Source organism: Paroedura picta, chromosome 2, assembly GCF_049243985.1.
Source record: "Paroedura picta isolate Pp20150507F chromosome 2, Ppicta_v3.0, whole genome shotgun sequence".
NCBI lineage: Eukaryota > Metazoa > Chordata > Lepidosauria > Squamata > Gekkonidae > Paroedura > Paroedura picta.
Window position 1 is genome coordinate 57,460,462 of NC_135370.1, and position 106,849 is coordinate 57,567,310.

The 106,849-nt window shown below is 40.6% G+C and overlaps 1 protein-coding gene across 10 annotated transcripts; it reads right to left on the minus strand.

Moving 5' to 3' along the window:
• Nucleotides 1–2,958: 2,958 nt before the first annotated feature.
• Nucleotides 2,959–75,669, minus strand: R3HDM1 (R3H domain containing 1). 10 transcript variants are annotated; one of them, XM_077320206.1, is made up of 26 exons: nt 75,466–75,669; nt 73,578–73,770; nt 65,250–65,291; nt 64,721–64,810; nt 53,404–53,518; nt 51,154–51,232; nt 50,526–50,585; nt 50,303–50,443; nt 47,243–47,351; nt 47,059–47,154; nt 45,666–45,703; nt 45,529–45,579; nt 45,168–45,394; nt 39,294–39,548; nt 37,535–37,689; nt 36,949–37,050; nt 33,955–34,236; nt 32,354–32,477; nt 20,665–20,819; nt 19,324–19,472; nt 11,841–11,944; nt 9,505–9,671; nt 8,711–8,861; nt 7,052–7,134; nt 5,441–5,525; nt 2,959–4,393 (listed from the first exon to the last, which is right to left on the minus strand). In XM_077320206.1, exons 2-26 carry the CDS (start codon nt 73,746–73,748, stop codon nt 4,026–4,028), a joined length of 3,399 nt encoding a protein of 1,132 aa, XP_077176321.1. In that variant the 5' UTR covers nt 73,749–73,770; nt 75,466–75,669; the 3' UTR covers nt 2,959–4,025. The 10 variants fall into 10 exon arrangements, with proteins under 10 accessions (XP_077176321.1, XP_077176322.1, XP_077176320.1 ...); XM_077320207.1 differs by having other exon boundaries at nt 9,505–9,668; nt 73,578–73,788; XM_077320205.1 differs by having other exon boundaries at nt 73,578–73,788.
• Nucleotides 75,670–106,849: the final 31,180 nt, after the last annotated feature.

The window sequence follows — 106,849 nt, forward strand, 5'->3', positions numbered from 1 at the left end:
TCTGGAAAGCAATTGAACTGACTCCCCCGTGCCCCACCTGTTCTCTGCCCAGAATTTTAAAAAAGGAACTGTTGAAACACAACATGAAGGTTTTGCTCATTTCAACCCTCCAAAGAAAAAAATTATAATAGAAATGCATTTCTTCAGAGGAAAATATGGAAACACATTTTTGCAGCTGTTGAATTTATCTAACTCTATAATCCACCTCTCTCCTGCTAATAAGAGCCAAAGAACTTCACAAACATGCAGGTGAAACTAGATGTTTACATCCATCTTTCTGTGGTCTTGAATGTTAGTAAGCAGATATTAAAAACTAAATCTGTTAAATGCAGACACATTGATCAAGGCTAGTAAGTACTCTTTTAGCACCATTCTAAAAATTCTGAAGCCAAGGAGTTGCTTCTTATATGCCACTTTTCTCTTCCAGGAGGTGCCTCAAAGTGGCTTACAATTACCTTCACTTTTCTCTCCTCATAACACACATCCTGTGAGGTAGGTGAGGCTAAGAGAGCTCTGATATTAGTGCTCAGTCAGAACAGCTTTATCAGTGCTGTGGTGAGCCCAAGAATCTTGAAGGGGAAGTGAAACTAGCTATCATGCCATGTGATCATGTTGTACTGATTAAACCAGCCTTTTTCAACCTTTTGGGCATGGAGGAGCCCCTGAAATAAATTTTCAGGCTTCAAGGACCCCTGGAAGTGATGTCAACTGGTCATGCCTCCCTGCCCCACCCCAGAAGTGACTTAACCACCTGCTTCCTTTGCCCTCATTTTGCTCCCTCCCTCCGCCTTTGCCACTACTATGGTGGATCTGCCTCATGCAGGCCAGACAGGATAGGAGCTTAGAAGACAGCCTGGACCACCCACAGCACACCGTAACTGACTCCCCACCTTTGATTTTTTACACTCACGGCCTACCCACCAAGCCCTCTGGGCAGAGAATACCTGTTCCCTAGCTTGCGACCAAGTCTATCAAGGCAGGAGGGGAAAGGCCACAGACTCCCTCTGGAACTCCCACAGACCCCTGGTTAGGAATCTCTGGATTAAACTATTGCTTCCATTCCCCACAATAGCCCCCAAATAATTCTATTATAACAAGAGCCCAGACCATCTAAGTACAGGGGTCCCTTTTTTCCGAAGACCAACCCACAATACAGCATGTTTACAGAACTATAATACCAAGGATTACAAATGTGAATATTAAGATAAACAGTTGTCTTCTGGCACCCTTATTATAACAAAACCTTTTCTACTGAAATAGCATTTTATTTCAGGTGTCAGAGTCTATTTTTTTACTGCAACCCATCTGAAATCAAAACATTTAGTATTGTCACGTCCATAAGTATACATTATTGTTTAAAAGCATTAGATAATTCTGAATGATCTCCCCTTTTCAAAATTTTAACCCCAGCTCGTGTTAGTTTTAGGGTCAGGACATTTTAGGATTAGAGATTCACAAACGTTACACTGCAGACATTTTGCTTTTCTTTTTTAGTTCTGAACATTTTAAGCATTCACTGGTGTATTCAGTCAGTCAAAGAACTAGACTGAAAAATTCTTCATTTCAATGTCAACAGCAAAGGGATGCTCTGTTAGATTGGATGGTTTGTATGATCACTGTTTTCAATAGTAAATATTTCCCCTCATGCCAGTTACTTAAGCAGAAAAACTAGACCAACCACAAACAAGAAGAGACATATTCAGAAAAGAACCAGTTTGTAAATTAATTATATCACTACTGCCAAAACCTCCTGATGTAACATGAATATTGTGCAGGAGGCAGGGAATGATGAGAACAGTTTAGTCAGCTGAGGGTTATGTGGGAAAGGGGGAGGATTTACCTGCTTAAAGTTTATAGTAGCCTGCAGAAAATTTTGAGTGGTCATCTAAATTGTTCTTTGCTTTCATGATTAAGACATTTTGTAACTATTTGCTTTGATTCACCCCAATCTTCCTGTGAGATGCCCACAGGGGCATGTGTATGATTCCTAAGCAGTCTGACATCCAGCCAAGCTTACAGGGCTGATATATATAATACTATCATCCATCTCTCAAGTTTTAGTTTATTCAATAGCATTTAAAAGAAATATTCTGCCATATCCCAGAAAAAATTTCAACAGTATATTCCAGCAAGTAAGTTATCTCTGGTTCATTTAATTGCACTAGATGTAAGCACTTGGCATTTCAGTGTACAGAGAAACCAAGAATGAGTACACGGATCCTGTCTCCTGTATAGAACAGATGGCCTTCCCATATGCACTTGCCTGACTGTGTGTACAATGCCTCTGTGTAAGGTCTTTCACAGTAATAGTTTCTAATTAGGAGCTAATACCTATTATAATCCTACCACTCTGAGCAAAGTTTATTCCATTAAAATGTATATATACACAAACACACCTTTTTCATTCTGGCTCAAAAGTTAAGGTCTTCAACTTAAGTGACTCCTCTGTTGGAGGAAGGCCAATTAGAAGATGACTGAATTCACCCCAGTGCTTCTGATTATGGGGACAGGATGGAAGTGCATCAAGTTTGCATGCTGTGCCCATGTTCAGGCAAATATAATAGCATGGAGTACAGATGAAGGGAAGCAAGAGAGCTACAGCATGATATTGACACTGTTGATATTAGCATATCTTAACTTTTGAACTCTGGTTCAGTGACATGAATGAATCTTGCTGGCAATTTCTTGTTTTTAGATTTTTTGTTGGTATTAATTTCTGGTGCTACCCAGTTTGGATTCCACTATGTGGGAGAAAGCCAGGGTAATAAATCAAATAACCATGTCAAAAAATCAACTAAATTTAAATATTCCCTAAAGTTTTGCCTAGGAAAAACCAGAACAAAATATAGCCTTTATCTAAAGTCATCATGCCTGCCTAAGCATCTTGCTTGTCCAAGGATGAAATATGCCCATTTAGTTTTCATATCACTCTTTAAAAAAAAAAGTCACTAGTCAAACTTGTACTTGTAAACATTTATTTTTTTCTGAACTGAAGAAAGGCCTGCATCAGCACACATTGTACAGCCTTGCAAATTATACAGAAATTGAAAAAAAGGTGTCTCCTTTATATGTGCAATGAATCAATTGATGTCCAGTGATCCTCTACAAATGATGAAAAAACATTTAAACCACTTTAAGAAGTTTCCAGCACTTATTGAATGCAATTACTCTTATGATAAAAAAAAGAAAAGGGGAAAAAAGATCCATATTGATGGGAACAGAATTAAAGTGCAAACTTTTGCCATTTGGGGAGTCGCATTTAATTTCCTCACTGTTTACTGAAAATAAATGGGATCTAGTTAAAGTCTGGTGCAGTGTTCATTTTTCCTTGTTAACACATATCCTGTTGGGAGAGAAAAAGAGCTGCTTGAGATTAGAATTTATTGGCAGTTACCATTCACACTTCCTAAGTAAACTTTGAAAGGGAAGGACTGGAGAAGGTTTTCAGTAGTTATTGTTGGATTCCATTATATCAGAAGAGGACTAGAGCAGATGAGTATTACACTGCGTTTCTTGCCTTCTGTGTATTAGTCTCAAAATGCAGTGGAATTCCTTTAGAACTCTCCTCGCTTTCCCTTCCAGATCCCTGCCCTTAAACTGATAGAAGTGTGCTGGCTGTGTGCAAAGGGATTACAAAATACAAGTAAGAATGTGGATATTCCTTATGAACAAACGTTTGCTGTACAACAGAGCTTTGGATCTGATACAAGAATCTGGAAATATAAAATGAAACTACTACAAAAGGGGCATTTTAACAGCATTCCTCAGAGAAAGCTGCCTGTTCATTTTATGTCACAGCAGGGTTTTTGCTGCTTCTTTTTTGGGGAAGCTGCTGACGATTTAACTGCAAACCCCCTCCCCCCGCCCCCAATCTTCTACCTGGATCACTGAGTTTATTCTTCAAAGACTGTGACATCCAAGGAGTCTTTATGAAGACAACAAAAATCCCATAAACATCAAGCCAATCAAGTAGAGGAGATAAGGGCATGGAAGTAATAAAGGCTGAATGTTCAATGGTGTAGCTGCTACTGAGAACTAGCCCTTTCCAGAATGTGAAAGTCGTAGTGCTTCTTGCTTGTTCTCAGCCTAAACTTGTTCAGTGAGTTACTTTGTTTCTTCAATGCATTTTGGGCTGCTGACATGGTTGGAAACGTCGCTAGAACCGTGTATGTAGAGGCCAAGTCACTACTACGTTTGGAAGGTTCAGGGTTCACGTTACTGTCTCCACTGCCACAATAGCGATGGTGGTGTGGCTGTTGCACCTGAAGGGACTGTGGATCCCGTAACCACCGAATCTTGGCACCAACTTTAAGAAGTTCCACAAATAACTTTTCTGCTTCTGCACGAGTTATTCCTTCTGGCAGTTCAGTTATTTCCAAGACTTTTCCTACAACTGGAGACAAATGGGAGATTAAAGAGAGCTTATTTGATGAGGCCTCCTCTGACTCAATTATACTGTTGCTGATCACAATAACTATGGGACAGCTACTTTAAAAATGTATTACATTGGGTGATGCATCAAGACTCACTCAGCCACTAATACAAGTTGATCTAAAAACTGCTGGAGTTCCTTGGCCATTTGTTGTTGTTGTTGTCAAGTCACAGCTGACTTATGGCAATCCCTTAGGGCAGCCTTTCCCAACTTTTCTACTGTAGAGACACTCCTGAAACATTCTTCAGGCTTTGAGAAACTCCAGAAGTGGCATGATGCTGCAGCATATGGTTGGCAAGCATAGCTGTGTACATGCCCACCCTGGGACCCTCTCTTTCCCACCCCCTCCAGGCCCATCATTGGCCATTGGGGGAGGGGTGGCTGGATTGATATGACCAATACATGAACACATCACCTGATAAATGTTTAACAAGTTTTAAAAATGGAATAAAAGTTAATTCACTCCCACTCATTTGGGAAACCCTTCCAAGGCTGTCAACCCCCCCCCCCCCAGAGTTTCACGAAGCCCTGGTTGAGAAAGCCTGCCTTAGGGCTTTCAGGGCAAGAGATGTTCAGTTGGTTTGCCATTGCCTGTCACAACCCTAATATTCGTTGGTGGCCTCCCATCCAAATACTGACCACAGCCAACCTCTTTGACCATATGCACTAAGTTTAAATGGCTATCAGTGTGGCAATATTAAAATCAAAGCACTTAAAGTGGGCTATACAAAATGGGATAGACAAAATTATAACAATATAAATGAATAATACTGCTAAAGTGAGATTTCAAGTACAGGACAAGCAAATATTATGGACCAAGCAAATATTATGCAAGGGTCTTAGATCTAACCTCTTGTACTTAGATGACCGTCACAGGTTAGGATTTAGCCAACTCTAATGGGTATTTTTTCAACATTAAAAAAATTAGCTTATTCTAAATCTGCATAAAATACTCTTCTTGGTGCTTAAGATGCATCAAAGAGAAGTGCTACACAATTAATCACGCACCAGGTTCTCCTGCACCAAGATCTGCTGAAGCAGCCTTCTTAGCTGGTTTTCTTCCTCTATTCCCATGTCTGCTTCCAGGATGACACTACATTCAGAGAGGAAAAAAGAGTCAAAGCTGAAATTTGCCCCATTCTCCTACTCCTCTATATAAACTTGACCCACTGCTGCTTTCCTTTATCGGGGAAAATATATAGAATTATTTTGAATCTTATCAAGGGGTAAATTGTTGTGTTCCCTTGCAAATATATTTATTCAATAGCAAGAGGGATGGCCTATAACATACATTCCAAACAAAATAATTCACTGTAGTGAAGCATGGAAATGAACCTCTCTGACCCATTATGCATGGCGGCAGCTACGTCCCGCTGTTTCCCATGTATGCATGGAGGAGGGGCTCCCCCCGGCGCAATCTGGCTTTGCTGATGCAACAGCCCTGTACATGCAACACGGGGCCAGGAGCGCTCCGCTACCATGGCAGCAGTGGTGGTGGGGATCAGAGGCATGCCCCCCCCCGTATGATGGTGGGAAGCAGCATGCTGCCCTCCCACCATGGTGGGGGTGGGGGGATGCCCCTGTCATCTCCATGGAGCTGGCAGGGGAGAGAGGCATCCTTGCAGGGACACCATAGGTTGGGGGAGGAACTGGGCCTGAAACCCTGGCTCCTCCGATTATGCACAGGGCTAGCTCAACCTAGCCCTTGCCTGTGCCCATGGCAGTTCCAGGCCTGCGGAAGAATCTGCATTTCCTTCACGGGGGTCTTTAGAGGGCCTGGGTTGGGCCAGGCCTCGGATGGCGGCGACGTCATGCAAAATCAGGGATTTTCCCCGAAGCCCTGTCACCGCCATCATGGGCATTCCAGCCCGTGCATAATTGCTCCATGGGATTCAAATGACTCTCTGTTAATGCTTTCCTTAAGAAGAAAAATGCATATGGTAGACCTAGGCAAAGAAAAACCTTTTCATCCTAGTCCTCACTCCCCACCAGCTCTTAGACTGAATGGGTCAGAGGACACATATAATCAACCAGTGTAAGTAGTGATATGGTGTTTCAAGGCCCAATAACAGTGCTATACTTGCAATGTTAGCTACTGTGCACTGTCTTGTATATTCTGTGGTTAGTGTCTATCCAGCACTCAGTCACCACAAATTTGTGTTATCATCTTGTATCAGAAAAGAGAAGCACTGAGTTGGATCCAGCAGACTATCTCTGCAGATGCTGGGTGGGCGGGATGGATTTTTACTGGTTTCTCCCCTTCGTGCCGCAAACAAATCCTCCTATGATGTTTCTAGGGATAACAATGACCCTCAAGAGCAGGATTTCAGTGAGTATTTTGGGCTACAGGTGAGAAATTCATGCTTCCATGTTTCTCAGCAGAGATTATGGCTGGTTTCAAGCCATTAATTGAATTATTTGGAAACATGTCAACTTAATACTTTTTAGTTCATAGTCAATAGTATAATGCAGAAATGTTGCCTATCTCAATTGGTTATTTTCCTTAAAAATGCTTTCATCAGGATACCAAATAGTTCTTCCTTAGCAGGAAAGCAACTCATTTCTAAATAATGTCTCCACATTTGTGGTTATTTTTCCCATGATGAATTTTCCCCCCACCTGTGGACCAGCTATATGTCCATGTAGCAGAGATGGAGGATTGTACTGCAATGTCTGACCAAGCAGTGGGTATCTGGTGTCACCTGAAGACACAGAAAGAAATTTTATTTCATATATACAAGAACGTACAATCTGCTGTGTTTGTACAATAAGATCTAAGTTTGCATACAATACAATGATTCCAAACCACCAGCACAGTCAAAGTGATTACAAGTTATCATCTTGAAAGGTGCTTTTTAGCAAGCTGTAACACAAACCTAAATAAATGTCTATAGTATAATACTTTAATGTAGTTGCATTTTAGAGAATTGTGAAAAGCCAAATAATTTAAAATGTAACAAAGACAAACTGCTACAAGAAAATGCCATTTTCACACTTTGTTTTGCATTGATTTCAAGAACAATGACTAGAAGATATTTGCATCTAAGACACAACCTACAAAAAGTCTTTAAAAACCCTAGTTCAAGATTCATCAGTAAAAGGAAAGACCCACAATACTATGGATTCAACTTTAAAGGCTTTTTTCAATCAACAGAGAATTTACACTAATTGCCCACTTTTAGTTCTTAGCAGTCGACAGCAGAAGGCAGAATCAGGACAGTTCCTTCTGGTTGACATTTGCCAGAAAACATTCTATGAATCTTTCAGAAAAAACACTCAACTTCTGCCATATTCATTTTTCCCCAAAAGAGATTTACTAGCTTTGGTTATAAACAGCAGAGGCATTGTGTATTTTAAGGGACCCTTGTCTTTGTTTATTGTCATGACTGTTACTTAATAGGAAGTGGGAGGATGGGGAGGGGGAGATGGAAGAATGTTTAATGTAACACCAAGGCTTTAAATGGTGTTTGAGGACAAAGTATATCAAACTGATAAAATAACTCCTTTTACTTGCATTAAACCCAGGCAATAGGTAGGCAAAAGAAGAAAGGTTGTGCCACTGACCAGAAATTTCTTATTAGGTATAATGTAAAGAGACCAAAACCTTGGAAAATATGATCCTGTGTACCCATCCTTCCCCCTTAACCATAATAATGTAAAAAGGGAATTTAGCTGTTGGAGGAGTGGAAGAATATTACTTCCATGAACTCCTCAGGCTTCATGCCAGTACCATCTCCCCTTTATCTAAATTGATTTTCTGGAAATTCTGAATAGTTGATTTCTAGGTCCTCTGCCAAGCACTTCTGAATAGGGTTTGGTGTTCTAGCTTTAAAAGACTTTCTGACAATATTACTATGGGTTTCTGTGGAATATCAACATTTGGAATTCCCCAAACTTGCAATTAATCAGCAACTTCAAGAGAATTCAAGTGGGATATCAATGAGGTGAGACAATTTTACAATTCTTAAAATAAAAAAAATCAGCTTGTCCCTCCAACCCAATAGAAACAATCTCACTTAGATTCTAAGTACTATTTCAAATTCTAAGTACTATTACAGAGAGAAAATCCTCTTGCAGAAGTGGGAAAGGTGAGTTGTGCCAATTCTTTTCTCCCAACTACAGCCTTCTCACACCTGTGGTGGTCCTGGGGATCCATGGAGCAAAATTTGAGAGGGAAAATAGTATTTCAGGAGGTGGTGTGGAAGTCACAACGTGTAATGTACAGGATTCAGCACAATGTAGACAACTCTTAATTTCTCAGTTAATTCAATTGCTTACCCTGTCCAGGGACGAAAGTTCTAGAGAATGGAGTCACAAGAGGAAGAGGCGTTAATGTGGGACGGATGTTCTTCATGTTCGACAGTTGAGCTGGTGCTGGTGACTGGGCTGGAGAGGTAGCAGGACTACCTATTTGTGGACTGTGCTGTAACTTTATTTTGAAAAGAAAGAAAATATACATGAGTGGGGAAGCTAGTCCTTTTTGGTTTATTTTGGAAACTCAGTAAAATCAGTTTCCATATTTCTCCAGTGCTTACAAGTAGATGCTACTTTGAACCTACAATTTGATTATGATGAATGAAATGGAAATTTAGTTAAAGTTGGGATTTCTTCTGTGCGTAAGTTCAGTGGCCTTAGAAAATGTTCTTTTGGTGTTCTGCATTCTTTCCTATATAACAGAAATAGGATGGGGTGCTTCCTGGGTGCCCATTCTTGTTAGAATCAATCCCAACAGTGGTGCCTTTTCCTTGTTGCTGCTCTGTTCCTTCCTATTCCTCTACTAATAAGACTGAGCCTGCTTTCCCAACCAGTTCTACAACAGGTAAAGCATCCGGAGTCATGGAACATAGATGTGCCTAAAAACCAATGTGCCGAACAGACTTCCTCAAATAAACAAAGAGAACTAAAAAGATTCTGATTCACTGCTTGTCACTTGGAGTAACTCCCTCAGCTGTTTTCAGTAAATACAATATTCAGGCAGAAAAACAAAGAATCAAGTAGCTGCAAAGCATTAAGGTTTCTCAAATATTTATAAAGGGAGTTAAAAAAAATAGGTGGAAGTGTTCAAGAGATACCTGTGCAGAGCTGTCCAAAGCACCAAAATCTGTTGACTTTTGCCCTCTTTGATGGTCGCAATAATATTTATTTTGTTTCCACTGAGGAGGTGAATGGGGTCGAGGTTGAGGATTGCTGGGTATACTGAGCTGCATCATTACCATTCCTCCTCCTGGTGGTGGTGCTACTGCAATAAAATCAGAGAACAGGGGTTGAGATTGAAGAATACCCCCTTCCTAAATGCCAAGAACTAGGTAATAATGTAATTCAAAAAGGCAGTGCAATAAAGCTAACACCGAGGACTTCCACAAACTATTAGTTTGCTGATGAATGAGACATAAAGCGAATTCTGTGAAAATTTGGTAAACACTCTCAATATTATGACCCTGTTTAACACCTGCTGATGCATGGCTGGCCACTTCTTGCACAGCAAAGAAGCTGTGCATCTGCTGTGAGAGAGGCAGGAGGAACAGGCTGAACACTAGATCACCCAGGATGTGGCCACCCACTGGAACTCCACCTACACCATGACTATGTGCTCACTAGAGCAGGAAGTGTGGTGCAGGGTATCATCTCCTCCGTCACCATCCTGCATGGGGAAGAGGAACTCAGCATCAGCTTCAACAATTCGCTGATCCTTTTCCAAATGGTGCATGACCTAAAATCATTCTAGGACACCACTGATGTGCTCTATGCCCACATGGCCAGCCTGGGGCAAGTAATTTTTCATTCAAGGGCTAGAATGGGTGCTGAACTCCACAGTGCAGTTGAGCTCTAAAGGGGACATCTATTCTTCCATGGGTCAGTTCCTTGGCAGACAGATGGTGGGTGGGCACTAACAACACTGCATCTTCTGCAATGAGCAGGAGTACAAGTTGGCCTGCATATGTGACCCCCAGGATCAAGGGTCTCTGTAACACACAGCTTAGTCAAAGTGTGAGCTCTGCAGAGAGGTGTGAATATTTTAGAACAGTAGACATACAGAGGCAACTACAGATGGAAGAAGCTGGGAAGGGGAAGATTCTGGAGGAAGAAGGTGCACAACCCTCTAAGATATAGGCAAACCAGAAGCCCGATTTCTGGTTGTGAATAATGAACTGGGGGAGGGCAGACATGCAATGGTGGAGGATTCCATTGAGATGACAGTCAGGTGATGGTTCTCCCATCTGGGAGATATTGTCAGCCTCCACCACTCCAACCTGGACCCAGCCAGGGTAGATGAGTTGAAGGTCAACCTCCCTCTGCTTGGGGTTGCACCCTGGGTGCAGGGGTGGAAGCATGGCCTCCTCTGATGGGCATGGTGGGGCTTGCCCCACAATCAACCCAAACAGGTTGGCAGGTCTTATTCCTCATCTTCACCACCATTGTCCTGGGGCTCAAACCACCCCCTTTAACTCACTCTTTGATGTCAAGGTATATAGGCATGGCCAAGGCCCTTGTTTAGGAGTGTCTTCCTTCTTCCCCTACCCTTGTTCCAGACACCAAGAGTCTGGAGCCTTTGTGAGATGGTTTCAGAGCCATCCTCTTTTACTTGCTCCACTGTTAGATGATTGCTTGTTGGCCAATCTTTTCCCGTTTTGCCTCATTTTAGTGTTGGCACAATTCTTCCTCCTCATTGTTCCAGGATTCTATAACCATCCCCTTTCCCTTGTTCTCTACAGTCTGCAATAGGTATGCAGCAGGTATGATGCCTCTAGTTTGCATGGGATCCATTGCATACACTCCAGAACCCACACTTGATAGTGTCCCTAAAGGCAATTTGCTGGATGTACCTCCTTGGGGGAGGGGGGCATAACTGATCCCCTAAATCCAATATTCACAAAATTTGGTGGGCAAATAAAGGAGCATCAGCTGGAGATCTCCTGCAAGGTTGGAGTCTCTAGAACCCCAGGGATGGGCCATTCTTCTACATCCTGAATGTACTGAACTGGTTCAGTTCATGAGAGGCCGGGTTCAATTCAGTACTTGGCATGAACCACAACCTGAACCAAGCTGATTTTTTAAAAATTCATGCCCATTCCTAGTAGCCATGTCACAATGTCTGCATCAAGGAAATAATCTACCAAAGCAGTGGTATTGGTCTTCATCCATTGAATTTTAACAGGATGTAGTGAGAGCCCTAATAAAATGGCAGGGCTAAATCACCCCAAGACATTGCATCAGCTGCAGGAATACAATTAATCATGGCATAGTGCAACCAAAGGCAATCAACCAGAACAAGTGCTGCATCTATGTGGATAAAGGTTGCACTGAAACAAATGAAGCCTGATTACTGTAAAAAAAAAATGTAACGTGCATATGCAGTGCCCCCTAGGAAGAAAGGGACTCAGTTTCCCCCAAGATTTCCTTTTCACACCTGCACACTGTTGTCCTTGGAGCTGCTGGGAGTTACAGGGTGAAGTTGTTCTAGGAAACTGTATCGGCTCCGATCCTGGAGGCTGCAGATATGCTCCTGATGAGCTGCAGGAGGACAAGAACAAAGCAAAACTCCTGTTTGAATTCACACTGTACACGTCAGCCATACATTTCCTGAAAGGCTGCAACATTTCAATTTTTCAAAAAGAAATGGCTCTGCATATTAAATAGAACCGGGTTGGTTCTGGGACTAAAAAAAAGGTTGCACATACCTGTAACTGATGCTCATCAGTGTCTTCTGTGCAGACATACATTGGGACTGCACTTGCACAGGTCAACTGTGGAAACTTATTCTCTAGCTTAAAAATCCCCATATGGGTACCCCTTCCCAAATTGGAGCTATGCATGCCTGGGTTTTCCTGCAGAATGCATAATGTGCTCTGAATGCAGGTTGCCCCTCCCCTCAGTTCCCAAGCCACCATGAACTCTCACAATTCAAGGAGGAATCCAGAACTAAATAAATAAAAAAATGAATGAGCAGAGAGTTGTTCCAGACACCCACTAAAGAGATTCTAGTACTTAAACAGAAAGTCCTCTCTTCTTTTTCTTTAATGAGAGTTCACAGCAGTGCAAGAGGAAGGGAATGTATGTCTTCACAGAAGATGTCAATAAACAAGTAATAAGTAAATGCAACCTTGTTTTCATCTTCTGCCTTATTGTGCAGCCTCACATTGGGACAGCAGTGAGTCACCTTAGGAGGTAGGTTGAATCTCTCCCTGGAACAATGCTAACAACACCGCTTTCCCAAAGCCTCCTTCCTTGCTTGACGTTTCAAAGTATAATGTTTCATAAATGTTTCCTCGATTGACCAGGTCCCTGCCTTGCACATCTCCAACAATGGGATCCGGTGGAGAGATGTAACTGATGATCTGTGTACGCTCAAATGTGCATGAAGACCCAGCAGCCCTATAAGAAGCTTATAGATGGCAGAAACTACCCATTGTGCTACTGGTGCAAGGATGCTGCCCTACTCTTTCTAGTGCTCCAATTACAAACAAATAGTGCCTTAATAGATTTTTTAAATGTTAATCCTATTTAAATAATAAAAAATTGCTCTTTTAACATCTAAAGTGTGTAGTGCTTTCTCTGCCCTAAAACTAGGTGTGGGAAAAAGACCAGTAAAACAATTTCCTGGGCTGGACACCACCTTGGGGAGAAAATCTAACCTGGAGTGAAGAATCACACACTTAAAACCTTAAGAAACAGGGAGTCAATCTTTAACACAGCTACCTCTTCCATATACCTGCCTGAGGTAAACACTACAAACAGCACTACCTTCATAGCAACAGTATGAAGGGGTTTTTCATGAGGGAGGCTAACATGACCCAAAAAGACCACTGTGGGACAATATACAGCGATGTGGGAAAAACATTAAACAATCTTTTCAAGAATCACTGTGTTGGCTTATGGGCAAAAAGCAGTAGTCCCCTTGACCTCCTCATGGAATGCAGTATGGATACCAAATGTGTCTTGACCAACAAAACAGACAAACCAGCATGAATCAGAGATAATAAATAATCAAATACAGTTGGTAATGAATGAGTAAAGGGGCATACTGCCTTATGGGTGGCCACTGACTCACAATGGCTCCACTTCGTGCAGTTGGAATATCTAGTGGAGGGCTTCCTGGATTGCAGTTAAGAGAAAGAACCCCTTAAACGACCACAGCAGAAAGGAAGAATAATAAAAAACTCCAGATCCCTGGCAGTACCATACGAATTCTATAGGAATGAGGGATTGAGACATGGAAATAGGCATTCTTGAGGGCTAAAAATGCAAACCACACTCCAGGTGCTCTACCACAGAAGGGAGAGAAACTACTCAGAATTTAGAAAAATTCAAAAAATCATTTGATCATCTAAGATCCAGGATGGGCCTAGAACTCCCATTCTTTTCGTGCACAATGAAGAAACAAGAAAAGAATGCTCAAAACCTGGGCCACCTTCTACAGCTCCCTTAGTAACTGAACTTGTAACTCTGCGAAATGGTTGTTCATAGCAGTGGAACCCAACTGGCATGAAGGAAAAAAATTAAACTCTAACCTATAAACACAAAAAACTATGGATAATAGACAATTATCAGTGGTAATGGAGTGCCACGCCTCCTTGAATAGAGATACTCTATCCTTAAAATTAAGAAAGGCATCACCGACACCCACGGATAGTCAGAGCTTTGGGGGTTTGTGGCTGCTCTTTCTCACCACTGTGTTGAGAGGATTTCAGTCTCAAGATAACTCTCCTCTTAGAGAACAGTGACTGGAAGGGGTGTGAATACTGGACTGACTGCTGACAATCCTACTGCTGCCATCTATAAACTGTGTTGGCAAACTCATGTTGTTGCTGTATGAATAACTGCCTCTGGGACAGGTCTGGGAGGGTCTTTTGCTATGGCCCTGATTTCAATTGGAAATGCTGTATTGCAAAGCCAGAAATCCCTCCTCAACACTATAGAAGAGGCCATAGCTGTAGCAGAAGTGTTGGCTGGGTGTTGCTAGTGTTGATTTTCTCCTTTGAATGTTTTATGGCCTCAGATTGGATCAGTCATCTCAAGACCCTGGATTCTTCCAGCCCTGATTCAAATAGTTGGATAAACCCTCTCAAAGGAATAGGAATTTCCTGCCAAGGGTATCCAATCCAGCCTTCAGCTTTCCCAGTCAATTGGAGATGCATGTGGACCTTGATGATGCCTGGCCTGCATGTCCTCAATGATGATTGATGATGGAAGGGGTTGTACAGCTAGATACTTGGCTGCATCCTGCTTAATTCTATAAAGATTCTTCAGCTTTCTTGGAGTCGTCTGAATGGAGGCCAGCTTGTCCCATATGAGAATAGTTAGGTCAAATAGCTCTCGAGGACAGGAAAAGCCACAGGGCTCAAGGTTTTGGAATAGAGGTGGCTTTTGTCTTTCAGATGGGTGTTTGAGGTTAGTACATCTAATTTGAGCTCCTTGGCCATTTGCAAAAGTTGTTCATTGTAGAGGTGCAAGTCCTTGCTTGGTAAGACCAGAGCTGGATCCCCAATCATATTAGGAGAGGGGTCAGAAATGCTCTCTGGGCTGAAATGCAAGGTGACAGATGCCTGATTTTCCACATTCTTGTAACAGGATCAAAATGGACAGAGGGTGGTCAGATATTTGCTGAAGTCCATAGCCAGTTATGGCTCCTTTAACTGGTGAGACTGATGTTGATCCCATTACCCTAAGTAAGCAGGGGGATAACTGTCCTGCTGGTCTACATGTTAATGGAGCTCTTGACTCCAACTGCTGGAGTTGCTTGGGACCTCTGGGACCTCTCTTTATGCTTTGCCTATGGGCTTTTCGCAGAGACTCTGAATGAAACTGAGACTTCGTAGCTAGCTGGACCTTCCAGACCATCTGTTTTTGACACCACTGATTTGCTTAATAGAATTGAAAGAAGTACCTCAAATGCTGTAACAATATTCATAGAATCACAGAATAATAGAGTTGGAAGGGACCTCATGGGTCATCTAGTCCAACCTTGCACTATGCAGGACACGCACATCCCTATCGCTCATCTAACCTGCCACCCCTTTGCCTTCACAGAATCAGCCTCTCCATCAGATGGCTATTCAGCCTCTATTTAAAAATTTCCAAAGATGGAGAACCCACCACCTCCCGAGGAAGCCTGTTCCACTGAGAAACCACTCTGTCAGGAACTTCTTCCAGATGTTTAGATGGAATTTCTTTTGAATTAATTTCATCCCATTTGTTCTGGTCTGTCCCTCTGGGGCAAGAGAGAACAATTCTGCTCCATCCTACATATGGCACCCTTTTAAATACTTGAAGATGGTTATCAGATCCCCTCTCAGTCATCTCCTCTCTAGGCTAAACAGATCAAGCTCCCCCAGCCTTTCTTCATACATCTTGGTCTCCAAACCCCTCACCATCTTTGTTGCCCTCCTCTGAACACGCTCCAGTTTGTCAACATCCCTCTTCAACTGAGGTGCCCAAAACTGAACACAGTACTCCAAGTGAAGCTGAACCAGAGCAGAGTAAAGTGGTACCATCACCTCCCGTGATCTGGACATGATACTCCGTCTGATACAGCCCAAAATCCTGTTGAAACTATGGAACTCACTAGAGAGAAGTCTTTTCAGGGTGGCGAAAAAGAAATGGAGGGAAGGGGCATCCTGCCATTAGAGCACATGATGTGTTCACTAGGAAAACCCGCACACAGAAGGTTGCAATATGGTGCCCCATTTTGGAGTTTTAAAGCTAGAGAATAAGTTACTGCAGCCGGCCTGCACAAGCACAGTCTCAGTGTGGGGCTGCATAGTAAGATGGATATGATAAAAGAAATTGATTGGTTCTGGAACTAGAAGGCATGATCTCATTTCTCTAGGCCTGACCAAAGACCCAGAGATAAAGGCAACTAGTTTCTTCATTCCTATCTCCTTTCCAGGCTGAAGACGCTAACAGTACTTAAGACAGACTACTGCTTTGGCTAACATCCCCAAAGACACCTTGGTCTCTCACCTTAGCTGTGATTTGTCAAGTTATAATTTGACATGGACTTATGTGCTTTTTGTTCTAAGAGAAAATAATGCTACTTAGATATAAATTAACATTTAAATTTGAAAGAAACATTTGCCATTGGGGGCAGAATAATGACTAAATTCTATTTTCCTCTCATTTCCCTGCAAATTATTCATGCAGTGACTTTTGGAAAGGTGACTAAGCTTTGAAGATTGCAGTAATGTGTTGTGTTGATGGCAAATTGCTTACTTTTAAAGAAAATAAAAGCTTTCAAAGCAAGATGCACTAAGCTCAAAGGAATCCTATATAATCAATAAGAACACGTACAAAAACTACCTACAGGCACAAATATACACACAGTCATAACTCTGAACTAAGGTGACCTCAAGTTTCATTTTATTCTGCCTCTGTAAGAAAACCAAAGAGCAGAAAGCAATGAAGGGCACTGCAATTCTGTTCAGCTTCCCAGAATAATGCTTAGAATCCGCTCTCACTCACACAAATCAGCCATAAGCATTCATATCCATTTTCTCCCACATGTGGCCCTGCCTACGGATACAGATTATCCGTAGAACAATATTGTATTCTTCACCATTACGGATTTCTTACATGGTCCTTGGAATAAATCCAGGTATAGCAATGGCCTCTTGTTGTCAACTCACACCGGCCTGGATTCAGATGTGATGCCAAAACATAGTTTGGTGCTGGATGCAGACTACTTCCTTTGTGCCTATCTATGCTTCTTAGCTGTCGACGAACCTCAGTTTAAAATTCTGTTTGGCAAGCTATGATTTACATTTCTCCACTAAATCAGAATTATAAGCCATGATGATCAATCTATGGTTTGCAATTTGGGGGAATCTGCAAACCTTTGCTTTTGGGTTCAAATGAAATGGAAAGCGGTATAAATGTTCATGTTAACCACATACAGTCTGACGCCTGCAAAATGGGAGGAGCTTGTAAAATTGAATCTTTGCCCTTCCTCATAGCCTCCTTAAAATCCCCTGATTAGGGAACTCATATACAATCTACCATGCAGCAGATTGATCATGGAGAAATCAGGTGAACCCCCCCCCCCCAAAAAAAAAAAATCTTTGATAAGCTCTTTCAATTTCCTGGAATTATGTTCCTGCCCTACCCTATAAGCTGATAAATATGCCTCAGCTATCTTACTATGAGATATGTGGAAATGCTAATGGAATGTTACAAACAGATTTTATGCTAACACGCTTTCCGTAAATTGATCTTTCTAGCAATTAGGAGTTTAAAGGGCAGTCCTGAAATATTATTAGATCATAATATTTCATCCCAATAGTCTTATTCTTATTTTTTTTTAAGCTTCAATATCAACTGCAGTCAAATGTATCAATATTCAAACACAAACCTTTTACACATTCCTCTGTGAACAAGGAAGTGTGTATAATAACAGAACAAAACTGATGCTGGAATGTAAGAGAAATGAAAGAGCCAGTTTGGTGTAGTGGTTAGGATTGCGGACTTCTAATCTGGCATGCCAGGTTTGAATCTACGCTCCCCCACATGCAACCAGCTGGGTGACCTTGGGCTTGCCACGGCACTGATAAAATTGTTCTGACTGGGCAGTGATATCAGTGCTCTCTCAGCCTCACCCACCCCACAGGGTGTCTGTTGTGGGGAGAGGAATGGGAAGGCGACTGTAAGCCGCTTTGAGCCTCCTTCAGGTTGGGAAAAGCGGCATATAAGAACCAACTCTTCTTCTTCTTCAAAGGTGGTAAGCAGGTTTTGACTGCCGCCTCGCTCTTCTTGGCTAAAACCAAAAGTTATTTCAAGAAACAAAGTCTCTCTTGTTTTCCTTTTAGCTAGTTACAAATGGGAATACTTCATACATTACACAGGCCACACGCAAACTCAAAGTAAGACAATAACCACATCAGGCATCTTGCCTACGTGTTCTTGGACTATGGACAAATTGATAAGCCATAATGACAATGCTCTTGCCATGATACACAAACTGATGTGCAAGTCTCTTTTAGGACTAAAATCAGGGAGAACAGATTCTGACAGTTTTCCAAAAGGAGTCCTAACTTTTCCCCAACAGAAATCTCACAGTAAAGTAATGCTCTTTAAAAATGTGCTTAGTTCCTTTGCTCCCAGTTGTAGTCCGAGCGGCGGTAGAGGTGGAGGTTTAAGCTATACCCAAATCCAAGGACCACACCACTCACAACCAGGCTCGCAAATGGTGCAGAAATGGCATTAAGAGGCCTAGGTCACATAGATATCACATAGATATGAATCTTTGAAGTTCCTGAGCTTTGCAAAGAAACACAACAAGAAAGGGCTGAAAAAAATTCGAGCAAACAATGCCCAGTAACCGGCTTGTGTTTGGATGGGGAAAGGGACCGACTTGATCAGCAGTTTTTCCTCTTACTGTTCGTTTTTCACTCAAGGCATTTTTGTGTAAATAACATTGGGTGTAATGTACAGCTGCCAAAATAAATGGTTACATTAAGTAACATTATCACTCATATTACTGGTAAGTTCTTAGCCATTAAAAAAAGAAGGCCAGCACTGAGGACACATAACTATGCCAAGTAGTCCAATAAGTACAAAAAAAGGAAAAAGAAAATGACAAGACAGCTCAATGTCTAAAGTCTTAAAGCTAAATTGGCACAACTGGGAATTGTGGTGGGAATTTAAAATTACTTCAACCTTTAACCAGATCAAGAATGGCAAATCCTTAGAACCAAGAGTAACTGGACAGCAATTAAACATAGCATGATCAAAGTGTGAGACGACATCTTAGCCTATTGTTGGCATTGTTCTCTGCCATGAGAGCCTGTCATACATTTTAAAATGAAATTTTGTTTAAAAAAAAAAAACAGTATCTGTAAGCGAAATTGTATTAAGTCTTTGTAAATAAACTGAGTTATTGAGGACCAAGGCTGACTCACCTTAAATTATTTTGTTGTCCAGATGGAATAACACTGTAATAAACTGGCATTCCTGATGTGGGTAATCCTTGATTAGACTGACTGGGGATAACAACTGGCTGTTGATATGTCTGCTGTGACATTCCTTGGGAACCTTGAGCCATTGAAACCTAAGGATTGGAAGCACAGTGAGGCAGCTGATAAACTTGCTATTCAGTATGGTACATGATGCTATGACAACGAAAACAAAAGATTCAGAAGAATACAGTGCAACTAGAAACCAAAACAAGAACCTATGTTGGCTCTAAACTTGACTCTAAACAACTGGAGCACAGGTGCAAGCTGCGGCAAATAGAACTCCTAAGGTCGCAGAGATTGTAAAGATTCCTTTTGTGGAACAACTCATAAGAAGAGTTTGAAGAAGAATTTAAAACAGAGAGCCACTCCAGAAATGCTGTCCTTTCACAGGGTTTATCAGGATAAAAGAAAGAAGACATTTTACATAAGTTTCTCTGCATGAACTTTATTCATGTTGATGTTTAGAGCCAACACAGGTTCTTGCTTGGGTTATATGATGCTATGTTACCAAAGGTCTACTTTCCACTAAGGTGATAAATCTATGTCCGGCTTCCACTGCTTCAGATGGCAGGTAGGTGCTCATCTGACAAAAGGGACCTGTATACAAATAATTCCCTTCACACAGAAAACTACAACTTAGAGGAGGATTCAAGACTAGCATTTGATCTAGTTTTCTAAGTGCAGAGGCTTCAGGCACATGAGCCTCAAACTGCACTCTGAAGTGGTACAAACTAGCTTTACCACAACAATGAGAACCAAACCATAGTCTTGATTGGCACCATGACCAAGTACTAACAGAAATAAGAGAGAACAGATGAACTTAACCAGGGCCCAGTGGGGCCTGGATCAAACTATGTGCTCATTACCAAGATATGGCCCATTTATGCTATTTTAGAAACATGAGGGTTCCCCTCCTCCAATGATTCATGAGGCTAGGTTGACGGGATTGGACTTCAATAGAACAACCTGGATTGTAAATCTGTCTGTTTCAGTATGTTAGCTTTTCTGAAAACAAGGACACATAATCTTGTAATGTTTTAGATGCAAGCAGACTAAATTTCATCAATGTTTAAAATCTGTTGGTAATTAAATACACACACTCACACACACACAAGCCAAAATGATCTGTCTCCACATTCGATTAAAAAAGGTTGTGTAAGTTCATAATCATCCTGTTTCAGAAGTCCCCAGACTCTATAGTTCTGACTATATGCCACCTTGACATCTAAAAATCACAAATGCATTTTATGACTTGCAGTGATATTAAACAGCATCAGAGCTTACCTGATAAGATGGCACAGGAGGATATGGGACAATCACGCCTTGGATCTGGTTTCCAATGTTGTTGGGTTGGCCACCGACTGCATTTTGGTTTTGGGATTGCTGGACGCCAATTAAACCCTGGTAGTTTTGCTGCTGGTTAGGCATAACTTGGTAACCTGCAGTTATACAAATATTTTAATTTATTTTATAAGGTTTTTATAAAAGAAAATAGTTTTCTTTATTTTGTTTGTATTGAGGTTTCCTTTAGATGTTATGCAAGCAGCATGGAAGTTGTTTTTCCATGGGTTCATCCAACAATACTTCTTGTACATTTAAAGCTCTATAACCATGTTGGTGGGGCCCAACAGCATAATGTCTTTACAACACAGTGATTGCCAAGCCAAGTAATAACTATATGGTAGAGGCTTGCACAATTGGCCTCATCTATATGATGGTGGACCTTTAAATGTTATAGCAGCATTGTCTGATGAACTTATGGAAACGTCACTTCCATGGTGCTTCTCAAATATCTGAAGGGCATCACAGATATACAAGACTGTTTTGCTGCAGTAGATAATTCTGTCATCTAATTTATTAAAAAGTTTTCATCCTGTGTTTTTCTGAAGATTCAACCAGTAATATAGAGAAACATGATCCTGGTTAAGTCTGTGGTGATTATTACATATTACCTAGCTGAATGGAAGTAAACCTGTATTGCCTTCTCATAAAAATAGCAAATACTAAAGTAAATTTCCATTTTTGCACATGTTCTGTAACTACCTTACCTTGCAATTACAACTTACATCTATGCATTGATTCCAAACTCATGAACACATCAATTATTTAAAATGTTCTTCCCCTCATCATTTTTGTTGCCAATTACCGGTTGTTTGGTAGCCATCAGTATTTCAAAGTTGAAGACAAACATAAAATTGAATGCCTCCATCACTGTTAAGTATGGATCAAATGCAAGTAATAGAAATTTTATAAGTACACTAATCTGAATGCTGGACATTACTTGAAAGCTGAGTGACTGACAGTTAGTTAGGTATGTGTGTTTACCTGGTCTTAGGTTTCCCTTAGTGCATAGGTTGGAATTGTCCTAAAGATAAAACATAATATGGAAGCATTCTGCAGCAGGAAAGGTTTTATCATCTGTTCCATTCAACAATAAGCCATGAAGTATGCTGTCTCCTCAACAGGATTCAGAAGAAAAGGTCATTATCATTGACCCAAAGAGCTACCCCACAATTTGAGACCAAGAAGTTAACCAATGACCTGACAGGTATACAAATGCATTCAATCAAGTTTCTGAATACAAAGGAGCTATTTAAATCAGGGCTCCCTGCTACAAAAGCACCCCCCCCCAATAGAAACATCTTAACTTGGATATGGACCCACTGAAGGAGATTATATTAGAAATAATAATTATACTGATGCTACTGCTAGTTACAGAGGCAGTTTTAAACACTTTTAAACGTTATTTATTTTAACTTATATTGCTATTGTTGACTGTTGTACACTGCCCTGAGCCAGTTTGCTAAGATGGCAGTATATAAACTGAATAAAATAAAAAATGTATAGTTAATACTAAAGCATAAGGGCTACTTCTAGGTGCCCATTCTCTTTTTTAGAGAACTCAAGGAGCACCATAAACCAATATATAAAGCTAGTAAGATTCACCATTGTGTTGAAAGAATGAATATTGCAGGAGCAACTTTTCCCCTTTCCTATCCAATGTCTGTAAAGGTAACTAGCCTGTCTCATGTATGAAAAATAATTTAAAATGTTAGTGTCCTTGTATTGGGCTCCCTTGTAAACAGAACACAGTCAGCATAGACCATATCCCAAGTGGAACAGGATGTGGATTTTATTTTCTTATGTATGAAAGGGAATTAACCCTTGAGTTCCTTGCCATCTTCTTGCTAGTAGCACAACTCTTTCTAACAAGGCCTAGAGTTTAGAAGCCTATGGAAAGCTGATTCCTCTAGTGAGCAAAAGCATTCTGAGACTGTCTTTGTAATGAACACATTTACACGCATTTCAGAAATTACCTCTGCAAGTAACTTGTTGTGTAACATTAATAAGATGTCCATTTTCTTCTGTTTTATTTGGACAACTTTATGGACTTATTTTCATATTATATCTTCATTAAGATTACATTTCTGGTGTCAACTCTGACATGCAGAATACAAAGTCATAGGCTATGTCTAAAGCTAATGAAGCTATAATGAAGCCCTCTCAACAGGAAAATTCCTCAAAGGACTAAAAGAGGCAGTGGTATGCCTGCTGCTGAAAAAACCATCTCTCGACCCGTGAGAGCTCGACAACTACTGTCCCGTCTCACACTTAGTGTTCCTGGGAAAGATGCTTGAAAGAACTGTCATGGACGAAATATCAGCATTCCTGGAAGTAGCTTCAGTCTTAGACCCATCCCAGTCAGGTTTCCAGCCTGGCCATGGGGTAGAAACAGCACGTGTTGCCCTGACAGACAACCTGTGTTGCCAGATGGACCAAGATGGGTCAGCACTGTTCGTGTTGCTAGACCTCTCAATAGCGTTTGACAGAGTCAACCATGAGATTCTAGCTCACCACCTTGCCGATGTCGGGATATGGGGGACAGCCCTTTAATGGCTAAACTCCTTTCTCCGGGATCGTGGACAGAGGGTAGCAATACGGAAGTTTGAGCTGGGTTGTCACCAATTTGCGAATGGCACCCAGCTCTTCCTCTTGATGGATGGCCACCTTGATTATCCCCCAGAAACTTTAGCCAGCTGCTTGGAAGCAGTGACGAGGTGGTTCAAGCAGAGTAATCTGAAGCTCAACCCTTCAAAGATGGGAGTTCCTGTGACTGGGCAGGAAGGGTCCAAATGAGGAAGCATTTCTGCCCAACCTGGATGGCACGCAGCTATCAGTGGCTCACTCAGCCAGGAACCTGGGCATGATCCTCAATGCCTCCCTCTCTATGGAGGCTCAGGTCACAAGTGAAGTGCAGCTGGCTTTCTGCCACCTTCGCCAAGCCAAACTACATGGCCCTGGAACACCTAGCCACAGTGATCCACACAACAGTCACCACTAGACTGGCCTTCTACAACTCACTCTATGCAGTCCTCCCTTCACCTTGATCCAGAAACTACAGCTGGTCCAGAATGCAGCGGCTAGGGTCCTCACAGAAACACCATGGAGGTCCCACACATTCTCCAACAACTGCACTGGTTACCGGTTGAATTCTGGATCAGACTTAATCTGGTAATCTCCTTTAAGGCCTAATGTGCCTGAGGGACCACCTCTCTGCCTATACCCCTCAAAGAGCCTTACACTCTACCATCTCCAGCTGGCTGGTGATCCCTGGCCCCAAGGAAGCCTGCTTGACCTTAACCAGGGCCAGAGCTTTCTCTGTCCTGGCCCCCACCTAGTGGAATAAGCTCCCAGAGGAGATCAGGGCCCTGATGGAAATAGGTCTGCTTTGCAGGGCCTGCAAAAGGGAGCTCTTCCACCAGGCACTTGGCTGAAGTTGACTGAATCTAACAACACCAACTGGGCCCCTGAACTTCGCTCCCATGAATTCAAATGCTCTGAACTAACCAACCATGGGACTGTTAGAATGTTGAGGTTATGAATTTATTGTTTTATTTATTTATTTATTTTTATACTGCTGCTCTCCAAAGGTCTCGTGGCGGTTTACAACATAACAAATAACAGTGAAATACCATAAAAGCCCATTAAAACACCCCTTACAGACAATTAAGCAGATGGTGATCAATTGCAAAAAGAATTCTGAATTCTAATTTCCCAATCCCCCTCCCCCCCCCCGTTCAGCCTGAGGGTTAAGTTCTTTCCCACTGGAAGCAAGAGACCAGATCTAGTCAAGCATTGGGGGGATCCTCTGAGAGTAACACGGAGACTCCACCAGTGTCTGTTTATTTTCACTGTTCATTGCTGTTACTATTTTTATTCATGGTTACTGAATTTTACTGTACTGTTCCTGTTCCCCTATGTTTCATATGAACTGCCCTGAGCCTCAGGGAAGGGCGATATATATAAAGGTAATAAACAAACAAACAAATAAAATAATGCACTAGTATGCAGATTGCACTTTTCCCCTCAAAAAATGGATGGATGCAGTGATGGGTGAGCCATGAAGATTGGTTGGGTCAATGTTTGCTATCCCCAAAAAACCTAGAGTTCTCATGCCAGAACTAAGCTCTGGGTTATCAGACAGAGAAAGTATTTTGTAAATGAGGTCCATGATGGCATTTCATGTGTCAAAACCGGGCCTTTTATGCACTGGTGTTTTCCTGCTGGGTATATTTTTCCTTTCTGCATGCCAACTCACTTTCACTTTGCAGGTGTTTGGACTTTCTTTTTCCTTTGGCATGGATTTTTCTCCCTTCAGCACTCATTTGTTTTCCATTTGCTGTAGCTCTGGGTTTCTTCTTAAGCGCGATTTTTGTGGTCTATCCCCTTTCTTAGCTCCCAAGGCGAAGGTCATTCACAAGCATAAAATTCCATCATATATTCTCTACCAAGTCTTATTTTTACCCCTTGAGGGCCATTCCTCTACCACTCACATTGTGCATCATGGCAGGCCTCTCCTTAATGGTCAGGTTCAGGCAGGATATGTTTTTTTTAAATGGGAGGTAGAGATTCTTCTATCTGTAGTTACTGTCAGTTAGCCATTTTAGCAGACCATTCAATCCTACTGGCTCTCCACCCCATTGTACATTTAAAAACTCAATTACTTTTTTTGTGTGTGTGCAAAAATGGGACAAGTCTGGTGTTAAGAGTAGAACATTAGGTTTAGATTGCTGAGAGAAAGAAACTGATAACACAAGCTTTAAAGTTTTTAATAAAACAGTAATAAAGCTATTTGTCAAATAAAAGACATACACCCCCCCCTTCATCCCAGAAGATGCCCTTCCAGCTGGGCTGCATCACCAAGCTGCTCTGCAGGCTACCTCCTCCTCTGTTGGGAAGTAGCTCCCTTCAAGACTTGCCTTCCCCCATTTGTTCAGGTTCCACTTCACTTTACATATCAACTGGCCCTTCCAGCCAGACTGCACCACCAAGCTTCTCCCCAAGCCATGTCCTCCTCTGCCAAGAAGCAGCTCCCTTCTTGGCTTGCCTCCTCAGTCCATGTAAGCCTTCACTTCCTTTTGCAAAGCGAGAAGCGGAGCCCCAAACATATGGGAGGTGAGCCAAGAAGGGAGCTGCTTCCTAGCAGAGGAGGCAGCAGTCTAGGGAGCACTCCAGTGGTGCAGTCTGGTTGGAAGGTCAGTTGCTTAAAAGAGGGCAGGAAGATCTTCTTTCATTTGACAAAAAGAGGAAACGGCTTCATTACATTTTTGATGAGAAACTTTAAAGCTTGCCTTATCAGTTTCTTTCTCTCTGCGATACAAGCTCATTGTCAAAATCTTGTTTGGACTAAGTCTTGTTTTTGCAAAAGACAAAAGTGGAATTTCTATACTGATGAAGGTGGGGGAGTCAGGAGGATTTATCTCTAGCACCAATTTCAAAACCAGCCTTGCCTGAAGAACTGTCTAAGAAGCCTTATTGGTACCGAAAACCTCTATTTAATAATAACTGTTCTCTTTCAAAAGCACTGGGAGGGAATCATACATTTTCTTGTCCAAAAAGCCCTCAACATCTCAAACAACTCCTCACCCACAAACATACAACATCTACTTTGAACACTGACAGTGGTATCAGAACTTGTAATAAATCCAGATGCCAATTTTGCTGCCACATAAACCCAGACAACACAATCACTGGACCTAACAGCACCAACACCATTTCAGGCCAATTCACTTGCTCATCTTCTAACATTGTTTATGCCATTAAATGCCCACAATGTCTTTCCATTCCCTAAATAGAGCAAACATGTCAAACTCTATGCCAAAGGATAAATGGACACAAATCTGACATCAAAAATCACAAAACCGAGAAACCTACATGAGAACATTTCAACCTATTGGGGTACTCAATGCGGGACCTCAAAGTAGTTGTTTTATTGCAAAGGAATTTCAGAAACAGACTGGAATGAGAGATTACTGAACTACAAGCTATAACAACACTCAGGATAATGGAACCCCTTGGGCTTAACAGAAGTATTGGTGTCTTTTCTTCCTATACATGCTCAGTTTTTATTTATACCCTGAAATTAAACTTTGTTGTTCTTAAAGGGACCACTGGACTTTATTCTCACCTCTTTGTTAGTTCCTATATTATCTGTATGCGTATTTGTTGCTATTTACATGTCTTACCAAATTTCTGATTCAAATCTTAGTTATATTACTGCTCGGTCACTTATGCATGTTGATTCTAATTAGCCCTTCTTGGCAACAAACCCCATAAGTTGACTGCCTCTGAACATGGAGGCTCTTGCTTGCTGCCATTTGTGGTATCATAATTGGTATTAGTGAATTGAATGTGGTATTCTTTTTCAGTTCTCCATATTGACTTATTTCTTAAGCTACCCAGAATTGAACATTGTTGGCCTTGGAAGTGCCATTAGACTCAAACTTTGTTCTTACATCTGTTCATTAACTCTTGCATTTTATGCTAATAACAATTCTTTATGCTATTCACAAATCTTAACAACTACCTTAATCCAATATCAGCTATAATCATTGTTATTTATGCATCTTGGCTCTAATTAGCTCTTCCTGGCAACTAAATCCAACCCGTTCTTTCTACCTATATACAGTGGTTGTGGAAACTTTGTTTCATTGTACCTGAAGAGGTGTGCTTACACATGAAAGCTTATACCTTGAATACAACTTTGTTGATTCTCAAGGTGCTACTAGACTCAAACTTTGTTCTGCTGCTTTAGACCGACACAGCTACCCACATGAATATTTTTTTTTACTAGGGATGAGTATGAATTGTAAAATTCTAGCCCGGGGTTTGGGGAGACCCCCAAAATGAAAATGAACAAAAATCCCCAAACTGACCAGTTTCAACAACTTTTTTTGTGGCTAGGAGAAAGGAGGGGGAAGAGTTCATTGGGAAGAGTTAAATGCCAGTCATTTAAGCCATCTGTTTCACTACCCCCCATGTTTTAGGTGTGTGTGCGGGGGGGGGGGAGCAAAATGGACTGCAGCAATGGCTGGCAGCCATTTCAGCCTAACAGTAGGGTGGACACTGAAACAGTGGAGCGAGAAATGAAGGAGTTCAATGGATTGCTACCATGACAGCCTAACAGCAGGGTGGGGCATCCACCTGCTGTTAGGTTGCTGTGCCTGTGATCCGTTTAATCCCTCAATTTTCTTCTCCCAGGCAGGGGAAAATGGAAGGCTTAAATGGATCACAGGCAGACCAACACAGCTGCCCACCTGAATCTATCATTGCTTTATCATTATACTCACTTTCATAACTAGGGGGGGGGGAGCAATTTGGATCCCCCCCCAGATGAGTTAGTTTCATGTCTGCCTTCACAAATACATAGGGGATTGATAGTGCTTGCAGAATATGCTGTCTGAGATCTTCCCTGCTTCTCTCTTCCCTTCAGGCTCTTTATTCCCAGTTTATTCCTAGCTGTAGAGGGATTTGTCTATGCTGTTGCCTGGGTTTGGCTGTTGCTATGGAGTGGGAGAAGGTAATGAACTAGCTTTTTCTCTTGATTGAGCAGATTTCCGCTCAAAGAAGGGAAAGGAAGGAACAGCTTCATCCCCCTCTTCAATGCAGCAGCTTGCCGCACCTAAATTCTTGATTGGGTAGAAAGGTGCCCTAAACATTCAGTCTGGGATACAAAAAAATGGCTCATACACTACGAGGCTGAAATGTCTACCAGCCATTTTCACGGTCTGTTTAGCTTCCCCCCACATGGAAGCCATTTAAACTTAACAGTTGATGGGTGGGCCACCTGCTCAGGTTTAAATGATCTTAAACCCCAAATCAGACAAAAGTCTGAGAAATGTTCACAAACCAAGCAAGATTTGTGATGAATTTGGGCTCACAAACCAGTTTGTGCCCATCGCTACTCTTTATTGCTGCCCCCTTATGCTACGTAGCACTCTGTTTTCAAGAGTTCATTGACATGACAGTGCTTTCAGGGTATGCAGGCAATTACTAGGTGAAGGTAAGATTTGATTGTGCAAGGGCCTTGCTTTTTAAAGCAGTATCTAACCCTTGTGCATATTTTCCCAATAAGCTAGATGTCTGATTCTACTCGGCCACCAGACAAGCTATGTAGAAAATAACTGGATTGCTACTGTGAGTCTGACATTAGAGCTGAAGCTCTAGTAGCAGATGAATGCCCAGACTGCTGCAATTTCAAAAATTTTCATTTCTCCGGGACTGCAGTACAGCTGTGGACATTATTCATGGTCTTCTGGCACTTTTATATAGTCTAAGGAGAATCAATTTACCCTGCTGGGAAAAGAACTAGGACAATATGGATTGACTGCTAACATGCTTCCCCTCATGGGGCTCCAAGGCCTGGTTCTATTTTTAGCTTCACTATTCCACCTCAGGATATCAAGGCGGCAGGAAATAAATGGGGGGGGGGGCAAGTGCACCTCCTCAGTCAGAAATAGTACAAAAACACTCAGGCTTCCCAAAAATCAAGAACTGCAAATGATGATCACTTGCAATTTTATCCTCGCTGAATAATGGAACTGCTTACATTGACAGGATCCAAAATGGCATCCCACTTAGAAAGGGGCATCGTTTCCACTAATGAAATAAAGCCCCAGTCACAAACCCAGCACTATCAAAAGAAAACATACACAACAAAACGGAACACAGAAACAAAAGCCTGTCAGAGGCATTGACTGCATGCTTACTCCTGAAGATAACTTTCCTAATACTGCTTTTATTTCATGACAGACGTTGCCAACTTTTTTAAAAGGATGAACAGTGCATGCTCCTTGATCAGAAAGCAACACTTCAAGACAGACATACCTGAGACCCCTTTAAAAAAGAAGCCAGGGAGCAGCTGAAAAAGAGACCGGTTCACTGTGAGAAATGTAACCCTCTCAGACAGTGTTACGGCCCCGAATCCAACAGCTCATAATTAAAGGCAATTTATTACACAACGTATTACATATACCATCGTCTGGTTTGCCATATAGACACACATGTCCCTTGTTTACAGATTCTCCTCAAACCCAGATATTTTCAAAGAAGGCAGACACTATAAAATATTTAGATGTTGAAAAGGAAAATCCACAAGTCTCTAAACATAGTAATGACTGACAGCTTGCATTAACATTTGTTCATGTTATTGTTCTTTTCTTTTGGAAATAGACACTCATGCCCCTCAAGTCCTTTAGGTTTAATACTTACACGTATTTCAGCTTGTGATTAATCATTTTCTACTACCCTGAAAAGCCCTGGATCACCTGTACATATAAGGAAGACCCTACACCATTCATCAAACGACTTGAAACCAACATGTGATCTAGGCTTATGCCTAACCCCAAACAAAATAAGAATGTGACTAATACCTTTCCAGTTTCAGCAGCTAGGTCCTAATCCAGTAGCTGACCATGGACTATGTACTAGTTTGGAAGCTTCTGGAAGTGAAGTCAGGCTTCCAAGGGTGAGCGTGCACTAATTCTTCCTCTATTTCAACATCAGTTCCCCAGACACAATCCTGCTTGGACCCATTGACTGACATGTAGCACGAGACTCCTTCCACATGAAGACACTGCTGAGCAACGTCCACATTAACATCCACAACATATATGCATGGGAATTCTACTCACCATGGTTCATGTGACAGGCAGCATGTATTTTTTTTATTAATGTAGTAAAGATAAGCCAGGATCCAAAAAGAATTCAAGATTCAAAGGCCTGTGCTTCCTCGGTAGCTACACCTACTATCACATGGGAAACGATGCTGGAAACTGAAGTAATTTTATTTCAAAAACCAAACAAATCTGAGTTCTGGTCAGCTGCTAAGCATTTCAAAAAAGCAAGCTATAGGATACATGCTCTTGGACATGCCTGGGGTATGTCAATATTTAACCCAACAACAGTGACCAGGTAGACTGGAACAACAACGATTCAGGCTATGATACAAAAAGCAGCAGACACACAATCTAAGTCTCCACAAGGATGGACAAACTGACTTATAATGATTGCATTCCCTTCCACAATAGCAAACTTAAGCAGAGAATACAGACAAGCAGGGAATGCAGACAATCTGTACTTGTTGGAAGCATTCAACTTGCCACAAAATTATATCCCTCAAATGTATTAGATTTGAAAAGCATTTCTTAAATTCTCTGAGGCAGAAAAATGCATGTTATTTTTTCCTTGGAAATCCATGCCCTTTTAATACTGCTATGATATGTAATTAGTATTCTGAAGCATTTTCCAAGAAACATTATTGATACAGGAAACAGCAATGACCTTGCTTCAAGCATTTTTATACAAAAAGCAATCAAAAACTTATTTTTCTTTTAAAGCCACACACTACTGTTCTGGCACAAAGAGGGACTCTAGCAAGCTAAAATTATTTCAGCTAAGGATTGGGCAACTTTTGACATTTCAACCACCAGGAGCCTCAAATTACTTTGCGTTCAATTGAAAATATCCATTGGTGTGGCTGCTACTGACATAGCTGACACAAATTAAAGTTTATAGAAAGCTGGATATTCCCCTAATCAGCCTTATTCCTACTCACAGGATGTTCCATGGGGCTAACATAGATGCAAGGCCTCACCCAAAGCATCACCATTTGTGCTTCAAGTCTCCCTTATGGTAGTGGTCATGTAGCTCCAATCTGCGACCCTAAGCAGTGACAGTCCTTCTCACCTTGCCAAAGCATCTGATCCCATGTTACCTACTATACAACTTTAGAAAATAGGGAAATATGTCCCCCCAACACAGATATTGCCAAAGACACGGCCAGCCACCATACTTTTAGCTCATTTTAGAGACAGAAAATCCAAGAGGTTCTACAACAACATTTTGGAATTCAAACAATATATTTAAGGAAGTCCAGCTGTCTGAAAGACTCTGTTCCTTCCAAAACCAGATCAACTTTTTAAACACCTCACCACAAATAATTGCTTACTTCTTAAAACAAAGGATGCCCTGCATTGTTGTGAAGAGTTCACGTATACAGGATAACAAACTGGGTTACAAATCTTGGACTAAAAATTGCTGGACTACCAATCTTCTTAGCAATGGAAATCAATCTGAAAAGTAAAGGCATCACCTGTACTGATTTACTATGATTTAAGGAAAAGCACAACTGAAAAGCTGTTGTGAGATTTCAAGCAGACAGACCCTTAACAGAGAAAAGCAACATTAAAAATCAAGAACAGTAAGAAATACACTGAGATTTTAATCACTAAGGATCTAGGAGACTTCTTCAGAAGTTCTTTATTTAAGGTCCCAATAGCACAATATTTGAATACTGCAGGCAAGATAATTAAAAAATTAAGACTTTTATAAGTATTTAACAGGATTTAAATCTTGAATGGTTGTTTTAGTCAATTTTGCCTGTTGCCATAAATTCTTCATATGAGAAAAAATGGGTTTTATAATACAATCTCCAGAATTATTTCCATCCTCCCTAACTCTGCATTCCATCACTTGGACACAAAACCGAGAGAATTAAAAAGACGGCATTTTCACCAGATGGAAGTCAGATGAGCGCTTTAAAAGTCGAAACAATACAGATTTTTCAAATCCTTGCTGTCAAGGCCAATTACCTGAACTATGTACACATTAGGAGAAAGAACCCCCCACAAACCTGTCTGCTGTGCAGGCTGTGGCAGTGGCTGGTTTTGCTGTGCGTTGTAATGAATGGAAGTAACAGGCCGATATTGTTGACTGGAGTGTGGATACTGGCCTGGAGCACAGTAACAGGCTGGCATCTAAAAAGAAGCAACATGGAGATTCATTTAGATGTATATAGTCAGACATGGCCTAAAGCACCAAATGACAGCAGATTCAAGAGAAGAAACAGTGTGGTGAAAGACAAAAGTTTAACTGCCAAAGAGCATTTTTCTCCAAAAAACATTTTAAAATATACTTTTGAATCAAGAAACATTGCTTGATTTCTGCTGATCAATTACATATTGCCTGATATTAACTGCAGGAAAAGGGAAAAAATAGCTCCATAGAATCATTAACACAAGAATTTCTTTACAAACCTTAGCAATAGCAGCCATAAGCCAACACAAACTACGGAAGACCAGTAGTTTGCTTGGTGCCATGTTTAAAGGAAAAAAGCACACAGACATAACACAAGAAAAGAATTAACAACTCATCCAGAATTTTTAAAGTCCCAATGGTACTTTTAGTACAAAAGGACTGCAATAAAAGAAACAAGATGAGGAATCCCTATAGGTTACTACTTAGTACTAGGCATGTGCAATTCATTTCAAATAGTCTGAAAAGGACCCAAATCAACGTTGGTTCAGAAACTTTTTGGACAAATGTGGTTTGAATTGCACTTCCCTTAACTGCCTGAATTAGCCTTGGCCAAACCGGCAAACTGCAATTCAGGCACATAAAGCCAGGCTACTTGATATTTTAATGCAAATCCGGCCATGCAGAGATCAAGCAGTTTAAAGGGGTCAACATTTTCCTTTTCTGACTATTCCATGATTTGGGGTAGAAGGGGTTTGTGGTAGAGGCACAAAATTTGCAGTGTAGTTGCGGGAGCCTCTTCTTAAAGGCACCCCCAAGTTTCAAAAAGATTGGACCAGGGGGTCCCATTATATCAGCACCCAAAGAGGATGCCCCCATCTGACTATTGTTTCCAATAGCAAAGGGAAAAAAAGACAAGTCAGAGATTTTTTTCCCTTTCCACATTGGAAACAATGGAGGTCGGATAGGGGCCCCCTTTGGGTGGCCGTAGAGTAGGACTCCCTGGTCTAATCTTTTTGAAACTTGGGGTTCCTTTGAGGAAAGGTTCCTGCAGCTATGCTGCAAAACTTGTGCTCTATCTCAATGCCCCAGCTCCCAAACCATGGAATAGATAGAAAAGGAAAATTTCCCATTTAATAGTGCTGAATCACTTCAGATTCGGCTGAATCCGAGTCAAGGAATGGTGCTATGGTCAGAATTGATTCAAGCCAAATCTGAAATGTTCTGAATTTTTTTTGTGCACAGAGATCTTAAAAAAACACGTACATGATCATCAAACATTTTGTAGGGCTTAAAAAGTAATAAGCAATTTCATTGTGATTCTAAGCAACAAGCCTAAACAATTTCCTGCCCTTATTTCTAAGGGAGTGAAAGAAACACCTCCTCTGCACACACACACACATATAAAGACAGGCTACTTGATATTTTAATGCAAACTTTTTCTGATATGGTTCTGCAACACTTAAAAGTTCTCTCTACCTGTGGCATTGGTTGCTGTATATATCCCTGTTGCTGAAGAACTTGCTGGTTGACAGGATGGCCAGATGCACTATAATTAGTAGGAACAGGTTGACCAGGTGGTGGTGGAGGTGGTGGTGGTGGAGGTGGAGGAGGAGGGGCAGTTGCTATGATAAAACCAGGTTGCTGAGAAGGCTGAAGGACTACTGTGGATTGGAACATGGTGGCATGAGGATCAACAGCTTCCCCGGATGGCTGTCGGGAGAGACTCATATGGCTGAACTGGGGTCCTAGGTTGTCTTGCTGAAATTAAGTAAGACAGTCACTGTGATTCCTTTTCTAAACCAAGGCAGAGTTGCTAGATATACAATTAACCAAAATGCCAAGTAGTGAAATAGTGTCCTATCCAGTTAGAGTGTAGTAGCAGTATTTTTTTTTAAGATTGAATAAGATAGGTGACATCTCATTAACATTAGTAGGTGGAACAGTGGAGAAATTATACACGTTTATATCCACGTCAAGAAACATTTGACTTTATTTACTGTTTGTAAACTGTAAAATAGTTTCCGTTGGTTGCACTTTGTAGTATTTTCTGATGTTACTTTAAGGACAGTAAGGAAATATTCACCAACACTGAGGAATTTTAAGAACTTTTTAGTAATTAGTTAATTATGAGAAAATATGTTATAGTTCACTTATGAGAAAGAAAAAGCGAGTTTGTATTTGCTGCCAAGATTGTTATTAGTTGTAACATAAAATGTTTTTAATGGCTATATTTATATATGATTTTATATTTCAACTAATGGTTTAATCCATGTTGTCATCTGCTCTGAGCTATCAACGAAGGAAAAGCTACAAAAATAAAGATTTTATTTAGACATTTTATCAGAGGGTAGCCATATTGGTCTGCAGTATCTGGCAAAGGACGTTTTGACTGATATCCTGAAAATTTTGTTGGTCTCTAAAATGCTACTGGATTCTAATCTAATTATAATAGACAAATTATTAATCAAACTAGTAGCAAAGCCCATTTAAAAAAATGGGCTCTGAAAGGGGTAGGGGAAGGCCCCTCCTGGCTGCAACCAGGCTGAGAAGCCTCCCCCTTCGCCCTCCCCTCCAGGGCCAGCCCCTCTTCAGCAGCAAAGCCTGAGGGCTCTGCCAGGTTTGGAGGCTGGAAAACCTCCCCCTCTGCCCTACCCTCCAGGGCCAGCCCCTCTTCAGCGGCAAAGCCTATAGCTGGCTCTGCCGGTGTAGGGAGTCTGAAAAGGCTGGAGCGTACGGAGGCTGGAAAGGTGCGAGTCTGAACGGAGGCTGCATGTATTACGCAGGCGAGTCACCTTCCCCTCAATTCCCCTATACCGCTGCAAGCTCCCTCAGTAGCTCCCTCAGGTCAAATGAAGGTTTGTTTGTTTGTTTATTTATTTATTTTTATATTTATATATCGCCCTCCCTGAAGGCTCAGGGCGGTTTACAGGAAACAGGGAAGGATACAATTAACAATTAATTATGAATTAAACTCATAAAACAGAAAACTGTTTACTGAGAGAGCACACAGTGGGGCAGGAGGGAGGGAATGTGTGTCTGCATAGAAGACATTTATAAACAACTGTTACAGGTAAGTGCAAGTGTGTTTTCAGCTTCTGTCATCTCATGCAGCCTTACACACTGCGTCCATTAGCAAGCCACTGACCCTCAGGAGGACGGGTCAGTCTCTCTTTGAAACACCATGTGCAATACAACCTTCCTCATGTCAGAATCTCTCCCTGCTTGTTGGTCCAAAGTATATTGTATCACAAATGTTTCCTCTTTGACCTTACAGATGTTAATCAAAGAAATCTGCTGATGGAATGCAGCAGATGCAGTCATGAACCAAGTGGAGTGAGCTGTAAGATCCAATGGGGGCAGCCTGCCCATGTAGTACGTGACACCTGCGATGCGGAATGCCGTGCGCACACTGGCTCTATGAGGCTGGCATCTGGATTTTCAGTGCTTTTAAGCTAGAGTAAAATGCTTGTGGCTGGCCTGCACAAAGTGCAGTCTCAATGGGGGAATGCATCAGAAAACAGAAGATGAATGTGGCTTAACAGCTGTTACATCCAGTATCTTTTGATAAAGCATGCAAAATGTTACTATTGATATATTTCATTACTGAGATGCTAATGCAGCATGTTTTAAGAGGGAATGTCAAGAAAAAGCCTTAACTTTATCTCCCCTCCACGGGCATTTCCACAGCAAAATAAGCAGATGCATCCATTTTTGAGAGATTAAGTTGCATGTTGATAAAAATTAACTTTAGAGATATCACCTAATATTTTACTGAACTGAAATGCTATTTGGCTGACACACAGGAAAAACCAACCAACTACATACCATATTCAGTTTTAGACTGGTTACCTCCTAATGAACTGCAGTGGCAGAGCTACTCTTGACCACCTGGTTTGCTGTACAAGCAGCATTGTGATGTTCTGAGGTTGCAATAGGTTGCAATCAAGGTGAATTCATGCAGAACCCTACCTTGGTACCTTTAGAAGTCTGAGAAATGCAACTAAGCTGGGCAACAAAACTCAAAAGGTAACAGGCAAGGTCTCAACACCCATTTTAGTTCAAGCATTAGTGCACATTGGAAAGCTTTTTATTGTCATGGGAGATTGGACAACATAGAATACCCTGAGAGGTTAAACAAAAACAGCAAGGAAAAAGAAAGACACAAGAATTCAAGAGGTATAATGAATACTGACTGGCTATGAAGAACAATCACAAGTAACATCCGTTAAATGTCACTTAGGATACAATTTCCTTGATACCTACAGTAGGTAGCTAGCAGGTCAGCCTGACATGGACTTAGGGCAATGGGTCCACTTTTTTCCTCCACTCTTTTTTGATCTCCTACCAATACTCAATTTGATTGAATATAGGAGCCAGTCAATATTTATATGACACATGCACATCCCAACATAAAAGTCACTCTAGTAAATACTCTCTCATGCAGGAAGAGGTGAGTAGAAGATAATATACCACAGTATATTGCTGGGTAGATGAGACTGGCAGGAGCGGGGGTGGATAAGAGACTGTGGAGAATTGAACAGGCTGTGAAGAAGGCTGAAGAGGTCGGATAGGCTGAAGAAGTAACAGTTGAATACACACAGTTAACAGAGTAAAATAGAAATGAAAATGGGAATTTGTCTTTTTGTATAAAGGCATACTTTTAAATACTCCAATGTTCAATTTTGCAACTGAAAATACATAGAACACAAGGTTGTGATTACATACAGTAAAAATATCTAACAATGGACATCTACCCATCAGGAGGAATAATTTATTCCATCACTTTTAGACTGTCACATAGCATGAGACTGCAAACTTGTGATGTCTTTTAATGTTTATGGACCAAACAGTACGCACAAAAAAAAACACAAGAACAACAAGTTGTCTCCCAGTTCTAGGCAAAGGGGCTTCCTGGACTAAAATGTGATCCAAGAATCAAAGAAAAATCACATAACAAGAACAACTTTGCTGTCTTTTTCAACATGCTTCTACAACAGTCTACCATTTTTTCCTTATCTGAATACATAGTCAACCATTGCATTTTTGACATGTGCACCTGTGGTAAGATGTGATTGGTTGCTGGCTGCTGTTGAGGTGGCATGGGAGGAGGTGGCTGCTGAGGAGGTCCAGGCACTTGGTTTCTAACAGGTTGCTGTGGCATAGGAGGATTATACACGACTGGAGTGCCATCAGGATTAATGAATGGCTGACCTAGAAGGTCGGGCAAAACATGCATGTTATTTAGAAAAAAATGCAATCCACTGGCAGAATACAAATGTATGTTTTACATCGTTCTCTATTTTCAAAATTCAATACTGTATTACATTTCAAGGGAACCAAAGAACTGCACTTCTGATGTTAAAGACAGTATAACAATGGAACTAATTAGCCTTTTTTGAGGATAGGGAAAAGATTGTCAAGGGCTAGAATGTAGGGAAAATGCTAATGAAAGTATTCTCCATTATCCAAAAATTGTAAAGAATGACAGTTACATAAATCATTTAACATAATTTGGAGTGATTTTCACATTTTTAAAAATTAATGTAAAATTCACAAAGGATGTTCAATTCATGTGGAATGGTGCTAAAGCTGTGGTCCCCAACCTTTTTATCACCGGGGACTGGTCAACGCTTGACAATTTTACTGAGGCCCGGGGGTGGGTGGGTAGTCTTTTGCTGAGGGACGTCACTGCTGCCTGAGCCTCTGCTCCACTTGCTTTCCAGAGCTCCTGACTTCCCGCTGCCCACTGGGGGGTGCTGCCAGCAGCAGCTGCACAGTGTCACACTGAGTGGGAGCCCCAGCCATGGCAGCCGCTGGAGAGCACCAAAGGTGAGCCAGTGGCAGGGCAGCCCCCAAGGCAGCATCCAGGGAGGAGGATGAGGAGGAGCCGCGGCCCGGTACCGAATGATCCACGGTCCGGTACCGGTCCCCGGACCGGGGGTTGGGGACCACTGTGCTAAAGAACAGTAATTCCTGGGATTGCAGTACTATAGCTGACATGAAGCAACTTTTTAAAAGGGCATTTCAGAGTAAGTAGAATATCACTCAAGTGAAGTCCAGTTGACCAATCCTCTAGAACCATTGAGAACTAACAGGAAACAACTGGCTAAGTGAAGAAGTTAACCCAGAAGAACTGTTTAGAGTCTGTTCATTTATTTTGCTGCATTTTATATCTCTGCATTTTCTACAAAAAGGTCAAAGCAACTTACATAGATTACCCAGGTAGTTCAGGCAATGCTAAGGGCCAGATCCTGCTCAGTTTTTGCAGTTAGGCCAACCTTCAAACCACCTTCTGAATCATCAACAGGAAGTAGTCCAAATCAAAAATACCTATTTTCTAACTTTTCATTGACTAGGGTCTATCTTAACAGGTGCCATGCAAAGGCAGCCACTTAAAAATTTAACCAACATATCTGTGCATAAAGTGCTGCATCTAACTTATGGAGACCCTACAGGATTTTCAAGACAAGAAAAGAACATAAGTGACTGACCATTGCTTCTGCGTAGCAATCTGGGATTTCCATGGTCAACTCCCACATGTAACTATTAATATATTTCTACAATTTTATATGAATGTGCTAATTAAAGGCACTGCACCATTAACAGCTTCCCCCAAACTATTCCATAAAATATGGAAATCAGAGTACCTTCGTACAATTTTATGAAGCCCTCTGGGAAGTCATTAAAAGGCATACTGCTGCAAAATTGGGGAATGAGGGGAAGAAAGGCAACAGACCATGGTGATTCAAAACATCATTTATACATTACTGCAAAGCCATTAACACAGAAAAGGACATCCACATCTGGATACCAACCTGTTTGAGGGTTGATCAGAATACTTCCAGGTGGTATGCCTGCCGCTTCCAAGGGAAGCAAAAAGAAGCTACTGCTAGAAGGCGCCACTTGCCCACTCATGCCACCATCAAAGGAAAGAGAACTACTAGTGCTGACAGTTGGATAGACGGCAGATGTGCCATGAGAAGGCTGGCTGAGAGCTGTGACTGGAAGAGGCTGCTGGGTGTGAGAAAGAGAACCCGTGGATGACCCTACACTACTAGAAGACTCTGAACCTAGGAAAGGAGTAACGAGAAATGGATTTTACCTAGAGACAGAATAATTCATGCACATTTCAATATGCAAGTTCTTATTCAATGTTTACCCCCTTTTTGATGCACAGCCTGGAACTACAGTACTGAAACAGCATCTCCCCACACCCCGACGTTGTTTCTCCCTCTCAGACATGCATTTACTCACGTTGCCACACCATGAGAATGAGGGCCTGTACTAAACCACACAGGCCTTTTGGTCGCATGCCATGCAGATATGTAAACAGCAAAGCAGAACAGTAACCCACTATGCCTATTTTTTTCCACAGATCACCATTACAAATGGGGATAGCGAGGCTGAGAAACATGAGACAGCTGAAGCACGCAGCAGCAGTTTAAAAAAATAAGGACTCCCTTACCCAACCACCCCACAAGGAGTTTAATCAGAAAAAAACTTCATACCAGAATGAATGAAATAGAGTGGTCAGAATAGAATTAATAATGGGAAGAACTGAGCCAAAGTTAAACAATGTTGATTTAAAATCAGAAAATTAAAACACTCTTTCCCCAAACTTTGGCTCTGTGACATCTTTAATACAGCAAAGATGTACTCCAGTACAGAAAATGAATGCAAATATTTGTTTAAGAAACACACTCAAAAGATTCTACTGAACATGAAAGGTCATGCAAATATTGGATGAAAGCAACAGAACAAATCTGGAGTCCAGCAGCACCTTTATGACCAACATAGTTTAATTCTGGGTATACGCTTAAACTTCGTTGGTCTTAAAGGTGTCTCTGGACTCAAGATTTGTTCAGTCATCCCACTAGAATTTGTATCCAATTGACTTCTATAAGCTATTGTATTAGGAAAATGAATTTTCAATTCAGATCACCATTTTTCATCTTCACACAACAGATCAAAAAGGAGTCTCTCCTCCCCCTGTTCTGGCCAAACTGCAAACTTCCAGGGTGTCCAGATCATGATATAACACTGATGAATCTGAGTGAACAATCGGTGCTAATTTTAACAGCATTCTAGTCAAACTACCTGCTATAAACTCTCTGATTCGACCATTTGTTTATAAACAGTATAATCTTCAATATTATGTCAAGAAGGAGAACTTTGATTGACACCAGCAGAATTAAGGATAAGAAAAATCTTGCTCCAGTTTTAAAAGTTTTGTTAGTCTAAGATATTTGTACAGTAATAGTCAGCTAAGTATACTAAATGTGAAATCTATAAATAAAATTTTGTTTGCTATATTGCATTATGCAAAGTAGGAGTAGGAAGAGGAGAGTTGTGGTCCTTAGTAGACCACCATTTCTGCCATATCACCAAGCACCTGCCAGGATATAGAATGCAATAATCTGAGGATGTAGCCTCTGAAGGTTTCTCAGGAGCTGACTGCTGCAGGCTCAGAAACCTTAGGTGCTTTCTCTCACAATGCTGCCTTTATCTTAACAATCCAATCCCCTTATCCTGATGAGGGTAGGAGGTGATAAATTTTGGCAGATCTTACATGTGAGCACCGAATACTCTTCTCTCACACAGAACAAGCTTTCTGGGCCGTAATAAAAAAGAGAGAATTTCTCACCAACCCATCTTTGTTTATCGATGAAGCAAGAGTAGCCAGTGGCAAAAAAGTAACGGAGGGTGGGGGTCCTGTTGCATGGGAACAAAGGCCTTTGCCTTCTGTGCACAGTGCCCCTTAGAGGCTTTCAGCTATAAGACTTCTCCAGAGGTGGTCTGTTCATATACTGCCGATATGTGAAACTGGACAGATAACTGATGATGAACCTGTTCAGTATTGTGGTAGATCCTATTGGTGGACCTTCTTCTAGAGGTCACTAAGGTTAAGGAAGTCACTATGACCTTAACCTAAACTGAAACTGCTCATTTTCCAAGTTGTGAGACTTAACATTTTGGACTGAAGTTGAAATAGGGACCCTTGGTGAAGAAGGTCATTCCTGACTGGAAGGTGCCATGGATCCTCTGAGGAAAACCTCACCAGGTCCTGGAACCAGGACTAGTGTGGTCAAAACTGAGCTAACAGAACAACTTCTGCCCTTACGTCTGTGATACTCTGAATCACTCTTTGAATTAGCTGAGTGGGAGGGAGGGCAAACAGTAGCTGATTTAGACAGTTGCAGCTTAGAGCGTCTATTCCTATTTCCTGAGAGCATCTTGTTCTTTGTCACGACCCTGGATACCTGTTTACTGATGCAAAGAGGTCCACCTTTACTGTGCTACATCTATAACATATCTGGCAGAAGGTTAACTGATTCAGAGATCTCCAGGTGAGCCAGTCACCCACTGTGGATGCCCCAGCCACGTAGACAGCTTTGAGCAATCTGAGACAGGTTGCCACCCAATGCAGAATTTGTCCCACTTCCACATGAAAAGAACTGGTTTTTGTGCCCCCCTGGTGACTAACATAGGACTTGGTGGCCATATTGTCTATGTGTTCAAGGATGTCCTTCCTGACTAGGAGATCCTGGGAGGATAAAAGGCCTGACCTGATTGCCTTGAGCTCTAGAAAGTTGGTGTCCCACAGGACCTCCTCCTGGGACCAGATGCCCTGTGCTGTCCTTCCATGAGAATCCCCATCTTACAATTGGTATTCTTGGTCAGCAGTGATCTGGTTGGCTCTCTGAGAGGGGACCCCTCAGTAGTCTTGAAGCTGACTGAAATTTTGAAGATCTTGTATTTTTGTGAATGATTACACCTTGAAGAGAAGAAGCCATCTTTGGAGAGGATGAGCATGGAATCTTGCCCAAGGGATGACAGATTGACAGGAAACAAGAATCCCCAGGAGCCTTGCCAGAAGCATACGCTTACTGTCTTACAGGCTGGGCCAAATACTGGAAGCTTGGGGAGAAGCTCCTATTCCACAGAACCTAAATCATTGGTGATGCTGCCTGCCCAAACAGGGAGACTGCTTCACCAGAACCACTGCAGAATGGACCTTATCCACAACAAAAATGTATTCCCAAATACACTTGTTCATGCTCTGGTTTTTCCTTAAAATGCATCTTGCTTAAACAATTTATGGTAACACAGTAATATAAGAAACAGCCTGGGTACAGTTACATGGCTAGTGTGGTACAGAAGGTGGATATGCCACGCAACAACATACTGGGCTTAGCTAGGCAAACCACAATGTTTCTACTGTCCAGCTGGCGTTTTCTGCATAATGTTTAGCATATATTTTACAATTTTTTAATTAGCTGCAGTTCAAGGTGTTACTTTTTTGTTTTGGAATTCTTTATAGATGCGCTCTTCTCTACACGTCTCCAACAATACTATTCTCTTTCTCATTTGTCCTTTCTTTTTTTTTTGCTACCCCATTTCTTTAGGTCTCTCAGATGACCACAACCTGAAACTTTCCTTCCTTGCTTGTGTTTAAATGGAATTTGATAATCAAGCTGTTCTTCAGCACCTTTGACCTCTAATATTTGCCTTTTGCTCTGTTTTGTTTTCATTTTTTTTCTTGCCCCTTCCTTGTATTACTTACATTCCAAGCATGTGGGCAGGATCTCTTATTTATTAATCTAATATTTATACAGCCTTGTTTTAAGATACTTTATTATTTATGTGCTACGTCTGCCTACAAAAATACTGCCATTCTTCTTCCTCACAGTACAGCTAAAACTGCTGTTTTAATGTTCATACTAACCAGGGTCAGAGCACCTTATCATAGTCACTCGATACAAAAATACCTCCAGAGCATTTTGAGGAAACTGATTAACTGGTACGGAAACAGAAAAAGGTGATTTTTCTCTCCTTACTAAACAAGGATCAACTTTTTGACTTTTTACACAACATAAACCTATTCACTAATGACTTGCTCATCTTAAAATTAGGCCCCTTTTCTCAGGGAGAGAGATGTTTCATAAATGCACCTCCAAGTGAAGGTGGAATATATTGCAGGCCAGATAGCCTTTCAACCATGTTGTTTGTATACAAATTAAACAACAAGGAGGTGGAAGAAAAAATTAAATGATAGATTCTTACATTGTTTTGGTTTTTGCGAACTCATGATATCCTTTCCCTGCAGAAAACATGGACTCAGGATCACAATTACCCCATTATCCAGGGTCATGGAGCCTTTTCAGTTCTGGCAGTTAAAACTCATACAAAGAGCCAGGGGGTAAGCAGGTTTGATGACTTTTGTAACAGTTGATTTAAATGTAGCATTAGTTTTAGAAAATAGTCACTATAATAATTTCCAGGTTTTGTCAGTTAAAGGACATTATTTTAGAAGTCTAATATGTAATAACATGTACATTCTAACAATAGTTCTAAGAGCCAAGAAGAAGAGAATCTCTAGGATTCTTTGCCAGTTACCTTAGAACCTTTTACTCTTCCTATATCCAAACTCTCTATTTACAGTAAATGGAGATTTTAATGCCAGAATAGGCATGCTGTCCATGCTCCTCTTTCAGATCATTTCTCAAAGGATAAGGTGATTAAGAAATTTGGACTCGAATTTTTAGAACTGCTCTCACTGACCAACCTACATGTCTTGCCTGATACTAGCTCGGATATAATTGGTGCACCATTTTCAGTGATTTTTCAGGGGCCTTCTTTTCAATGTTTTCTACACTTATAAAGTGGCCACTGTCCCAGAAGATACACTGGCATCTGTTGTTCTCCTCCACCTGGGATTCATGGTGTGCTTCCATCCTGAACCTCTTTTCAGTGTAATTTGGCAACATCTTCCATGCTGTATTTTATTCTTCAGATCACCTTTCTTCTTTGTGATAACAATGTTAATATAGTCAAGCAGTCTTGAAAGCACACAAAGCTAATTTGCAATGAGAACAGTGCGGGAAGCACTCTGAATTAACTCTGTCAGTCTTCAGGGATGAAGACATCCCAATCATGTTTGACTGCATTAACGGCTTCACTGTTACTAGGAAGATGAAGAATGAACTGATTAGGAATGGTCAGAAAAAGTGAACTTTTGGAAATCTTTATGAAATCTTCTCACTACATAAAAGCTCCTTTTTCACAAGGAAAAGACTGACCATTGTATTGTAAATGTCTTACTCAGTTGGAATCAAGACTGCAGAATTTGTTTCAACCTTTAGAAATGAAAAAATGAAAGCCATGTTTACTGATATATCGTTTCAAACAGCCTTCTTTTAAAAATGGCATGTTCTCGGTTCTGCTGGAAAACAAACACGAATCACACGGAAAATTAATATAGTTCTCAGCTGATAGTTGTTCAAATTTATGGATTATTAGGACCAAATTAGAACCAAGTAATACAATAGCAATACAAACGTTTTGTAGGAGCAGAACAGACCAAAAGGTATTAACCTACATGGAAAACAGTTTTATCTCTTTTAGATTATAAATGCATGCGTAGATTTATGCTGACAACATTTACTAGCCTCTGGGTAATACACATCTATTTTATTGGATGGCAAAGACTGAACTTCAGTTCTGATGCCAAAAATTAAGAATGCTTTCATATTTGAATTTCTTCAATTTGAGCTTGATTTTGGAAAACCCAGTGGCTCTGATGGTCCCTTACCTGCAATGCAAATTTTGAGGGGGGGGACATGACTGAACTATATTTTGTGCATACATATTTATACATACACTGGAAGTGATTTTTTAAAAATCCATACCTGTCTTAGATAGCCTGCCTGTGCTTTTGCTGCTTCCAGAGCTATCACCTCTTGTCAGAACAGAAATTCCACTGAAGCTACTGGCCTTGGTCACAGCTGGCTTCAAATTGCGAAGGGAGCTGTCAGAGTCTGTGCTGCTCCATGGACGGGGTTCAGAGTACTTGAGCTCATTGTCTGTACTGCTTTGAAGGCTGTTGGCTGACCTCCCTGAAGCATCCTTGTTAACTCTGCAAATCATAACATTTAGGTTAAATAATTCCCCCATAAACCCCAGGCACCATTTGCAAAGTGAAAGCCGATAAAGGACAGAGTGAAACACATGCAGAAGGTTTGGGATTGAAAATTCAAATGTATTCAATACCTAAATATCTGCCGCCTTTGCTGGGTACTATTGGCTTCTTCCTCTTGGATTCTGTTGGCATGTTCAATAAAACAGTAGCTTAATATTTTATTCATTAAAAGCAAATAGCAATTGGTTTAAATATTGATTTTTCTTACCTTTTGTCAATAATATAATTCTCTTGGGAACACAGTGACTGGGGAAGAAACAGTAGAGCATAAAAATCACCATTGGTCACTATTTGTATCATGAAGTCCAAATGTGTCACATACTACAAGGACAGAGAGGCAGCATACATTGTAGGAAACAATGAACTGGGTAACACCAAAAAAATCATAGTTCATGTTTTAAGCAGCTTGTGGTGTCAAAAACTATGTGAATCTTTCAACTGCCTATTTAATACAATGCCCTTTACCCCTGAACACATAAGTCTTCCGTATACTGAATCTGATCCTTGTCCATCAAGGTCAGTGTGGTGTACTTATGACAGGTGTTCTCTAAGGTCTCAGGCAATCAGGTTAGGCCTTTTACATTACCCACAACCATCTTTGCAGCTGGAGATCGCAGGAATTGAACCAGGGACCTTCTGCATTCTAAGCAGATGATCAACCACTGAGGCACAGCCTTGATAACATGAGATCTATCACTCAAAGCTGTATTGATATTACCGATTATTTGCTCTAAGAGAGGAATCAAAGGATTAATGCAAACAACCTGTTACTACTCCACTTCACCCCAAGCTATTTAGACAAAAACCCGGCTCCTTATGGCGAATTACCTACTGAGCTTCAAGCAGTTCTGTTAACTATTGTGCAAACATTGATCTCAACGTAAATAATACAAGCAGGTGGAAAGTTAGCAAAATCAATATTGAGAACTGTGCTGACTTATAATTAACCAGGGATATGGGGGTGCCTGGGGGGGGGGAGAAGCAGCAGTATAGCTATCATAGCAAGAACAGCACAAACTATGTTCACCGGTATTCTTGAACTTCTCAAAACTGGCACATCTAATACAAGAAGTTAATTTATAGATCTGAAAGTTCTGAAGTTGAGCTTGGCCTTGAGGAATTGCGTACATTTATTTTGTCACTGCATGTCAATAATTAAGGAATCAGCATTCAGAGAGCACTCAAATCTAATTCAAATTAATTCTTCAAAGGGTTTGTTACTTGCCTGAGAGTGTAGAATTAAGATTAGGAGCAAGTGGGCTGTGGCCTCTTTTACAGTTATCACTAAATAAATATTGAGTAGTAGTAGAATTTTAAAAAGTTATACTACTGCTATCATATGAAAATACAGAATTTAAATAACATAAATATCTTTTCAAAATTTTATGAGCAGAATATGGTTTCTAGTTCCACTTGGTTAGATCTTAGGGAGCTTTTCTGTTAACGGTGATCATTTCCTCCAGCCCAGGAGCCTCATACAGTCACAAAACACTCTTCTTGTGTTGAAGAAAACCATCCCTGTTAGCATAAAAGTTCTGTAGGGTTGAATGCACTGTTGTCACAGTCAATAACATTGTACATGCTTGAAATAGAATACCTACATCTTGTGCAAATATTCGTTCTCTAGCTCTCTGGTACTCTTCTTCTCGTTCTTCTATAGATTTGCTTCTTCTGTCATCTTTTAATCGTATTCGCATCTAAATTAAATAAGTTATTAATTGCCAATTTCCATTGCATGGTACAGGTGTGTTAGTTAAGACTAGTAATATGGGTTTTAATATTTACCTGGTTATCATCTTTGTCTAGACTAGAGTTCTCTCTTTTAAGTATGTACCGTTTTTGAAAATCTTCACTTTTCTCATCTTTTATATGTTCGCAAAACTTCTGGTCAGGTCTTTATAAAAAGATTAAGAAAATGAATCAGTAAGGACAAGAAGACATTGTTTCCAAATATACACATCTTTAGCTGTGGAGAAGAAAACTCTGTACACACATCTGCAATACTGTACAGGATATCAAAATGACTCATAGGTGGCTTTTTTGCAAGCAGTATTTATAAAATTCAAAAGAGGTCTTCAAGAGCAAGTGTACTCAATTCATGATTTATATTTTTCTGAGTAGAAGAGTCTGGGAAATAGACTACTGCAAAGAGCATAATGGTAATGAGAACATTTTGAGCCTCTTCCACCAAACAGGAATTTGGCATGGAGGAGATCTCTCCTTTGCTTCCATGCCAACTGCAGTTATGGAACCAATAGACTAGACTAGGGCAGAGAGGACACAGCAGAATCCCTACCTGACTTCTAAAAATGATTTGAGCTACCTTGCAGTTTGATCATGGCCCAAACTGACTTTGGGGTAATGCAAGATCAGTTTCAATTGAAGTTACTAATTAAAGGCATGGAACAAAAGAAAATTCAGGCACATTTTAAAACAAAGCAGAAGTTCCTGCCATAGAGAAGTATATAAACACCCCCCCCCCTCAATTATGACACGCCCTTTTTCAACAACTAACCTTTGTATGCCCAACCTACTTAACAGCAAGCAAATGTTTTATCCTGATACTTTTCTAATAAAAAACTTTGTGTTGAAGTGCATGAACACTCAATCAGAAGACAGTTGCATGAAAACATGGTCTCTTAATCTCTTAATTCTTAAGAATCTCTTAATTCCTGAACTCTCTTATGATGATTTTAAAAAGCACTCCCCAAATCTACCTATAAGTTACTGGATGCCGAAATATAATTAGCAGGCACTTCAGAGAACCTTTAGACTGTCTTACCTCTTTTCTCTTAAAGGTCCCTGAATTTACTGCCCTGCAATCACCACTCCACTGAGTCGTCCCAGTGTGCACTGGGTTGATGATGTCATTAACAGCACTGATCGGCACTGGAGCGGGAAATCTGCCTATGAGGAAAAGGCAAGTTGGGTTTTATTCAATATGGAGTAGATCTCCAAGGTTTTCTTTCTAAATTCTTATTTTATATCTCAAATGATTTAAAATAAGAACACCGAAAACCTTTATTTACATAGTCTATTGGCTATATGAAATGCCTGCTAATTTTTACTGGGGCTTCCAGATACCAGCCTAGGTTGCGGAAAAAAAAATCATCTACTACTGAGGTTGATTATCTCTACCCCCAAAATGTTTAACCACTAGTTGCCAAAGTGGTTTAAGGATAGGCATATAGCTTAATGCACAGGTTTTAGTAAGCAAAAAAAATAAAAAAAATAAAATTAATATAAATGCTGTCATCTACTGCAGGATAAACATATCTTAAATACAGCTCTCCTTTAAACAATTTTTGTCATGTTCCAATTCCACTTTAGAAACTGAAAAATAGAGACAAGCAACTCAAACTGGTATAAACTACATGTTTGTGACCCAAAGATATAATCTGCATAAAAGTAAATGTGAACTGGTATAGTTAGAATACTGTGAAGATTTCTCAACAGCTCATCTTCCTTAAAAGGCACACAGGGGCTTGCCTCTCCTGGAATGAGAGAGGTTGTGAAGAAATCTTTGAAAAAGAGTTTCAGCTGCACTTCCAGCGTTCTTGTTCATAGATAAATGACCCACCACAGTTTTCTCAGTGATCAGGCTGATCCACATTGTAAATTGTAGTTAAGGCCATACTATGGAAGTGGGAATCAGCCATCAACTCATCAACTCAATTTGGTAAAGTGCTAAAGGGAAAAAAGGAGGAAGGGTAGTTGTCAAGTGGAATCAATGTGTAGTATATGAATGCCGAAGCTCCCAACAGTTTACCCAGTGTTCTTGTTGAACCTGTGAGATTACTCATATGACAACTTTGTTTAGCTGCCATGCATCTTTCCCAATATTGCTACACTTCAGCTATTTTAATACTGTTCTTTGAATGCTTAGGAGGGGGGAAATGCACACAAAGCAAACTAGGCAGTTCAATAACTGGCATAATCCAATACCATTGTTCATTTATTTTGCCTTCCATAAACCCTTTGATACTCAGTAGCCTTTGTAAGAACATACTTTCTATTTCCAACATACTAAAGTTACTATAGTACATGCTTTCAGGTGGGTAGCCATGTTATGTCTGTAGTAATACCAACTTAAAGACCAACAACCTCTCTGAAGGCATAAGCTTGCATGAGCATCACTATCTCAAGAAAGTAAGCTTTGACTCACAAAAGCTTATACCCTGGAAAATTTACAAGTTATGGAACAGAAATAAGGGTCATTTGAAACAATGTGATTAAAGAGGAAACAATTTTGGGGAAGATTCCTAAAGAATTTCCTCTCTTGCTCTCCCCACCCAGGAGAACAAAGGGATTGTGTTGTTGTTTTTATGGTTCCTACACTAAGTATTAGTGGCTCTCTTAAGCACAGTGAGGATATAAAGCAAAAATTAATTCACACGACAGGAACACATCAAGTTGCCTTAACTGAATCAGACCATTGGTCCATCAAGGTGAGTACTGCCTACCCAGAATGGCAGCAGCTCTCCAGGAACTCAGGCAAAGTTCTTTTACCTGCTGCCTGATCCTTTTAACTGGTGATGCTGGGGACTGAACCTGGGATCTTCTCCAAGCAAAGCAGATGCTCTACCACTGAGTCACAGCTCCTCCCCAATTGAAAAACACCATCAAAAGCTGCTACCTAGGGGGGAAACTGCTTAAAAACCTAGTGCAACCATGTTTTAAGGATTGTTTCCAACCAAGAAAAGAGAGAACTTTAAAAAAAATATAATTAGATGAGCTCTAGAGCGTAAGTCCTTCTTGTCACTTGGTTAACACATGATGTCATCCAGACGATGGAATTTTTAAAAATCAAACTAGGAAGAAAAAACAAACTCCATCCTAACTTACATTCTTGTGTTGCTGGTTTTATTTACTATAACCGACTTCCCACTCTGGTCCACATTGTGCTCCAGTCCAAAGTAAGCAGCCACTCTGTGCAATAACATTCTATGATAAGAGGTCATGGGGGGAAATTTCTTGCGTGGGATTCTGAAAGAAAGCAAGAGTTTTAGTTTTATGCACATTGTTTCCTCATTTATTAATACATTTGTTCAAAACCTGTTATACTTACTCATTATTACCAATGAAATCTAAAATTTCCTGTTCCAACTTCAGCAGCATCATTCTGTCCCTAGGGAAAAAAAAAACAACGTGGAAGAAAAGAGGCTTTCCTAAGAAAAATATTCCCTGCCGCACCGAGCATATTATACATTTTAAGCAGTTTCACCCATAGTTTAAGCCCACAGAAAAGAAATACTGCAATGTTTATATGAGAAATAAATTTACCTTTATTATTTGATCTGTTCTACCTCGCTCCCTACTTAGTTAACAGATAAAAATGGCTTTTACTTGGCCAATTTGCACAAATTTGTACAGCAAATGTAAAATGTGCTTTCATGGGTCCAGAACCCTAAACATAAGGCTTGAAGGAAAACACATCTTATAGTCCATGTCATGGGTCAAGACAACACACACTTAAACACTTTCTGCATCAGCAATGAGAAATCTGATCTTCAGCATAGTTATGCAAATGTAGCTAAACACAGGTACAAGGAATGGAAATAGACTTACACAAAACAAAGCTCAGGTAAGGCAGATAGCAGACATGGTGAACTGTACATCATTAAAGGAATTCAACTACAGAATGAAATGAATGCTAAACAAATTAATAAATTCATTAAAAAGTCAAGATTGTTTACCTGGGATTGTTTTTTAACGTATTTACTAAAAACTCATGTAGATCAATACCAGTTGAATCTGTGTATTCTTGACTAGAATCTAAAAACAAAATGCAAAAGTTGTAGGGAATGAATTAATTCTTTTAACAAAGGTACTCGGACAAGACTGAATGGCTAACACCATCATCACTCTTATTATAACAGGTGTCTTTTTAAATGTTTGGCTCCATGAATCAAAGTCTGGACTTCAGAAAACCAATACTATCACATTATATCACATGATTCCACCAGCACCCTATAGCAGGGATTCAACCTGTGGTCCTCCAGATGTTCATGGACCACAATTCCCATGAGTCCCTGTAAGCGTTTGCTGGCAGGGGCTCATGGGAATTGTAGTCCATGAACATCTGGAGGACCACAGGTTGACTACCCCTGTCCTATAGCATGCATACTGGGTGATATTTTTTTCTTTATCTTCCTTTTTATATTCCAGCAACATTCCAATTTTATTTTATTTTTTTGCAGGGGAAGAAAAACGTCTTTTTCAGATGTATGCATGTATTAGAATCTTACCTGATTTTGCAAATCATAGTTAAACTATGTAATTTGTAACTGGCTTCCTTGGGCTAGGCCAACATACTCTTACTTATAAAAGCTATGAAACACGGGACAAGGTGTCTAGCAAGGACAGGGCCATATTTGTTCTAATGTTTTCTCCAAAGAGCTACAAAGCCATGTATCTCAACTTTCCCATGTCGTGAGTGTATCTTTGGAATGGTCCCAATGTTGTTCCTGTTCACAATTCTTGCAATGCACAATAATCCACTTGGTACAGGGCTAGCCATTGCTCTTGGTTTTTCTCTTATGCAATGGGAAGAAAAGGAAGATGAAAAATACTAGGGCAAGAGACAATGTAGCTCTTGTCCTTCCCGTCCTTTTCTAAGTACCTTCTGGGGATCCTGTCCCTGTCTGTCTTGCATTCTTAGACAAAAAGTGGGTGAAGAAAGTAAATCATTCTGAGGTAGCTTAACTGCCCCAATTTATTTTGCTGTACACTGTCAATTTATTTTATATATATTTTTTATAATTGTATTTATAGGACTGCTCCTCTCGGCCCAGCCGTCTTGGGGCAGTGTACTTCAAATAAAATCAACATAAACAGCTCTATAGATTCTCTAAAATCAGTGTCCCTATACATGGCTATAAGTTGCCAGAACTAGATTGTACAGGAGATAATGTTTTGAGGGGAGGGGAGGGGAGTTCTTGGATGATCCTGACAGCCCAGCCTCAACCAAAAGGCCTGGTGGAAGAGCTCCATTTTACAGGCCCCCTTGGAACTGAGTAAACTGTGACATGGCCTGTGTCTCCTCTGGGAGCTCATTCCACCAGGCAGGGGCCAGGATCAAAAAGGCCCTGGTTGAAGCTAGGCACACCTTTCACATGCTGGGGCCCACCAGTCTGCTGGAATGAGCAGAATGCAATGCTCTTTGGGGGGCATACCTGGAGAAGTAGTCCCTCAGACACGCTGGGCCCAGACTGCAAATGGCCTTGGTCAAAACCAATACCTTGGACCGAATACGGTAGGTACTTCACCGGAAGCTAATGCAGCTTGTAACATGTCAGTGCACATGTCACAAACACAGCATGAAAGAACTTGGGTACAAGCTGGCTATAAGAGCAATCACAGAAGAAGATGAAGAGGAAGAGAAGTTTTTAATTCCCTGCTTTTCTCTACCCTAAGGAGTCCCAAAAGAGCCTCTTGTGGCGCAGAGTGCTAAGGCAGCAGACATGCAGTCTGAAAGCTCTGTCCATGAGGCTGGGAGTTCAATCCCAGCAGCCGGCTCAAGGTTGACTCAGCCTTCCATCCTTCCGAGGTTGGTAAAATGAGTACCCAGCTTGCCGGGGGGTAAATGGTAATGACTGGGGAAGGCACTGGCAAATCACCCTGTATTGAGTCTGCCATGAAAACGCTGGAGGGCGTGACCCAAGGGTCAGACATGACCCGGTGCTTGCACAGGGGATACCTTTAACTTTAAGGAGTCCCAAAGCAGCTTACAATTGTCTTTCCCTTTCTCTCCGCACAACAGGTCCCTTGTAAAGTTGGTGAGGGCTGAGAGAACTGTGACTGACCCAAGATCATCCAAGGAGTATGAAGGAGCATGGAATCAAACCCGGTTCTCCAGATTAGAGTCCTCAGCTCCTAACCACTACACTCTGCTAGCTCTTGCTGAGAACTGAATGTTATTTAAAACCAGATGATGAATAACAAACCTCTTGATAACATTTTCCTGGGTAATTTGTCAGTGGACTTTTCCTTTTCAGTTTCATCTTTCAAGGGTTTCTCTTCTTTGTCAAATGATTGTGTTAGCTGGATCTGAATTTTCTCCTGTTGGAAAGCAAAAATCAACCAATATTTCATCAAGCAAAATAACCCATAATGAAATTGTGTCCTTTTCATCCATCTACAACTATATCAGAACACACAACATGTTGAGTGATATCTGGTAAAGCAATCAGACAGTTTTGTCTTTCATGTTCTTAAAATTACTGAATTCATAAACATGAGAAATGTGATCATTTATAATGCATCTGGAATAGACTTCAAAGGGAATAAGAATTTTAACTATTCTTTATGGTGCAATTTATTTTGCTACCTAAACTCCAAAATTGTACAGAGGTGATTTTGGGTACATAATACAGACATTATTTATCATTATTTTTAAAACAAAGCTATCTGCAGAGGTTTACATTTAAAGTCATTTAATCTAAATTTTCAAAGGAAAAAAATCTACATAGAAGATAATATATCTAATTCTGAATTGGGTTTCATATTATGCATCAAAAATCCACAGAATGGGACCAGGAACAGAGGGATGTTTTTAAAAACACAGGGGAAGCCCCAGGTTTTCAGAAAAATATAAATAATAGAAGAAACATCTGTAGCTTTAGGAGATGAATGACCACTGAGCTCTTACTATGGAGTCTACCTAATTCAGGAAAGAACAGAGTGTGAGGGGAATGAAGAATGCAGGTGTCTCGGGGAAGACATTGGTGGGGGGGAATGAAATTCCCCCCATTGGTTCCCCTGTTGCTTATTTCTGAAACAAGTATAAAGCAGCTCCCTGTTGCATCTTCCAATGGTTTCTAATTTTGATTATTTTAGCAGTATTGTAGAGCAATCTTGTATAAAAATTGAACAATACTGTATAGCAATCATGATTAAAAACTGAAGAGTTCTGATAGAAAGGAAAGCATCTAGTCTCAGATTAATTAGCAGAAGAACAGAGTTGATTGTGCAGTTCCACATTCCCAGGAACCAAGAAGAGGAACTGACTTAGGAGAAACTAAATGCAAAATATGATCTTAAAAAGCTATTTTCCTCTTTCATCCTAATGGTCACCAGAAACACTGCATCTCATGCTGAATTCTCTGAGAACATACAGTTGCCAACCTGTTGGGATTTCAATTTCTTTTATGCCCTACTTTGAATCTCATTTTTTGTACACTTGAAATTTTTGTACAGGAATGCAGAATTTTCCTTAACTCACGGCTTGGTGCCTTGCTGATCAGTATAAGCTAAATTGTTCACATATGCTATCTGCCAAAATTATTCTACATTAACCATTTCCACAAATTTTGGTGTTAAACAATATATTTGGGGGGAAAATGCAGGGTGATAATGTTGCCAAAGAAGATACCACATTATAGAACACAAACAAACAGTCAGTTGCTGGTTTGCCACAAACTGGATCCCTTATTGAATACTTTAGTCTCTTTCACAATGGGCACCAGTAGGCCAAGTACTAGATGATTCAAGACACCCAAAGTATCACACTATTAATAATATAATTTGGGATCCACGAATAATAAAAGCACTTTGGGGAAAAGTCTTCAGTTTTCAAAATGAACTTTAGATCTGGATTTCTTTAAAACCATGAAAAGTTAATAGCCACTCAAGTAGCTTTATATAATAGCTATAACCACATATCAAGTGGCCTAAAATATGCTGAAAGTTTTCATATCAGCAATAATATGCAAGAATAGTATGAAGACATACAATGTCTTGCTTGTGTTCTATACAGAGACCATCTCACACAACAGGATTTGGAGAACTCTCCATATGGCACCACAGCATTAGGCATTTAAATATGCATATGCATAAAGAGCAAGAGCTTCTTGTGGTGCAGAGTGGTAAGCAGCTGAAAGGCTGTCTGAAAGCTCTGCCCATGAGGTTGGGAGTTCGATCCCAGCAACCGGCTTAAGGTTGACTCAGCCTTCCATCCTTCCGAGGTCGGTAAAATGAGTACCCAGATTGCTGGCGGGTAAAACAGTAATGACTGGGAAAGGCACTGGCAAGGCCACCCTGTATTGAATCTGCCATGAAAACGCTGGAGGGCGTCACCCCAAGGGTCAGACATTACTCAGTGCTTGCACAGGGGATGCCTTTACCTTTATGCATAAAGAGCAACCCTTGCTCTTTAATATCCAATGAACCACTCAAGGAATCCCAAGAGAAAATGTCCAAACTTTGGGAAATGCTCTGGTTGAGCCTGCAGGTAAGTTAGGAGTAGGAGCATCCACCTTGTTAAGAGACTGGAATCTCCAGAATATGCAGTACTCTTATAAAATACACTTCATGGTAGTGACCAAAGGCTTTTCTTTATCTGAAAGTGCTGCCTCTTCCTTATTAGAAGAGAATTCCAAACATTCAGATTCAAGACTCTCCCAAGAAAAAGCCTTGGCTCTGTCAAACATAACTTCTGGCTTCAGCCTGCTTCTTTTGGGGGTGGGGAGGGCATTCAGGTAACCTATCTGCCCGACTACCAAAGGTACTATTGGAAAGAGAATCTTATATCTTGGGCCAGATCTGGAAGGGTCTCTAATGTTGGGCATTGGCTGGGAAATGGACTCTCTAATCTCTTTGCATTTCCCCTTTAATCCAAACCAAAATGCTTGTGCATTCTCTCCAGCAAGATCCATAATTGGGGACCTAGCTAAATCAGTCCCCTGATTGGGGGGAGGGGGGAGGAGACCTGAGAGGGGGAGAGAGTAAGGCCGAAACTAGAGGCCATATTTCCCTGTGAAAAGGACTGAGAGAGGCCTGCCCTGCACTAGTCAGGAGATCTTGGTCCAAAGGCTTGAGACCCTGCATCAGAGGAGACCTGTGGGTGATCTCCTTCTTTGAAGACTAAGACACAAAGAGGGCAAGGGACTTCCTCGCTGCTGTAACTTGCCCTGTTTCCTTCAGCTATCTGCAAGATAAGACTCTGCGGGGGGGGGGGGGGTGCTAGAAATCTGCTATACAAAATTTACCACTGTAGAGCAAATTAATCTATTTTATTTTTCCTTTTTATAAATTGGAATTGAAGCACAGTTAATCAACATCTAATGCCTCAGGGCAGGGTCAAAGACTAGGGTCAGTGGGAGAGGCCCCTCCCCTAACAGGAATCACAAAGTTTGATGATCCTGCCTCTAAGCAGGAGCTTCTATCCACAAATGACTAGCCCACCATGGATTACTGAATAAGAGAGTCTTGACTCTCAAATGTGTCTTGCCCCCAAATATTGATCTCTGAGCTGCTACTGGACTTGAACCTAGCCATTGATTACAGCGGTCAGTTTAACACTACCTCAGTTCTGCTCTTCATGAAGAGAAAACGATCTTACTGTATATAGCCTCCAGAATAACTCAAGCACACAAAAACTGCTTCCTTGAATACCACTGTAGAAATCTGTGATCTGCTCCTCCATCTCCTGTGTCAATTACATTACTTAACAGATTTCAAAAAGAAGCAAGCAGTGTGAGTTCTAAATTGATACAATAGAATGGCTATCTAACTGTATTTGGATCTGAAAAGCAGAAAATAGATTCTCAAAAATCCACCATCTTTGTAATATAGTACTGTATGCAAGATTTAGACCAGGTAAGCAAATCTCAATTAACGTGGAACCACAGTAGAAGCAGTAATCATCCCCTCCCCAATAGCTCTATGCATCTTCTCCAAATCTAACGAACAAAAATTCTTAATTCTGTAGATTACTTTCTCTTTCTTTTCTAACACTGGATATATGATCTTTCAGTTCTTCCCTTCCCCTCTTAGAAATCTGAGTTTTTTCTTGAAAAGAAGCAGCTTGAATTTTCATGGAAACTCCAAAAAAAAAACCCCATTTTCTCATTACAGCTCACCCTTATGTTCAATAACTTCTCCAGCTGACTCCTTTGCCCAACCAAGATTCAATTTCTACCTTTTGAATAGTTTATGATGACTGCATGGAAAGGAGGGGGGAGAAGATACAAGTAAATTTCTTTAACTTAATAATTTGCATAACTATAGAGATAATTTCACCTCCCTTGTTCAATTACTATAAAGTCTCACAAAGGAAGATGTTAACATTCCTTTCTTCCTTTAACAGAAAACTATCAACTTTTCTTTCTTTAGAGAGAGTGAAAATATTGCCTTATGTTTTTCTTGTGAAGGCTGCTTAACACATTACATTAGTCAAATGAGTACATGCTGTAGACTAGCAAAAATGAATTTTGAAGTGCTAAGGACCACCCCTCCCCCGTTGGTATAGTATCACTGAATATGTGTTGTGGACCAACTGCAGTTCCCCAATGTGGCCCCAATCCATGCAAATGACATGCTGCATCAGAATGTGGATGTGCAATCTAATGGATCTCTCACAGGGGATATAAACAAGTCTAACATGAACTTATGAACCATACTTATTGTCTCTTATTATATGCAGCTAAATTAAGTTCATGTTAGACTTGTTTATATGCCATACTTAAAGAGCCTCTTGTGGCACAGAGTGGTAAGGCAGCAGTCATGCTGTCTGAAGCTGTCTGCCCATGAGGCTGGGAGTTCAGTCTCAGCAGCCGGCTCAAGGTTGACTCAGCCTTCCATCCTTCCGAGGTCGGTAAAATGAGTACCCAGCTTGCTGGGGGGTAAATGGTAATGACTGGGGAAGGCACTGGCAAACCACCCTGTATTGAGTCTGCCATGAAAACGCTAGAGGGCGTCACCCCAAGGGTCAGACATGACTCGGTGCTTGCACAGGGGATAACTTTTACCTTTACCTTTTATGCCATACTTAGCACTCTGAGGCTGGGGCAAGATGGCATCTTGAATGGAGCTGTTATTTACAGATCCATTACTTCACTGAAGATGCATAAAAACATATGGGAGAGAAGGATTTTTACTTTCGCTTAAAGTCTTCTCATAAAAGGAAGACTGAACTGATAAGTGAATTTTTGATGGATTCCAGATGGGGGGGATTTCTCTTCAAATTTAGTTAATAAAAAAATCAAAGTCTGCAAGATGAAGTAGCTTTATAGCTGAATGCCATCCCCTACACACTGTTCTATCTTTTAAAAACCTTATTCCCCCTTTTTCTTCTCCCCCCCCCCTTATTTCATTGGACTACTATATTGAATTGATTTATACAAAGATTTATATCGAGCGATCTAAATGCTGGATTTTTGGGGACTGCCTTATCTTTCTTTTTAAAGAAGAATATGTTAGCATTAAAGGAGAACTTCCTGTTTTGATAATTTATGGCTCTATAACCCCAGTAGGGCTTGACATTCCCCAGGTGAAGAGTTGTTTAATAATACTCAAGGGCCATTTATGTACTGGAGGTTTCATGCTGGGCTGCAGGCTGGAGTTTTAGTCATGGCAGGCTGCCCCACCTCTTCCTGCACCCACACGGGGGAGCATTTGGCCCAGTGCGCCTCATCTGAACATAATTTGTGCTCCTGCACGTGAGCTGGCGCAGTGAAGTTCCCAGTGTATAAATGGTCAGAGAGATATGTCTTGGTGATTGTGCATTAATTAGTCTTATGCAGCCATACGAAAAAAGACCCCATTGTGTTTTGCATTGAACTGCATCTTCGCTGGTCAATGGACCATAAATAAACTGAATGAATGAAATGAACTGCACCTTGCTATTTTTAAGTGCATACAATCAGGGCTCTGAATAAGCAAATAATCCTTGGATTTGAAATACTGGTAATAACCAAACCTTTGGAAGTTTGAGTAGTTTATTACATTGAGAAGATTTCTGAATACTGGGCTGTTGAACTGTTGGAACTATAGTGGACTGTACCTTCTAGGGAAGCCCTGCCAGTATAGTTTTGTAACATAGCAGAGGAAGAAAAGAACCTTAAGGTCACCTGACAACTCAGCTATAAGCACTTGTCAGCTGGGGAATTCATAACTATAAGGAAGTCTGCCAGCTTGGCACTAAGGAAGCTCTGCCAGCTCGGATTCACAAAGCAGCAGAGAAAGAAGAAAACCCTTCCCCCAAACTTGAGAGTATCTGATAAGCACCTGACAGCTGGGCAGTTTATAACCATCTGATTAAAAGGCAAGTAATCACTCAATTATGGCAACTATAATATTGTTAATGAGAAATAATCATTATTTTGGAGTAATTGAGTGAACCTGCATTGTGGAAATAAGAACTAATTTAATGTGCAAGTATCCCTTTTTTGCATGTTGCTTTTCATTCTTTCCCCCCCTTCTGCTGCAGTTCTCTCTTCTTGCTAATTTTTGAATGGACTATGATGGACTTTAAAAGACTCAAACAGCTTTTTTTTTTTTAAATCCTTTTTATTTTTCCTTTTTTCTTTTTTCATGAAAATTTTTTAAAATATCTTTTTTCAAGCCACATAATTTTGATTTTTTGTATTTTTAAAAGAAATACCATTCCTTTAAAAATATCCTTACCCCTTTTTATTAATCCTCTCCCTTCTTTTACCCCACTTCCTCCTTACTTATTTTAATATATATTATCTAAATAGAGTAAATATGAAAGCTTGATTTGATTGAATTAAAATTACACTACTGGTTGGATAATTTTAAAAGGTTCGTCAAAAATTGAAAACAGAATTTCCTTACCGCTTAAGATATCTGGACAAGATATAACTGTGTGAATTTTAAAATAGAGGTGTAAGATTGTATTATATCAACAGTCAAGATATCCATCTCTTTGTAAACATCAAATGCAATAATCATAATGTATTATCTTTAATAATAGAACTATCTTTAATAATAGAAGAGCAATTCAAAGAATGCTCACATCCAAAAGGGAAGAGACCATATAAAAAGAACAAGAAATAGTTGACAGGCTGAAATAATATCACAAATATTGGTGAATCAAACTATCTGAAGAAAGCTCAGAAAAATACTGAGTTTATTCAAAAAGAAATCCAGAAAAATATTCAAGAATTAGAGGTAAGAAGCCTGAAGACAACAAATAGACCAGTGGTTCTCAACCTTCCTAATGCCGTGACCCTCTAATACAGTTCCTCATGTTGTGGTGACCCCCAAACCATAAAATTATGCAAGTGTTCTTTCACAGAAATTAAACCAAAACTGAAGATCCATTGTTCATGATTGTATATAAATTGTTTTTTTCTGGGGTTTCTCTGTTCAGTTCTGCCTATTGTCCCACCATGCCGATCTTGCTCTTTTCCGCTGCTCCAGACAGATGAATGCTCTATCTAGATCTACCCTGCAAAGCTGTTGTGTGGATGGCACGCCCCCCGCCAAGCTGCTTGCCCTGCCGTGACCCGTGAAAGGGACGTGCGACCCCCAAAGGGGTCCCGACCTCTAGGTTGAGAACCATTGAATTAGACTATCAGATATGATTGTCTAATTACAAGATCAAATGCAAGAAATTCAGAGCATTAAAAAGAAGCAAAACAGAAATGATACACAAATGATAAGACTCCCATATTGAGAAAGTTGATCAAATAACTGAAATTTTAGAAACTCAAAATAAATTGAATAGCTGCCCTTTTCAAGGTTTTGATAGACAAAGTCTAGAAAAGAATTGAGAATTGTAGGAAGATACAAGGAGACTTCCCAGATACTGATCAAATATACAGAGTGAATTCAAAATTTGTATGAAGGAATAAATTACCACAAGACATACTGGTCTGTTCCTCATATAAGAAAAAGTGAGATGTAAAGAGAATCTCCATTGAAGGCAGTAGAAGAAAAAGTGCAGATCTTTCATGATCTATCAACAAATGTATAAAGAAAGAGGAAACATTTTGATTTTCTAAGACAGATTCTGCAAGAAAAAGGAATAAGATACTCCTGGACGATAACATTTGCAATACAAGTATATCAAAAGGAAAAACAATAGTCAAAACAGAAGAACCAAAGTATTGGCTGAAAAATTATAAGAAAACTTTTTCAGAAGAACTGAAGGAAGAATTCTAAATAGAACCAATTGAACTCCTTCTGATATTAAACAACATTGATTAAAGAATTTATTAGAAGAACTGGCTGAAACTTCAACATCAGGGCAAAATGAATAGCATCAAAATCGTTTTTGCTAACGTCAATGGATTGAATTCCTCTACGAAATGTATGCAAATTTTTAATCATCTTAAAAAACAAGAGATTCATATAAAGAAGAAACATGAACATTGTTTGAATAATAAAAAAGATTAGGGAGAGCATATTTTGCTTTGTTACAGAACAAAAAGTATGGAGTAGCCATTTATCTAAACAACCCTATTCTATAATGAACAATGATTCTTAAATTACTATATATTATTTCTTTCTTTCTGTATGCCTATTTTTTATCTTGAATAAAAAACATTTTATAAGGAAAGACGCAGAAATAAAATACTGCAATGAAAATACTGCTGAATCCCTTCATATGTGTGATAATGCTATTACTGTACTAGACCCAATAATATATTAATCATGGCATTAAATGCTCTTTCACCTGCATGTTATCAAGTATCACCATATGCCATCACTTGCCAACAATGCTCATCAAAAAACATAGAAACAACAGAATTTATTCAGATGAAAGAAGCCAATACATGGCTATTCAGCCGGGGGGGAAAGAATTTTTCATTTGTACCCCTAACAACAACCGAATACTTATAAATGAACTTGAGGCACGTCGGATCAGGGCCTTTTCAGTCCTGGCCCCCACCTGGTGGAATGAGCTCCCCTGAAGAGATCAGTGCCCTGCCAGAACTTCCACAATTCCACAGGGGCTGCAAAAAGGAGCTCTTCCACCAGGCATTTGCTTGAGGCTTACTGACCCATAACATCTACAGGCCCCCCCTCCCAGACTGAGAGGTCGAACCTACCAAGGGAGTGTCAAAGTTATTGTTGTTGAAATACTGTTCTAGTTCTAGTTGGTATGTTATTGTTGTTATGTTGTTATATTGATATTGTTCCATGTAAATGTTCCAAAATGTTTTCTATAAACCGCCCAGAGCCGTAGGGAAGGGTGATATAAAAATCTAAATCAATCTATCAATCAATAATACAAAACGTGTCAGCATATTGTAATGTTTAAGAGTTCCACTCTCTCTCAGCCCAAGAAACCATACAGAACTCTGAAGAAAAAACAGGGGGAAGAACCATACATACTGCCCTGAGTTCCTTAGAGTAGCGATCCCTAACCTTTTTGCGGTTGAGAACCGCCTCCGGGAGTGGGGGAGAGCCAGCGGCCCGGGCGCCGCGCACACATGGCAGCTGTTTGCAAACGTGCATGCGCAGAGTTGCCACGCCTGCGTGTTTGCGCCAGCAGGGGGTTGATGACCCCCGTCTTAGAGGAAGTACAGAATAAAAATGGATTTTCAGCACCATAAGATGCCCTTTACAGCCTCTATGCAAGAGAATTAATCAGTATGCCAGAACAAGAATGCAAATAGAGAAATCTGCAAAAAGAATTATAGGTGCTTTGCAAAATTAAGATTTGTTAACCAATTTTAATGATTCTCATGGACATCACTACAAAAAGGCATGTTGGACTTATTTTGAAAGTTCATACTATTCAGGGGATGGCACTTATCAGAGTGGTTTATGCCTTCCCACAGTAGGCAAAACTATACATATAAGCTGGAAGAACCCTAACCCCTAGACTTGACATTGCCAAGGAAACAAAGACCTTAAGGGAAGACTTTCAATATCAAACTTCAATGAACAACTGCAGCTAAAAATGCTTATAGAAAAGGCAGAGAAGAAAGGGGTTAAAAAAAGCAGTGATTCCCTGCAGACAAATTACAACTAGCCAGAAAGTGAAGAAGTTAATAGCATCTATGACAGTGAGGTATTTAATTTAAAAGGTTTGTCAGGAAGAACTTCTTTCACTTAAGACAGTGAACTGAGGAAAAGAAGGGTGAATGACAGACTCCATTCTGCTAGTCTAGCAAAGCTTAAGTTGCTTTACATGATTCAAGTGACTACCACTGCTGAATCCACCAGAAGCTCTTTCAGTAGCCAAATAAAATGGGTATTCTTTGGGTACCTTCAAAGCTAGTGAATGTTTGAGAACAGATTTTAATCAGCCTACCTCTGTATTATATGACAACAATCTCAACCTTCTTGAGTCATCATTACTACTTTCTCCAGCAACAGCAGTTAATTTTTTTTTGGGGGGGGGGCAGGGAAGGAGGGAGGCTCATCACTTTTTTAACCAAAAGTTTCTGGAACTAGTTTCCCCCTTGTGTCACTATAATCTCAGTCCTTGTCAATTAATTAAAGGCAGTCTGCCATCTCAGACACTGTTTTATTGTTACAAGCAATTAATTGCAATGTCTGGGGGGAAAGCTATGCTGTATCAGATAATAATGTTGCTAAAGTTTTTGCAAGCAGGCTGATGTTGGGTAATTCAAGCACACCATTCCCTTTTCCTCCAGTACTGTAGAATGAGATGATCATATCTGGTTGGTAACACAACTTCACCCCAACTTTCAGTGCTCTGAATGTCTGTCATACATCTTGAACTGGCAATGAACCAGTATGGCTCCAAAGAGAGAGATGTAGCCACCCTATTGTATGTATCTTCACTGGAATTCATAAGGCAAGATTAACTGTTCAACTGGGCTCAGAATTGGTAGGCGTAGGCCACCTCCAAATATACTCAGTCACTGAAGTTGGTCTCCATCTGAAATTACTGTGAGTGTTCAACATTCACACACCTAGATGCTAGCAGATTCTGTTGAGAGGCTACCCTTCACACTCTCCTTATCCATAGTTCTATTTGTATGCATATCCTACCCCCACCTAATTCCACTCAGCCTTATAAAGTAGGTCACACAAACTCCGATCCTTCCCTCAATGAGCTGATATTCATACTAATTAGTTCGACTGCTTCAGTTCCAGGGAACATTCTCCAACATTACCGGAATGTCTGTTGTAAATCTTGGCTTTGATGCCAAGCCTTCAGTATTAGTCACACAGATAAATATTCCAAACCATGAGGCGACATTAAAAAAATAAAAAAATGTAGTACAACTTGGTCACAAACCTTATAAGAAAAAAAAATCTTCCGCCCATTATCTGGACAATCTATGTTTGAGACAAAGCATGAAGTACACAAAACATGTTCACCCCAAAAGTACATCTATTTTATTGCTAATGAGAGATTCTGTGCTGCATATCAATATAACTTGTCCATACACACACGCTTGTGCCCATGCAAACATTTTTGCCAGTCACTTGAATACTCTCAAAGAACTAACTCAGCTCCTGTGTTCTGCTCTTTGAAACAAACATTCTTAAGGAACAAAGTCTGAGGTCCCACGCTTTTTTTTTTTTTTTTACCTGCACATCCTGTGAAATTTCAGCTGTGGGAGGTGGAGGAGATTCTTCACACACAGCCAGGCTCCGAACTAGCTTTAATTTTGTACTTGACTGAAGAAAAGTATTTACAATTAAAACTCTGCAGTTCACAGATGTTTTCCCTCAAATTAAACTTACTGCCAAGCGCGTAACAAAACTGATCACATTCAAATGTCGACTACTTTCAATGCACAATCTGTTTTATTTTGGGGAGGGCAAATGAACAAGCAGTTAAAACTCTGAAGTCATCAAAGTTTCAGCAGAAAGCAACTTCAGTTAATAAAAATGAAAGCAAAGGAACAGCAATATTTCCTGCCTCTAGCAACAAGAAGCCACTATAAATATAAAGGCAAAGCACAAAAAGCAAACAATTAAGCAAAACCAAAAAACCAAAAGATACTTTATTGCCAAAAATGAACAAAACTGAAGTCAGTACATGTTTTCACAAAATAGCAAGGCTTCATCAAGCATGAAGACTTCCTCAGCATGCCAGCACACAAGTCTACTGTACCTTTGACCTTTTTCCTGTCTGTCCAAAAGACTGCGCTGGCCGCTGAATGGTGAGCACAACAAAAGAGAGTTTGCATTAAACTTTATGTACTACTCTATAAAGCATTAGTCAATTCACTCTTGTACACAGCAGAGAGAAAGCAATTTCATGGTGACCATTAGTTACAGAACAATCCTTCCATTTAACCAAAGGTGAAAACACAGCTCAGACTGCAGTCAGGTTTTTAAGAGAAGCAATATTTCAAGTTCCAATTCTTAATAGTCTTCTTGATAACAGAAAAACTACTAATTTTTAAAGTTTCCAATAGCTCAAGAGTGTTAGTGCATCCAGACAAGCGCTGCTTGATCTGACCCTCTAGCCCTCAGATACGGTGTCAACCACCAGAAATTAAAATTGCTTCTACATATTGCCCCTCCCCTAGAGGGGTACCAGTTTTCCCAGTGTTGTTCTTTTTTAAAAATAGTACTGCCGTCACTTTGCTATCTTAATTTATCATGATGTACATTCTCAATAATACCTGTCATTATTGCCACCACTTGTAGTACTACTCAGTGAGATCTCTATCTTCAGAGATGCTGTTCTCAATAAAATTTGAGGATAGGAGGGAGAGATGATGTAGCTAACTACCATCCAACATTACAGACTATGCAGGACCGACTTCCACAAGGAAATAATTCTCAGCAGTATCCCCACAGTGATCATATGGTGTGTGGAGACCTTGGATCATACTACAAATGCACATGTCTTGGACATGTTTCTCTGGATCTGGAAGAAGGTGTGTAGTCACGTACAGGGCCTCGTGAAAAGGCCACATTTTCACTTGTAAGTTAAAGCCCATGATGGTACAAAAGAAAGTGGGTCTTACGCATTCACTCTAAACACATTTTCAGATGCCCTCACAGCCATGATGCTTACCTGCTGGCAAAGTCATTAGGTTTCAAGCCTAACTAACCTCTGGTAGAATTAAAGATGAACAAGGCAAAAACTATTTTTCTATGCCTTAGCAAAACTTCATAACATAGAATGATATTGAGAGACTGTCACCAACTGCTAATGAAAGCATAACATATAATGTAGAAGAGGCCAGTAGTTTTTATTAATATTCTAGTAAAGGAACAGGCTAAGAGACTGTCAAAATGCTAGACATGTTTGCACCACAGAAATTCACACTTTTCTTGCAATCTCATGTTTCTTTTACATAACGAAATACTTCAGAATTTCTATGGGCCCCATTGCAACTGCTGATGGTTCAATTCAATTTGTATTTTCTTGCAGGAATGTGAGTTCTGACATCTGCACTCTGTTACTGGACCTTACTCATGCAGAATGATACTGGTTCCCCCATTCTATATACAAGTTTTATTTTAATGAAACTATGATGGTGAGCTAACAGTCATAATTTCTCTGTTCTGATTAATGGTGTGCTGATCAGACCAGGCAAAAGCAGGAAGGCTCTGGACTTCACAGAAATTCACGTACTTGTATCCCCTACAATAAGTGGAACACCTTTTTGCTTTTCAGCTGTAAGACAAGCTAATGCCTGACGATGTAACAGAATAAAGCCAGCTTGGTGTAGTAGTTAGGACTGTGGACTTCTAATCTGGTGAGCCGGGTTCGATTCTACACTCCCCCACATGCAGCCAGCTGGGTGACCTTGGGCTCGCCACAGCACTGATAAAGCTGTTCTGACAGAGCAGTAATATCAGGGAGCTCCACCTACCTCACAGGGTGTCTGTTGTGGGGATAGGAAAGGGAAGACGAATGTAAGCTGCTTTGAGACTCCTTTGGGTAGAGAAAAGCGGCATATAAGAACCAACTCTTTGTTTTCTTACATGAACTGGGACAAGTCACAAGAGCCTCAAGGAGGGTGACACTGGGAAGAATGTCTTGGCTACCTGCAGCACCTGAATGCTTACTTTTCCATTCCTGTTTCAGCTATTATAAGATCAACCTGGTCCAGAAATACAGGACCTTGGCAAGAGCCAAAGGGCTATTATAGCCTGTGGTTTACAACCATTCCCTTTGGATGAACCAACTATCAAATCCCAGGCCAGTCCAAGTTAGTCTGTCACCTATTAATTTGTTTAGGCATGATACAAATACTTAAATACAAGTATACATACATTGGGTGTCCCATATCAAGGGCATTTCCTCCACCACCCATCTGAGATCTCAGATGTACACCGCCCAGTAATCTTTACAGCCTGCTGCTTTTGCACCCACTGGGGCATTGGAGGGAAAACTGTTCCTCACCTTCTGATTTATATGAGATGAAATATCTTACCCCCATAGAGCCCATAAAATAAAGGCTAGCAAGAAAAAGGTCTCTTCATCAGCTGTCAACTGCAACCCTGGAATGTGGTTTTCTTCACAAACAGTTTCTAAATTCTGTTTCATTTCCCTACTTTCACTTGGGTATATGAATGAATACTAGACATAAAGCCCGTTGCAGTGAGGAATGCAACAAGTGCTGACCGTGGCTACCCCGACAACACTGTACCTGGGTGCCATGCTCACTGCGGGTGGGCCAGTCGGTGGGTAGGGGGCCCCGATGACTCTGCAGCTGGGTGGCCTGCTGGGCATGTGGGCGGATGCTGTACCTTGGCAGTGTGCTCACAGCAGGTGGACCAGGCGGTGAGTGAGCCCCCCCCCCAAATACCTCTGCTGGAGCCCGGTCTGCTGGTCTTACAGGTGTGCAAGGCGAGCAGCAGATGGGCCAGGGCATTGCGGTTGTGCTCACCTCGGCAGTAAAGCTGTATCTGGCCACAAGGCTATCTGAGCGCATTGCAGCTGCCTAGTAGGGGTGGGCGCTCTAGGGGACGGTCCAATCAGGGTGCACCCAGCTTTCCAGGGCACACCCGGATTGGCCCGTGGAGTGTGTCCAGACGGAAGTGGAGTCTGGACAGCCAGAAACTGTCCAGACGCACTCCTCCCACAGTGGATTACTGCCACTAATGGTTAAGATGCTTAGAACATATTTTTTAAATCTGGGTCTTAATCCTGAGAATCGTTCTGGCTAAGCTTCCCCACAAACCAGCAACTCTGCTCACATTACTTAAACATCCAACAACAGCAGAAAATGAACTTCCTGCCTTCAATATGTACAGTCCAGCCACCAAGATTCAAGGGCTGCCCTGGAGCAAAAAAGGCTAAATGAGTTTGTTCTTTACCTGGTTGAAGTGTTACCAAAGAGTATAGGGTCCAAGGCTAATGGAGATCATGCATAAAGCTCCTTTAAATTCAAACACTCCACAATGGATCTTGTACTCCTTTACATACCCCACCCTTTGGTAAGCAGGCCAAGCAGATTCTTGCTCATCATAGTAGAAATCAGAAAATCCAGCTTTTCTGCCAGGGAAGACAGACAGGTTGCAGATGGCACACTGGACAGTCCATGAACTTTTGACAACTCTTTTCCTTTGGCATGCCTGATAATCCCACGATCCTGCTAGCCATCAGATAAAGGTATAGAAGGCTCTCCAACTGGACACAGATTTTGGATAACCAGTCAGTCCACTACAATACATGATCTGTTTGTACGACCTAGGATTATTATGAAGCAAATAAAACCATGCTAGATAGTTAACCTAAGCCTTTGTAAGGAAGTAGTTAAAAATGCTGCACAGTCTCCCTTGTTCTAAAAAGCTATGTTTTTCTCATATTGTAGTCATGGTTATTAGCATCCTTAGGCTAACAGAAAAGTGGGGCACACATTTTTTAAAAAAAAGCAACACAGAAGAGTAGATTATACTGTCAAGACTGAAATGCCTCCATTATGTTGGCAACACTCCTACTACAATGGCTAGGACTAGAACTAACTACTTAAGTTTGACCCAGATTTTATAAAAATCTCTAGGCAAGAGTAGGTGGACTGGCAAAATGAGTGTGACGCTGAGGCTAGGACTGACAACGGGCTGATATAATCTGAGCCCCTTGAAACAATGGATGAGTAATATACAAAGGACCTAAGGTATATAGGACCTTTAAAACAGCCCTGGTAAGGAGTCCCAGTGCAGCATAACCAAGACACTATGGCTGTATCCTGTATACTTTGAGGCAATCAGATACATAGTATTAATCCTATAGTCTAGGCAAAGGCTACCATTAATACTAAAGACTCCTTAACAATCAGTTCTCATTCAAATGGACAAAATCAAGCTTCTTTCACATATCCAATTTATCCCCTTTATTCAGTTGGAAGAGCATCAGGCATCTGATCCATATTTCCTTTCCTCCTGTGATGATTAGAAGTATTAATTTTAGCCTTCCCAGACTTCCTCTCTTCCCTTTTGGAAAGCCTGCAATAATTTACATTATTGATAGCCCGCTTTTCTCATAGGGACTCAAGGTGGATTATACAGTGAATCAGTATGATCAACAAAACAGATCATCCAATAACTGCTGCATTAGAATTTCAGAAGTCTGGAACCACCAGAAAGAACTAAACTATAGCCTAAGTATTAATGCAGCACATTAAACAGGAAAGAGATTATATAATAGGGCCCTGCTATAAACTATATACAGCAGGGGTAGTCAACCTGTGGTCCTCCAGATGTCCATGAACTACAATTCCCATGAGCCCCTGCCAGCATTTTCTGGTAGGGGCTCATGGGAATTGTAGTACATGGACATCTGGAGGACCACAGGTGGACTACCCCTGATATACAGCACAATGTATCAAAGCCCCATTTCCCCCCCCCCCGATCAGTTTGTGAATCAATTTGTAAAGTGCAACCCTATTGCCTGCACAGAAAATTCCTCTGGAACAGTCAGTTCTACATAGTTTGCAGAAACCAGGAGCTTTCCTGAACTCCTTGGGGAGGCTATTGCACAACACAGGAATCATAATGCAGAAAGCATGTGTATGGGCAGTTGTTGATTTGCCCATTTGCAGGTTAGCATCTGCAGAAGCCCCTATTGACATGAGTCAAGTTGCCATGGTGGAGCACACGGAGTGAGGCGGTCCTGCAAGTAAGAGGGGCCAAGGCCTTGAAAGGCTTTTTATGTGGAAGCCTTGAACTGAGCCTGATGAGCAGCAAATGGAGCATCTGCTTTTGTTTTAAGGGCTTTTCGGAGAGATTAAGGAAGCGTGGGGGATAGAACTGTGCTCTATGGAATCCTCCACAATAGGTTCTATACAAATGACATCTGATTTCTAATAGTAACACCCTTCAAGTTTGTTCTACAAGGAATGATTTGAACTATTTCAATGCACATTCCTTGAAACCTACTTCTGCCTCCGAGCATCTCAACAAGATGCTATGATCTGCTGTATCAAAGGCTGCAAATAAATCTAATAAGGGCAACAGAGAGGCTTGACCTTTGTTTGGTTTGCACTCAGACAGGGGTCATCAGCTAATGGTAGCAGAGCAGTCTCTGTTGCACGGCCTGTCCTGTAGCCAGACTGAAAAGGCTCTAGCAGATGCATTATTCAAAAATACTTGGAGTTGGCTTGCTACTGCTCTCTCAATCACTTTGCTTACAAAATGAAAAAGCTTAACAGCTCACAAATGTTATAAATCAACCAGCATAGATGATGCTGTATGTGAAGTTTGAAGCTACCTGTTTATTGATGGTCACTGAGTCCCTGGCAACTTCACTCATCGATTAAACCCTTCTGATGGTGATGTCCTGATTGGCTACGTGCATTTTCTGTGAGGGGTCCTGCATTGTGGAAGAGCTTGCCTGGGGAGACGAGGACAACTCCCTGATCCTGTCATTTGGCAGAATGTGCAGAACAGGACTGTTCATGATGGAGGGTATTTTCATAACAAGATTAGAACTCTGCTTTTATCATGTATGTTTTGATTTGCTGGCCACCTTGGTGACTCTTATGAAGGTGGAAATGTAGGATATAAATTTTGGAAAATAATAAAAATAAAATATTCAGATTTCATAGTTAGAAGTGTGGAAGCGATAAAACAAAGCATAAACTATAGTCTAATTTCCATTCCTCCTATTCTATATCACAAACTAATACACAAATGGCTTGTCAAAACAATTTTATTAACTAAGAATAGATTCTTTACACTGTCACTACATACTCCTGGCAGTAACATATTAACTTTCTCCATCCACGTGGCTTACCTACCAACTCCCAATTCATGTTTGTAATATGGAACCGATCTTAAACTGTCTTAGATTAGTTCTTTTTAAAGCAAAGAAAAATACTAGCATACCCTATCCCACATCACTGGCAAATGACAAAGGCAACAGTTTTTATCTTATCTTTCTGTTCAAAGTAACCAGTGTGGCATATATAATTCAAAGCAAAATACACTAAAACAAATATTGTCTAAAAATCAATCAGAAGTTGCAACATGAAACAAGCAAACCACATGTAGGACAAACAAAAGAAAAAGATAATTATAAAAACCTAAAATATTTATATGGCATAAAAATAAACAGAACAAACACCAAATCAACAGATCTGAAAAAAAGTCTATAAAAGCTTTCCAAAACATAAATACTTCTTTCTTATTTCTGGTCCATCAACTGTAGTTTTTAAAGTTAAAAACTTCTTTCCCATTATAGCCCAAGAGGTACAAAATATCTCAACATGGAACGACATGTTGATAAATCAGTCAATTTTCTAACCAAAATATGCATGCCAAGTAGAAATAGAGCCATGACAGATATGTTGAATAATGCACCTTCAGTCTACTTTCTATCTGCATAAGTATAAATCCACAGATTGCGGCCACGTTGACACTAAACAGATTTTCCTAAAAACGTGTCTGAACCACCAGGTTTGAGGATAAATCTTTTACAAAATACACATAAGTCCACCCTGGATCATTTCCTGCACAAGTGCAGAGAATGTACCTGCCTCCTGCATGGTTGTTGGTAGCTGTGATAGAATCCAGGAACCATGCCAAGCCCAGGAGGAAAGTTGAGGGGATAATGGGCTCCCCTCCCCATGGGTGAGGCTCACTAGCCCACAGCTGCATTCCCTATTCAGCAGATTTTATTTCACATGCTCCTCTTCCTTATACCCAACTTTTTCTTAATTATATCCTTTGAAATACACACGATTCTATTGCCCCTAGACAAAGCTTTCCAGACCTGGCAAAATGAATTCCTCTAATCAGAGAACAATTTCTTACATGACCACAATCAAGCTGTTTCACTTGAAGCACTCCCGTTTAAAAACACATACTGATTTTCTCTGTTTTCAATTGGACATAAGTAATAACAGCTTATTTCAAGGTGGCAAGTAATTAAAAGGTGAATACAGTACTTCTTAAAAGCCCTGATAACAAGTAGAATAATGTGGGCAGATAGGGATGTGGGGAGAGAAGGGTATGATGAGAGCCACTGCAGCATAATTTTTTTAAAAATAGTTGACTAAAACTGAAGAGAAACAGATTCTGCAATCCTCGCTCAGTCATGAAGCTTGCTAGGTGACCTTGAGCGTTTCACTTTTTTCATTCTAACCTACTTTGCATTTATTTGAATAAAATGGAAGAGTGCAGGACTATGCACACTGCACAAGTTCCTTGTAGGAGAAACAGAACAAACAGATGTAATAGATGGATTCACTGCTCAGATTTTGGTACTAATGTAGTTCAAAGATGAATGAATAGAAATTGAATAAAAAGAGTCAGAGGTGAACTACCATAATACAAGACAGACTTTTGCTTCTAATTGCAAGATATTGCCTGTAAAACAAAACAATAGTTAAGACACGAAATGAAATAAGCAAATACAGTTGATAAGGCAGGATGTGATGAGATTACAGGACGAAGTGGAAGAACTGATACAGCCAAAGAACAAGACATATCAGATGCAGCGCTGTGTAACAAAGGTCTTCATTGAGACAAAGTTGATGACTCATTGTTAATTTTATGAAGTTAAAGTATCCATGCCAAGTAGAAATCAAATCTATAAGATACATTTATTTAAAAACAAACAAACAGTCTTTGGACTTGTTTAGTTAACCAAATTTCCATACTCCATAATCCAGCCAAAATTAAGTAACAGGAGAACAAACATATTATTTTGGGGGTCCGTTATGGAATTTTCTGGTGTTGATAATGCAATCAAGTTCTAGAGCAGCAAGAAACTCAAGGCTACCAAAAAACTCCTCTTTCTTTGGCTTTAAAAAAGGGACAACCTACCTTTAGATCTATTGAACACTACTGCAAAACATCGACAACATGGGAAATAAGAATACAATAAGGGGCTGTGTGGAAAGGAAGCAATACTAGGTAGATCTAGTACCTAGCAATGAAATCTTTAAAAGTGCAGCACATAGTTCTTTTTTTTTAAGCCACTTTTCATACACACTAGAGTAAAAATAAAAGGTAAGCAAAACAAATTTCTTACCTGTACATCATTTTTGTTGTCAGTACACCTTTCCTCTTTTTCCACTTGAATTTGCTCACGACTTTCTGATTTAATGAAGTGTTCCAATGCAGTATTGTCTTTTACATCTGCCTCTGAACCTTTCATTGTATCACCTTCCTCCTTTACAGTAATAGTATCAGTCATCCTCATTAGAAAAGGTTAATTTAAAAATCTACAGGAAATAGGGAGCCTTTAGAAGAGGGGAAAAAATAGCACATATTTAAGATGCTCTTTTCAGGATAATTATGTACTGTCTGAATTACATTAAGTTTAAAACACCTCCATGAATGTCACCAGCATCATGACTGAGAACAGATGCAATACTTATACAAGAATCAAAACAACGGCTGAGATATCAAATTATATTAACCTTGCTTGACAGTAAGAATTGGGGAGTTTTTCGATTAAAATTCTACCATGATCTGTCAAGTCAACTGTCCAACACTAGCAACTAGAAAGCAAGAAAACAGTCCAGCTATAAAAGTCTTCATGAGGATATTATATGCCATACTCAGACATCACAGTAAACCTGACCCTTACTGCAAACTGTGTGTAAATCCTAGTCGCTTGCCTCCCGCAGAAAGGACATCTGCCCTATAATGCTGCACTGTATGGCTACAAGGGGCAGTACTACTCTGCAAACTGTGCAGTGTGAATTCAGGCATGACAACAAATTCTGGCTTTTTGTACTGGAACTCACCTTGCGCCAATGGCGGCAGCAAGGCGGACCTAGCCTGTGAAAGCACTGCCTGCTTCATGTGTGATCTGTCACCTGCAATAGCTCGGCAGACATACTTCCTTTGGAGTTTGCCTGACTGGCTGAGGCAACACAACAGGAGAGTCCTGACTACCGCAAAACGCTTCGAGCTCTGAAGCACATCAACATTCCCCCACCTTTAAAATAAGTGGGATAGGAGACTCCTAGTGAAATGAACTGCATCTCAGCAACAGAGTCAGGTTGAATAGGCCGTGCCGGGCATTTCTATAGCCTACTGAGTGAGAGAAGTGATAGATAAGGACAGCTATGGATAATTTTTAAGCATCCCAACAATTCAGATCCTGGCTTCAAAATGCTGGGTTAAGACAGTAAAACAAATTATATCTAGAGACCTGTTCAGCTGATCCACTAACTATAGTTAAACTATCCATGGTTTCAAATTATGTCTGAACTGTTCAATATTCCTAATCTCTTAACCACGGTTGAAGTCTCCTGAGTGAGCTACATGTACATCATCACCCCACTCCCTTCCTTTCTCCAGGACAAGTTCTTCTAACACAGCCTGTGCCCTCACTAGTATTAGGATTAAGCCACAGCAAACACCAACCCAGTTTGCACTTAAACCCATGTTAGTCTGTGTTTTACTACTGCAAGCGCTGGCACAGTTACAGTTAAGGGAATGGGTAGAAGAACAGATGCAATTCCATGACCTCTGCTAAGACTGAAAAGGTTATGTAGACCTTTGCTCTAAGCTAGATTGTGATTGTTGACTACTGAAGTTAAATTCGCCACACATGACCTCTGAAAAGGGGGAAAATAAAACAAAGCACATAATCAAAAATAAAAACTGAATGAAGTTACAGCTACTTAAAAAAAATTCTTACTCAATACCAAGGCAAAAGTTATGCAGGTCGTGCCAGGTCTAAATTGCAACACGTTAACAATTAGAATAAGTGTTTTTCCCTCCCAATATAATCATTTCTGGATACTCATGCTGAAGAACTACAAATGTGACTCCTTAAACTTTTCCAGTTTCCACCCCCTCCTGGGCTGACAGTTCAAGTGTCAGTTCTGCATGTCTAAGCAGAAGATTTCTGTTCCTCTTCAAGCAGCAGATAAACAATAGGTATGTGTCTCCAGATTACTTACCTGTTGTATTCTGTAGATCCACGACTGCGGTCTTCCACAAAAATAAAATAAAACAATCCAAGGTTCTTTTTCACAGTTGTCAACCAAGATGTCACTTGTGATGAACCATCTGGAATCTGGCAGGAGTCCCATGTCCTTATCACCATTGGAGACTCCTGGACTGTATTATACTGTCTGGCATCAATATCATCCCTTTTAGACACCTAAAAGAAATATTTAACAGTTTTAAAAAGAATCTAAGAGTATAAACAATACTAAACTCACTCTTGCCTCTCCTTCCCAGAAGTATATTTCTCCACACAGGTTTTCACAAGCAATTTCAATGGACAATTTAGTGAGTGGCAGTGAATAATGTATCTGTTCTACTTAATATTTCTGGTAAGGCCTTGGATGAGGAGTGTGTTTCATAGCTTAAGTGCCACTCAGCAATTAACACCCACTCAAGGCAGTTGTCCTATCTCTGAGTGCCTCTTCCTCCAACCAGCTTGTCTGTCTGTCCAGTGGCCTTCCGTCCGTCACCCCTGACCACCCCCTCCTCATTCCACTTCCCTCCGAGGCTCAGAGGCTGAAGATCCCTGCTGCGTGAGAGCTGCCCCTGCCAGTGAGTACCCTGCCCAGGGGCCTCCAGCCTGCAGCCTTTCCAGGTCCTGGCGGGAGGGAGAGGCCATCTGCAGAGTTCTTACATACACACACACACAATTTAGTGCCCGCTTTATTCCTGAATGCAACGAGCTTTGCCCCTAGTATTTATATAAAACTAGTGGTAAGTAACAAAAGTAGCCTGTGTGAATTTGAATTACATTTCAGCTACAAGAGATTCAGGAAACTAGTCTGATAAATCATTTTTGCAGAGAATAACCCTTCAATAATTCATTCTTAAAAATACTCCCCTCTGTAAGGATGTGTACATATTACTGAAATTCAAAGAAATTGCCTTTCAGCAAAGATTTACAAATTGCTAATATCTTTCTTCATCTCACTCTCGCATTCAAAAATGTCCTCAGGGAGAAGAATACAAACATTATCGTTCTTGTCAATAAAATGACAGAACCAAGGCCTAGAGCAATAATACTACAAAGCATTTTAAATTAATGTTTAGATAGATTCCCCACCCCCAACAGCACAATCCTAGCTGACAGATTCACAGAACTGGCAACAAAGAACGAGCACTGACAAAAGGGCACACTCAGTTGACCCTGCTGCAACCAAGCCCAACCCCATTCCTTGCACCAGTAGGGATGGGCACAAACTTAGAAACACCATTTTTGTTCAGGGCAGCCCACGAAACAAGCAAAAAATGCCCTGAACAAAACTGGCCAGTTTGGATCCCCTTTCTCCCAGCCATGGCTTATTTACTGCATTTCACAAACCTTTCTTATGAGACTCAAGGAAGATTCTGAAATATAAACAAAATAGGCAGCATACATAAGACATCCCGTGAACAATACGAGAGGACTAGGATTGCAACGTCAGAAGACAATGCAGACAAAAATCATATTAACCTATGGGATACTGCAAACAATGCAGAAGATGGATTACAAAAGTAGAAAACAAGGTTGCAAACCCCAAGATAGCATATGCAAGAAAGAGTCCAACAGACTTCAATCACATCACACTTCCTTTATAAATACGGAATCGTTCCATCATATCAGAACTCTATTTCCTCTATTAAAAATTCCTTCCTGAACATGTCCATTTACACAGGTTCCAGAGTGACAGAAGTATGGGAGTCTTCCTCACCTCTTCAGGCAAGCCATTTCACAAGGTGGGATATGAAACAAAGAAAGCTCACTTGTTGGCAGCTTCTGTTATTACCCATTTGCAGGATGGCATCTTCAAAAGGCTTTGCTCAGAGAAAAGATAAGAACCTGCAGATATATGGGTCCAGTACTTTGATAACCAGGACCTCGAACTGTATCTGGTAACTGATGAATAACCAATGGAATGATTGTAGAATCTCGACCAGGTTCCCAAAAGTCCCCAGTTGGAGTCCCTAGTGACTTTAAGGGCAGCTGTGCATTACAAGAGTCTGAACTTGAGGTTACTATTGAATGAATTCACACAGCCAGACTGGGCAAGATAAGGTTCGGAGCCATCATGTGGCCTAAATAAGCATGGAATAAACCATGTTTTACAGCTGCTTTACAGCTGATTCTCCAACAATACTGAGCCTGATGAGTGCCAACAGATGAGGTAGGCACAAGGCCCTTTAAGACCACAGCCTTCCCAACCCACATCACCTGTTTTTCAGAACTATTTCAACATGTTCATCCATATCCATTTAACTACAGCAGCTAGACAGTGGCTCAAAACCTATACTGCATCAGCAGAAAGTTTCAATAAGGAGACACAGAACATAATGGCCAAAACTATGAATTATGTCTCCTAAGGCAGGGGTAGTCAACCTGTGGTCCTCCAGATGTTCATGGACTACAATTCCCATAAGCATATAGAACTAAAAATATTCATCCTTGATCATCAGCCTGAAATCAAAAGTTTAATAAGCATGCATTTACCAACATTATAGTCAGCTTGCTAAAGAAGTCTGTATGCTCGGATGCATGAAACGCCATAACAGCAGTGAGATACATGCACCTAGACTAAGAAAAACAAATCTCTCCACTTAATTATACTGCTCGTACCACCATTAGAGGAAACAAAGAGAGCCACATACCACCCCCTTCAATTTTCCATCACTGATACCAACAATGAAAGATCTTATAATAAAAACAGTCAAAACTGAAAATAAGAAAAAATCCAGCTTTCCAAGATTGTATCAAGAATTGTCTTCCATGAACACATGAAGCAGTCGTACAGAGTTAGTCCATTGATTTATCTAAGTCAGTATCTTGAAATATTTTGAAATATTTTGCATAGCCTACAATCTGACCTTTTTACCTGGAGTTACCAGAGGTTGAACCTGGCACTTTCTGCATATGGAGTGGGTACTATACCATTGAGCTGTACCCGCCATCCCAACCTTCTACTCTGCTACTATGATGGACAGCACTTTAAAGGGAAGGTTCCAGGTGCTGAAGTGTCAGAGAACCAGTAAGTGAAGGATTAATCCTTCACTGAGCTTGAGTGACAGGCTTCTCCGAGTGCTTTGACTGGCCAGCAACAGCAGTGAGAGAAGTGATATTACGGCTCCCAGCTTGCATGAGACTGGCAGGCAATCCACCCATCAATCAATCATGCTGAGGGAAGAATTGTAGTTGCGATTCTGACAGAAGCCTGCATCCAGAGAAGATCTATTTGTGCCTGAACTGTGAGACATCTACTCTGAGAATTTAGTAGGAGAAAACAACCTTGACTAAAAAGTTGAAAGCAGATCTACAGAGTTAGGAGAACAAGGATTAATATTTGGCAGAGTTATTTGCATTGTGGTTGTGAGACTCCAAGCCAAGTCAAAGGAAAAGGGAGAAAACTTGTAGGGAGAGAAGGATCCCTACACAATTAAAAAGGGAAAATGAGTTGAAGATTTCCTTGGATTGATGTGGAAAGAAACTTGCTTCAGATATCTCAGAAGTTAGAGGGAAATTGGCTTTTCTAAGAAGGGAGTTTAGGGTACTAGCAGAGCACACTAGCTTAAAAAAAGAAAAACCCAAGGGATTTCAAAGGGACTCAAAGGAAAAGCAAAGACAGAAGTGTCATGGTGAACACAGAAACAAAAGCTTCTCAGCGTGAAAACTCAGAAACAAAGAAAAAGCTTCTAAAACCTCTCTAAAACCTTAAATTAAGATCAACAAACTGTACAACTGACTGTTACAACGAAGAGATCTCCTAATTCCATCTAACCCTCCTCTGTATGTATGTGTGAGTATGCAGAATCTTCTGTTTTGTTGGACTTTCCCATTGTCTCAGTATTATTTTGAAGATGTTTTAGTGAATAAGGCTCTTACGCGTTCTCATAAAGTTCCAGAGCTGTGTTACAGACAAATGATCATACCCAAAGGGCACTCATTAATGGTTCAGCATCCTCTTGGAGAAGAGTGACAAGCAGAGTGCCCCAGGGAGAATTTAGTAGACTTTCTGTGTTGTTCAACATATTTATAAATGATTTGGATTTGAATGAGGGATTAGAGGGGGTACTAATTAAATTTGCAGATGATACTAAACTGGGAGGGGTAGCAAACACAACAGGAGACAGAATCAGGATACAGGATAATTTTGATAGGCTTGAGAACTGGGCTAAACTGAATAAAATGAAATTCAATAGGGACAAATGTAGAATTCTGCATTTAGGGAGGAAAAATACACCAATATAGGATGGGAGAGACTTGTCTTGGTGGTAGCATATGCGAAAAGTATCTAGGAGTCTTAGTAGACCATACATTGAACATGAGTCAGCAGCGTGACTCCATGGCTAAAAAGGCAAATGGGATTTTGGGCTGTATCAAACGGAGTATCGTGTCCAGATCACGGGAGGTGATGGTATCACTTTACTCTGCTCTGGTTCAGCTTCACTTGGAGTACTGTGTTCAGTTTTGGGCACCTCAGTTGGAGAGGGATACAGACAAATTGGAGCGTGTCCAGAAGAGGGCAACAAAGATGGTGAGGGGTTTGGAGACCAAGATGTATGAGGAAAGGTTGGGGGAGCTTGGTCTGTTTAGCCTAGAGAGGAGATGACTGAGAGGGGATCTCATAAACATCCTCAAGTATTCAAAAGGCTGCCATATATATAGGACGGAGCAGAGTTGTTCTCTCTTGCCCCAGAATCAATGGGATGGAATTAATTCAAAAGAAATTCCATCTGAGCATGGGGAAGCAGTTTCTGACAGAGTGGTTTCTCAGTGGAACAGACATCCTCAGGAGGTGGTTGGTTCTCCATCTTTGGAAATTTTTGAACAGAGGCTGGATAGCCATCTTACGGAGAGGCTGATTCTTTTTAAGTTCAGGGGGTAGCATGTTAAAGTGGATGAGTAATAGGGTTGTGAGTGTCCTCCATTGTGCAGGGGGTTGGACTAGATGATCCAGGAAGTCCCTTCCAACTCTGTTATTCTATGATTCTATGAAATCTTCTGTCAGTAAATAAGGGAAAAATAGAAGAGAAAATGCAAGTCTAGACTTATACGTTTGAAAAACTTGAGGCATTGTTTAAAAATGTTATTACCCAGAGCTATGAGTGAGGACTTTCACATGAGGTAGTATTTACCAAAGGATTCTGGTAACGATCCATACATTTCTAATAGGGTTGCACTGTTTGATCTGGCTGCAAGACAGATAAGGCGTAAGGTTAGGGCCAATGGCCAGTTACAATGATCTGTGATATTTTGTTGTATGGATTCCATGTATGTAAGATTATCTCCCCCTTCAAGGATCGCTGCCTTGTTGTGGCAAGGGGGCTTGCGTAGTTCAGTGAAGCTATGAGCTATGCCGTGCAGGGCCACCCACGACGGACAGGTCATAGCTGAGAGCTCTGACAAAAGGTGATCCACTGGAGAAGGAAATGGCAAACCACTCCAGTATCTTTGCCATGAAAACTCTATGGACAGTTCCAATAGGCATAACGATATGACGCTGGAAGATGAGCCCCTCAGGTCGGAAGGTGTCCAATATGCTACTGGGGATGAGCAGACGGCTAGTACGAGTAGCGCCAGAATGAATGAAGCGGCTGGGCCAAAGCCGAAAGGACGCTCAGTTGTGGAAGTAACTGGTGGCGAAAAGACAGTCCGATGCTGTAAAGATTTTTATTCCATAGGAACCTGGAACGTCAGATCCATGAATCAAGGCAAGCTGGACGTGGTTAAACAAGAAATGAGAAGACTGAACATCGACATTTTAGGAATCAGTGAACTAAAATGGACAGGAATGGGTGAATTTAATTCAGATGACCATCAGGTATACTACTGTGGACAAGAATCTCGCAGAAGAAATGGAGTAGCATTCATAATCAATAAGAGAGTAGGAAAAGCAGTCTTGGGATACAATCCCCAAAATGACAGAATGATCTCAGTTCGAATCCAAGGCAAACCATTCAACATCACAGTGATCCAGGTCTACGCCCCAACCACTGCTGCTGAAGAGGATGAAGTTGATCAGTTCTATGAAGCCCTACAACACCTTCTAGAAGCAACGCCCAAAAATGATGTGCTTATCATCATGGGGGATTGGAATGCTAAAGTAGGAAGCCAAAAGATGACCGGGATAACAGGCAAGTTTGGCCTTGGAGTACAAAATAAAGCAGGGCACAGGCTGGTAGAATTTTGTCAAGAGAATACAATGGTCATAGCAAACACTCTTTTCCAGCAACCCAAGAGACGACTCTACACATGGACATCACCAGACGGTCAACACAGAAATCAGATTGACTATGTGCTCTGCAGCCAAAGATGGAAAAGTTCTATCCAGTCAATAAAAACAAGACCAGGAGCTGATTGTGGTTCAGATCATGAGCTTCTTGTTGCAAAATTTAGGCTTAAATTGAAGAAAGTAGGGAAAAGCACTAGGCCACTCAGGTATGAACTAAATCATATCCCTGACGAATACACAGTGGAGGTGACAAATAGATTTAAGGAATTAGATCTGATAGACAGAGTGCCTGAAGAACTATGGACGGAGGTTCGCAACATTGTACAAGAGGTAGCAACTAAAACCATCCCAAAGAAAAAGAAATGCAAGAAATCAAAATGGCTGTCTGAGGAAGCTTTACAAATAGCTAAGGAGAGAAGGGAAGTGAAAGGCAAGGGAGAAAGAGAAAGATACACCCAATTGAATGCAGAATTCCAGAGAAAAGCTAGAAGAGATAAGAATGCCTTCTTAAATGAACAGTGCAAACAAATAGAAGAAAACAATAGAATGGGGAGGACCAGAGATCTTTTCAAGAAAATTGGAGATATGAAGAGAACGTTTCATGCAAAGATGGGTATGATAAGGGACCAAAATGGTAGGGACCTCACAGAAGCAGAAGAGATCAAACAAAGGTGGCAAAATTATACAGAAGAACTATACAAGAGCGAGCTTAACATCCCTGATGACCACAATGGGGTAGTTACTGACCTGGAGCCAGACATCCTGGAATGTGAAGTCAAATGGGCCTTAGGAAGTCTGAGCAACAATAAAGCTAGTGGTAGTGACAGCATTCCAGTTGAACTATTCAAAATCTTAAAGGACGATGCAGTAAAAGTGCTACACTCAATATGCCAGCAAATTTGGAAAACTCAACAATGGCCACAGGATTGGAAAAGGTCAGTTTACATTCCAATCCCAAAGAAGGGCAATGCCAAAGAATGTTCAAACTACCGCACCATCGCACTAATTTCTCATGCTAGCAAAGTTATGCTCAAAATCCTACAAGCTAGGCTCCAGCAATATGTGGACCGAGAACTTCCAGAAGTACAGGCAGGATTTCGAAGAGGCAGAGGAACTAGAGATCAAATTGCCAACATACGCTGGATCATGGAGAAAGCTAGGGAGTACCAGAAGAACGTCTACTTCTGCTTCATTGACTATGCTAAAGCCTTTGATTGTGTGGAGCACAACAAATTGTGGCAAGTTCTTAAAGAGATGGGAATACCAGAGCATCTTATTTGTCTCTTGAGAAATTTATATGCAGGTCAAGAAGCAACAGTGAGAACTGAACATGGAATCACTGACTGGTTCAAAATTGAGAAAGGAGTTCGGCAAGGCTGTATACTGTCGCCTTGCCTATTTAACTTGTATGCAGAGCACATCATGAGAAATGCGGGATTAGAGGAGTCACAAATTGGGATCAAGATTGCAGGGAGAAATATCAACAACCTCAGATATGCAGATGATACCACTCTAATGGCAGAAAGTGAAGAGGAACTAAAGAGCATGTTGATGCGGGTGAAGGAGGAGAGTGCCAAAGTTGGCTTGAAACTCAACATCAAGAAAACAAAGATCATGGCATCCGGCCCTCTCAATTCCTGGCAAATAGAAGGGGAAGAAATGGAGATAGTGACAGATTTTATTTTCCTGGGCTCCAAGATCACTGCAGATGGGGACTGCAGCAAAGAAATTAAAAGACGCTTGCTCCTGGGGAGGAAAGCTATGGCAAATCTAGACAGCATCCTAAAAAGCAGAGACATCACCCTGCCAACAAAAGTGCGTTTAGTCAAGGCTATGGTCTTCCCAGTTGCAATGTATGGCTGCGAAAGTTGGACCATAAGGAAGGCCGAGCGTCAAAGAATTGAGGCTTTTGAACTCTGGTGCTGGAGAAGACTCTTGCGAGTCCCTTGGACTGCAAGGCGAACAAACCAGTCAGTCCTAGAGGAGATCAGCCCTGACTGCTCTTTAGAAGGCCAGATCCTGAAGATGAAACTCAAATATTTTGGCCACCTCATGAGAAGGAAGGACTCCCTGGAGAAGAGCCTAATGCTGGGAGAGATCGAGGGCAAAAGAAGAAGGGGACGACAGAGAATGAGGTGGATGGATGGAGTCACTGAAGCAGTAGGTGCAAACTTAAATGGACTCCTGGGAATGGTAGAGGACAGGAAGGCCTGGAGGATCATTGTCCATGGGGTCGCGATGGGTCGGACACGACTTTGCACATAACAACAACAACAACAAAGATTATCTGCTTTTATTGCTTATGGTTGCAATGGCCTATGGTTCTGCAATAAACTTGATTCTGATTTATCAAAGGATTCTCTCTTGTAGACTTATTCCTAAAACAGTTTATAGCTGGTGATCAAGTTACCGTGGGCATTTCCTGCTGTAAACTGACTCGATCTTCTGCTTCATTATATTGCAAGCAGCCATATGATGATTCAATATTCCTGGTGGTTGCTGGTGAATGCAAAGAAATACGATAATGCCATTGGGTAAGAATGTAAACACTACAACAAAAGACTAAAAAACTTACCATGGGGTGTTACTGAAAGGGCATTCACAACAGGAGGGTAACTTGAGTACCCATTCTCAGATTAAAATGGGATTATCCAGCAAGACTGACACCAAAAGCCCTTCATTATTTTTGAAGAAGTGGCACACCTGCCAGAGGAATGTTTGTGGAAATATGCTCAAGAAGCCTACAACCCCCCCACAAAACACACACACCCATGTACAAGCCCAGAAGACAGAAAAATTAGGGGGATGATTACGCAGTTCTGAGGCAACTTTTTTCTCCCCTTTTTTTCTTATGAACACGCAGTCTGATGAACATAACATAAAAGAGCTCTGTTGGATCAGAACAATAGTCCATCTAGTCCAGCATCCTGTCTCACAGAGTGGTCAACCAGGTCTTCTGGACTGCCAACAAGTCATAGAGGCCTTCCGATAATGTTGCCTCCTGGCTATGAGATTCAGAGTATTAGTGCCTCTGAATGTTTAGGTCCTGCTGAGTCACCATGGCTAGCAGCTATACACAGACTTATCCTCTAACCCCCGTTTAAAGCTGCTTATTCCTGTGGCTATCATTACATATTCTGGCAGCAAATTCCATATTTTAATCATTCTCTGTGTAAATTAGCATTTCCTTTTGTCAATCCTGAACCTACTTGCCTATCAATTTAATTGTATGCTTTTGAGTTCTAGTATTTTTGGAGAGGGGGAAATATCCTCTTTGACAACTCTCTCCACCCCCATGCAAAATTTTTGAAATCTGCATCATGTCCCCTCTTAGTCACCTATTTTCTAAACTCAAAAGTCCCAGGCTCTTCTGCCTTTCCTCACAGATAAGGTGTTCCAACCTCCTACTCATCTTGGTTGCCCTCCCTCTGTACTTTTCCCAGATCTGCAATATCCTTCTTGAGATACGGTGACCAGAACTGTAGACAATATTCCAAATATCTATCATCTTAATGCTCATCAAAACTGAACTTTGTTTGCTACACTGTCACTCACTCACCTTTGATCTCTTTACTGTAAAACTTGGTTTTCACCATCCTGAATAATTTCATATCAATTGCAAACTTGGCCACTATTACTCACCCCCAGATCCAGATCATTTCTGAATAAATTAAATAGTCCCTACCACAAAATTGATTCTTGTGGGACCCGCTTACTTCCCTCTATTGTGAGAACTGCCCATTAATTCCTATTCTTTGCTTCGTGACATTTAACCAGCTTCTGATCTGTAAAATAACCTCTTATCCCATGACTGCTACATTTACTCACAAGTTTTTGCTGAAGTACCTTGTCAAAAGCCTTCTGAAAGTCCAGGTATATAATGTCTATAGGGTCATTGTTGTCCACATGCTCATTTACTTCCTCAAATAACTCCAAAAGGCTGGTGAGGCAGGACTTCCCTTTGCAGAAGCCATGATGATTTTTCCTCAGAAGGCTTTGTCCCTCTATATGCCTAGCAATTTCTCTTTGATAACATTTTATATTAATTTGCCTGTAATAGATGTTAGGGTGAGTGGACTGTAATTTTCTGGTTCCTGTCTGGATACTTTTCTGAAAAACTGTCACACTCTCCAGTCTTCTGGTACAGCAGCTGAATTTAGTGATTTGTTACATATATGGGTTATTATTATATTTGATTTTGAGTTCCTTAACAGCTCTCAGGTGTATGCCATCAGGACCTGGAGATTTAGTAGGTACAGAACTTCACCTCTAGTTACCTCAATTTGGCTCAATTCTTCAGACATTCTTCCTGAAAATAAGAGCTGTGGCACACTTTCCACAATGAATGAGGAACCAAAAGCATCATTCTCTGCTGTCTCCCCATCTTCTTTTAGCAATCCCTTTATTCCTTTGTCATTCAAAAGCACCGCTGATTCTCTGACTGGTTTCCTGCTCTGGATATAATGGAAAAAAGTGTTTATTGTTCGTCTAGATCAGGGGTAGTCAAACTGCGGCCCTCCAGATGTCCATGGACTACAATTCCCATGAGCCCCTGCCAGCATTCATTGGCAGGGGCTCATGGGAATTGTAGTCCATGGACATCTGGAGGGCCGCAGTTTGACTACCCCTGGTCTAGATGCTTTTAGCAATCCGCTCCTCAAAATCTCTTTTTACATGCATAATTATCTTTCTTTTGCCATATCTTGTGGTCCTGCCTGTTCCTATTCCTTGGGGTAGACCATTCACTTTTGAAAAGAAGCTATTTATTTGTTAGTTTCCTTAACTTATGTTGTTAACTATGCAGGCCTCCTTTTTAGACTTGATAATGCCTTTCTTCACCTGTGTAATGCATTCTATCTTGACTTCAAATAGTGTGGTTTTAAATAGGTTAAACATCCTCTAGGGCAGGGGTAGTCAACCTGTGGTCCTCCAGATGAACATGGACTACAATTCCCATGAGCCCCTGCCAGTGTTTGCTGGCAAGGGCTCATGGGAATTGTAGGGCTCATGGGAATTGTAGTCCATGAACAACTGGAGGACCACAGGTTGACTACCCCTGCTCTAGGGGGTTGATTCTCTTTCCCCTTAAGCTTCCTATTTACTATTCCCTTTATTTTGTAAAGTTACCTATTTTGAAATCAAATGTTACAAGTTTTGGACTATAGCTTTGAGATATTTCTGTTTGTCTTGGTAAAGAGTTATCACAGTTTTAGATCATTTTGGTCAATGCACAATTGGGGAAGCAAACAGTCTTCCAGTCACACTTAAAGGACAATCAAGGAACTCGCATCAAGTACCTCATTAATTGGCATGTTATCTCTGCCCATTCCACTTTTCACATTCTGTGCTGGGACAGTTCCCCGTTAGCCAATTTAACAAAATTGTAAGTGCAAGACAGGGAAGAGGAAGCTCGCTTGGTTAGAATTTAAAGGGAGTATGGGAATTGCAGTCAGCTACATTACTTGGAAAAAAGCCTTCAGAGGCATAAAAATTGTACAAGGTCCGTCATCATAATGCGTTAACACTGAATGTCTGCCCTCTTCATCTTATGGGCACATAATACAGAGCATGTTTATAAACAAGCAACAATTAGTCAATGAAAGTTATTCATGCATTCCATGAACGATTTTGAACAGAAAGATCAGACTTGCAAATGAGTATGAAAAAACAGAGGAAAATAGGTCTACAACAACGAGAGGAGCTTCAAGTACCTTGTAAGTCATCTTACCTTGAACAAGATAAAGCCGTCTCTCAAGCAGCTTGCATGGAGACCACACAAGTAATCTAGCTGTTACGTATTTGTGCTGCATTTGCGTCATACCCAAGCAACTCATCAGAACTTCTGAGATCCTGAAAAAGCTGAGCTGTTCGGAACCTGCCCAAGGTCACTGAGGGACAAACTAGACAATGTTATGTCCCCAAGTCTGCCATAAAGACACAGTGCCATGGCAGAAGTTAGTTTTTCACTTTTCTAAATGCTGTGAGAGCCTATTGCTACTGGGGACACCAGCATAAGGGAATGAGGAGCTCCTGTTTCCCATATAATCCTGCACTGTGATCTCCAGCAAGATACGGCCCCTGAAACAATTTGAAATATTAAAAACTAAGCTCTAAAACAGTATTATGTCCCATTGATGGACCTGGGATGTGGCATTGTCTGGTTTGATCCTCAGTGAACTTTTCAGCTGCAAGGGGATTTGATTCTGGTTTCCTATATCAGTTCACACCATGCTATCTCTAATATGAAGTCACTTTACCTCTAGTCAGATTTTTTTGTGGAATGGGGTGGTTGGGTCTTTTTCTAGGGAAAAAACGGAAATATATGCTATACTTTACTGACCTATTAAATCTAAATTATTCTACTATTTTAACATACAATGCATCTTTTATAAATTATATCACAAAACTGTACTGTTCAACATATTCACGGAATTTAAAAGTTAGGTGCCTGGACTTTTCTAGAAAATTTTTGCTGTACTCAATGTTACCATAGCTTATATATCTTAATTTTTGCCATCACTCATTCTAAAAGGGAAAAATATCATAGGAATTGTTCAGTGCTCCCCAGAACATCCCAAATTTTCAAATTGGATTTTTTTTTAATTGTCAGAAAACACAGGGGGAAAAATTCTTTTCCTCCCCTGGGCACCCCCCCCCCCCAGGTTCTTCATATCTCTGCCTTAGTCAATGGAACCATGTTTGTGGCAAATCCAGAAAGAGCAATTTAACCCCTTCCTTCTCTCTCCAGAATGGAATGAAACACAAGAAAAGTTAGTGTACATGGTTGAAAACAGGCCAGTGCCAAATTCTGGCACTTAACTATGATGTCTTCATATACTTAGATTGTGGTATCAATGGAAACACATTCAGTTGGACATGTGGTACGGGACCACTGCTAAAAGGCTCTCCCCTTGGAGATATGAAAAGGTTGACTCCAGGATGCAATGAGGACATAAACAAGGATTAGTACAAACCACTAAATTCTCACATTAGGAAAACAGAGGAAAAACTGCAAGTACATAATCCAGCAGAGGGCAGTAAAACTCTTCAGTATCCCAAAGAACATGGATCAATGCCTTCTCAAGGTTTAGGAAATGAGAATCCCCATAATTATAAACTATCAAAATATCTACCCAGTTCAGGTGTGGCACTTCCTACAGAAGGAAACTTTCTGGTAGAGGTGCTCCTCAAACAATGAGGGCCACTTTTTCACTTTTACTAAAAAGTTTACAATCCTGTGTACTTACCAAGAAATGTTCCACTTAATATGGCAGAAATGATGTCTGAGAAACCATGCACAGGTGTGGGCCATACACATATGCAGTTTAACGTTTTTAGTTACATTTTATTGTATGGCATTGTATACAAATCACTGCAGTAGAACAGAAATACCCACAGATGAAGGAGAAACATTCTACTGAGTCAAAACAGTAAGCTGCCTTACCAAAGGTTTTGCTTTACTTCTCTGTGACCACTTGTTAATGAAATTACAAGTATCTTTAAACAGCCCCGTGGCGTGGAGCACCACGGACTGTATAAAGGAGTAAGGGCACTGTGGGAGGAGTTAGGGCGGGCCCTGTCCGGGATAAAAACTCGGAGGGGCCAATCAGGAGCCGCTTCGCGGCTCCTGATTGGCCCCTCCAAGTGTCCATCCCGGCCCAAACAGGCAATGGGGAGCCATTCCCTGCTTCACTTGCAAGGGAGTACCCGCCAGCCACGCTTAGACAGTGGCCTCAGGTGGAGGCTGAGACAGTGGCTGTGGAGTAGCAGGAAGGCATCCAGAAGAGGAGGCTGTAGCCACACTGGCTGAGGTGAACCAGCGGCTGTGCCCCCGGAGACTGAGGTAGCAGCCACACCCGCACTGTGGGATGCCGAGGCAGTGGAGGCTGCAGAAGCTGCTGCAGTGCTGACAGAGGCCCAAGGTTGGCAGCCACAGGGCAGCCAACTAGCCCCCCCCCTCCCAAGATGCTTAGAATATTCACTTACCTAGCCAGGGAACCTAGCAGGCACCCGCTATCATGTGCAACCAGTGCAGGGCAGCCCTCCACCACTGCCAGCATGACCTCCTCCATCGCCAATGCAGGCTCCTCCACTGCCCTAGCTTGTTGTCCCATGGCTGCCAGATTGAAGCCTCCACCACTACAGGCTCCACCCCCACCATTGCTGACTCAGCTTCTGGTGGTGCGGGCATGGACATAGTGGTGGAGGCCATAGCAGCATTGGCATGAAGCTGGCAGGTGCAGGGCAGCCAGCTAGGGTGGTGGAGGACACCATGCCAGTGACAGAAGAGGCCAGTGACAGAAGAGGCCGTGTTGGCAGAGGAAGGAGGGCTGCCCCATACAGGTTGCTCATGGCAGTGGGTGGCTGAAAGGCTCCCTGGCCAGGTAAGTGAATGCCCTAAATATCGGGGGGGGGGGGGACTCTTATGTTTCTAAAGCAGGCCCTGGTTCAGATGAGTACTTCCAGTGCCTAATGAGTGTCCTATAGGAGCCAGCCTTTCTCCAAACTACCCTCAGGAGCCCTCAAAGAATTTTATCTAGCCTTCTGGTTTATAGAACTGATTGAAGGTCCTTAGTGTCCTACATATTTAGTATATCAGTCAGTCAGTCAGTATGTTTATTCGGTCAACTGACCCATATAAATAATACATCTGCAAAAACTGCAACAATGACAGAAGTTAATTAATATGATGTCATGAAAAAATACAAGAGTATTGCTACATAAAAATATTAAGATAATAAAACAATGTTAAAAACAATGCATTGTTAGAAACAGATATAATGTTATTATGGGTAGGGGGGAAAAAGGGTTATAACATGTAAAGAAGAAGGGGGAAGAAACCTCAAAGAGGTTAACTACAGGGAAGGAATCAATGCGTCTTCTTGAACAGTCCATTAACCCAAGTGATAAAATGGCATTTACCTATCCATTACTATCATTCAGACATTCTTTTTGATCTTATTCTAGTAGAAATGTAAAAGAATTTTGCTACCATGTTAGAAATAGGTGGGTCTTTATCCCTTAGCAAAAATTTAACTAGAGTGTCACTATTATGGGAGGACAAAGATGAATGTCTAGTGTAATGGGATAGTAAAGGTAGGATTAGTCATTTTTGGATGCTTTCATAAAAGGGACAATATAGTAAGATATGTGAAATTGTCTCAGGTTGGGCAGTATCACAGGGGCATAAACTTTGCTCCAGCAGATGACTGAGAAACCTGCCCTCGAGGGAGGCTGAGGGGAGTGAGTTAAAACAAGATATTTGTGAGATATGGAGCTGGAGTATTTCCTGACCATCAAATTTAGTATATTAAATCACTGTATGTAAAGGAGCCAACTGTATATTTAACATAGCTGTTCTTGTACTTTATGTATGTTGCTTTATTTTTGTGTGCCTGACCATTGATAAAGGCAGGGATGTCTGGTCAGTGGTGGCATTAGCATGAATGTATATTTGCATTTTAACGAGGCCATATTTCAAGCCTTGGGCTTTTAATTTTAATAAATATTAACATTTAATTTTACTACATGTTTTACCCTACAGAGGCTTGAGCATACCTTCCCTATTTTGACCCTTTTTTGGGGGGGGGAGGTGTTCTTGACCTGGGTCAGGATATTTTCTCCTTTTTGTTGGCTGGAGTTTGCTTAATTCATGCAAATTGCTACTGCTATTTGCCTTTGACTGATAGAACCCCCAGGACCCAGCCAAAGTACGTTTAGGAATACAGCTGACTGCTAGCAAGGCATGCTGATTTCCAGCAAAACTGGCTTGGAATGGGTTCGAAAATTCACCTTGGTCTCAAAGTTCCTATCATGAAAACAAACTTGCATTTCAGTGAAGGTTAAAATGAAAAGTGATGCAAGAGGTTTTCTGAAGGAATCCTGTTCCTTGGGGTCATGTTCAAACAATGTTTCTTCAGAAGTGCTGATTCACTACTCAAATGAAACAAAAATGCATACACAAGTAGTTACACCCTCCCAATCCTTGTTTCAGCATGAGTCCTCTATACAGCACAATTAACCTCAGACATCAGCCAAATGTCAATGTCTGTCCCTGTGAGCACCTGTTACAATCATTGCAGCTGTATTGAACAGCTATGAATTTTAAAAGACAGCAGCACTCAAGAGTATCCAGGCAAAGACTGGCTACAAACCGCAGCAAACAACTACAAACCGCAGTAAAATCCTCTCAAGATCTTCAAATATCCGGTTGGGGGCCCCTATCATCCTGAAAGCCCTAAACTGCTTAAACTGTTTTCAAATAATAATTAATTTTACTCTTTATCGCCCACCTAAAAAGTCATAAATTGTGGCTATTTTCAACCTAAGTCCCATACAACCCCAAAGAGACTGGATCACAGTTCACCACTTTAAATGCCACATTATTTCCAATTTAACAATTGTAGTTTATTAAAGCATTTAAAGAAAATATCTGTTAAATCTTTATTATAAGTACTGGTGAGTCATAATGCCAACAAAAATGCTGCACTATTGTTATTCCTGTTCTAAAATGTATTTGAAACAAAACATATTGCACCAATAGTACTAAAACAACTAGAGCCTTTAGGCAGAAAAGCACACCGGCTTCCGCCAGTAAGCCCATGGCCTTCATGGGAGTGAAGAGTACTATAAAACCACTAAACCTATTCTTCATTTTAGAAAAGAGTCTTCTCTCTTTCAGGTAAAAAATTAAGAGAGTCACAGCCGAAGCTTTCCCTGAACTCTACTGAGCCAAGATATGTCAAGGTCCTAATACTTCTGGATTTCATGACTCAATTCTCATTGTCTAATGTACAATTCCTTTAATTCCCACTAGCCAGGGTGGCAAGATACACCAAAGAAACTAAGTTGTGCTACCTTGATACCACAAACTTCTTTAATATTATTGTGTGTGATGTGTGTGTGTGTGGAGACATATTGGGGGACTGTCGTTATGATGCTAAAAGTGTTTTAACAGAAGGAGGGAGGGAATTATTGGACAACCACCCAGTAGCTTGTCACCCTGTCTGAAATTTGCAGGATTCTTTGTACTGATGACACCTTGCGGCAATTCAAGTCACTTTGCTTTAAAGAACAAGCACTCATAGCAGTCCCAAATGTACTCACTGCAAGTGCTTTAGTCTTTGTTGTTTTGTTTTGGCAGCTGTAGCTGGTTTCTCAAAAAAAAATGCAAGTAGGGAAGACATAAGCCTTCCATATGATTGGCTCTTTTATACCCACATGTTCCAAAAAACTAAGTAGGTTCAGATGAGAGGGTACCACCTAATTTAATACAACAATGCAGTTACTGTTTGGTGGTATAACCATAGAAAGTACAGTTATATGACTAGTGATTAACTCATTTCTTGCTATCATGTACATGCACGCTTGATACATGACCTCCAAAGCAAACTATATAACCAGACTTATTGTCAAAGGGAAAGTGGCTTTGATTTACCATACACTTTGGTTTTAACAGTACTTAAGGACCTCCCAATCAATCTGTTCGCTAATTAGATCCTAAGGTAAGGTTGCCTATTACTCTCCCGTATCATAACATAGTTAAAGCGGTAACCATGGAAATGGGAACAGGAAAATGCTAAAAAGCTATCAATTGTACTATAAATACCATCTTCTACATAAATCAAAGCTGAACATTTGTACTTTAACATAATATTCACTTGCCTTCCTGTTGTTTTTTCTTCCTCTCTCTGATAGACAATGGCACTCTTTTAAAAAATGCAGATCATCAGAAGTTGCACCAAAAAGGCAACAAGGTACACCACAAGATGGGTCAGTAATATTTAAAGGCTTCACAGGAACATCAGACAGGAAAATCAGAAACAAGGTAAACATGCTTCAAGGGACTGGGACCGACCAAAGTTCCCAGATGCAGGTTTACCACAGCTTTCTCAAAAAGAGCTATTTTACCAGGTAATGTGATTTAAAGAAGTAATTTCCACAGCAACATAAGACAATAATGGTAGCATAAATCTGGTACACGATCCTGGAGCTATATATATATCCTGGAGCTATATATATATATATATATATATATATATACATACACACACACACACACACACACACACACACAAAGCTGTGCCATTTTAGTCTAGGCAGTTCATTATATTTTACCTTCAGTTCCCACATTGTTGTCTGCCCTACAATGTACAACATGTTTCTGAACTGAGCATAGACAGAATTAATCAGAGCACAGATAGAATTAATGACTTTTTTCATAACCATGGAAGGGTGTTTGGTCAATATCCTTCAAGAAACAGGGACTGACTAAAGCTCCCACAGGAATGCTTACCAGGCATTGTAAAATATATGGATTTTCTTTCACATTCCCCTCTCACCTCTCATATAAGGAGTTCAGAGAAGTGGACATGATTCTTCCCTCCTCCATTTTATCCTAACACCACCATGAGGCAAGTTAATGGGGGAAAATGTGTCTGACTCATGATTTCCCAGTGAGCTTTCTGACCAAACTGGAATTTGAATCTGTATCTCCTCTACTCCCACACTCTGACTGCCACATCATACCAGATTTCAGATGTTCTTGAGAAGTCATCAACCCATCGTGACCCATACCACAATCCATCTTATGCTATCTAATTAGCAAAATGGCACAATTCAAAGGTATCTCTTCCTGGTAGTCCCTAAAATCTTGCCTCCCCATTGTTTCCCCAATTTCTTTCCTCCATTACCACCAGCATGGGCCAAATTATACAACAATTCTTTGGCTCATTTTAATTACAAATTTACACATTAGGGAAAAATAGACACACAAATATTTCCAAAAGACCCTAAAAAGGCTGAGCAAAGACAGAATACATACCTCTGAGGTGCCTTCTACACTACAATGGTCCACATGATTATCACCAGCCTCATATCTATTGAACCAGGCCTCAAAATTTTTTTGTCTCAAGAACAAGCAAGGAATACTGACAGCAATTATCTCCCACTGCTGAACCAAAATCAACTACTTGTATTTTGACTTTGTATCTCTTCCCACAGGAATTTGAAAGTTACACATATGAGATTTCCCCCATTTTATCCTCACAAAAGCTTGTGAAGTAGCTTATGCTGAAAAACCAGTTTCTTTCCAAGAGAGCTAGTGACCTCCATGACAATTTGAACCCGTCTCCCTAATTCAACAAATTCACCTCAACTATACTGTCCTTCACTTGATTCTAACTCATTCCATCCTACTATTTACTCAAAGCCTTACTCATCAACACATGGATCACATACAACATACATTCTCTCTTAAGAAACTCTTTTTCTACTGTTATCTTCAGCAACACTATGTAGGTTGTCTCCTTTAGGCCAGACCACACTCTCACAGAGAATCTCCAATGGGGTAAAATCATTCTGGTGTGTAACTGGCAAAAATACATCACTGAAGTAATTTTACATACTATTACTTTTAATTCCTAAAGCTGCTAACAACTTTTCAGGGTAACTTTTTAAAGAGAAACTACAATTATTAGCAATATCATAATTTTATAATCATCTTATGACCTTACAACCTTGAGCTTGCATTCATGAGACTGAACCCTTACAGATGCCTACAAAGAATTTTCTGAAAACCCCATAACTGCCTGAAAGTATTATTGGCATACTGTCTCATCCTTAAAAACCAACCTAAACCTATTTTCACAAGTTAAAATGGGAACACATGTTTGCCATGAAAGTATAAAACATCCAACTACATAATAGCCAAATTTATGTAAATCAATACTTTGACAGCAAATTGTTTATTTAGTATCCAGGGCAGCTATTAAAGACCATCAGTTCCATGGTTTGTTGTTGTCCAAATTTAAGATGGATAGTAGAAGTACAATAGCTTTAGAAGACGTCCTGCTTCAAACATTTATGATTTCCCATACCTATAGTAACTGATCTGACATTTTAACACTGGCTTATCTCATAGCCCCACTCTGGCACTATGTATTGGTACTTCTGAACATTAAAGGCAGTGTTATAGTTATTTCCATGATTAATTGTTATTTGGTTTATTCTCATTTTATTGGTTTTATATCCTCGCATATTAAAATGTACTTAATTCATGAAGCCCCAAAGGTAAACCCTATAAAACTAAAAGGGTAACCCTCTAGCAAAATGCTCCATTATGATTTCAGTGGAAAGCCATGGAGACCATCAGTGCACAGGATTACACTCAATTTTAAATTTTAGTGGTTTGTTACAGTAGAATGCACTGCAGCTCTGCATTGGATAGCATCTGCCTTGGTTTCCATCTCAACACTTACCATTTAGGCATCCTATGACTAACCACAATATCAGCATTCTAAAAGCTTGATAAACAACATTTCCATAAAATAAATTCTAGTAATATTTGCCCCCATGAAGACGTTGGGAACCTCCTGTTAGTTTTTATTTTGACAACAGTGCAAAAATGCAGGTGCACCTCAGAAGAAAAAAAATCTAAGCAGATACACTGTCTGACCATGACTATGACTAATTTTAACATAAAGCCTTTAATCTGTTCCTGGCCATCAGCTACTCAATCTATATTAGTTACTTGGAGACAAAAGGCAAATCATTATGCATGTCGAAGACTGAAGCATGCAAAAACTACGATGAATCTTGGTCTACAATTTATTATAGAGAGCATTTTTATTGATTAGAGAATAGAAACATTTTGCACCTGAAAATAATCTATAGTGTTTCAAAGTTTTAGATTGGTATCAGACCATAAATTTATGTATCGTTTTAATCATCTCAGAAGGTTGAAATCATTGCCCACGTTTCCCCATTATATTATTTTCTGCTTCTTGCAAAATGCCCACATTTAATCTTCAAGACATCAACAAAGCTCATTTCCGAAGAAAATCATGTCTTCACCTAGATTGACTCTGTTGTGCAATCCATGCCGATTTAATGTTTTTATAACTTCCACAGTATGCAAAGGTTTGTTCAAACACATAATACAAATTTTTATCCTCCATAACAGGTAAGCCTTCACATCTCACTACTTTGAGAATACCATGCAAAGAAATTAGCTAACTGAACAGCTTTGCCTAAACCCAAGAAAAACAGGACATTAACGACAACAAAAAAGTACAACATACTACTAAAAAATCATTAGATAATCCAAAAATTTTAGTAGACCAGAATATAGGAAGAAGGAAACCATGCATATTTCCATATTTCCATCTATTTCAGCAAGATTTTTGTTTACAATATTATGAAGTCACCTAAAATTGAGGAAAGCTTTCTCCCAAATTGAACAAGATATCCAAGAACATACATACCTGCATCATGCTGAGATTTAGGTTCAATGGATAAAGTTAGCAATTGTATTATTTCCATATCACTACTTCAAGATTCTACAGGACTCCTTTAAAGAACAGCGTAGAGTGTAAACACATACACTGTTGATTACTCAGACAATTGGCAAGGAAAGCAGGTAAAACTAAAGCAGTCAGTTAAGGCACCTGCTGAAGCTTCAGCCATAATAGAAAATCAACAGCTGTATGTTATGATGTCAGCAACACCTTAACCAGTTGCCACAGAGGAAAAAACGGAAATGCATCAAAGCTACATTGAGCTCTTCATTAGTAATTCAGCAGCCAGCGATGCGAACGCCTTGTGAACTGTGAGCATACTGTGAAATGGCTGCAGAGATTCTGAGTCAAATTCACTAAGCAACAAATGACAGAATTAACTCTCGCCCCACCAACTACCCCTCCTCCCAAATAACTATCCCCATCAATGCTTAAGATAATACTATTTTTTTTCTTTCCAGTTCAAGTTACACACAGCAATATATATTAAATATTACTACTTTAGATAGATGGCTGCTATATATTTACAAAGCTTTCTTTTACACCAGTGACTAATGGTAAGCTTACAGAAAGTGGTATCTCATTTTGCCTTGTCTTAGTAAGGAAACTGCTCATGCTATGTTATGTCAGGTTGTTTCCCCTGAGAAACATCACTATTATAGCAACAAAGGCAAAAGGATTCACATCAAGGTTTTGAATTTCAGCTAGCAGAAATACAGAAGGTTCCAATACTGGTCTGCTAATTCCACCCCCCTCCCCACACCATGGGGAGGGAGACTTAGTCAAGTGCAACCTGTTTTTCTTTCTCCAACCCGCAAAGCCAATGGAGAGAGGCGAGAGACAAAGGCAGCATTTTAAACCTCCCCCCGCCCTGCTGCTGGGACATGTCAAAATAAAAAGGCATATTATTTATTATCAATACCTTTTTTCCTGTGCTTTTGCCAGGCTGTAAAATAGCACTGGTGGACTTAAGTCTGTAGCAATCAGCCTAAGCAACTGGCTAATGCTGCAGGAATGAACCTATGAATTGGGCTGTTCAGAGACTTTATTCTCAATGGCCTTTCTGTTTGATCAAGCAATACGCAGACACAAAATAAATTGTTTTACTAGAAAACATATGAAATAAGATGTCCAATGTATCTTTAGACCATACAAACAAGTATGGGCAAGACCCAAACAATTATAAAATGAATTCAGTCTTAAAACCAATTACCTTTCCCAAGGTTTAGCCATAGACGTGTCAGTAACAAAAATACCTTCCAAAAATTTATTCCCCCTGCCCCAGTGCCCATCAGGCACAATCCCTCATCATATTGCATCTGCTTTCCCATTCCTGCCCATCAAGTCACAGCTGACTTATGCCTTGTGATTTTCAAGGCAAGTGGTGATCAGAGGTTTGCCATTGCCTGCCTCTACATCATAACCCTGGTATTCCTTGGTAGTCTCCCATCCAAATACCTGCCAGGGCCAACCCTACTAAGTGTCTGAAATCAAGCTCACCTAGGCTATTCAGGTCAGGGCAATGAGGCAGCACAGGAATGACAAAATGGTCAGGGAGAAGGCACATTGCCTCCTTCCCATGGATTAGCATCCTAGCAAATTAGAGCCCACCCCCTTCATCTCAGGATGCTAGCATGTGGCAAGCATTTATCCTAGTATTCTGTCTTAAGTATACATAATGTCCTTCTAGCATGTGTGGATAAGATGGGCAGCAGATAAATAAAGTGGCATCTCCAAAGGTGTTGAGTTGGTGTCATTTTGTCCAAGTCATTGCAATCGTCAATTGATTTATAGTAACTTCTGGCTACGAGGCCATACACAGTTTTAAAAGGACCTTCATGAGCAAGCAGATTTTCATAAGGGATTAATATGAAGATCTTTCACCTTGCTATGTATCAATACTAAAGGAGCAACGAAGGCCACATGTTGAGAAACACAGTTGACATTGCTCCCCTGCCCTCCCCCCAAAAGCTTAGCTCTCTTGCCATCACCTACCAGCTTAGCAGATTGGGCTGCCATAGGTTTGCCCAGACTTTATTTGGCATCTCTGATGTGACTCTTTGATGACAGTCAACATGATCATATAAACATCCACATTGAGCACACTCTTAACAAAAGCCAGCCCAAGACATTTTACTATCTCAAGCAGTTACAGCAACTAACACCAGAGGCTTATCCTCAGCATTCTTCAAGACATACAAGGGACCCAGAGCACAACTCAACATGACACTTCGGTGCCACTCAAACTAGCTCGGTTCAAGCTTACTTATTGTTCAGAGGGGTCAAGCATTCTCCTGAAAATACCATACACCTCAGTCCCCTAGCCTGACAATACAAAGATTTCTTCTTCTAAGGAAGAAATGTCTAGTTTACTCATATACTTAGGAAGTCTGTATTGTTTTCTCCACAGGTTGCTTTGACAAATACTCTATTCCAAGAAAAGCGATAGCACATACTCACCAGAAATAAGTCTGGCCCCTTGGACCAAAGAAGCTCCGATACTTCAAAAGAGGCAACCTAACACCCTGGGGCTTATTTAGTGACAACAGACACATTATCTCTATGCGAATTGCTCCCTCATGAAAATCGAATCCTAAACATGGACTTGATTTTGCTTGTTCCAATATACACCAGGGCAGCCATTCTTAATCTTTTTTTTTTTAGCCACAGCTCTTTTAGGAGCTCTTTTTAGGTTCCAATGCCCCCTCCAGTAGTCTGGTTGCTTGCACAATGAGCTAGCTTAAAAAGGCCTAAGCTAAGAGTGAATTAACTTTACTCAACGTATCTTGGCTTATATATATGCAAGACAGATTTCTAGAACAGCTGACCAAGAGAAGCATGTACATTCATTTTTGTTATTGAGTGCATTCATTCAAGCATACACAAAGGAATGGGTTACATTATTTCTTTTCCTTTCCCTCAAAAAAAAGTCAAACTTTCTAAGAATTAATGACATCATACATGACAAAAAGGGTTCAGTTACCAGGTCGCCACTATAAACACTTTGAGCTCCCCTTCCCACATTTTTCAGACTGTACCCCCCAGGAAGCCATATGGCTCCCACTAAGAATGGCTGCACAAGATTACAACTCCAATCCGAACCATTCTCTTGTAATTTTATTTAATACATCGCTATCAATAACAAATCCCTTGAGCTGAAGAGTTGTGCACCATCTCACCACCCACACCCTCTTATGGTTATTATACCAGGACCACTGTCACCATTAGGCATGTGAGATAAAGTGGATTTTCAGTATGCTAGTGTGCTCTTTCACACATGTACAGGATTCCTTAATCCTGCACCAGACAGCTATCAGCTTCAAATCCAGACCACTTTGTCTCGGATTCCTACAGAGTGTATAGTAGATCATCTGGGTTGAGCATAAAATGAGAGTAATATGTAACAAAACAAACTTATTTAATTACAAAGTGTGATTAGTAATTCCTTCCCACTCCAGCTTACTAACTGACACACTACCAGAGACAGGAGGTGCATTATACTTTAAAATTACACTGTTTGTCTTTTAAACAGTTCTGCCTTAAATACAGCTTGAAGCAACAATCAAACCTGTCTGTCAAAATCAGTCACTGCAGTTCCTACTGAACTCCCTGTCTAGTTCAGGGACTTCCTATCCCTTCTTCCTTCAAAAATCAGCATTTCTCTGGCAGTAGACTAAGAAAACGAGGTGGGAAGGAACTTGGACTATGTGGTATATTTGTTCACCAAGGCTTCATTTTGTAATATTTTCCCCATCTCTCAAAGTACCACACAATTTGTGCTAAATTTGTCATCTGCATTGGTAAATTCAGGTAATTATTCTTCAGCTATTATGGTTAGAGACACAAAAAAATAATGCCCTGTATATTAACCAAAAAGAGCTGTAGAAGATGAACCCAGATTATTTGGGAGAAACATAAGGAGTATTTCTGGGTAATCTTGCTGTACTGTTATTCTGTGGAAGAAGAGCCGAACTTAACATATATACAAGACATGTTTACACTGATCTGCATCACCCTCTTTTGTAGATACTGAATGGATGCATTTCCATAGGCCTAGCAACATAGAAACACAACTAGGTTTTCAAAGCAATATCCAATTTCGAAACCATTGTTTGGCTTCACAGAAGTTCTCTTGAAAGTATTTGGGCTCTTGAAGCAAGACATTAATTTAATTGGACTAAAGATTACTTTTCTTGTTTCCTGTGCCTATGAGGTTTTTAGTTTCTGCTAATATGCTGGTGTTGGCAGGAGTTAGCTGGCTTACTACAAGTAAGAGTACAAATTGTTACTGAAGTTTGTCACTTTTGCAAATAACATGGCTGGAGAAATACTTCAAGTCCCAGGGCCCAGCATAAAATCCTTAGGCAAATGTACTATGCAGCAGCTGGGAATTTTGTTAGCACTTTTAATGAGGAAAAGCGCAACCACATTTGGAAACAAAACTACTACAAAAGCAACCTAAGGATATAATTGAGCCACAGTCCTCTCACCTAAGAGATCTTTTCACAACATTATTGGAAATTATTTTAAAATTAATCAGAATGCAATTTTGTACCTTGATTCTTTTCGTTTCTCCCATGACAGAAATAGGAGCATGGATGAATTCCACACAGCAGGATGAAGCCATCTGGCCCTTTCCTGAACTTCTTACAGAACCTCATACATAGTGCCGTGAGGATACTGCTTCTGAAGACTGGTTCTCGTCATAAAATTCCATGTGGTCAGAATGTAAGTACACCTAGCTGACTCTCAAGAACTAGCACTCCGAGTTAAGCATACAAGGTCTTGAAGCTATGCTGGTCTATGACCATAATAAAGAGTCTGAAGGTCCTGAGGCACATCTCTCACAATATCTCATCTCTACAAGCTCATAATCAAGGGGATCTTCATGTATATATTAATGTTATTTCTTTATAGCCTGTCTTTCCTGTTGAGATTACACAGTGTAGCATGAGACGGTCAAGGGCCTATTATGCACGGCCGCTGAAACGGTGGCATGGAGAACAAGGAGGAGGAAGAAGCGAAGCAAACCGATTATGCATGGGATTGAACACAACGGCGGCAAAACCCAGAGTATCCGATTATGCACGCAGATACTCCGGATCCGCTTCTGGTTGCGCCCTGGTCCCAGGAAGCTCCACTTTCTTCCACATCTCGCTAATGTGGCTTTTTCGGTGGCATACGTTGACTCTGCACCCGGTTGCCGCCTGCAGCGTGCATAATTGGTGATTTTAGCTGCCGCCATTCCACCCCGAATGCAGACTTTCCACTCCGTGCATAATGGGCCAAACAATGCAGTAAAACTGAGATTACAAAAATTAGGAACCATGCTAGAAAGTATCAGATATGATATGTCAAACAATGCCAAAAAGAATGTTATTACAGAAGTGAAAAGTAATACAATAACAAGATATATACATCAAAAGTAGACTATTTCATGTTCCCCTTATGAAAGTGTCCAATGAACTTATTTAGGGATAATGTGTCATTACATTCAAATTACAGAATATCTCAAAATACTGAGGTTGTCCAATAACTGTTTAGTAGGCTGTGGCTTGCTGTAATCAACATCATTCCAGACTTTGAACTAGAATTGCACAAATACTTGTGAGGACAGTTGCATATAATATACAAGTAAAAAGTGCCTATTAATAATTACCATGCCTGAAGCATGCACAGGGGTACCAGAATGCCTCATTAATTTTGTAACAAAGCAGTAAGAAGAAGAGAAGACTTGGTTCTTATATGATGTTTTTCTCTACCCAAAGGAGTCTCAAGGCGGCTTCAATTGCCTTCCCCTTCCTCTCCCCACAACAGACACCCTGTGAGGTAGGTGGGGCTGAGAGAGCCCTGATATTACTGCTTGGTCAAATCTAAACAAGGAGAAATACATGCTATGTTGTCTTTAACAACAGTTCCATTTTGTATTTTTTCAGAAACTGGACCCCACAAGTATATTTAAAAATAAAAATCACAAGAATGCTACACTAAAATCAGAATGCTGGAGAAACACATAATACAAAAGGCTATAATCCTACAAATTTTTGGAGTAAATCCTATTGTACTGATTGCCATCCATTTCTGAGAGACATTCACAGGTGTGGACTAATCTAAGAATCTTTTATGTGGGTTATGACCTGTACACTAAAATTAAAGCCTTCCCATATTTCAATATTAAACAATCTGGGTTTTGATTAATGTTTTCTAGGGGAACAGGCAATGCACCTAAATAAATATACTAAATATTCTACCTTCCTTGTTTATTAAAAACCACTTTCAGACATCTCATATGTACAATCAGAAGTTCAACAGTTCCCACAAAACTCACACATAAATAAAGATGCCACATATGCCACTGACTTCTTGAACAGACAAAAGCTGCTGCTTAGAAACTGTAGCTCCAAAAACATTTGAAGATCTAGCTGTTTCACCTCCTAAATCAATTGCATTTATTTTAACAGCAGTAATAGCATTAGATTATTTCCCAAAAATTACTCAGTAAAGCAGTTGTTACCCCTCCCACTTAAAATGAAAACAAGAGGAATACATATTCCATCTTGCTCAGGGAATCACATTCAGCTAAATTATGTATACGACATATTCCCAAGTGTTGCTTGGCGCACCTTCTTACATGGGAAGCAGCTGTTAGTGGGTAGAGATACATTTTTAAAAAGCTGCTTGGATCCTATGCAATATAAATGGAGCTGCATTATATGGCTGCTAACTTGTCCACCTCCCTCATCCCCACCCTTCCCATTGCAATCATTTATCCTCCACAACATATTGTGCCCTTATAGATCAGTGACTGAGGAATACTGACAGCCTCAATAAGGTGCAAAGGAATTAGCAAACAGTCTCCTTCTTTTGCCAGCTGGACTTCATGGAACAAACAGGAAGGAAAATCTAATATTTCTGTTCCTCCCTCATTTTAGTTCTTCTTTTAAAATCAAAATAGGATTCAGACATAATAGCCAAACCATAGTTTGGCCATCATGAATAGGTTTAATCTCAGATGCTCCTTGTTCCAATCCCCCTCCCTCATTGGTCAGGCAAATCATAACTTGTTGTGTTGTCCAAACTGGTTTGGCCAAACCAGAACGTAAGGGCAGAATTTGAGCACTCAAGTGAAATTAGAACTATGCAAACGTGAAGACTTCTCAGAACAGCCAAGCCTTGGTTTCGGCCACTGAATCAGAACAAGGCAAATCTGTACAGAAGCTAGTGACATGCTGCATTGCAATTCTCTGAATATCTAGGAATAAATCTTACTGTATTCAAGTATAATTTGGTAAACATCATGGTAAACATGCACAGCATTCGCTTGTTTCTGGCTTCCAACTGAACAACAGTTTAAACACGGTACCTAAAACATTACTAAAATTTGTTTTTTTTGTAACTGTACAATTGTTACAGATCAATTGCCATTTATCACACCTTTCCATGTAATAAAACATGTATCATACTGGCAGATGACTCACTTCTTAAAACAGAGTCCTGGGGAGGGAGCAGAACTTTGAGGGAAGATTGCCACAAGAGTTCTAATGGCTGTCCCTTCTGGCAGTTGCTGGGCAGCTTCTTGACACTTGAATCTTCTTCTTGGGCACCTTCCATATTAGCTGAGGCTGGATGGCAAGGGGGGTTGAGGGAAGAGTTGGCCCTCATGAAGAATGGGGCTGAAGGGTTCATGGGGTTAGGCCTGCCAGGTCCTTCCTCGAAGAGAATGAGGTGATAGGGTTACCAGATCCAGGCTGGGAAACTCCTGGAGATTTGGGGATGGATAGGGACCTCAGTGGGGCACAATGCCATAGAGGCCACCCTCCAAAGCACCCTTTTCCTCCAGGGGAAGTGATCTCCATTGCCTGGAGAACAGTTGTAATTCTAGAGGATCCATAAGTCCCATCTGGAGGCTGGCATTCTTAGGTTAGAACAAAGCAGAAAAATAAGAAAGCTAGATGAAACAATATGCCCAGCTAGGTTGTCATTTAGATAGAACCTTGAATAGATGAGTTGAGGGGAGTAAAGTCACACAATTTGAAGAACTGAAGCAACTAATAGGCTTAGAATAGTTCTACAGGCAAGTTCCCTCACAATTTAGATGATTCCTGGGGGGGGGGGGACTAAAAACTGTAGCTGGTACTTCATTAGACGACATTGAAGGGGACCGGGGGGGGTGTCTTTTATCCACCTCCAATCAAGAAAAAAAATTGGGGGCATGTCAGGAAAAACTGAATCACCAACCCCGTGAGAAGGAACACTCCCCCACAAAATACACACGGCAGGATAGTGAGTTATCACTGTTAGCAAGAGGGACGTGTAAAAGCTTATTGTACAAATTTTGAGAAGGAAAAATGTAAACATCACCCCCAAACTGTCAGAAGACTGAAAAGGGCTGAGGCAACCATCAAAACCCTAGAGATAGACTCTGAGCCACAGGAAGCACAGGCAGACAGACTAGCAAGGGGGCTTCAAGTCTGGAAAGTACAGAAAGATCTAAATAAGGAATACTTACAGCCGATTACTGTAAAAGGTGAAGAAGTAACTGGCTGGAGAGACTTTGCTGAAGCCTGCCCTGGTAAATAAAAATCAGTATTCACCAGGAAAGTCCCACGAAATCAAAGGCATAAGTGGCCCTGAATTTCAAGTGGAGTTTGCTTAACTCCCGATCAATACAAAAGCTTTACAGGTAAGTGGACAGTGAGACTTTGGGAAGAACTCAGTGTTATAAGTTTATTAGGCAACAACTTGGTCTTGCAGACAAAAACAGTAGCTGCAGTTGCCAACAGCAGGCCTCAGGCTTCAGAAGGGCAGGCATCACCGGCAAAGCAACAGACAGTGCCAGCTGAGTCCAGGGAAAATAAGGTTCGGAGGTGGAACCTCAAAAATGGTACAAAGCCTCAGAGACGACCCTCCAAAGCTGCCATTTTTGCTTGGGGAGCTGATCTTTATAAATGAGCAACAATGGCAGAGTTGAAGGGCAGGCTGAGGTGGGAGCAGAGGGGCGCATGTGTGTCCCGCCTGTGCTCTGGGCAGCCCTTACCAGCAACAGTTTTCTACTGCCCATTGTGATTTTTAGCACAACCTAACACTATCATCATCATGGAAAGCTTTTGCCAAGCAGCTTCAGAGGAAGGTGTGTGAGGGCATTTAATGACCCCGCCAAGCAGGATATTTGGGAGCTGATCCTCAAAAGGGTACAATGCCCCAAGGTCCACCCTCCAAAGCAGTCATTTTTTTCCAGGGGAACTGGTCTCTGTTGCCTGGAGTGCACAACTACAGCCTTGTCTACGATCAGACATTCAGTCTTCTAGCATCCCTCCTATCTCGTTTCAAAGAGAATGGTTCAGCAGAACCCTGTGAAAACTAATGAAGAAATTGATGTCTAGATAAGTCCATTAATATACTAGTGTACCCAAAGATATTAGTTATTTATTTTATTTTAAAACTTTAGCCCATCCTTCCCCAAGGGCTCAGGGTAGGTTACAACTAGCAAAAATTACAATTCTATAAAACATTTGACATATAAAATCTTACATTTTACATATAATTTTGTTTAAAGTTCTAAAAATATAAAATACAAAATACATACTTAATGAACTTCCAAAGAGGGAATCTTGGGAAATGGAGGAATGAAGTAGACTCCCACTAGAGCAGCCTTTCTCAACCTTTTTACTGTTGAGAAACCCCTAAAACACTCTTTAGGCTTCAAGAAGCCCCAGAAGTGGTACGATGGTGCAGAATGCACTTGGGAGGCAAAGCTGTGTACACACCCATCCGAGGCCCCTCCCCTTTTTACCTCTTCCAGGTCCATCATTGGCCATTTTGGGAGGGGGGCAGAT

Bases quoted from the DNA above. Each gene is read 5' to 3' on its own strand.
- R3HDM1 (XM_077320206.1), bottom strand. From the start codon at position 73,748: ATGAGGATGACTGATACTATTACTGTAAAGGAGGAAGGTGATACAATG. The intron at 64,811-65,249 runs GTACAGTAGACT...ACTTTTCTTCAG, and splicing joins AGACAGGAAAAAGGTCAAAG to TCAAGTACAAAATTAAAGCT. The intron at 45,704-47,058 runs GTAGGTATTCTA...TTTCTTCCCCAG, and splicing joins AACGAATATTTGCACAAGAT to TCACTGTGTTCCCAAGAGAA.